Here is a 144,179-nt window from a genome sequence, read left to right as displayed (position 1 = left end):
CACTGAGCCTGCGCGCATGGAGCCTGTGCTCCGCAACAAGAGAGGCCGCGATAGTGAGAGACCCATGCACCGCGATGAAGAGTGGCCCCCGCTCGCCGCAACTAGAGAAAGCCCTCGCGCACAAACGAAGATCCAACACAGCCAAAAATAAATAAATAAATAAATAAATAAATAAATAAATAAATAAATATTAAAAAAAAAGTCACAGGCTAGCAATCCTGCACTCCAACAATATTTACCATAGCCAACACTTGGAAGCAATGAAAATGTCCATCAACCGAGGAATGCACAAAGTAGAAGTGGTCCACGTACACAGTGGAAAATTATTCCAATAAAAAATAAAAATTAAATTTAAAAATCCAACAAAAGTAAAGAGACATCAGCTTGTGTGGGTTTGTCCGGGCACACTCCACTCTAATTTATAACCGAGTAACACCACAGGCCGCAAGGGCATTTCCCTAGTTACCAGGGTGGGGAACATAGAAAGGCTGCCACCCTCTGGCAGTTACCTGCAAAAACAGCTTTAAGGCCTGTGCTAATGGTCATTTAATAGGAAGAAGTAATGCAGGACTGTAAATGAAACATGCCCTCAATATGTCTTGAGGGAGGTAATGGCCAAAACATTTCAAAATGTGACACATACTTTAAGAGAATACTTTGAAGAACTAAGGGGTAATCACAGCTTGAAAAATAAAAAGGATATGCTTTAAAGCTCAGTTTCAACGGATTATGAGGCACATGAGAATTCAACCAAAAAGAGGTATCAGCTCACACTTGTCAGAAAAACCATCAGCAAGAAAACTACAAACAATAAATGCTGAAGCTGTTGTAGAGAAATGCATACCCTCAACTTCAAGGGGGACGTAACTTGGAAAGGGCCACAAATGAGAACAGAATGGAGGTGCCTTAAAAAGGTAAACATTGAGCTACCATATGATCCAGCAGGCCCACTCCTCGACCTATTATCTAAGAAGAGAGAATTGAAAAGACACAGGCAGGCAAATCTGCATTGCACAGTATTACAATAGCCAAGATATGGAGGTAACCAAAAAGTCCACCAACAGATGGGTGGACAAAGAAGAACTCCTCCATGTATAGATGGAATATTCGCTAGTGAAAAAAATGAAACAATGCCATGTGCAGCACCATAGATGAGTCTAGACGTAATCACACCACCTGTAGTAAGTGAGAAAGTAAAAGACACATATCCTATCATATCACTTTTAGGAGTTACATAAAAATTGATACTAATGAAGATATTTCCACAGAGAAAGGCAATCACAGATTCATTAAAAAACTTATGGTTCATCAAATAGAAAGGGATGAGGATTGGATAATTTACCATATTGGGGTTAACAGAGATATACAAACCATGTGAAATATATAATCACCAAAGACGTACGGAAGACCAGGAGAAGACTACTCAACATTGTGTCATAACCTATATGGGAAAAGGATGCGAGGAAGAATAGATACACGTATATGTATGAAAGAACCACATTTGCCCACCTAGAACAAACAAACCATTGTAATCAAATTTGCTTGGATAAAAAATAAAAAGTAAATTATAAATATGAACAACAAGTAATGAGACATAAACATAAAGGGCTTTTTCCTGGCACATTCCATTCTAATTTACAACGTAGAACACCACTTCCATTAAGGCTCTGTTTCCCCACTTACCAAATTTGGTAAAGGAGAAATGATGCCACCTTGTGGCCGTTTCCTGCAAGAGCAGCTTGAAACTCACAGCTAATGGTCACTTAACATTCACAAGGACTCAGGGCTGTAAAGGACACCTGCCCTAAAAAATTGTGCTGAAGTAGGGAATGGACAAAAATTTCAAAACAGGCAAATGTTTCCAGAAGAGAGTATGAATATTAACGTTTTACTCACGCTCTTTTAAAGAAAAGGAAAATGGATAAAAGCTCAACCTCAGGGAGTGTTAGACCCATGAAATCTAATCTACAAAAAGTTTCAACTTACACCAGTCGACTGATCATCAGCAAAAAGTCTACAAACAATAAATGCTGAAGGGGTTTTAGAGAACTGTGTACCCTCTACCTGCTGGTGAGACGTAAAGGGGTAACGGCCAATAATGAGAACAGAAAGGAGCTGTGTTTAAAAGTAAAAATGGAGGTACCATTCAATCCAGCAGGCGCACCATTGGACCTCTCACCGGAGAAGACAAGAATCGAGAAGACACAGGCCGCAAAAGCTTCAGTGCAGCCTTATTCACAATAGCCAAGACAGTGAAGGAATCAAAATGTCCAACAATAGGTGAATAGATAAAGAAGAAGTGGTCCATGTACACAATGGAATATTAGCCATGGAAAACAATGAACCATTGTTCTTTGAGGCACCACAAATGAGTCTGGAGATAATCACGAAACATGAGGTAAGTCTGAAAGCAAAAGACCTATATTCTATGATATCACTTACAGGCGTTATCTAATAACTGACACAAATGAACATATTTCCAAAGAGAAAGACACTCACAGATTTAGAAAACAAACTATGCTCATCTAAAAGGAAAGGTGGGGGGAGTGGATAAATTAAGGTTTGTGTTACTATATGTATACAAACACATATTATATACATATCTCAAAAAGACCTACCATATAGAAGGGAGGTGTGCTGAACCCTCTGTAATATTTGACATGGGAAGGGGATCTGTACTTGAATAGACATATATAATGTACAAATGAACCAGATTGTGTACACCTCGGACAAACAATATTCTAAGCTTTACTCCAATTAAAAAAAATTTTAAAACCAAGAAGAAATAATGAGACATAAACTTATGGGGGTTTCTCCATGCACATTCCAATAAAATTTACAACCCAAGAACACGACTTCCAGAAAGGCTCTGCTGCCCTAGTACCCAGATTTGGGAATGGAGGAATGCTGCCTGCTTGAGGCCACTTCCCACAACAGCAGCTTTTAACCCATTACTAAAGGTCACTAAATATGCACCACACTTGCAGTTCGGGAAATGAGACCTGCTCTCTAAAAAAATTCTGGGCTGGAAAATCGACCAAAAAATTTAACAGAGGGCAAGCTTCCAAGAAGACAATTTCAAGAATTATATTGTACTCCCAACTGTTTCCTTTTTTTAGCAGAAAAGAAAACGGCAGAGAAAAATGATGAGTTTTATGAATTTTCAAAGACATGAAAACCCAAAGTACAAAAACCTATCAGCTCACACCAGCCAGAAGGGCCATTAGCATAAATGCTGCAAACAATAAATGCTGAAGCGATTGTGGAGAAATGCGTACCCTCGATTCTAAGGGGGACGTGGTAAGAGCCACTAATGAAAACACAAAGAAGGTGCTTTGATAAGGGTAACACGGTGCTACCAGTCAATCAATCACATCCACTGCTGGGCCTATCACCTGAGAAAATGAGAATCAAAAAGTCACAGGCTTGGGGCTTCCCTGGTGGTGCAGTGGTTGAGAGTCTGCCTGCCAATGCAGGGCACACGGGTTCGAGCCCCGGTCTGGGAAGATCCCACATGCCGCGGAGCAACTGGGCCCGTGAGCCACAACCACTGAGCCTGCGCGCATGGAGCCTGTGCTCCGCAACAAGAGAGGCCGCGATAGTGAGAGACCCATGCACCGCGATGAAGAGTGGCCCCGCTCGCCGCAACTACAGAAAGCCCTCGCGCACAAACGAAGATCCAACACAGCCAAAAATAAATAAATAAATAAATAAATAAATAAATAAATAAATAAATAAATATTAAAAAAAAAAGTCACAGGCTAGCAATCCTGCACTCCAACAATATTTTCCATAGCCAACACTTGGAAGCAATGAAAATGTCCATCAACCGAGGAATGCACAAAGTAGAAGTGGTCCACGTACACAGTGGAAAATTATTCCAATAAAAAATAAAAATTAAATTTAAAAATCCAACAAAAGTAAAGAGACATCAGCTTGTGTGGGTTTGTCCGGGCACACTCCACTCTAATTTATAACCGAGTAACACCACAGGCCGCAAGGGCATTTCCCTAGTTACCAGGGTGGGGAACATAGAAAGGCTGCCACCCTCTGGCAGTTACCTGCAAAAACAGCTTTAAGGCCTGTGCTAATGGTCATTTAATAGGAAGAAGTAATGCAGGACTGTAAATGAAACATGCCCTCAATATGTCTTGAGGGAGGTAATGGCCAAAACATTTCAAAATGTGACACATACTTTAAGAGAATACTTTGAAGAACTAAGGGGTAATCACAGCTTGAAAAATAAAAAGGATATGCTTTAAAGCTCAGTTTCAACGGATTATGAGGCACATGAGAATTCAACCAAAAAGAGGTATCAGCTCACACTTGTCAGAAAAACCATCAGCAAGAAAACTACAAACAATAAATGCTGAAGCTGTTGTGGAGAAATGCATACCCTCAACTTCAAGGGGGACGTAACTTGGAAAGGGCCACAAATGAGAACAGAATGGAGGTGCCTTAAAAAGGTAAACATTGAGCTACCATATGATCCAGCAGGCCCACTCCTCGACCTATAATCTAAGAAGAGAGAATTGGAAAGACACAGGCAGGCAAATCTGCATTGCACAGTATTACAATAGCCAAGATATGGAGGTAACCAAAAAGTCCACCAACAGATGGGTGGACAAAGAAGAACTCCTCCATGTATAGATGGAATATTCGCTAGTGAAAAAAATGAAACAATGCCATTTGCAGCACCATAGATGAGTCTAGACGTAATCACACCACCTGTAGTAAGTGAGAAAGTAAAAGACACATATCCTATCATATCACTTTTAGGAGTTACATAAAAATTGATACTAATGAAGATATTTCCACAGAGAAAGGCAATCACAGATTCATTAAAAAACTTATGGTTCACCAAATAGAAATGGATGAGGATTGGATAATTTACCATATTGGGGTTAACAGAGATATACAAACCATGTGAAATATATAATCACCAAAGACGTACGGAAGACCAGGAGAAGACTACTCAACATTGTGTCATAACCTATATGGGAAAAGGATGCGAGGAAGAATAGATACACGTATATGTGTGAAAGAACCACATTTGCCCACCTAGAACAAACAAACCATTGTAATCAAATTTGCTTGGATAAAAAATAAAAAGTAAATTATAAATATGAACAACAAGTAATGAGACATAAACATAAAGGGCGTTTTCCTCGCACATTCCATTCTAATTTACAACCTAGAACACCACTTCCATTAAGGCTCTGTTTCCCCACTTACCAAATTTGGTAAAGGAGAAATGATGCCACCTTGTGGCCGTTTCCTGCAAGAGCAGCTTTAAACTCACAGCTAATGGTCACTTAACATTCACAAGGACTCAGGGCTGTAAAGGACACCTGCCCTAAAAAATTGTGCTGAAGTAGGGAATGGACAAAAATTTCAAAACAGGCAAATGTTTCCAGAAGAGAGTATGAATATTAACGTTTTACTCACGCTCTTTTAAAAAAAAGGAAAATGGATAAAAGCTCAACCTCAGGGAGTGTTAGACCCATGAAATCTAATCTACAAAAAGTTTCAACTTACACCAGTCGACTGACCATCAGCAAAAAGTCTACAAACAATAAGTGCTGACGGGGTTTTAGAGAACTGTGTACCCTCTACCTGCTGGTGAGACGTAAAGGGGTAACGGCCAATAATGAGAACAGAAAGGAACTGTGTTTAAAAGTAAAAATGGAGGTACCATTCAATGCAGCGGGCGCACCATTGGACCTCTCACCGGAGAAGACAAGAATCGAGAAGACACAGGCCGCAAAAGCTTCAGTGCAGCCTTCTTCACAATAGCCAAGACAGTGAAGGAATCAAAATGTCCAACAACAGGTGAATAGATAAAGAAGAAGTGGTCCATGTACACAATGGAATATTAGCCATGGAAAACAATGAACCATTGTTTTTTGAGGCACCACAAATGAGTCTGGAGATAATCACGAAACAAGAGGTAAGTCCGAAAGCAAAAGACCTATATTCTATGATATCACTTACAGGCGTTATCTAATAACTGACACAAATGAACATATTTCCAAAGAGAAAGACACTCACAGATTTAGAAAACAAACTATGCTCATCTAAAAGGAAAGGTGGGGGGAGTGGATAAATTAAGGTTAGTGTTACTATATGTATACAAACACATATTATATACATATCTCAAAAAGACCTACCATATAGAAGGGAGGTGTGCGGAACCCTCTGTAACATTTTACATGGGAAGGGGATCTGTACTTGAATAGACATATATAATGTACAAATGAACCAGATTGTGTACACCTCGGACAAACAATATTCTAAGCTTTACCCCAATTAAAAAAATTTTTAAAACCAAGAAGAAATAATGAGACATAAACTTATGGGGGTTTCTCCATGCACATTCCAATATAATTTACAACCTAGGAACACGACTTCCAGAAAGGCTCTGCTGCCCTAGTACCCAGATTTGGGAATGGAGGAATGCTGCCTGCTTGAGGCCACTTCCCACAACAGCAGCTTTTAACCCATTACTAAAGGTCACTAAATATGCACCACACTTGCAGTTCGGGAAATGAGACCTGCTCTCTAAAAAAATTCTGGGCTGGAAATCGACCAAAAAATTTAACAGAGGGCAAGCTTCCAAGAAGACAATTTCAAGAATTATATTGTACTCCCAACTGTTCCCTTTTTTTAGCAGAAAAGAAAACGGCAGAGGAAAATGATGAGTTTTATGAATTTTCAAAGACATGAAAACCCAAAGTACAAAAACCTATCAGCTCACACCAGCCAGAAGGGCCATTAGCATAAATGCTGAAAACAATAAATGCTGAAGCGATTGTGGAGAAATGCGTACCCTCGATTCTAAGGGGGATGTGGTAAGAGCCACTAATGAAAACACAAAGAAGGTGCTTTGATAAGGGTAACATGGTGCTACCAGTCAATCAATCACACCCACTGCTGGGCCTATCACCTGAGAAAATGAGAATCAAAAAGTCACAGGCTTGGGGCTTCCCTGGTGGTGCAGTGGTTGAGAGTCTGCCTGCCAATGCAGGGCACACGGGTTCGAGCCCCGGTCTGGGAAGATCCCACATGCCGCGGAGCACCTGGGCCCATGAACCACAACCACTGAGCCTGCGCGCATGGAGCCTGTGCTCCGCAACAAGAGAGGCCGCGATAGTGAGAGACCCACGCACCGCGATGAAGAGTGGCACCCGCTCGCCGCAACTACAGAAAGCCCTCGCGCACAAACGAAGATCCAACACAGCCAAAAATAAATAAATAAATAAATAAATAAATAAATAAATAAATAAATAAATATTAAAAAAAAAAAGTCACAGGCTGGCAATCCTGCACTCCAACAATATTTTCCATAGCCAACACTTGGAAGCAATGAAAATGTCCATCAAACGAGGAATGCACAAAGTAGAAGTGGTCCACGTACACAGTGGAAAATTATTCCAATAAAAAATAAAAATTAAATTTAAAAATCCAACAAAAGTAAAGAGACATCAGCTTGTGTGGGTTTGTCCGGGCACACTCCACTCTAATTTATAACCGAGTAACACCACAGGCCGCAAGGGCATTTCCCTAGTTACCAGGGTGGGGAACATAGAAAGGCTGCCACCCTCTGGCAGTTACCTGCAAAAACAGCTTTAAGGCCTGTGCTAATGGTCATTTAATAGGAAGAAGTAATGCAGGACTGTAAATGAAACATGCCCTCAATATGTCTTGAGGGAGGTAATGGCCAAAACATTTCAAAATGTGACACATACTTTAAGAGAATACTTTGAAGAACTAAGGGGTAATCACAGCTTGAAAAATAAAAAGGATATGCTTTAAAGCTCAGTTTCAACGGATTATGAGGCACATGAGAATTCAACCAAAAAGAGGTATCAGCTCACACTTGTCAGAAAAACCATCAGCAAGAAAACTACAAACAATAAATGCTGAAGCTGTTGTGGAGAAATGCATACCCTCAACTTCAAGGGGGACGTAACTTGGAAAGGGCCACAAATGAGAACAGAATGGAGGTGCCTTAAAAAGGTAAACATTGAGCTACCATATGATCCAGCAGGCCCACTCCTCGACCTATAATCTAAGAAGAGAGAATTGGAAAGACACAGGCAGGCAAATCTGCATTGCACAGTATTACAATAGCCAAGATATGGAGGTAACCAAAAAGTCCACCAACAGATGGGTGGACAAAGAAGAACTCCTCCATGTATAGATGGAATATTCGCTAGTGAAAAAAATGAAACAATGCCATTTGCAGCACCATAGATGAGTCTAGACGTAATCACACCACCTGTAGTAAGTGAGAAAGTAAAAGACACATATCCTATCATATCACTTTTAGGAGTTACATAAAAATTGATACTAATGAAGATATTTCCACAGAGAAAGGCAATCACAGATTCATTAAAAAACTTATGGTTCACCAAATAGAAATGGATGAGGATTGGATAATTTACCATATTGGGGTTAACAGAGATATACAAACCATGTGAAATATATAATCACCAAAGACGTACGGAAGACCAGGAGAAGACTACTCAACATTGTGTCATAACCTATATGGGAAAAGGATGCGAGGAAGAATAGATACACGTATATGTGTGAAAGAACCACATTTGCCCACCTAGAACAAACAAACCATTGTAATCAAATTTGCTTGCATAAAAAATAAAAAGTAAATTATAAATATGAACAACAAGTAATGAGACATAAACATAAAGGGCGTTTTCCTCGCACATTCCATTCTAATTTACAACCTAGAACACCACTTCCATTAAGGCTCTGTTTCCCCACTTACCAAATTTGGTAAAGGAGAAATGATGCCACCTTGTGGCCGTTTCCTGCAAGAGCAGCTTGAAACTCACAGCTAATGGTCACTTAACATTCACAAGGACTCAGGGCTGTAAAGGACACCTGCCCTAAAAAATTGTGCTGAAGTAGGGAATGGACAAAAATTTCAAAACAGGCAAATGTTTCCAGAAGAGAGTATGAATATTAACGTTTTACTCACGCTCTTTTAAAGAAAAGGAAAATGGATAAAAGCTCAACCTCAGGGAGTGTTAGACCCATGAAATCTAATCTACAAAAAGTTTCAACTTACACCAGTCGACTGATCATCAGCAAAAAGTCTACAAACAATAAATGCTGACGGGGTTTTAGAGAACTGTGTACCCTCTACCTGCTGGTGAGACGTAAAGGGGTAACGGCCAATAATGAGAACAGAAAGGAGCTGTGTTTAAAAGTAAAAATGGAGGTACCATTCAATCCAGCAGGCGCACCATTGGACCTCTCACCGGAGAAGACAAGAATCGAGAAGACACAGGCCGCAAAAGCTTCAGTGCAGCCTTATTCACAATAGCCAAGACAGTGAAGGAATCAAAATGTCCAACAATAGGTGAATAGATAAAGAAGAAGTGGTCCATGTACACAATGGAATATTAGCCATGGAAAACAATGAACCATTGTTCTTTGAGGCACCACAAATGAGTCTGGAGATAATCACGAAACATGAGGTAAGTCTGAAAGCAAAAGACCTATATTCTATGATATCACTTACAGGCGTTATCTAATAACTGACACAAATGAACATATTTCCAAAGAGAAAGACACTCACAGATTTAGAAAACAAACTATGCTCATCTAAAAGGAAAGGTGGGGGGAGTGGATAAATTAAGGTTTGTGTTACTATATGTATACAAACACATATTATATACATATCTCAAAAAGACCTACCATATAGAAGGGAGGTGTGCTGAACCCTCTGTAATATTTGACATGGGAAGGGGATCTGTACTTGAATAGACATATATAATGTACAAATGAACCAGATTGTGTACACCTCGGACAAACAATATTCTAAGCTTTACTCCAATTAAAAAAAATTTTAAAACCAAGAAGAAATAATGAGACATAAACTTATGGGGGTTTCTCCATGCACATTCCAATAAAATTTACAACCCAAGAACACGACTTCCAGAAAGGCTCTGCTGCCCTAGTACCCAGATTTGGGAATGGAGGAATGCTGCCTGCTTGAGGCCACTTCCCACAACAGCAGCTTTTAACCCATTACTAAAGGTCACTAAATATGCACCACACTTGCAGTTCGGGAAATGAGACCTGCTCTCTAAAAAAATTCTGGGCTGGAAAATCGACCAAAAAATTTAACAGAGGGCAAGCTTCCAAGAAGACAATTTCAAGAATTATATTGTACTCCCAACTGTTTCCTTTTTTTAGCAGAAAAGAAAACGGCAGAGAAAAATGATGAGTTTTATGAATTTTCAAAGACATGAAAACCCAAAGTACAAAAACCTATCAGCTCACACCAGCCAGAAGGGCCATTAGCATAAATGCTGCAAACAATAAATGCTGAAGCGATTGTGGAGAAATGCGTACCCTCGATTCTAAGGGGGACGTGGTAAGAGCCACTAATGAAAACACAAAGAAGGTGCTTTGATAAGGGTAACACGGTGCTACCAGTCAATCAATCACATCCACTGCTGGGCCTATCACCTGAGAAAATGAGAATCAAAAAGTCACAGGCTTGGGGCTTCCCTGGTGGTGCAGTGGTTGAGAGTCTGCCTGCCAATGCAGGGCACACGGGTTCGAGCCCCGGTCTGGGAAGATCCCACATGCCGCGGAGCAACTGGGCCCGTGAGCCACAACCACTGAGCCTGCGCGCATGGAGCCTGTGCTCCGCAACAAGAGAGGCCGCGATAGTGAGAGACCCATGCACCGCGATGAAGAGTGGCCCCCGCTCGCCGCAACTACAGAAAGCCCTCGCGCACAAACGAAGATCCAACACAGCCAAAAATAAATAAATAAATAAATAAATAAATAAATAAATAAATAAATATTAAAAAAAAAAGTCACAGGCTAGCAATCCTGCACTCCAACAATATTTTCCATAGCCAACACTTGGAAGCAATGAAAATGTCCATCAACCGAGGAATGCACAAAGTAGAAGTGGTCCACGTACACAGTGGAAAATTATTCCAATAAAAAATAAAAATTAAATTTAAAAATCCAACAAAAGTAAAGAGACATCAGCTTGTGTGGGTTTGTCCGGGCACACTCCACTCTAATTTATAACCGAGTAACACCACAGGCCGCAAGGGCATTTCCCTAGTTACCAGGGTGGGGAACATAGAAAGGCTGCCACCCTCTGGCAGTTACCTGCAAAAACAGCTTTAAGGCCTGTGCTAATGGTCATTTAATAGGAAGAAGTAATGCAGGACTGTAAATGAAACATGCCCTCAATATGTCTTGAGGGAGGTAATGGCCAAAACATTTCAAAATGTGACACATACTTTAAGAGAATACTTTGAAGAACTAAGGGGTAATCACAGCTTGAAAAATAAAAAGGATATGCTTTAAAGCTCAGTTTCAACGGATTATGAGGCACATGAGAATTCAACCAAAAAGAGGTATCAGCTCACACTTGTCAGAAAAACCATCAGCAAGAAAACTACAAACAATAAATGCTGAAGCTGTTGTGGAGAAATGCATACCCTCAACTTCAAGGGGGACGTAACTTGGAAAGGGCCACAAATGAGAACAGAATGGAGGTGCCTTAAAAAGGTAAACATTGAGCTACCATATGATCCAGCAGACCCACTCCTCGACCTATAATCTAAGAAGAGAGAATTGGAAAGACACAGGCAGGCAAATCTGCATTGCACAGTATTACAATAGCCAAGATATGGAGGTAACCAAAAAGTCCACCAACAGATGGGTGGACAAAGAAGAACTCCTCCATGTATAGATGGAATATTCGCTAGTGAAAAAAATGAAACAATGCCATTTGCAGCACCATAGATGAGTCTAGACGTAATCACACCACCTGTAGTAAGTGAGAAAGTAAAAGACACATATCCTATCATATCACTTTTAGGAGTTACATAAAAATTGATACTAATGAAGATATTTCCACAGAGAAAGGCAATCACAGATTCATTAAAAAACTTATGGTTCACCAAATAGAAATGGATGAGGATTGGATAATTTGCCATATTGGGGTTAACAGAGATATACAAACCATGTGAAATATATAATCACCAAAGACGTACGGAAGACCAGGAGAAGACTACTCAACATTGTGTCATAACCTATATGGGAAAAGGATGCGAGGAAGAATAGATACACGTATATGTGTGAAAGAACCACATTTGCCCACCTAGAACAAACAAACCATTGTAATCAAATTTGCTTGGATAAAAAATAAAAAGTAAATTATAAATATGAACAACAAGTAATGAGACATAAACATAAAGGGCGTTTTCCTCGCACATTCCATTCTAATTTACAACCTAGAACACCACTTCCATTAAGGCTCTGTTTCCCCACTTACCAAATTTGGTAAAGGAGAAATGATGCCACCTTGTGGCCGTTTCCTGCAAGAGCAGCTTTAAACTCACAGCTAATGGTCACTTAACATTCACAAGGACTCAGGGCTGTAAAGGACACCTGCCCTAAAAAATTGTGCTGAAGTAGGGAATGGACAAAAATTTCAAAACAGGCAAATGTTTCCAGAAGAGAGTATGAATATTAACGTTTTACTCACGCTCTTTTAAAAAAAAGGAAAATGGATAAAAGCTCAACCTCAGGGAGTGTTAGACCCATGAAATCTAATCTACAAAAAGTTTCAACTTACACCAGTCGACTGACCATCAGCAAAAAGTCTACAAACAATAAGTGCTGACGGGGTTTTAGAGAACTGTGTACCCTCTACCTGCTGGTGAGACGTAAAGGGGTAACGGCCAATAATGAGAACAGAAAGGAACTGTGTTTAAAAGTAAAAATGGAGGTACCATTCAATGCAGCGGGCGCACCATTGGACCTCTCACCGGAGAAGACAAGAATCGAGAAGACACAGGCCGCAAAAGCTTCAGTGCAGCCTTCTTCACAATAGCCAAGACAGTGAAGGAATCAAAATGTCCAACAACAGGTGAATAGATAAAGAAGAAGTGGTCCATGTACACAATGGAATATTAGCCATGGAAAACAATGAACCATTGTTTTTTGAGGCACCACAAATGAGTCTGGAGATAATCACGAAACAAGAGGTAAGTCCGAAAGCAAAAGACCTATATTCTATGATATCACTTACAGGCGTTATCTAATAACTGACACAAATGAACATATTTCCAAAGAGAAAGACACTCACAGATTTAGAAAACAAACTATGCTCATCTAAAAGGAAAGGTGGGGGGAGTGGATAAATTAAGGTTAGTGTTACTATATGTATACAAACACATATTATATACATATCTCAAAAAGACCTACCATATAGAAGGGAGGTGTGCGGAACCCTCTGTAACATTTTACATGGGAAGGGGATCTGTACTTGAATAGACATATATAATGTACAAATGAACCAGATTGTGTACACCTCGGACAAACAATATTCTAAGCTTTACCCCAATTAAAAAAATTTTTAAAACCAAGAAGAAATAATGAGACATAAACTTATGGGGGTTTCTCCATGCACATTCCAATATAATTTACAACCTAGGAACACGACTTCCAGAAAGGCTCTGCTGCCCTAGTACCCAGATTTGGGAATGGAGGAATGCTGCCTGCTTGAGGCCACTTCCCACAACAGCAGCTTTTAACCCATTACTAAAGGTCACTAAATATGCACCACACTTGCAGTTCGGGAAATGAGACCTGCTCTCTAAAAAAATTCTGGGCTGGAAATCGACCAAAAAATTTAACAGAGGGCAAGCTTCCAAGAAGACAATTTCAAGAATTATATTGTACTCCCAACTGTTCCCTTTTTTTAGCAGAAAAGAAAACGGCAGAGGAAAATGATGAGTTTTATGAATTTTCAAAGACATGAAAACCCAAAGTACAAAAACCTATCAGCTCACACCAGCCAGAAGGGCCATTAGCATAAATGCTGAAAACAATAAATGTTGAAGCGATTGTGGAGAAATGCGTACCCTCGATTCTAAGGGGGATGTGGTAAGAGCCACTAATGAAAACACAAAGAAGGTGCTTTGATAAGGGTAACATGGTGCTACCAGTCAATCAATCACACCCACTGCTGGGCCTATCACCTGAGAAAATGAGAATCAAAAAGTCACAGGCTTGGGGCTTCCCTGGTGGTGCAGTGGTTGAGAGTCTGCCTGCCAATGCAGGGCACATGGGTTCGAGCCCCGGTCTGGGAAGATCCCACATGCCGCGGAGCAACTGGGCCCATGAACCACAACCACTGAGCCTGCGCGCATGGAGCCTGTGCTCCGCAACAAGAGAGGCCGCGATAGTGAGAGACCCACGCACCGCGATGAAGAGTGGCACCCGCTCGCCGCAACTACAGAAAGCCCTCGCGCACAAACGAAGATCCAACACAGCCAAAAATAAATAAATAAATAAATAAATAAATAAATAAATAAATATTAAAAAAAAAAAAGTCACAGGCTGGCAATCCTGCACTCCAACAATATTTTCCATAGCCAACACTTGGAAGCAATGAAAATGTCCATCAACCGAGGAATGCACAAAGTAGAAGTGGTCCACGTACACAGTGGAAAATTATTCCAATAAAAAATAAAAATTAAATTTAAAAATCCAACAAAAGTAAAGAGACATCAGCTTGTGTGGGTTTGTCCGGGCACACTCCACTCTAATTTATAACCGAGTAACACCACAGGCCGCAAGGGCATTTCCCTAGTTACCAGGGTGGGGAACATAGAAAGGCTGCCACCCTCTGGCAGTTACCTGCAAAAACAGCTTTAAGGCCTGTGCTAATGGTCATTTAATAGGAAGAAGTAATGCAGGACTGTAAATGAAACATGCCCTCAATATGTCTTGAGGGAGGTAATGGCCAAAACATTTCAAAATGTGACACATACTTTAAGAGAATACTTTGAAGAACTAAGGGGTAATCACAGCTTGAAAAATAAAAAGGATATGCTTTAAAGCTCAGTTTCAACGGATTATGAGGCACATGAGAATTCAACCAAAAAGAGGTATCAGCTCACACTTGTCAGAAAAACCATCAGCAAGAAAACTACAAACAATAAATGCTGAAGCTGTTGTGGAGAAATGCATACCCTCAACTTCAAGGGGGACGTAACTTGGAAAGGGCCACAAATGAGAACAGAATGGAGGTGCCTTAAAAAGGTAAACATTGAGCTACCATATGATCCAGCAGGCCCACTCCTCGACCTATAATCTAAGAAGAGAGAATTGGAAAGACACAGGCAGGCAAATCTGCATTGCACAGTATTACAATAGCCAAGATATGGAGGTAACCAAAAAGTCCACCAACAGATGGGTGGACAAAGAAGAACTCCTCCATGTATAGATGGAATATTCGCTAGTGAAAAAAATGAAACAATGCCATTTGCAGCACCATAGATGAGTCTAGACGTAATCACACCACCTGTAGTAAGTGAGAAAGTAAAAGACACATATCCTATCATATCACTTTTAGGAGTTACATAAAAATTGATACTAATGAAGATATTTCCACAGAGAAAGGCAATCACAGATTCATTAAAAAACTTATGGTTCACCAAATAGAAATGGATGAGGATTGGATAATTTGCCATATTGGGGTTAACAGAGATATACAAACCATGTGAAATATATAATCACCAAAGACGTACGGAAGACCAGGAGAAGACTACTCAACATTGTGTCATAACCTATATGGGAAAAGGATGCGAGGAAGAATAGATACACGTATATGTGTGAAAGAACCACATTTGCCCACCTAGAACAAACAAACCATTGTAATCAAATTTGCTTGGATAAAAAATAAAAAGTAAATTATAAATATGAACAACAAGTAATGAGACATAAACATAAAGGGCGTTTTCCTCGCACATTCCATTCTAATTTACAACCTAGAACACCACTTCCATTAAGGCTCTGTTTCCCCACTTACCAAATTTGGTAAAGGAGAAATGATGCCACCTTGTGGCCGTTTCCTGCAAGAGCAGCTTTAAACTCACAGCTAATGGTCACTTAACATTCACAAGGACTCAGGGCTGTAAAGGACACCTGCCCTAAAAAATTGTGCTGAAGTAGGGAATGGACAAAAATTTCAAAACAGGCAAATGTTTCCAGAAGAGAGTATGAATATTAACGTTTTACTCACGCTCTTTTAAAAAAAAGGAAAATGGATAAAAGCTCAACCTCAGGGAGTGTTAGACCCATGAAATCTAATCTACAAAAAGTTTCAACTTACACCAGTCGACTGACCATCAGCAAAAAGTCTACAAACAATAAGTGCTGACGGGGTTTTAGAGAACTGTGTACCCTCTACCTGCTGGTGAGACGTAAAGGGGTAACGGCCAATAATGAGAACAGAAAGGAACTGTGTTTAAAAGTAAAAATGGAGGTACCATTCAATGCAGCGGGCGCACCATTGGACCTCTCACCGGAGAAGACAAGAATCGAGAAGACACAGGCCGCAAAAGCTTCAGTGCAGCCTTCTTCACAATAGCCAAGACAGTGAAGGAATCAAAATGTCCAACAACAGGTGAATAGATAAAGAAGAAGTGGTCCATGTACACAATGGAATATTAGCCATGGAAAACAATGAACCATTGTTTTTTGAGGCACCACAAATGAGTCTGGAGATAATCACGAAACAAGAGGTAAGTCCGAAAGCAAAAGACCTATATTCTATGATATCACTTACAGGCGTTATCTAATAACTGACACAAATGAACATATTTCCAAAGAGAAAGACACTCACAGATTTAGAAAACAAACTATGCTCATCTAAAAGGAAAGGTGGGGGGAGTGGATAAATTAAGGTTAGTGTTACTATATGTATACAAACACATATTATATACATATCTCAAAAAGACCTACCATATAGAAGGGAGGTGTGCGGAACCCTCTGTAACATTTTACATGGGAAGGGGATCTGTACTTGAATAGACATATATAATGTACAAATGAACCAGATTGTGTACACCTCGGACAAACAATATTCTAAGCTTTACCCCAATTAAAAAAATTTTTAAAACCAAGAAGAAATAATGAGACATAAACTTATGGGGGTTTCTCCATGCACATTCCAATATAATTTACAACCTAGGAACACGACTTCCAGAAAGGCTCTGCTGCCCTAGTACCCAGATTTGGGAATGGAGGAATGCTGCCTGCTTGAGGCCACTTCCCACAACAGCAGCTTTTAACCCATTACTAAAGGTCACTAAATATGCACCACACTTGCAGTTCGGGAAATGAGACCTGCTCTCTAAAAAAATTCTGGGCTGGAAATCGACCAAAAAATTTAACAGAGGGCAAGCTTCCAAGAAGACAATTTCAAGAATTATATTGTACTCCCAACTGTTCCCTTTTTTTAGCAGAAAAGAAAACGGCAGAGGAAAATGATGAGTTTTATGAATTTTCAAAGACATGAAAACCCAAAGTACAAAAACCTATCAGCTCACACCAGCCAGAAGGGCCATTAGCATAAATGCTGAAAACAATAAATGCTGAAGCGATTGTGGAGAAATGCGTACCCTCGATTCTAAGGGGGATGTGGTAAGAGCCACTAATGAAAACACAAAGAAGGTGCTTTGATAAGGGTAACATGGTGCTACCAGTCAATCAATCACACCCACTGCTGGGCCTATCACCTGAGAAAATGAGAATCAAAAAGTCACAGGCTTGGGGCTTCCCTGGTGGTGCAGTGGTTGAGAGTCTGCCTGCCAATGCAGGGCACACGGGTTCGAGCCCCGGTCTGGGAAGATCCCACATGCCGCGGAGCACCTGGGCCCATGAACCACAACCACTGAGCCTGCGCGCATGGAGCCTGTGCTCCGCAACAAGAGAGGCCGCGATAGTGAGAGACCCACGCACCGCGATGAAGAGTGGCACCCGCTCGCCGCAACTACAGAAAGCCCTCGCGCACAAACGAAGATCCAACACAGCCAAAAATAAATAAATAAATAAATAAATAAATAAATAAATAAATAAATATTAAAAAAAAAAGTCACAGGCTGGCAATCCTGCACTCCAACAATATTTTCCATAGCCAACACTTGGAAGCAATGAAAATGTCCATCAACCGAGGAATGCACAAAGTAGAAGTGGTCCACGTACACAGTGGAAAATTATTCCAATAAAAAATAAAAATTAAATTTAAAAATCCAACAAAAGTAAAGAGACATCAGCTTGTGTGGGTTTGTCCGGGCACACTCCACTCTAATTTATAACCGAGTAACACCACAGGCCGCAAGGGCATTTCCCTAGTTACCAGGGTGGGGAACATAGAAAGGCTGCCACCCTCTGGCAGTTACCTGCAAAAACAGCTTTAAGGCCTGTGCTAATGGTCATTTAATAGGAAGAAGTAATGCAGGACTGTAAATGAAACATGCCCTCAATATGTCTTGAGGGAGGTAATGGCCAAAACATTTCAAAATGTGACACATACTTTAAGAGAATACTTTGAAGAACTAAGGGGTAATCACAGCTTGAAAAATAAAAAGGATATGCTTTAAAGCTCAGTTTCAACGGATTATGAGGCACATGAGAATTCAACCAAAAAGAGGTATCAGCTCACACTTGTCAGAAAAACCATCAGCAAGAAAACTACAAACAATAAATGCTGAAGCTGTTGTGGAGAAATGCATACCCTCAACTTCAAGGGGGACGTAACTTGGAAAGGGCCACAAATGAGAACAGAATGGAGGTGCCTTAAAAAGGTAAACATTGAGCTACCATATGATCCAGCAGGCCCACTCCTCGACCTATAATCTAAGAAGAGAGAATTGGAAAGACACAGGCAGGCAAATCTGCATTGCACAGTATTACAATAGCCAAGATATGGAGGTAACCAAAAAGTCCACCAACAGATGGGTGGACAAAGAAGAACTCCTCCATGTATAGATGGAATATTCGCTAGTGAAAAAAATGAAACAATGCCATTTGCAGCACCATAGATGAGTCTAGACGTAATCACACCACCTGTAGTAAGTGAGAAAGTAAAAGACACATATCCTATCATATCACTTTTAGGAGTTACATAAAAATTGATACTAATGAAGATATTTCCACAGAGAAAGGCAATCACAGATTCATTAAAAAACTTATGGTTCACCAAATAGAAATGGATGAGGATTGGATAATTTGCCATATTGGGGTTAACAGAGATATACAAACCATGTGAAATATATAATCACCAAAGACGTACGGAAGACCAGGAGAAGACTACTCAACATTGTGTCATAACCTATATGGGAAAAGGATGCGAGGAAGAATAGATACACGTATATGTGTGAAAGAACCACATTTGCCCACCTAGAACAAACAAACCATTGTAATCAAATTTGCTTGGATAAAAAATAAAAAGTAAATTATAAATATGAACAACAAGTAATGAGACATAAACATAAAGGGCGTTTTCCTCGCACATTCCATTCTAATTTACAACCTAGAACACCACTTCCATTAAGGCTCTGTTTCCCCACTTACCAAATTTGGTAAAGGAGAAATGATGCCACCTTGTGGCCGTTTCCTGCAAGAGCAGCTTTAAACTCACAGCTAATGGTCACTTAACATTCACAAGGACTCAGGGCTGTAAAGGACACCTGCCCTAAAAAATTGTGCTGAAGTAGGGAATGGACAAAAATTTCAAAACAGGCAAATGTTTCCAGAAGAGAGTATGAATATTAACGTTTTACTCACGCTCTTTTAAAAAAAAGGAAAATGGATAAAAGCTCAACCTCAGGGAGTGTTAGACCCATGAAATCTAATCTACAAAAAGTTTCAACTTACACCAGTCGACTGACCATCAGCAAAAAGTCTACAAACAATAAGTGCTGACGGGGTTTTAGAGAACTGTGTACCCTCTACCTGCTGGTGAGACGTAAAGGGGTAACGGCCAATAATGAGAACAGAAAGGAACTGTGTTTAAAAGTAAAAATGGAGGTACCATTCAATGCAGCGGGCGCACCATTGGACCTCTCACCGGAGAAGACAAGAATCGAGAAGACACAGGCCGCAAAAGCTTCAGTGCAGCCTTCTTCACAATAGCCAAGACAGTGAAGGAATCAAAATGTCCAACAACAGGTGAATAGATAAAGAAGAAGTGGTCCATGTACACAATGGAATATTAGCCATGGAAAACAATGAACCATTGTTTTTTGAGGCACCACAAATGAGTCTGGAGATAATCACGAAACAAGAGGTAAGTCCGAAAGCAAAAGACCTATATTCTATGATATCACTTACAGGCGTTATCTAATAACTGACACAAATGAACATATTTCCAAAGAGAAAGACACTCACAGATTTAGAAAACAAACTATGCTCATCTAAAAGGAAAGGTGGGGGGAGTGGATAAATTAAGGTTAGTGTTACTATATGTATACAAACACATATTATATACATATCTCAAAAAGACCTACCATATAGAAGGGAGGTGTGCGGAACCCTCTGTAACATTTTACATGGGAAGGGGATCTGTACTTGAATAGACATATATAATGTACAAATGAACCAGATTGTGTACACCTCGGACAAACAATATTCTAAGCTTTACCCCAATTAAAAAAATTTTTAAAACCAAGAAGAAATAATGAGACATAAACTTATGGGGGTTTCTCCATGCACATTCCAATATAATTTACAACCTAGGAACACGACTTCCAGAAAGGCTCTGCTGCCCTAGTACCCAGATTTGGGAATGGAGGAATGCTGCCTGCTTGAGGCCACTTCCCACAACAGCAGCTTTTAACCCATTACTAAAGGTCACTAAATATGCACCACACTTGCAGTTCGGGAAATGAGACCTGCTCTCTAAAAAAATTCTGGGCTGGAAATCGACCAAAAAATTTAACAGAGGGCAAGCTTCCAAGAAGACAATTTCAAGAATTATATTGTACTCCCAACTGTTCCCTTTTTTTAGCAGAAAAGAAAACGGCAGAGGAAAATGATGAGTTTTATGAATTTTCAAAGACATGAAAACCCAAAGTACAAAAACCTATCAGCTCACACCAGCCAGAAGGGCCATTAGCATAAATGCTGAAAACAATAAATGCTGAAGCGATTGTGGAGAAATGCGTACCCTCGATTCTAAGGGGGATGTGGTAAGAGCCACTAATGAAAACACAAAGAAGGTGCTTTGATAAGGGTAACATGGTGCTACCAGTCAATCAATCACACCCACTGCTGGGCCTATCACCTGAGAAAATGAGAATCAAAAAGTCACAGGCTTGGGGCTTCCCTGGTGGTGCAGTGGTTGAGAGTCTGCCTGCCAATGCAGGGCACACGGGTTCGAGCCCCGGTCTGGGAAGATCCCACATGCCGCGGAGCACCTGGGCCCATGAACCACAACCACTGAGCCTGCGCGCATGGAGCCTGTGCTCCGCAACAAGAGAGGCCGCGATAGTGAGAGACCCACGCACCGCGATGAAGAGTGGCACCCGCTCGCCGCAACTACAGAAAGCCCTCGCGCACAAACGAAGATCCAACACAGCCAAAAATAAATAAATAAATAAATAAATAAATAAATAAATAAATAAATATTAAAAAAAAAAAGTCACAGGCTGGCAATCCTGCACTCCAACAATATTTTCCATAGCCAACACTTGGAAGCAATGAAAATGTCCATCAACCGAGGAATGCACAAAGTAGAAGTGGTCCACGTACACAGTGGAAAATTATTCCAATAAAAAATAAAAATTAAATTTAAAAATCCAACAAAAGTAAAGAGACATCAGCTTGTGTGGGTTTGTCCGGGCACACTCCACTCTAATTTATAACCGAGTAACACCACAGGCCGCAAGGGCATTTCCCTAGTTACCAGGGTGGGGAACATAGAAAGGCTGCCACCCTCTGGCAGTTACCTGCAAAAACAGCTTTAAGGCCTGTGCTAATGGTCATTTAATAGGAAGAAGTAATGCAGGACTGTAAATGAAACATGCCCTCAATATGTCTTGAGGGAGGTAATGGCCAAAACATTTCAAAATGTGACACATACTTTAAGAGAATACTTTGAAGAACTAAGGGGTAATCACAGCTTGAAAAATAAAAAGGATATGCTTTAAAGCTCAGTTTCAACGGATTATGAGGCACATGAGAATTCAACCAAAAAGAGGTATCAGCTCACACTTGTCAGAAAAACCATCAGCAAGAAAACTACAAACAATAAATGCTGAAGCTGTTGTGGAGAAATGCATACCCTCAACTTCAAGGGGGACGTAACTTGGAAAGGGCCACAAATGAGAACAGAATGGAGGTGCCTTAAAAAGGTAAACATTGAGCTACCATATGATCCAGCAGGCCCACTCCTCGACCTATAATCTAAGAAGAGAGAATTGGAAAGACACAGGCAGGCAAATCTGCATTGCACAGTATTACAATAGCCAAGATATGGAGGTAACCAAAAAGTCCACCAACAGATGGGTGGACAAAGAAGAACTCCTCCATGTATAGATGGAATATTCGCTAGTGAAAAAAATGAAACAATGCCATTTGCAGCACCATAGATGAGTCTAGACGTAATCACACCACCTGTAGTAAGTGAGAAAGTAAAAGACACATATCCTATCATATCACTTTTAGGAGTTACATAAAAATTGATACTAATGAAGATATTTCCACAGAGAAAGGCAATCACAGATTCATTAAAAAACTTATGGTTCACCAAATAGAAATGGATGAGGATTGGATAATTTACCATATTGGGGTTAACAGAGATATACAAACCATGTGAAATATATAATCACCAAAGACGTACGGAAGACCAGGAGAAGACTACTCAACATTGTGTCATAACCTATATGGGAAAAGGATGCGAGGAAGAATAGATACACGTATATGTGTGAAAGAACCACATTTGCCCACCTAGAACAAACAAACCATTGTAATCAAATTTGCTTGCATAAAAAATAAAAAGTAAATTATAAATATGAACAACAAGTAATGAGACATAAACATAAAGGGCGTTTTCCTCGCACATTCCATTCTAATTTACAACCTAGAACACCACTTCCATTAAGGCTCTGTTTCCCCACTTACCAAATTTGGTAAAGGAGAAATGATGCCACCTTGTGGCCGTTTCCTGCAAGAGCAGCTTTAAACTCACAGCTAATGGTCACTTAACATTCACAAGGACTCAGGGCTGTAAAGGACACCTGCCCTAAAAAATTGTGCTGAAGTAGGGAATGGACAAAAATTTCAAAACAGGCAAATGTTTCCAGAAGAGAGTATGAATATTAACGTTTTACTCACGCTCTTTTAAAAAAAAGGAAAATGGATAAAAGCTCAACCTCAGGGAGTGTTAGACCCATGAAATCTAATCTACAAAAAGTTTCAACTTACACCAGTCGACTGACCATCAGCAAAAAGTCTACAAACAATAAATGCTGACGGGGTTTAGAGAACTGTGTACCCTCTACCTGCTGGTGAGACGTAAAGGGGTAACGGCCAATAATGAGAACAGAAAGGAACTGTGTTTAAAAGTAAAAATGGAGGTACCATTCAATGCAGCGGGCGCACCATTGGACCTCTCACCGGAGAAGACAAGAATCGAGAAGACACAGGCCGCAAAAGCTTCAGTGCAGCCTTCTTCACAATAGCCAAGACAGTGAAGGAATCAAAATGTCCAACAACAGGTGAATAGATAAAGAAGAAGTGGTCCATGTACACAATGGAATATTAGCCATGGAAAACAATGAACCATTGTTTTTTGAGGCACCACAAATGAGTCTGGAGATAATCACGAAACAAGAGGTAAGTCCGAAAGCAAAAGACCTATATTCTATGATATCACTTACAGGCGTTATCTAATAACTGACACAAATGAACATATTTCCAAAGAGAAAGACACTCACAGATTTAGAAAACAAACTATGCTCATCTAAAAGGAAAGGTGGGGGGAGTGGATAAATTAAGGTTAGTGTTACTATATGTATACAAACACATATTATATACATATCTCAAAAAGACCTACCATATAGAAGGGAGGTGTGCGGAACCCTCTGTAACATTTTACATGGGAAGGGGATCTGTACTTGAATAGACATATATAATGTACAAATGAACCAGATTGTGTACACCTCGGACAAACAATATTCTAAGCTTTACCCCAATTAAAAAAATTTTTAAAACCAAGAAGAAATAATGAGACATAAACTTATGGGGGTTTCTCCATGCACATTCCAATATAATTTACAACCTAGGAACACGACTTCCAGAAAGGCTCTGCTGCCCTAGTACCCAGATTTGGGAATGGAGGAATGCTGCCTGCTTGAGGCCACTTCCCACAACAGCAGCTTTTAACCCATTACTAAAGGTCACTAAATATGCACCACACTTGCAGTTCGGGAAATGAGACCTGCTCTCTAAAAAAATTCTGGGCTGGAAATCGACCAAAAAATTTAACAGAGGGCAAGCTTCCAAGAAGACAATTTCAAGAATTATATTGTACTCCCAACTGTTCCCTTTTTTTAGCAGAAAAGAAAACGGCAGAGGAAAATGATGAGTTTTATGAATTTTCAAAGACATGAAAACCCAAAGTACAAAAACCTATCAGCTCACACCAGCCAGAAGGGCCATTAGCATAAATGCTGAAAACAATAAATGTTGAAGCGATTGTGGAGAAATGCGTACCCTCGATTCTAAGGGGGATGTGGTAAGAGCCACTAATGAAAACACAAAGAAGGTGCTTTGATAAGGGTAACATGGTGCTACCAGTCAATCAATCACACCCACTGCTGGGCCTATCACCTGAGAAAATGAGAATCAAAAAGTCACAGGCTTGGGGCTTCCCTGGTGGTGCAGTGGTTGAGAGTCTGCCTGCCAATGCAGGGCACATGGGTTCGAGCCCCGGTCTGGGAAGATCCCACATGCCGCGGAGCAACTGGGCCCATGAACCACAACCACTGAGCCTGCGCGCATGGAGCCTGTGCTCCGCAACAAGAGAGGCCGCGATAGTGAGAGACCCACGCACCGCGATGAAGAGTGGCACCCGCTCGCCGCAACTACAGAAAGCCCTCGCGCACAAACGAAGATCCAACACAGCCAAAAATAAATAAATAAATAAATAAATAAATAAATAAATAAATAAATATTAAAAAAAAAAAAGTCACAGGCTGGCAATCCTGCACTCCAACAATATTTTCCATAGCCAACACTTGGAAGCAATGAAAATGTCCATCAACCGAGGAATGCACAAAGTAGAAGTGGTCCACGTACACAGTGGAAAATTATTCCAATAAAAAATAAAAATTAAATTTAAAAATCCAACAAAAGTAAAGAGACATCAGCTTGTGTGGGTTTGTCCGGGCACACTCCACTCTAATTTATAACCGAGTAACACCACAGGCCGCAAGGGCATTTCCCTAGTTACCAGGGTGGGGAACATAGAAAGGCTGCCACCCTCTGGCAGTTACCTGCAAAAACAGCTTTAAGGCCTGTGCTAATGGTCATTTAATAGGAAGAAGTAATGCAGGACTGTAAATGAAACATGCCCTCAATATGTCTTGAGGGAGGTAATGGCCAAAACATTTCAAAATGTGACACATACTTTAAGAGAATACTTTGAAGAACTAAGGGGTAATCACAGCTTGAAAAATAAAAAGGATATGCTTTAAAGCTCAGTTTCAACGGATTATGAGGCACATGAGAATTCAACCAAAAAGAGGTATCAGCTCACACTTGTCAGAAAAACCATCAGCAAGAAAACTACAAACAATAAATGCTGAAGCTGTTGTGGAGAAATGCATACCCTCAACTTCAAGGGGGACGTAACTTGGAAAGGGCCACAAATGAGAACAGAATGGAGGTGCCTTAAAAAGGTAAACATTGAGCTACCATATGATCCAGCAGGCCCACTCCTCGACCTATAATCTAAGAAGAGAGAATTGGAAAGACACAGGCAGGCAAATCTGCATTGCACAGTATTACAATAGCCAAGATATGGAGGTAACCAAAAAGTCCACCAACAGATGGGTGGACAAAGAAGAACTCCTCCATGTATAGATGGAATATTCGCTAGTGAAAAAAATGAAACAATGCCATTTGCAGCACCATAGATGAGTCTAGACGTAATCACACCACCTGTAGTAAGTGAGAAAGTAAAAGACACATATCCTATCATATCACTTTTAGGAGTTACATAAAAATTGATACTAATGAAGATATTTCCACAGAGAAAGGCAATCACAGATTCATTAAAAAACTTATGGTTCACCAAATAGAAATGGATGAGGATTGGATAATTTACCATATTGGGGTTAACAGAGATATACAAACCATGTGAAATATATAATCACCAAAGACGTACGGAAGACCAGGAGAAGACTACTCAACATTGTGTCATAACCTATATGGGAAAAGGATGCGAGGAAGAATAGATACACGTATATGTGTGAAAGAACCACATTTGCCCACCTAGAACAAACAAACCATTGTAATCAAATTTGCTTGGATAAAAAATAAAAAGTAAATTATAAATATGAACAACAAGTAATGAGACATAAACATAAAGGGCGTTTTCCTCGCACATTCCATTCTAATTTACAACCTAGAACACCACTTCCATTAAGGCTCTGTTTCCCCACTTACCAAATTTGGTAAAGGAGAAATGATGCCACCTTGTGGCCGTTTCCTGCAAGAGCAGCTTTAAACTCACAGCTAATGGTCACTTAACATTCACAAGGACTCAGGGCTGTAAAGGACACCTGCCCTAAAAAATTGTGCTGAAGTAGGGAATGGACAAAAATTTCAAAACAGGCAAATGTTTCCAGAAGAGAGTATGAATATTAACGTTTTACTCACGCTCTTTTAAAAAAAAGGAAAATGGATAAAAGCTCAACCTCAGGGAGTGTTAGACCCATGAAATCTAATCTACAAAAAGTTTCAACTTACACCAGTCGACTGACCATCAGCAAAAAGTCTACAAACAATAAGTGCTGACGGGGTTTTAGAGAACTGTGTACCCTCTACCTGCTGGTGAGACGTAAAGGGGTAACGGCCAATAATGAGAACAGAAAGGAACTGTGTTTAAAAGTAAAAATGGAGGTACCATTCAATGCAGCGGGCGCACCATTGGACCTCTCACCGGAGAAGACAAGAATCGAGAAGACACAGGCCGCAAAAGCTTCAGTGCAGCCTTCTTCACAATAGCCAAGACAGTGAAGGAATCAAAATGTCCAACAACAGGTGAATAGATAAAGAAGAAGTGGTCCATGTACACAATGGAATATTAGCCATGGAAAACAATGAACCATTGTTTTTTGAGGCACCACAAATGAGTCTGGAGATAATCACGAAACAAGAGGTAAGTCCGAAAGCAAAAGACCTATATTCTATGATATCACTTACAGGCGTTATCTAATAACTGACACAAATGAACATATTTCCAAAGAGAAAGACACTCACAGATTTAGAAAACAAACTATGCTCATCTAAAAGGAAAGGTGGGGGGAGTGGATAAATTAAGGTTAGTGTTACTATATGTATACAAACACATATTATATACATATCTCAAAAAGACCTACCATATAGAAGGGAGGTGTGCGGAACCCTCTGTAACATTTTACATGGGAAGGGGATCTGTACTTGAATAGACATATATAATGTACAAATGAACCAGATTGTGTACACCTCGGACAAACAATATTCTAAGCTTTACCCCAATTAAAAAAATTTTTAAAACCAAGAAGAAATAATGAGACATAAACTTATGGGGGTTTCTCCATGCACATTCCAATATAATTTACAACCTAGGAACACGACTTCCAGAAAGGCTCTGCTGCCCTAGTACCCAGATTTGGGAATGGAGGAATGCTGCCTGCTTGAGGCCACTTCCCACAACAGCAGCTTTTAACCCATTACTAAAGGTCACTAAATATGCACCACACTTGCAGTTCGGGAAATGAGACCTGCTCTCTAAAAAAATTCTGGGCTGGAAATCGACCAAAAAATTTAACAGAGGGCAAGCTTCCAAGAAGACAATTTCAAGAATTATATTGTACTCCCAACTGTTCCCTTTTTTTAGCAGAAAAGAAAACGGCAGAGGAAAATGATGAGTTTTATGAATTTTCAAAGACATGAAAACCCAAAGTACAAAAACCTATCAGCTCACACCAGCCAGAAGGGCCATTAGCATAAATGCTGAAAACAATAAATGCTGAAGCGATTGTGGAGAAATGCGTACCCTCGATTCTAAGGGGGATGTGGTAAGAGCCACTAATGAAAACACAAAGAAGGTGCTTTGATAAGGGTAACATGGTGCTACCAGTCAATCAATCACACCCACTGCTGGGCCTATCACCTGAGAAAATGAGAATCAAAAAGTCACAGGCTTGGGGCTTCCCTGGTGGTGCAGTGGTTGAGAGTCTGCCTGCCAATGCAGGGCACACGGGTTCGAGCCCCGGTCTGGGAAGATCCCACATGCCGCGGAGCACCTGGGCCCATGAACCACAACCACTGAGCCTGCGCGCATGGAGCCTGTGCTCCGCAACAAGAGAGGCCGCGATAGTGAGAGACCCACGCACCGCGATGAAGAGTGGCACCCGCTCGCCGCAACTACAGAAAGCCCTCGCGCACAAACGAAGATCCAACACAGCCAAAAATAAATAAATAAATAAATAAATAAATAAATAAATAAATAAATATTAAAAAAAAAAAGTCACAGGCTGGCAATCCTGCACTCCAACAATATTTTCCATAGCCAACACTTGGAAGCAATGAAAATGTCCATCAACCGAGGAATGCACAAAGTAGAAGTGGTCCACGTACACAGTGGAAAATTATTCCAATAAAAAATAAAAATTAAATTTAAAAATCCAACAAAAGTAAAGAGACATCAGCTTGTGTGGGTTTGTCCGGGCACACTCCACTCTAATTTATAACCGAGTAACACCACAGGCCGCAAGGGCATTTCCCTAGTTACCAGGGTGGGGAACATAGAAAGGCTGCCACCCTCTGGCAGTTACCTGCAAAAACAGCTTTAAGGCCTGTGCTAATGGTCATTTAATAGGAAGAAGTAATGCAGGACTGTAAATGAAACATGCCCTCAATATGTCTTGAGGGAGGTAATGGCCAAAACATTTCAAAATGTGACACATACTTTAAGAGAATACTTTGAAGAACTAAGGGGTAATCACAGCTTGAAAAATAAAAAGGATATGCTTTAAAGCTCAGTTTCAACGGATTATGAGGCACATGAGAATTCAACCAAAAAGAGGTATCAGCTCACACTTGTCAGAAAAACCATCAGCAAGAAAACTACAAACAATAAATGCTGAAGCTGTTGTGGAGAAATGCATACCCTCAAATTCAAGGGGGACGTAACTTGGAAAGGGCCACAAATGAGAACAGAATGGAGGTGCCTTAAAAAGGTAAACATTGAGCTACCATATGATCCAGCAGGCCCACTCCTCGACCTATAATCTAAGAAGAGAGAATTGGAAAGACACAGGCAGGCAAATCTGCATTGCACAGTATTACAATAGCCAAGATATGGAGGTAACCAAAAAGTCCACCAACAGATGGGTGGACAAAGAAGAACTCCTCCATGTATAGATGGAATATTCGCTAGTGAAAAAAATGAAACAATGCCATTTGCAGCACCATAGATGAGTCTAGACGTAATCACACCACCTGTAGTAAGTGAGAAAGTAAAAGACACATATCCTATCATATCACTTTTAGGAGTTACATAAAAATTGATACTAATGAAGATATTTCCACAGAGAAAGGCAATCACAGATTCATTAAAAAACTTATGGTTCACCAAATAGAAATGGATGAGGATTGGATAATTTGCCATATTGGGGTTAACAGAGATATACAAACCATGTGAAATATATAATCACCAAAGACGTACGGAAGACCAGGAGAAGACTACTCAACATTGTGTCATAACCTATATGGGAAAAGGATGCGAGGAAGAATAGATACACGTATATGTGTGAAAGAACCACATTTGCCCACCTAGAACAAACAAACCATTGTAATCAAATTTGCTTGGATAAAAAATAAAAAGTAAATTATAAATATGAACAACAAGTAATGAGACATAAACATAAAGGGCGTTTTCCTCGCACATTCCATTCTAATTTACAACCTAGAACACCACTTCCATTAAGGCTCTGTTTCCCCACTTACCAAATTTGGTAAAGGAGAAATGATGCCACCTTGTGGCCGTTTCCTGCAAGAGCAGCTTTAAACTCACAGCTAATGGTCACTTAACATTCACAAGGACTCAGGGCTGTAAAGGACACCTGCCCTAAAAAATTGTGCTGAAGTAGGGAATGGACAAAAATTTCAAAACAGGCAAATGTTTCCAGAAGAGAGTATGAATATTAACGTTTTACTCACGCTCTTTTAAAAAAAAGGAAAATGGATAAAAGCTCAACCTCAGGGAGTGTTAGACCCATGAAATCTAATCTACAAAAAGTTTCAACTTACACCAGTCGACTGACCATCAGCAAAAAGTCTACAAACAATAAGTGCTGACGGGGTTTTAGAGAACTGTGTACCCTCTACCTGCTGGTGAGACGTAAAGGGGTAATGGCCAATAATGAGAACAGAAAGGAACTGTGTTTAAAAGTAAAAATGGAGGTACCATTCAATGCAGCGGGCGCACCATTGGACCTCTCACCGGAGAAGACAAGAATCGAGAAGACACAGGCCGCAAAAGCTTCAGTGCAGCCTTCTTCACAATAGCCAAGACAGTGAAGGAATCAAAATGTCCAACAACAGGTGAATAGATAAAGAAGAAGTGGTCCATGTACACAATGGAATATTAGCCATGGAAAACAATGAACCATTGTTTTTTGAGGCACCACAAATGAGTCTGGAGATAATCACGAAACAAGAGGTAAGTCCGAAAGCAAAAGACCTATATTCTATGATATCACTTACAGGCGTTATCTAATAACTGACACAAATGAACATATTTCCAAAGAGAAAGACACTCACAGATTTAGAAAACAAACTATGCTCATCTAAAAGGAAAGGTGGGGGGAGTGGATAAATTAAGGTTAGTGTTACTATATGTATACAAACACATATTATATACATATCTCAAAAAGACCTACCATATAGAAGGGAGGTGTGCGGAACCCTCTGTAACATTTTACATGGGAAGGGGATCTGTACTTGAATAGACATATATAATGTACAAATGAACCAGATTGTGTACACCTCGGACAAACAATATTCTAAGCTTTACCCCAATTAAAAAAATTTTTAAAACCAAGAAGAAATAATGAGACATAAACTTATGGGGGTTTCTCCATGCACATTCCAATATAATTTACAACCTAGGAACACGACTTCCAGAAAGGCTCTGCTGCCCTAGTACCCAGATTTGGGAATGGAGGAATGCTGCCTGCTTGAGGCCACTTCCCACAACAGCAGCTTTTAACCCATTACTAAAGGTCACTAAATATGCACCACACTTGCAGTTCGGGAAATGAGACCTGCTCTCTAAAAAAATTCTGGGCTGGAAATCGACCAAAAAATTTAACAGAGGGCAAGCTTCCAAGAAGACAATTTCAAGAATTATATTGTACTCCCAACTGTTCCCTTTTTTTAGCAGAAAAGAAAACGGCAGAGGAAAATGATGAGTTTTATGAATTTTCAAAGACATGAAAACCCAAAGTACAAAAACCTATCAGCTCACACCAGCCAGAAGGGCCATTAGCATAAATGCTGAAAATAATAAATGCTGAAGCGATTGTGGAGAAATGCGTACCCTCGATTCTAAGGGGGATGTGGTAAGAGCCACTAATGAAAACACAAAGAAGGTGCTTTGATAAGGGTAACATGGTGCTACCAGTCAATCAATCACACCCACTGCTGGGCCTATCACCTGAGAAAATGAGAATCAAAAAGTCACAGGCTTGGGGCTTCCCTGGTGGTGCAGTGGTTGAGAGTCTGCCTGCCAATGCAGGGCACACGGGTTCGAGCCCCGGTCTGGGAAGATCCCACATGCCGCGGAGCACCTGGGCCCATGAACCACAACCACTGAGCCTGCGCGCATGGAGCCTGTGCTCCGCAACAAGAGAGGCCGCGATAGTGAGAGACCCACGCACCGCGATGAAGAGTGGCACCCGCTCGCCGCAACTACAGAAAGCCCTCGCGCACAAACGAAGATCCAACACAGCCAAAAATAAATAAATAAATAAATAAATAAATAAATAAATAAATAAATATTAAAAAAAAAAAGTCACAGGCTGGCAATCCTGCACTCCAACAATATTTTCCATAGCCAACACTTGGAAGCAATGAAAATGTCCATCAACCGAGGAATGCACAAAGTAGAAGTGGTCCACGTACACAGTGGAAAATTATTCCAATAAAAAATAAAAATTAAATTTAAAAATCCAACAAAAGTAAAGAGACATCAGCTTGTGTGGGTTTGTCCGGGCACACTCCACTCTAATTTATAACCGAGTAACACCACAGGCCGCAAGGGCATTTCCCTAGTTACCAGGGTGGGGAACATAGAAAGGCTGCCACCCTCTGGCAGTTACCTGCAAAAACAGCTTTAAGGCCTGTGCTAATGGTCATTTAATAGGAAGAAGTAATGCAGGACTGTAAATGAAACATGCCCTCAATATGTCTTGAGGGAGGTAATGGCCAAAACATTTCAAAATGTGACACATACTTTAAGAGAATACTTTGAAGAACTAAGGGGTAATCACAGCTTGAAAAATAAAAAGGATATGCTTTAAAGCTCAGTTTCAACGGATTATGAGGCACATGAGAATTCAACCAAAAAGAGGTATCAGCTCACACTTGTCAGAAAAACCATCAGCAAGAAAACTACAAACAATAAATGCTGAAGCTGTTGTGGAGAAATGCATACCCTCAACTTCAAGGGGGACGTAACTTGGAAAGGGCCACAAATGAGAACAGAATGGAGGTGCCTTAAAAAGGTAAACATTGAGCTACCATATGATCCAGCAGGCCCACTCCTCGACCTATAATCTAAGAAGAGAGAATTGGAAAGACACAGGCAGGCAAATCTGCATTGCACAGTATTACAATAGCCAAGATATGGAGGTAACCAAAAAGTCCACCAACAGATGGGTGGACAAAGAAGAACTCCTCCATGTATAGATGGAATATTCGCTAGTGAAAAAAATGAAACAATGCCATTTGCAGCACCATAGATGAGTCTAGACGTAATCACACCACCTGTAGTAAGTGAGAAAGTAAAAGACACATATCCTATCATATCACTTTTAGGAGTTACATAAAAATTGATACTAATGAAGATATTTCCACAGAGAAAGGCAATCACAGATTCATTAAAAAACTTATGGTTCACCAAATAGAAATGGATGAGGATTGGATAATTTACCATATTGGGGTTAACAGAGATATACAAACCATGTGAAATATATAATCACCAAAGACGTACGGAAGACCAGGAGAAGACTACTCAACATTGTGTCATAACCTATATGGGAAAAGGATGCGAGGAAGAATAGATACACGTATATGTGTGAAAGAACCACATTTGCCCACCTAGAACAAACAAACCATTGTAATCAAATTTGCTTGCATAAAAAATAAAAAGTAAATTATAAATATGAACAACAAGTAATGAGACATAAACATAAAGGGCGTTTTCCTCGCACATTCCATTCTAATTTACAACCTAGAACACCACTTCCATTAAGGCTCTGTTTCCCCACTTACCAAATTTGGTAAAGGAGAAATGATGCCACCTTGTGGCCGTTTCCTGCAAGAGCAGCTTGAAACTCACAGCTAATGGTCACTTAACATTCACAAGGACTCAGGGCTGTAAAGGACACCTGCCCTAAAAAATTGTGCTGAAGTAGGGAATGGACAAAAATTTCAAAACAGGCAAATGTTTCCAGAAGAGAGTATGAATATTAACGTTTTACTCACGCTCTTTTAAAAAAAAGGAAAATGGATAAAAGCTCAACCTCAGGGAGTGTTAGACCCATGAAATCTAATCTACAAAAAGTTTCAACTTACACCAGTCGACTGACCATCAGCAAAAAGTCTACAAACAATAAATGCTGACGGGGTTTAGAGAACTGTGTACCCTCTACCTGCTGGTGAGACGTAAAGGGGTAACGGCCAATAATGAGAACAGAAAGGAACTGTGTTTAAAAGTAAAAATGGAGGTACCATTCAATGCAGCGGGCGCACCATTGGACCTCTCACCGGAGAAGACAAGAATCGAGAAGACACAGGCCGCAAAAGCTTCAGTGCAGCCTTCTTCACAATAGCCAAGACAGTGAAGGAATCAAAATGTCCAACAACAGGTGAATAGATAAAGAAGAAGTGGTCCATGTACACAATGGAATATTAGCCATGGAAAACAATGAACCATTGTTTTTTGAGGCACCACAAATGAGTCTGGAGATAATCACGAAACAAGAGGTAAGTCCGAAAGCAAAAGACCTATATTCTATGATATCACTTACAGGCGTTATCTAATAACTGACACAAATGAACATATTTCCAAAGAGAAAGACACTCACAGATTTAGAAAACAAACTATGCTCATCTAAAAGGAAAGGTGGGGGGAGTGGATAAATTAAGGTTAGTGTTACTATATGTATACAAACACATATTATATACATATCTCAAAAAGACCTACCATATAGAAGGGAGGTGTGCGGAACCCTCTGTAACATTTTACATGGGAAGGGGATCTGTACTTGAATAGACATATATAATGTACAAATGAACCAGATTGTGTACACCTCGGACAAACAATATTCTAAGCTTTACCCCAATTAAAAAAATTTTTAAAACCAAGAAGAAATAATGAGACATAAACTTATGGGGGTTTCTCCATGCACATTCCAATATAATTTACAACCTAGGAACACGACTTCCAGAAAGGCTCTGCTGCCCTAGTACCCAGATTTGGGAATGGAGGAATGCTGCCTGCTTGAGGCCACTTCCCACAACAGCAGCTTTTAACCCATTACTAAAGGTCACTAAATATGCACCACACTTGCAGTTCGGGAAATGAGACCTGCTCTCTAAAAAAATTCTGGGCTGGAAATCGACCAAAAAATTTAACAGAGGGCAAGCTTCCAAGAAGACAATTTCAAGAATTATATTGTACTCCCAACTGTTCCCTTTTTTTAGCAGAAAAGAAAACGGCAGAGGAAAATGATGAGTTTTATGAATTTTCAAAGACATGAAAACCCAAAGTACAAAAACCTATCAGCTCACACCAGCCAGAAGGGCCATTAGCATAAATGCTGAAAACAATAAATGTTGAAGCGATTGTGGAGAAATGCGTACCCTCGATTCTAAGGGGGATGTGGTAAGAGCCACTAATGAAAACACAAAGAAGGTGCTTTGATAAGGGTAACATGGTGCTACCAGTCAATCAATCACACCCACTGCTGGGCCTATCACCTGAGAAAATGAGAATCAAAAAGTCACAGGCTTGGGGCTTCCCTGGTGGTGCAGTGGTTGAGAGTCTGCCTGCCAATGCAGGGCACATGGGTTCGAGCCCCGGTCTGGGAAGATCCCACATGCCGCGGAGCAACTGGGCCCATGAACCACAACCACTGAGCCTGCGCGCATGGAGCCTGTGCTCCGCAACAAGAGAGGCCGCGATAGTGAGAGACCCACGCACCGCGATGAAGAGTGGCACCCGCTCGCCGCAACTACAGAAAGCCCTCGCGCACAAACGAAGATCCAACACAGCCAAAAATAAATAAATAAATAAATAAATAAATAAATAAATAAATAAATATTAAAAAAAAAAAAGTCACAGGCTGGCAATCCTGCACTCCAACAATATTTTCCATAGCCAACACTTGGAAGCAATGAAAATGTCCATCAACCGAGGAATGCACAAAGTAGAAGTGGTCCACGTACACAGTGGAAAATTATTCCAATAAAAAATAAAAATTAAATTTAAAAATCCAACAAAAGTAAAGAGACATCAGCTTGTGTGGGTTTGTCCGGGCACACTCCACTCTAATTTATAACCGAGTAACACCACAGGCCGCAAGGGCATTTCCCTAGTTACCAGGGTGGGGAACATAGAAAGGCTGCCACCCTCTGGCAGTTACCTGCAAAAACAGCTTTAAGGCCTGTGCTAATGGTCATTTAATAGGAAGAAGTAATGCAGGACTGTAAATGAAACATGCCCTCAATATGTCTTGAGGGAGGTAATGGCCAAAACATTTCAAAATGTGACACATACTTTAAGAGAATACTTTGAAGAACTAAGGGGTAATCACAGCTTGAAAAATAAAAAGGATATGCTTTAAAGCTCAGTTTCAACGGATTATGAGGCACATGAGAATTCAACCAAAAAGAGGTATCAGCTCACACTTGTCAGAAAAACCATCAGCAAGAAAACTACAAACAATAAATGCTGAAGCTGTTGTGGAGAAATGCATACCCTCAACTTCAAGGGGGACGTAACTTGGAAAGGGCCACAAATGAGAACAGAATGGAGGTGCCTTAAAAAGGTAAACATTGAGCTACCATATGATCCAGCAGGCCCACTCCTCGACCTATAATCTAAGAAGAGAGAATTGGAAAGACACAGGCAGGCAAATCTGCATTGCACAGTATTACAATAGCCAAGATATGGAGGTAACCAAAAAGTCCACCAACAGATGGGTGGACAAAGAAGAACTCCTCCATGTATAGATGGAATATTCGCTAGTGAAAAAAATGAAACAATGCCATTTGCAGCACCATAGATGAGTCTAGACGTAATCACACCACCTGTAGTAAGTGAGAAAGTAAAAGACACATATCCTATCATATCACTTTTAGGAGTTACATAAAAATTGATACTAATGAAGATATTTCCACAGAGAAAGGCAATCACAGATTCATTAAAAAACTTATGGTTCACCAAATAGAAATGGATGAGGATTGGATAATTTACCATATTGGGGTTAACAGAGATATACAAACCATGTGAAATATATAATCACCAAAGACGTACGGAAGACCAGGAGAAGACTACTCAACATTGTGTCATAACCTATATGGGAAAAGGATGCGAGGAAGAATAGATACACGTATATGTGTGAAAGAACCACATTTGCCCACCTAGAACAAACAAACCATTGTAATCAAATTTGCTTGGATAAAAAATAAAAAGTAAATTATAAATATGAACAACAAGTAATGAGACATAAACATAAAGGGCGTTTTCCTCGCACATTCCATTCTAATTTACAACCTAGAACACCACTTCCATTAAGGCTCTGTTTCCCCACTTACCAAATTTGGTAAAGGAGAAATGATGCCACCTTGTGGCCGTTTCCTGCAAGAGCAGCTTTAAACTCACAGCTAATGGTCACTTAACATTCACAAGGACTCAGGGCTGTAAAGGACACCTGCCCTAAAAAATTGTGCTGAAGTAGGGAATGGACAAAAATTTCAAAACAGGCAAATGTTTCCAGAAGAGAGTATGAATATTAACGTTTTACTCACGCTCTTTTAAAAAAAAGGAAAATGGATAAAAGCTCAACCTCAGGGAGTGTTAGACCCATGAAATCTAATCTACAAAAAGTTTCAACTTACACCAGTCGACTGACCATCAGCAAAAAGTCTACAAACAATAAGTGCTGACGGGGTTTTAGAGAACTGTGTACCCTCTACCTGCTGGTGAGACGTAAAGGGGTAACGGCCAATAATGAGAACAGAAAGGAACTGTGTTTAAAAGTAAAAATGGAGGTACCATTCAATGCAGCGGGCGCACCATTGGACCTCTCACCGGAGAAGACAAGAATCGAGAAGACACAGGCCGCAAAAGCTTCAGTGCAGCCTTCTTCACAATAGCCAAGACAGTGAAGGAATCAAAATGTCCAACAACAGGTGAATAGATAAAGAAGAAGTGGTCCATGTACACAATGGAATATTAGCCATGGAAAACAATGAACCATTGTTTTTTGAGGCACCACAAATGAGTCTGGAGATAATCACGAAACAAGAGGTAAGTCCGAAAGCAAAAGACCTATATTCTATGATATCACTTACAGGCGTTATCTAATAACTGACACAAATGAACATATTTCCAAAGAGAAAGACACTCACAGATTTAGAAAACAAACTATGCTCATCTAAAAGGAAAGGTGGGGGGAGTGGATAAATTAAGGTTAGTGTTACTATATGTATACAAACACATATTATATACATATCTCAAAAAGACCTACCATATAGAAGGGAGGTGTGCGGAACCCTCTGTAACATTTTACATGGGAAGGGGATCTGTACTTGAATAGACATATATAATGTACAAATGAACCAGATTGTGTACACCTCGGACAAACAATATTCTAAGCTTTACCCCAATTAAAAAAATTTTTAAAACCAAGAAGAAATAATGAGACATAAACTTATGGGGGTTTCTCCATGCACATTCCAATATAATTTACAACCTAGGAACACGACTTCCAGAAAGGCTCTGCTGCCCTAGTACCCAGATTTGGGAATGGAGGAATGCTGCCTGCTTGAGGCCACTTCCCACAACAGCAGCTTTTAACCCATTACTAAAGGTCACTAAATATGCACCACACTTGCAGTTCGGGAAATGAGACCTGCTCTCTAAAAAAATTCTGGGCTGGAAATCGACCAAAAAATTTAACAGAGGGCAAGCTTCCAAGAAGACAATTTCAAGAATTATATTGTACTCCCAACTGTTCCCTTTTTTTAGCAGAAAAGAAAACGGCAGAGGAAAATGATGAGTTTTATGAATTTTCAAAGACATGAAAACCCAAAGTACAAAAACCTATCAGCTCACACCAGCCAGAAGGGCCATTAGCATAAATGCTGAAAACAATAAATGCTGAAGCGATTGTGGAGAAATGCGTACCCTCGATTCTAAGGGGGATGTGGTAAGAGCCACTAATGAAAACACAAAGAAGGTGCTTTGATAAGGGTAACATGGTGCTACCAGTCAATCAATCACACCCACTGCTGGGCCTATCACCTGAGAAAATGAGAATCAAAAAGTCACAGGCTTGGGGCTTCCCTGGTGGTGCAGTGGTTGAGAGTCTGCCTGCCAATGCAGGGCACACGGGTTCGAGCCCCGGTCTGGGAAGATCCCACATGCCGCGGAGCAACTGGGCCCATGAACCACAACCACTGAGCCTGCGCGCATGGAGCCTGTGCTCCGCAACAAGAGAGGCCGCGATAGTGAGAGACCCACGCACCGCGATGAAGAGTGGCACCCGCTCGCCGCAACTACAGAAAGCCCTCGCGCACAAACGAAGATCCAACACAGCCAAAAATAAATAAATAAATAAATAAATAAATAAATAAATAAATATTAAAAAAAAAAAAGTCACAGGCTGGCAATCCTGCACTCCAACAATATTTTCCATAGCCAACACTTGGAAGCAATGAAAATGTCCATCAACCGAGGAATGCACAAAGTAGAAGTGGTCCACGTACACAGTGGAAAATTATTCCAATAAAAAATAAAAATTAAATTTAAAAATCCAACAAAAGTAAAGAGACATCAGCTTGTGTGGGTTTGTCCGGGCACACTCCACTCTAATTTATAACCGAGTAACACCACAGGCCGCAAGGGCATTTCCCTAGTTACCAGGGTGGGGAACATAGAAAGGCTGCCACCCTCTGGCAGTTACCTGCAAAAACAGCTTTAAGGCCTGTGCTAATGGTCATTTAATAGGAAGAAGTAATGCAGGACTGTAAATGAAACATGCCCTCAATATGTCTTGAGGGAGGTAATGGCCAAAACATTTCAAAATGTGACACATACTTTAAGAGAATACTTTGAAGAACTAAGGGGTAATCACAGCTTGAAAAATAAAAAGGATATGCTTTAAAGCTCAGTTTCAACGGATTATGAGGCACATGAGAATTCAACCAAAAAGAGGTATCAGCTCACACTTGTCAGAAAAACCATCAGCAAGAAAACTACAAACAATAAATGCTGAAGCTGTTGTGGAGAAATGCATACCCTCAACTTCAAGGGGGACGTAACTTGGAAAGGGCCACAAATGAGAACAGAATGGAGGTGCCTTAAAAAGGTAAACATTGAGCTACCATATGATCCAGCAGGCCCACTCCTCGACCTATAATCTAAGAAGAGAGAATTGGAAAGACACAGGCAGGCAAATCTGCATTGCACAGTATTACAATAGCCAAGATATGGAGGTAACCAAAAAGTCCACCAACAGATGGGTGGACAAAGAAGAACTCCTCCATGTATAGATGGAATATTCGCTAGTGAAAAAAATGAAACAATGCCATTTGCAGCACCATAGATGAGTCTAGACGTAATCACACCACCTGTAGTAAGTGAGAAAGTAAAAGACACATATCCTATCATATCACTTTTAGGAGTTACATAAAAATTGATACTAATGAAGATATTTCCACAGAGAAAGGCAATCACAGATTCATTAAAAAACTTATGGTTCACCAAATAGAAATGGATGAGGATTGGATAATTTGCCATATTGGGGTTAACAGAGATATACAAACCATGTGAAATATATAATCACCAAAGACGTACGGAAGACCAGGAGAAGACTACTCAACATTGTGTCATAACCTATATGGGAAAAGGATGCGAGGAAGAATAGATACACGTATATGTGTGAAAGAACCACATTTGCCCACCTAGAACAAACAAACCATTGTAATCAAATTTGCTTGGATAAAAAATAAAAAGTAAATTATAAATATGAACAACAAGTAATGAGACATAAACATAAAGGGCGTTTTCCTCGCACATTCCATTCTAATTTACAACCTAGAACACCACTTCCATTAAGGCTCTGTTTCCCCACTTACCAAATTTGGTAAAGGAGAAATGATGCCACCTTGTGGCCGTTTCCTGCAAGAGCAGCTTTAAACTCACAGCTAATGGTCACTTAACATTCACAAGGACTCAGGGCTGTAAAGGACACCTGCCCTAAAAAATTGTGCTGAAGTAGGGAATGGACAAAAATTTCAAAACAGGCAAATGTTTCCAGAAGAGAGTATGAATATTAACGTTTTACTCACGCTCTTTTAAAAAAAAGGAAAATGGATAAAAGCTCAACCTCAGGGAGTGTTAGACCCATGAAATCTAATCTACAAAAAGTTTCAACTTACACCAGTCGACTGACCATCAGCAAAAAGTCTACAAACAATAAGTGCTGACGGGGTTTTAGAGAACTGTGTACCCTCTACCTGCTGGTGAGACGTAAAGGGGTAACGGCCAATAATGAGAACAGAAAGGAACTGTGTTTAAAAGTAAAAATGGAGGTACCATTCAATGCAGCGGGCGCACCATTGGACCTCTCACCGGAGAAGACAAGAATCGAGAAGACACAGGCCGCAAAAGCTTCAGTGCAGCCTTCTTCACAATAGCCAAGACAGTGAAGGAATCAAAATGTCCAACAACAGGTGAATAGATAAAGAAGAAGTGGTCCATGTACACAATGGAATATTAGCCATGGAAAACAATGAACCATTGTTTTTTGAGGCACCACAAATGAGTCTGGAGATAATCACGAAACAAGAGGTAAGTCCGAAAGCAAAAGACCTATATTCTATGATATCACTTACAGGCGTTATCTAATAACTGACACAAATGAACATATTTCCAAAGAGAAAGACACTCACAGATTTAGAAAACAAACTATGCTCATCTAAAAGGAAAGGTGGGGGGAGTGGATAAATTAAGGTTAGTGTTACTATATGTATACAAACACATATTATATACATATCTCAAAAAGACCTACCATATAGAAGGGAGGTGTGCGGAACCCTCTGTAACATTTTACATGGGAAGGGGATCTGTACTTGAATAGACATATATAATGTACAAATGAACCAGATTGTGTACACCTCGGACAAACAATATTCTAAGCTTTACCCCAATTAAAAAAATTTTTAAAACCAAGAAGAAATAATGAGACATAAACTTATGGGGGTTTCTCCATGCACATTCCAATATAATTTACAACCTAGGAACACGACTTCCAGAAAGGCTCTGCTGCCCTAGTACCCAGATTTGGGAATGGAGGAATGCTGCCTGCTTGAGGCCACTTCCCACAACAGCAGCTTTTAACCCATTACTAAAGGTCACTAAATATGCACCACACTTGCAGTTCGGGAAATGAGACCTGCTCTCTAAAAAAATTCTGGGCTGGAAATCGACCAAAAAATTTAACAGAGGGCAAGCTTCCAAGAAGACAATTTCAAGAATTATATTGTACTCCCAACTGTTCCCTTTTTTTAGCAGAAAAGAAAACGGCAGAGGAAAATGATGAGTTTTATGAATTTTCAAAGACATGAAAACCCAAAGTACAAAAACCTATCAGCTCACACCAGCCAGAAGGGCCATTAGCATAAATGCTGAAAACAATAAATGCTGAAGCGATTGTGGAGAAATGCGTACCCTCGATTCTAAGGGGGATGTGGTAAGAGCCACTAATGAAAACACAAAGAAGGTGCTTTGATAAGGGTAACATGGTGCTACCAGTCAATCAATCACACCCACTGCTGGGCCTATCACCTGAGAAAATGAGAATCAAAAAGTCACAGGCTTGGGGCTTCCCTGGTGGTGCAGTGGTTGAGAGTCTGCCTGCCAATGCAGGGCACACGGGTTCGAGCCCCGGTCTGGGAAGATCCCACATGCCGCGGAGCAACTGGGCCCATGAACCACAACCACTGAGCCTGCGCGCATGGAGCCTGTGCTCCGCAACAAGAGAGGCCGCGATAGTGAGAGACCCACGCACCGCGATGAAGAGTGGCACCCGCTCGCCGCAACTACAGAAAGCCCTCGCGCACAAACGAAGATCCAACACAGCCAAAAATAAATAAATAAATAAATAAATAAATAAATAAATAAATATTAAAAAAAAAAAAGTCACAGGCTGGCAATCCTGCACTCCAACAATATTTTCCATAGCCAACACTTGGAAGCAATGAAAATGTCCATCAACCGAGGAATGCACAAAGTAGAAGTGGTCCACGTACACAGTGGAAAATTATTCCAATAAAAAATAAAAATTAAATTTAAAAATCCAACAAAAGTAAAGAGACATCAGCTTGTGTGGGTTTGTCCGGGCACACTCCACTCTAATTTATAACCGAGTAACACCACAGGCCGCAAGGGCATTTCCCTAGTTACCAGGGTGGGGAACATAGAAAGGCTGCCACCCTCTGGCAGTTACCTGCAAAAACAGCTTTAAGGCCTGTGCTAATGGTCATTTAATAGGAAGAAGTAATGCAGGACTGTAAATGAAACATGCCCTCAATATGTCTTGAGGGAGGTAATGGCCAAAACATTTCAAAATGTGACACATACTTTAAGAGAATACTTTGAAGAACTAAGGGGTAATCACAGCTTGAAAAATAAAAAGGATATGCTTTAAAGCTCAGTTTCAACGGATTATGAGGCACATGAGAATTCAACCAAAAAGAGGTATCAGCTCACACTTGTCAGAAAAACCATCAGCAAGAAAACTACAAACAATAAATGCTGAAGCTGTTGTGGAGAAATGCATACCCTCAACTTCAAGGGGGACGTAACTTGGAAAGGGCCACAAATGAGAACAGAATGGAGGTGCCTTAAAAAGGTAAACATTGAGCTACCATATGATCCAGCAGGCCCACTCCTCGACCTATAATCTAAGAAGAGAGAATTGGAAAGACACAGGCAGGCAAATCTGCATTGCACAGTATTACAATAGCCAAGATATGGAGGTAACCAAAAAGTCCACCAACAGATGGGTGGACAAAGAAGAACTCCTCCATGTATAGATGGAATATTCGCTAGTGAAAAAAATGAAACAATGCCATTTGCAGCACCATAGATGAGTCTAGACGTAATCACACCACCTGTAGTAAGTGAGAAAGTAAAAGACACATATCCTATCATATCACTTTTAGGAGTTACATAAAAATTGATACTAATGAAGATATTTCCACAGAGAAAGGCAATCACAGATTCATTAAAAAACTTATGGTTCACCAAATAGAAATGGATGAGGATTGGATAATTTACCATATTGGGGTTAACAGAGATATACAAACCATGTGAAATATATAATCACCAAAGACGTACGGAAGACCAGGAGAAGACTACTCAACATTGTGTCATAACCTATATGGGAAAAGGATGCGAGGAAGAATAGATACACGTATATGTGTGAAAGAACCACATTTGCCCACCTAGAACAAACAAACCATTGTAATCAAATTTGCTTGGATAAAAAATAAAAAGTAAATTATAAATATGAACAACAAGTAATGAGACATAAACATAAAGGGCGTTTTCCTCGCACATTCCATTCTAATTTACAACCTAGAACACCACTTCCATTAAGGCTCTGTTTCCCCACTTACCAAATTTGGTAAAGGAGAAATGATGCCACCTTGTGGCCGTTTCCTGCAAGAGCAGCTTTAAACTCACAGCTAATGGTCACTTAACATTCACAAGGACTCAGGGCTGTAAAGGACACCTGCCCTAAAAAATTGTGCTGAAGTAGGGAATGGACAAAAATTTCAAAACAGGCAAATGTTTCCAGAAGAGAGTATGAATATTAACGTTTTACTCACGCTCTTTTAAAAAAAAGGAAAATGGATAAAAGCTCAACCTCAGGGAGTGTTAGACCCATGAAATCTAATCTACAAAAAGTTTCAACTTACACCAGTCGACTGACCATCAGCAAAAAGTCTACAAACAATAAGTGCTGACGGGGTTTTAGAGAACTGTGTACCCTCTACCTGCTGGTGAGACGTAAAGGGGTAACGGCCAATAATGAGAACAGAAAGGAACTGTGTTTAAAAGTAAAAATGGAGGTACCATTCAATGCAGCGGGCGCACCATTGGACCTCTCACCGGAGAAGACAAGAATCGAGAAGACACAGGCCGCAAAAGCTTCAGTGCAGCCTTCTTCACAATAGCCAAGACAGTGAAGGAATCAAAATGTCCAACAACAGGTGAATAGATAAAGAAGAAGTGGTCCATGTACACAATGGAATATTAGCCATGGAAAACAATGAACCATTGTTTTTTGAGGCACCACAAATGAGTCTGGAGATAATCACGAAACAAGAGGTAAGTCCGAAAGCAAAAGACCTATATTCTATGATATCACTTACAGGCGTTATCTAATAACTGACACAAATGAACATATTTCCAAAGAGAAAGACACTCACAGATTTAGAAAACAAACTATGCTCATCTAAAAGGAAAGGTGGGGGGAGTGGATAAATTAAGGTTAGTGTTACTATATGTATACAAACACATATTATATACATATCTCAAAAAGACCTACCATATAGAAGGGAGGTGTGCGGAACCCTCTGTAACATTTTACATGGGAAGGGGATCTGTACTTGAATAGACATATATAATGTACAAATGAACCAGATTGTGTACACCTCGGACAAACAATATTCTAAGCTTTACCCCAATTAAAAAAATTTTTAAAACCAAGAAGAAATAATGAGACATAAACTTATGGGGGTTTCTCCATGCACATTCCAATATAATTTACAACCTAGGAACACGACTTCCAGAAAGGCTCTGCTGCCCTAGTACCCAGATTTGGGAATGGAGGAATGCTGCCTGCTTGAGGCCACTTCCCACAACAGCAGCTTTTAACCCATTACTAAAGGTCACTAAATATGCACCACACTTGCAGTTCGGGAAATGAGACCTGCTCTCTAAAAAAATTCTGGGCTGGAAATCGACCAAAAAATTTAACAGAGGGCAAGCTTCCAAGAAGACAATTTCAAGAATTATATTGTACTCCCAACTGTTCCCTTTTTTTAGCAGAAAAGAAAACGGCAGAGGAAAATGATGAGTTTTATGAATTTTCAAAGACATGAAAACCCAAAGTACAAAAACCTATCAGCTCACACCAGCCAGAAGGGCCATTAGCATAAATGCTGCAAACAATAAATGCTGAAGCGATTGTGGAGAAATGCGTACCCTCGATTCTAAGGGGGATGTGGTAAGAGCCACTAATGAAAACACAAAGAAGGTGCTTTGATAAGGGTAACATGGTGCTACCAGTCAATCAATCACACCCACTGCTGGGCCTATCACCTGAGAAAATGAGAATCAAAAAGTCACAGGCTTGGGGCTTCCCTGGTGGTGCAGTGGTTGAGAGTCTGCCTGCCAATGCAGGGCACACGGGTTCGAGCCCCGGTCTGGGAAGATCCCACATGCCGCGGAGCACCTGGGCCCATGAACCACAACCACTGAGCCTGCGCGCATGGAGCCTGTGCTCCGCAACAAGAGAGGCCGCGATAGTGAGAGACCCACGCACCGCGATGAAGAGTGGCACCCACTCGCCGCAACTACAGAAAGCCCTCGCGCACAAACGAAGATCCAACACAGCCAAAAATAAATAAATAAATAAATAAATAAATAAATAAATAAATAAATATTAAAAAAAAAAAGTCACAGGCTGGCAATCCTGCACTCCAACAATATTTTCCATAGCCAACACTTGGAAGCAATGAAAATGTCCATCAACCGAGGAATGCACAAAGTAGAAGTGGTCCACGTACACAGTGGAAAATTATTCCAATAAAAAATAAAAATTAAATTTAAAAATCCAACAAAAGTAAAGAGACATCAGCTTGTGTGGGTTTGTCCGGGCACACTCCACTCTAATTTATAACCGAGTAACACCACAGGCCGCAAGGGCATTTCCCTAGTTACCAGGGTGGGGAACATAGAAAGGCTGCCACCCTCTGGCAGTTACCTGCAAAAACAGCTTTAAGGCCTGTGCTAATGGTCATTTAATAGGAAGAAGTAATGCAGGACTGTAAATGAAACATGCCCTCAATATGTCTTGAGGGAGGTAATGGCCAAAACATTTCAAAATGTGACACATACTTTAAGAGAATACTTTGAAGAACTAAGGGGTAATCACAGCTTGAAAAATAAAAAGGATATGCTTTAAAGCTCAGTTTCAACGGATTATGAGGCACATGAGAATTCAACCAAAAAGAGGTATCAGCTCACACTTGTCAGAAAAACCATCAGCAAGAAAACTACAAACAATAAATGCTGAAGCTGTTGTGGAGAAATGCATACCCTCAACTTCAAGGGGGACGTAACTTGGAAAGGGCCACAAATGAGAACAGAATGGAGGTGCCTTAAAAAGGTAAACATTGAGCTACCATATGATCCAGCAGGCCCACTCCTCGACCTATAATCTAAGAAGAGAGAATTGGAAAGACACAGGCAGGCAAATCTGCATTGCACAGTATTACAATAGCCAAGATATGGAGGTAACCAAAAAGTCCACCAACAGATGGGTGGACAAAGAAGAACTCCTCCATGTATAGATGGAATATTCGCTAGTGAAAAAAATGAAACAATGCCATTTGCAGCACCATAGATGAGTCTAGACGTAATCACACCACCTGTAGTAAGTGAGAAAGTAAAAGACACATATCCTATCATATCACTTTTAGGAGTTACATAAAAATTGATACTAATGAAGATATTTCCACAGAGAAAGGCAATCACAGATTCATTAAAAAACTTATGGTTCACCAAATAGAAATGGATGAGGATTGGATAATTTACCATATTGGGGTTAACAGAGATATACAAACCATGTGAAATATATAATCACCAAAGACGTACGGAAGACCAGGAGAAGACTACTCAACATTGTGTCATAACCTATATGGGAAAAGGATGCGAGGAAGAATATATACACGTATATGTGTGAAAGAACCACATTTGCCCACCTAGAACAAACAAACCATTGTAATCAAATTTGCTTGGATAAAAAATAAAAAGTAAATTATAAATATGAACAACAAGTAATGAGACATAAACATAAAGGGCGTTTTCCTCGCACATTCCATTCTAATTTACAACCTAGAACACCACTTCCATTAAGGCTCTGTTTCCCCACTTACCAAATTTGGTAAAGGAGAAATGATGCCACCTTGTGGCCGTTTCCTGCAAGAGCAGCTTTAAACTCACAGCTAATGGTCACTTAACATTCACAAGGACTCAGGGCTGTAAAGGACACCTGCCCTAAAAAATTGTGCTGAAGTAGGGAATGGACAAAAATTTCAAAACAGGCAAATGTTTCCAGAAGAGAGTATGAATATTAACGTTTTACTCACGCTCTTTTAAAAAAAAGGAAAATGGATAAAAGCTCAACCTCAGGGAGTGTTAGACCCATGAAATCTAATCTACAAAAAGTTTCAACTTACACCAGTCGACTGACCATCAGCAAAAAGTCTACAAACAATAAGTGCTGACGGGGTTTTAGAGAACTGTGTACCCTCTACCTGCTGGTGAGACGTAAAGGGGTAACGGCCAATAATGAGAACAGAAAGGAACTGTGTTTAAAAGTAAAAATGGAGGTACCATTCAATGCAGCGGGCGCACCATTGGACCTCTCACCGGAGAAGACAAGAATCGAGAAGACACAGGCCGCAAAAGCTTCAGTGCAGCCTTCTTCACAATAGCCAAGACAGTGAAGGAATCAAAATGTCCAACAACAGGTGAATAGATAAAGAAGAAGTGGTCCATGTACACAATGGAATATTAGCCATGGAAAACAATGAACCATTGTTTTTTGAGGCACCACAAATGAGTCTGGAGATAATCACGAAACAAGAGGTAAGTCCGAAAGCAAAAGACCTATATTCTATGATATCACTTACAGGCGTTATCTAATAACTGACACAAATGAACATATTTCCAAAGAGAAAGACACTCACAGATTTAGAAAACAAACTATGCTCATCTAAAAGGAAAGGTGGGGGGAGTGGATAAATTAAGGTTAGTGTTACTATATGTATACAAACACATATTATATACATATCTCAAAAAGACCTACCATATAGAAGGGAGGTGTGCGGAACCCTCTGTAACATTTTACATGGGAAGGGGATCTGTACTTGAATAGACATATATAATGTACAAATGAACCAGATTGTGTACACCTCGGACAAACAATATTCTAAGCTTTACCCCAATTAAAAAAATTTTTAAAACCAAGAAGAAATAATGAGACATAAACTTATGGGGGTTTCTCCATGCACATTCCAATATAATTTACAACCTAGGAACACGACTTCCAGAAAGGCTCTGCTGCCCTAGTACCCAGATTTGGGAATGGAGGAATGCTGCCTGCTTGAGGCCACTTCCCACAACAGCAGCTTTTAACCCATTACTAAAGGTCACTAAATATGCACCACACTTGCAGTTCGGGAAATGAGACCTGCTCTCTAAAAAAATTCTGGGCTGGAAATCGACCAAAAAATTTAACAGAGGGCAAGCTTCCAAGAAGACAATTTCAAGAATTATATTGTACTCCCAACTGTTCCCTTTTTTTAGCAGAAAAGAAAACGGCAGAGGAAAATGATGAGTTTTATGAATTTTCAAAGACATGAAAACCCAAAGTACAAAAACCTATCAGCTCACACCAGCCAGAAGGGCCATTAGCATAAATGCTGCAAACAATAAATGCTGAAGCGATTGTGGAGAAATGCGTACCCTCGATTCTAAGGGGGATGTGGTAAGAGCCACTAATGAAAACACAAAGAAGGTGCTTTGATAAGGGTAACATGGTGCTACCAGTCAATCAATCACACCCACTGCTGGGCCTATCACCTGAGAAAATGAGAATCAAAAAGTCACAGGCTTGGGGCTTCCCTGGTGGTGCAGTGGTTGAGAGTCTGCCTGCCAATGCAGGGCACACTGGTTCGAGCCCCGGTCTGGGAAGATCCCACATGCCGCGGAGCACCTGGGCCCATGAACCACAACCACTGAGCCTGCGCGCATGGAGCCTGTGCTCCGCAACAAGAGAGGCCGCGATAGTGAGAGACCCACGCACCGCGATGAAGAGTGGCACCCACTCGCCGCAACTACAGAAAGCCCTCGCGCACAAACGAAGATCCAACACAGCCAAAAATAAATAAATAAATAAATAAATAAATAAATAAATAAATAAATATTAAAAAAAAAAAGTCACAGGCTGGCAATCCTGCACTCCAACAATATTTTCCATAGCCAACACTTGGAAGCAATGAAAATGTCCATCAACTGAGGAATGCACAAAGTAGAAGTGGTCCAAGTACACAGTGGAAAATTACTCCAATAAAAAATAAAAATTCAATTTAAAAATTGAACAAAAGTAAAGACACATCAGCTTGTGTGGGTTTGTCCGGGCACACTCCACTCTAATTTATAACTGAGAAACACCACAGGCCGCAAGGGCATTTCCCTAGTTACCAGGGTGGGGAACATAGAAAGGCTGCCACCCTCAGGCAGTTACCTGCAAAAACAGCTTTAAGGCCTGTGCTAATGGTCATTTCATAGGAAGAAGTAATGCAGGAGTGTAAATGAAACATGCCCTCAATATGTCTTGAGGGAGGTAATGGCCAAAACATTTCAAAATGTGACACATACTTTAAGAGAACACTTTGAAGAACTAAGGGGTAATCACAGCTTGAAAAATAAAAAGGATATGCCTTAAAGCTCAGTTTCAACGGATTATGAGGCACATGCGAATTCAACCAAAAAGAGGTATCAGCTCACACTTGTCAGAAAAACCATCAGCAAGAAAACTACAAACAATAAATGCTGAAGCTGTTGTGGAGAAATGCATACCCTCAACTTCAAGGGGGACGTAACTTGGAAAGGGCCACAAATGAGAACAGAATGGAGGTGCCTTAAAAAGGTAAACATTGAGCTACCATATGATCCAGGAGGCCCACTCCTCGACCTATAATCTAAGAAGAGAGAATTGGAAAGACACAGGCAGGCCAATCTGCATTGCACAGTATTACAATAGCCAAGATATGGAGGTAACCAAAAAGTCCACCAACAGATGGGTGGACAAAGAAGAACTCCTCCATGTATAGATGGAATATTCGCTAGTGAAAAAAATGAAACAATGCCATTTGCAGCACCATAGATGAGTCTAGACGTAATCACAGCACCTGTAGTAAGTGAGAAAGTAAAAGACACATATCCTATCATATCCCTTTTAGGAGTTACATAAAAATTGATACTAATGAAGATATTTCCACAGAGAAAGGCAATCACAGATTCATTAAAAAACTTATGGTTCATCAAATAGAAAGGGATGAGGATTGGATAATTTACCATATTGGGGTTAACAGAGATATACAAACCATGTGAAATATATAATCACCAAAGACGTACGGAAGACCAGGAGAAGACTACTCAACATTGTGTCATAACCTATATGGGAAAAGGATGCGAGGAAGAATAGATACCCGTATATGTGTGAAAGAACCACATTTGCCCACCTAGAACAAACAAACCATTGTAATCAAATTTGCTTGGATAAAAAATAAAAAGTAAATTATAAATATGAACAACAAGTAATGAGACATAAACATAAAGGGCTTTTTCCTGGCACATTCCATTCTAATTTACAACCTAGAACACCACTTCCATTAAGGCTCTGTTTCCCCAGTTACCAAATTTGGTAAAGGAGAAATGATGCCACCTTGTGGCCGTTTCCTGCAAGAGCAGCTTTAAACTCACAGCTAATGGTCACTTAACATTCACAAGGACTCAGGGCTGTAAAGGACACCTGCCCTAAAAAATTGTGCTGAAGTAGGGAATGGACAAAAATTTCAAAACAGGCAAATGTTTCCAGAAGAGAGTATGAATATTAACGTTTTACTCACGCTCTTTTAAAAAAAAAGGAAAATGGATAAAAGCTCAACCTCAGGGAGTGTTAGACCCATGAAATCTAATCTACAAAAAGTTTCAACTTACGCCAGTCGACTGACCATCAGCAAAAAGTCTACAAACAATAAATGCTGACGGGGTTTTAGAGAACTGTGTACCCTCTTCCTGCTGGTGAGACGTAAAGGGGTAACGGCCAATAATGAGAACAGAAAGGAGCTGTGTTTAAAAGTAAAAATGGAGGTACCATTCAATCCAGCAGGCGCACCATTGGACCTCTCACCGGAGAAGACAAGAATCGAGAAGACACAGGCCGCAAAAGCTTCAGTGCAGCCTTCTTCACAATAGCCAAGACAGTGAAGGAATCAAAATGTCCAACAACAGGTGAATAGATAAAGAAGAAGTGGTCCATGTACACAATGGAATATTAGCCATGGAAAACAATGAACCATTGTTCTTTGAGGCACCACAAATGAGTCTGGAGATAATCACGAAACATGAGGTAAGTCCGAAAGCAAAAGACCTATATTCTATGATATCACTTACAGGCGTTATCTAATAACTGACACAAATGAACATATTTCCAAAGAGAAAGACACTCACAGATTTAGAAAACAAACTATGCTCATCTAAAAGGAAAGGTGGGGGGAGTGGATAAATTAAGGTTAGTGTTACTATATGTATACAAACACATATTACATACATATATCAAAAAGACCTACCATATAGAAGGGAGGTGTGCGGAACCCTCTGTAACATTTTACATGGGAAGGGGATCTGTACTTGAATAGACATATATAATGTACAAATGAACCAGATTGTGTACACCTCGGACAAACAATATTCTAAGCTTTACTCCAATTAAAAAAATTTTTAAAACCAAGAAGAAATAATGAGACATAAACTTATGGGGGTTTCTCCATGCACATTCCAATATAATTTACAACCTAGGAACACGACTTCCAGAAAGGCTCTGCTGCCCTAGTACCCAGATTTGGGAATCGAGGAATGCTGCCTGCTTGAGGCCACTTCCCACAACAGCAGCTTTTAACCCATTACTAAAGGTCACTAAATATGCACCACACTTGCAGTTCGGGAAATGAGACCTGCTCTCTAAGAAAATTCTGGGCTGGAAAATCGACCAAAAAATTTAACAGAGGGCAAGCTTCCAAGAAGACAATTTCAAGAATTATATTGTACTCCCAACTGTTTCCTTTTTTTAGCAGAAAAGAAAACGGCAGAGAAAAATGATGAGTTTTATGAATTTTCAAAGACATGAAAACCCAAAGTACAAAAACCTATCAGCTCACACCAGCCAGAAGGGCCATTAGCATAAATGCTGCAAACAATAAATGCTGAAGCGATTGTGGAGAAATGCGTACCCTCGATTCTAAGGGGGACGTGGTAAGAGCCACTAATGAAAACACAAAGAAGGTGCTTTGATAAGGGTAACACGGTGCTACCAGTCAATCAATCACACCCACTGCTGGGCCTATCACCTGAGAAAATGAGAATCAAAAAGTCACAGGCTTGGGGCTTCCCTGGTGGTGCAGTGGTTGAGAGTCTGCCTGCCAATGCAGGGCACACGGGTTCGAGCCCCGGTCTGGGAAGATCCCACATGCCGCGGAGCAACTGGGCCCGTGAGCCACAACCACTGAGCCTGCGCACATGGAGCCTGTGCTCCGCAACAAGAGAGGCCGCGATAGTGAGAGACCCACGCACCGCGATAAAGAGTGGCCCCCGCTCGCCGCAACTACAGAAAGCCCTCGCGCACAAACGAAGATCCAACACAGCCAAAAATAAATAAATAAATAAATAAATATTAAAAAAAAAGTCACAGGCTGGCAATCCTGCACTCCAACAATATTTACCATAGCCAACACTTGGAAGCAATGAAAATGTCCATCAACTGAGGAATGCACAAAGTAGAAGTGGTCCAAGTACACAGTGGAAAATTACTCCAATAAAAAATAAAAATTCAATTTAAAAATTGAACAAAAGTAAAGACACATCAGCTTGTGTGGGTTTGTCCGGGCACACTCCACTCTAATTTATAACTGAGAAACACCACAGGCCGCAAGGGCATTTCCCTAGTTACCAGGGTGGGGAACATAGAAAGGCTGCCACCCTCAGGCAGTTACCTGCAAAAACAGCTTTAAGGCCTGTGCTAATGGTCATTTCATAGGAAGAAGTAATGCAGGAGTGTAAATGAAACATGCCCTCAATATGTCTTGAGGGAGGTAATGGCCAAAACATTTCAAAATGTGACACATACTTTAAGAGAACACTTTGAAGAACTAAGGGGTAATCACAGCTTGAAAAATAAAAAGGATATGCCTTAAAGCTCAGTTTCAACGGATTATGAGGCACATGCGAATTCAACCAAAAAGAGGTATCAGCTCACACTTGTCAGAAAAACCATCAGCAAGAAAACTACAAACAATAAATGCTGAAGCTGTTGTGGAGAAATGCATACCCTCAACTTCAAGGGGGACGTAACTTGGAAAGGGCCACAAATGAGAACAGAATGGAGGTGCCTTAAAAAGGTAAACATTGAGCTACCATATGATCCAGGAGGCCCACTCCTCGACCTATAATCTAAGAAGAGAGAATTGGAAAGACACAGGCAGGCCAATCTGCATTGCACAGTATTACAATAGCCAAGATATGGAGGTAACCAAAAAGTCCACCAACAGATGGGTGGACAAAGAAGAACTCCTCCATGTATAGATGGAATATTCGCTAGTGAAAAAAATGAAACAATGCCATTTGCAGCACCATAGATGAGTCTAGACGTAATCACAGCACCTGTAGTAAGTGAGAAAGTAAAAGACACATATCCTATCATATCCCTTTTAGGAGTTACATAAAAATTGATACTAATGAAGATATTTCCACAGAGAAAGGCAATCACAGATTCATTAAAAAACTTATGGTTCATCAAATAGAAAGGGATGAGGATTGGATAATTTACCATATTGGGGTTAACAGAGATATACAAACCATGTGAAATATATAATCACCAAAGACGTACGGAAGACCAGGAGAAGACTACTCAACATTGTGTCATAACCTATATGGGAAAAGGATGCGAGGAAGAATAGATACCCGTATATGTGTGAAAGAACCACATTTGCCCACCTAGAACAAACAAACCATTGTAATCAAATTTGCTTGGATAAAAAATAAAAAGTAAATTATAAATATGAACAACAAGTAATGAGACATAAACATAAAGGGCTTTTTCCTGGCACATTCCATTCTAATTTACAACCTAGAACACCACTTCCATTAAGGCTCTGTTTCCCCAGTTACCAAATTTGGTAAAGGAGAAATGATGCCACCTTGTGGCCGTTTCCTGCAAGAGCAGCTTTAAACTCACAGCTAATGGTCACTTAACATTCACAAGGACTCAGGGCTGTAAAGGACACCTGCCCTAAAAAATTGTGCTGAAGTAGGGAATGGACAAAAATTTCAAAACAGGCAAATGTTTCCAGAAGAGAGTATGAATATTAACGTTTTACTCACGCTCTTTTAAAAAAAAAGGAAAATGGATAAAAGCTCAACCTCAGGGAGTGTTAGACCCATGAAATCTAATCTACAAAAAGTTTCAACTTACGCCAGTCGACTGACCATCAGCAAAAAGTCTACAAACAATAAATGCTGACGGGGTTTTAGAGAACTGTGTACCCTCTTCCTGCTGGTGAGATGTAAAGGGGTAACGGCCAATAATGAGAACAGAAAGGAGCTGTGTTTAAAAGTAAAAATGGAGGTACCATTCAATCCAGCAGGCGCACCATTGGACCTCTCACCGGAGAAGACAAGAATCGAGAAGACACAGGCCGCAAAAGCTTCAGTGCAGCCTTCTTCACAATAGCCAAGACAGTGAAGGAATCAAAATGTCCAACAACAGGTGAATAGATAAAGAAGAAGTGGTCCATGTACACAATGGAATATTAGCCATGGAAAACAATGAACCATTGTTCTTTGAGGCACCACAAATGAGTCTGGAGATAATCACGAAACATGAGGTAAGTCCGAAAGCAAAAGACCTATATTCTATGATATCACTTACAGGCGTTATCTAATAACTGACACAAATGAACATATTTCCAAAGAGAAAGACACTCACAGATTTAGAAAACAAACTATGCTCATCTAAAAGGAAAGGTGGGGGGAGTGGATAAATTAAGGTTAGTGTTACTATATGTATACAAACACATATTACATACATATATCAAAAAGACCTACCATATAGAAGGGAGGTGTGCGGAACCCTCTGTAACATTTTACATGGGAAGGGGATCTGTACTTGAATAGACATATATAATGTACAAATGAACCAGATTGTGTACACCTCGGACAAACAATATTCTAAGCTTTACTCCAATTAAAAAAATTTTTAAAACCAAGAAGAAATAATGAGACATAAACTTATGGGGGTTTCTCCATGCACATTCCAATATAATTTACAACCTAGGAACACGACTTCCAGAAAGGCTCTGCTGCCCTAGTACCCAGATTTGGGAATCGAGGAATGCTGCCTGCTTGAGGCCACTTCCCACAACAGCAGCTTTTAACCCATTATTAAAGGTCACTAAATATGCACCACACTTGCAGTTCGGGAAATGAGACCTGCTCTCTAAGAAAATTCTGGGCTGGAAAATCGACCAAAAAATTTAACAGAGGGCAAGCTTCCAAGAAGACAATTTCAAGAATTATATTGTACTCCCAACTGTTTCCTTTTTTTAGCAGAAAAGAAAACGGCAGAGAAAAATGATGAGTTTTATGAATTTTCAAAGACATGAAAACCCAAAGTACAAAAACCTATCAGCTCACACCAGCCAGAAGGGCCATTAGCATAAATGCTGCAAACAATAAATGCTGAAGCGATTGTGGAGAAATGCGTACCCTCGATTCTAAGGGGGACGTGGTAAGAGCCACTAATGAAAACACAAAGAAGGTGCTTTGATAAGGGTAACACGGTGCTACCAGTCAATCAATCACACCCACTGCTGGGCCTATCACCTGAGAAAATGAGAATCAAAAAGTCACAGGCTTGGGGCTTCCCTGGTGGTGCAGTGGTTGAGAGTCTGCCTGCCAATGCAGGGCACACGGGTTCGAGCCCCGGTCTGGGAAGATCCCACATGCCGCGGAGCAACTGGGCCCGTGAGCCACAACCACTGAGCCTGCGCACATGGAGCCTGTGCTCCGCAACAAGAGAGGCCGCGATAGTGAGAGACCCACGCACCGCGATAAAGAGTGGCCCCCGCTCGCCGCAACTACAGAAAGCCCTCGCGCACAAACGAAGATCCAACACAGCCAAAAATAAATAAATAAATAAATAAATATTAAAAAAAAAGTCACAGGCTGGCAATCCTGCACTCCAACAATATTTACCATAGCCAACACTTGGAAGCAATGAAAATGTCCATCAACTGAGGAATGCACAAAGTAGAAGTGGTCCAAGTACACAGTGGAAAATTACTCCAATAAAAAATAAAAATTCAATTTAAAAATTGAACAAAAGTAAAGACACATCAGCTTGTGTGGGTTTGTCCGGGCACACTCCACTCTAATTTATAACTGAGAAACACCACAGGCCGCAAGGGCATTTCCCTAGTTACCAGGGTGGGGAACATAGAAAGGCTGCCACCCTCAGGCAGTTACCTGCAAAAACAGCTTTAAGGCCTGTGCTAATGGTCATTTCATAGGAAGAAGTAATGCAGGAGTGTAAATGAAACATGCCCTCAATATGTCTTGAGGGAGGTAATGGCCAAAACATTTCAAAATGTGACACATACTTTAAGAGAACACTTTGAAGAACTAAGGGGTAATCACAGCTTGAAAAATAAAAAGGATATGCCTTAAAGCTCAGTTTCAACGGATTATGAGGCACATGCGAATTCAACCAAAAAGAGGTATCAGCTCACACTTGTCAGAAAAACCATCAGCAAGAAAACTACAAACAATAAATGCTGAAGCTGTTGTGGAGAAATGCATACCCTCAACTTCAAGGGGGACGTAACTTGGAAAGGGCCACAAATGAGAACAGAATGGAGGTGCCTTAAAAAGGTAAACATTGAGCTACCATATGATCCAGGAGGCCCACTCCTCGACCTATAATCTAAGAAGAGAGAATTGGAAAGACACAGGCAGGCCAATCTGCATTGCACAGTATTACAATAGCCAAGATATGGAGGTAACCAAAAAGTCCACCAACAGATGGGTGGACAAAGAAGAACTCCTCCATGTATAGATGGAATATTCGCTAGTGAAAAAAATGAAACAATGCCATTTGCAGCACCATAGATGAGTCTAGACGTAATCACACCACCTGTAGTAAGTGAGAAAGTAAAAGACACATATCCTATCATATCCCTTTTAGGAGTTACATAAAAATTGATACTAATGAAGATATTTCCACAGAGAAAGGCAATCACAGATTCATTAAAAAACTTATGGTTCATCAAATAGAAAGGGATGAGGATTGGATAATTTACCATATTGGGGTTAACAGAGATATACAAACCATGTGAAATATATAATCACCAAAGACGTACGGAAGACCAGGAGAAGACTACTCAACATTGTGTCATAACCTATATGGGAAAAGGATGCGAGGAAGAATAGATACCCGTATATGTGTGAAAGAACCACATTTGCCCACCTAGAACAAACAAACCATTGTAATCAAATTTGCTTGGATAAAAAATAAAAAGTAAATTATAAATATGAACAACAAGTAATGAGACATAAACATAAAGGGCTTTTTCCTGGCACATTCCATTCTAATTTACAACCTAGAACACCACTTCCATTAAGGCTCTGTTTCCCCACTTACCAAATTTGGTAAAGGAGAAATGATGCCACCTTGTGGCCGTTTCCTGCAAGAGCAGCTTTAAACTCACAGCTAATGGTCACTTAACATTCACAAGGACTCAGGGCTGTAAAGGACACCTGCCCTAAAAAATTGTGCTGAAGTAGGGAATGGACAAAAATTTCAAAACAGGCAAATGTTTCCAGAAGAGAGTATGAATATTAACGTTTTACTCACGCTCTTTTAAAAAAAAAGGAAAATGGATAAAAGCTCAACCTCAGGGAGTGTTAGACCCATGAAATCTAATCTACAAAAAGTTTCAACTTACGCCAGTCGACTGACCATCAGCAAAAAGTCTACAAACAATAAATGCTGACGGGGTTTTAGAGAACTGTGTACCCTCTACCTGCTGGTGAGACGTAAAGGGGTAACGGCCAATAATGAGAACAGAAAGGAGCTGTGTTTAAAAGTAAAAATGGAGGTACCATTCAATCCAGCAGGCGCACCATTGGACCTCTCACCGGAGAAGACAAGAATCGAGAAGACACAGGCCGCAAAAGCTTCAGTGCAGCCTTCTTCACAATAGCCAAGACAGTGAAGGAATCAAAATGTCCAACAACAGGTGAATAGATAAAGAAGAAGTGGTCCATGTACACAATGGAATATTAGCCATGGAAAACAATGAACCATTGTTCTTTGAGGCACCACAAATGAGTCTGGAGATAATCACGAAACATGAGGTAAGTCCGAAAGCAAAAGACCTATCTTCTATGATATCACTTACAGGCGTTATCTAATAACTGACACAAATGAACATATTTCCAAAGAGAAAGACACTCACAGATTTAGAAAACAAACTATGCTCATCTAAAAGGAAAGGTGGGGGGAGTGGATAAATTAAGGTTAGTGTTACTATATGTATACAAACACATATTACATACATATATCAAAAAGACCTACCATATAGAAGGGAGGTGTGCGGAACCCTCTGTAACATTTTACATGGGAAGGGGATCTGTACTTGAATAGACATATATAATGTACAAATGAACCAGATTGTGTACACCTCGGACAAACAATATTCTAAGCTTTACTCCAATTAAAAAAATTTTTAAAACCAAGAAGAAATAATGAGACATAAACTTATGGGGGTTTCTCCATGCACGTTCCAATATAATTTACAACCTAGGAACACGACTTCCAGAAAGGCTCTGCTGCCCTAGTACCCAGATTTGGGAATCGAGGAATGCTGCCTGCTTGAGGCCACTTCCCACAACAGCAGCTTTTAACCCATTACTAAAGGTCACTAAATATGCACCACACTTGCAGTTCGGGAAATGAGACCTGCTCTCTAAGAAAATTCTGGGCTGGAAAATCGACCAAAAAATTTAACAGAGGGCAAGCTTCCAAGAAGACAATTTCAAGAATTATATTGTACTCCCAACTGTTTCCTTTTTTTAGCAGAAAAGAAAACGGCAGAGAAAAATGATGAGTTTTATGAATTTTCAAAGACATGAAAACCCAAAGTACAAAAACCTATCAGCTCACACCAGCCAGAAGGGCCATTAGCATAAATGCTGCAAACAATAAATGCTGAAGCGATTGTGGAGAAATGCGTACCCTCGATTCTAAGGGGGACGTGGTAAGAGCCACTAATGAAAACACAAAGAAGGTGCTTTGATAAGGGTAACACGGTGCTACCAGTCAATCAATCACACCCACTGCTGGGCCTATCACCTGAGAAAATGAGAATCAAAAAGTCACAGGCTTGGGGCTTCCCTGGTGGTGCAGTGGTTGAGAGTCTGCCTGCCAATGCAGGGCACACGGGTTCGAGCCCCGGTCTGGGAAGATCCCACATGCCGCGGAGCAACTGGGCCCGTGAGCCACAACCACTGAGCCTGCGCACATGGAGCCTGTGCTCCGCAACAAGAGAGGCCGCGATAGTGAGAGACCCACGCACCGCGATAAAGAGTGGCCCCCGCTCGCCGCAACTACAGAAAGCCCTCGCGCACAAACGAAGATCCAACACAGCCAAAAATAAATAAATAAATAAATAAATATTAAAAAAAAAGTCACAGGCTGGCAATCCTGCACTCCAACAATATTTACCATAGCCAACACTTGGAAGCAATGAAAATGTCCATCAACTGAGGAATGCACAAAGTAGAAGTGGTCCAAGTACACAGTGGAAAATTACTCCAATAAAAAATAAAAATTAAATTTAAAAATTGAACAAAAGTAAAGACACATCAGCTTGTGTGGGTTTGTCCGGGCACACTCCACTCTAATTTATAACTGAGAAACACCACAGGCCGCAAGGGCATTTCCCTAGTTACCAGGGTGGGGAACATAGAAAGGCTGCCACCCTCAGGCAGTTACCTGCAAAAACAGCTTTAAGGCCTGTGCTAATGGTCATTTCATAGGAAGAAGTAATGCAGGAGTGTAAATGAAACATGCCCTCAATATGTCTTGAGGGAGGTAATGGCCAAAACATTTCAAAATGTGACACATACTTTAAGAGAACACTTTGAAGAACTAAGGGGTAATCACAGCTTGAAAAATAAAAAGGATATGCCTTAAAGCTCAGTTTCAACGGATTATGAGGCACATGCGAATTCAACCAAAAAGAGGTATCAGCTCACACTTGTCAGAAAAACCATCAGCAAGAAAACTACAAACAATAAATGCTGAAGCTGTTGTGGAGAAATGCATACCCTCAACTTCAAGGGGGACGTAACTTGGAAAGGGCCACAAATGAGAACAGAATGGAGGTGCCTTAAAAAGGTAAACATTGAGCTACCATATGATCCAGGAGGCCCACTCCTCGACCTATAATCTAAGAAGAGAGAATTGGAAAGACACAGGCAGGCCAATCTGCATTGCACAGTATTACAATAGCCAAGATATGGAGGTAACCAAAAAGTCCACCAACAGATGGGTGGACAAAGAAGAACTCCTCCATGTATAGATGGAATATTCGCTAGTGAAAAAAATGAAACAATGCCATTTGCAGCACCATAGATGAGTCTAGACGTAATCACAGCACCTGTAGTAAGTGAGAAAGTAAAAGACACATATCCTATCATATCCCTTTTAGGAGTTACATAAAAATTGATACTAATGAAGATATTTCCACAGAGAAAGGCAATCACAGATTCATTAAAAAACTTATGGTTCATCAAATAGAAAGGGATGAGGATTGGATAATTTACCATATTGGGGTTAACAGAGATATACAAACCATGTGAAATATATAATCACCAAAGACGTACGGAAGACCAGGAGAAGACTACTCAACATTGTGTCATAACCTATATGGGAAAAGGATGCGAGGAAGAATAGATACCCGTATATGTGTGAAAGAACCACATTTGCCCACCTAGAACAAACAAACCATTGTAATCAAATTTGCTTGGATAAAAAATAAAAAGTAAATTATAAATATGAACAACAAGTAATGAGACATAAACATAAAGGGCTTTTTCCTGGCACATTCCATTCTAATTTACAACCTAGAACACCACTTCCATTAAGGCTCTGTTTCCCCAGTTACCAAATTTGGTAAAGGAGAAATGATGCCACCTTGTGGCCGTTTCCTGCAAGAGCAGCTTTAAACTCACAGCTAATGGTCACTTAACATTCACAAGGACTCAGGGCTGTAAAGGACACCTGCCCTAAAAAATTGTGCTGAAGTAGGGAATGGACAAAAATTTCAAAACAGGCAAATGTTTCCAGAAGAGAGTATGAATATTAACGTTTTACTCACGCTCTTTTAAAAAAAAAGGAAAATGGATAAAAGCTCAACCTCAGGGAGTGTTAGACCCATGAAATCTAATCTACAAAAAGTTTCAACTTACGCCAGTCGACTGACCATCAGCAAAAAGTCTACAAACAATAAATGCTGACGGGGTTTTAGAGAACTGTGTACCCTCTTCCTGCTGGTGAGACGTAAAGGGGTAACGGCCAATAATGAGAACAGAAAGGAGCTGTGTTTAAAAGTAAAAATGGAGGTACCATTCAATCCAGCAGGCGCACCATTGGACCTCTCACCGGAGAAGACAAGAATCGAGAAGACACAGGCCGCAAAAGCTTCAGTGCAGCCTTCTTCACAATAGCCAAGACAGTGAAGGAATCAAAATGTCCAACAACAGGTGAATAGATAAAGAAGAAGTGGTCCATGTACACAATGGAATATTAGCCATGGAAAACAATGAACCATTGTTCTTTGAGGCACCACAAATGAGTCTGGAGATAATCACGAAACATGAGGTAAGTCCGAAAGCAAAAGACCTATATTCTATGATATCACTTACAGGCGTTATCTAATAACTGACACAAATGAACATATTTCCAAAGAGAAAGACACTCACAGATTTAGAAAACAAACTATGCTCATCTAAAAGGAAAGGTGGGGGGAGTGGATAAATTAAGGTTAGTGTTACTATATGTATACAAACACATATTACATACATATATCAAAAAGACCTACCATATAGAAGGGAGGTGTGCGGAACCCTCTGTAACATTTTACATGGGAAGGGGATCTGTACTTGAATAGACATATATAATGTACAAATGAACCAGATTGTGTACACCTCGGACAAACAATATTCTAAGCTTTACTCCAATTAAAAAAATTTTTAAAACCAAGAAGAAATAATGAGACATAAACTTATGGGGGTTTCTCCATGCACATTCCAATATAATTTACAACCTAGGAACACGACTTCCAGAAAGGCTCTGCTGCCCTAGTACCCAGATTTGGGAATCGAGGAATGCTGCCTGCTTGAGGCCACTTCCCACAACAGCAGCTTTTAACCCATTACTAAAGGTCACTAAATATGCACCACACTTGCAGTTCGGGAAATGAGACCTGCTCTCTAAGAAAATTCTGGGCTGGAAAATCGACCAAAAAATTTAACAGAGGGCAAGCTTCCAAGAAGACAATTTCAAGAATTATATTGTACTCCCAACTGTTTCCTTTTTTTAGCAGAAAAGAAAACGGCAGAGAAAAATGATGAGTTTTATGAATTTTCAAAGACATGAAAACCCAAAGTACAAAAACCTATCAGCTCACACCAGCCAGAAGGGCCATTAGCATAAATGCTGCAAACAATAAATGCTGAAGCGATTGTGGAGAAATGCGTACCCTCGATTCTAAGGGGGACGTGGTAAGAGCCACTAATGAAAACACAAAGAAGGTGCTTTGATAAGGGTAACACGGTGCTACCAGTCAATCAATCACACCCACTGCTGGGCCTATCACCTGAGAAAATGAGAATCAAAAAGTCACAGGCTTGGGGCTTCCCTGGTGGTGCAGTGGTTGAGAGTCTGCCTGCCAATGCAGGGCACACGGGTTCGAGCCCCGGTCTGGGAAGATCCCACATGCCGCGGAGCAACTGGGCCCGTGAGCCACAACCACTGAGCCTGCGCACATGGAGCCTGTGCTCCGCAACAAGAGAGGCCGCGATAGTGAGAGACCCACGCACCGCGATAAAGAGTGGCCCCCGCTCGCCGCAACTACAGAAAGCCCTCGCGCACAAACGAAGATCCAACACAGCCAAAAATAAATAAATAAATAAATAAATATTAAAAAAAAAGTCACAGGCTGGCAATCCTGCACTCCAACAATATTTACCATAGCCAACACTTGGAAGCAATGAAAATGTCCATCAACTGAGGAATGCACAAAGTAGAAGTGGTCCAAGTACACAGTGGAAAATTACTCCAATAAAAAATAAAAATTCAATTTAAAAATTGAACAAAAGTAAAGACACATCAGCTTGTGTGGGTTTGTCCGGGCACACTCCACTCTAATTTATAACTGAGAAACACCACAGGCCGCAAGGGCATTTCCCTAGTTACCAGGGTGGGGAACATAGAAAGGCTGCCACCCTCAGGCAGTTACCTGCAAAAACAGCTTTAAGGCCTGTGCTAATGGTCATTTCATAGGAAGAAGTAATGCAGGAGTGTAAATGAAACATGCCCTCAATATGTCTTGAGGGAGGTAATGGCCAAAACATTTCAAAATGTGACACATACTTTAAGAGAACACTTTGAAGAACTAAGGGGTAATCACAGCTTGAAAAATAAAAAGGATATGCCTTAAAGCTCAGTTTCAACGGATTATGAGGCACATGCGAATTCAACCAAAAAGAGGTATCAGCTCACACTTGTCAGAAAAACCATCAGCAAGAAAACTACAAACAATAAATGCTGAAGCTGTTGTGGAGAAATGCATACCCTCAACTTCAAGGGGGACGTAACTTGGAAAGGGCCACAAATGAGAACAGAATGGAGGTGCCTTAAAAAGGTAAACATTGAGCTACCATATGATCCAGGAGGCCCACTCCTCGACCTATAATCTAAGAAGAGAGAATTGGAAAGACACAGGCAGGCCAATCTGCATTGCACAGTATTACAATAGCCAAGATATGGAGGTAACCAAAAAGTCCACCAACAGATGGGTGGACAAAGAAGAACTCCTCCATGTATAGATGGAATATTCGCTAGTGAAAAAAATGAAACAATGCCATTTGCAGCACCATAGATGAGTCTAGACGTAATCACAGCACCTGTAGTAAGTGAGAAAGTAAAAGACACATATCCTATCATATCCCTTTTAGGAGTTACATAAAAATTGATACTAATGAAGATATTTCCACAGAGAAAGGCAATCACAGATTCATTAAAAAACTTATGGTTCATCAAATAGAAAGGGATGAGGATTGGATAATTTACCATATTGGGGTTAACAGAGATATACAAACCATGTGAAATATATAATCACCAAAGACGTACGGAAGACCAGGAGAAGACTACTCAACATTGTGTCATAACCTATATGGGAAAAGGATGCGAGGAAGAATAGATACCCGTATATGTGTGAAAGAACCACATTTGCCCACCTAGAACAAACAAACCATTGTAATCAAATTTGCTTGGATAAAAAATAAAAAGTAAATTATAAATATGAACAACAAGTAATGAGACATAAACATAAAGGGCTTTTTCCTGGCACATTCCATTCTAATTTACAACCTAGAACACCACTTCCATTAAGGCTCTGTTTCCCCACTTACCAAATTTGGTAAAGGAGAAATGATGCCACCTTGTGGCCGTTTCCTGCAAGAGCAGCTTTAAACTCACAGCTAATGGTCACTTAACATTCACAAGGACTCAGGGCTGTAAAGGACACCTGCCCTAAAAAATTGTGCTGAAGTAGGGAATGGACAAAAATTTCAAAACAGGCAAATGTTTCCAGAAGAGAGTATGAATATTAACGTTTTACTCACGCTCTTTTAAAAAAAAAGGAAAATGGATAAAAGCTCAACCTCAGGGAGTGTTAGACCCATGAAATCTAATCTACAAAAAGTTTCAACTTACGCCAGTCGACTGACCATCAGCAAAAAGTCTACAAACAATAAATGCTGACGGGGTTTTAGAGAACTGTGTACCCTCTACCTGCTGGTGAGACGTAAAGGGGTAACGGCCAATAATGAGAACAGAAAGGAGCTGTGTTTAAAAGTAAAAATGGAGGTACCATTCAATCCAGCAGGCGCACCATTGGACCTCTCACCGGAGAAGACAAGAATCGAGAAGACACAGGCCGCAAAAGCTTCAGTGCAGCCTTCTTCACAATAGCCAAGACAGTGAAGGAATCAAAATGTCCAACAACAGGTGAATAGATAAAGAAGAAGTGGTCCATGTACACAATGGAATATTAGCCATGGAAAACAATGAACCATTGTTCTTTGAGGCACCACAAATGAGTCTGGAGATAATCACGAAACATGAGGTAAGTCCGAAAGCAAAAGACCTATATTCTATGATATCACTTACAGGCGTTATCTAATAACTGACACAAATGAACATATTTCCAAAGAGAAAGACACTCACAGATTTAGAAAACAAACTATGCTCATCTAAAAGGAAAGGTGGGGGGAGTGGATAAATTAAGGTTAGTGTTACTATATGTATACAAACACATATTACATACATATATCAAAAAGACCTACCATATAGAAGGGAGGTGTGCGGAACCCTCTGTAACATTTTACATGGGAAGGGGATCTGTACTTGAATAGACATATATAATGTACAAATGAACCAGATTGTGTACACCTCGGACAAACAATATTCTAAGCTTTACTCCAATTAAAAAAATTTTTAAAACCAAGAAGAAATAATGAGACATAAACTTATGGGGGTTTCTCCATGCACATTCCAATATAATTTACAACCTAGGAACACGACTTCCAGAAAGGCTCTGCTGCCCTAGTACCCAGATTTGGGAATCGAGGAATGCTGCCTGCTTGAGGCCACTTCCCACAACAGCAGCTTTTAACCCATTACTAAAGGTCACTAAATATGCACCACACTTGCAGTTCGGGAAATGAGACCTGCTCTCTAAGAAAATTCTGGGCTGGAAAATCGACCAAAAAATTTAACAGAGGGCAAGCTTCCAAGAAGACAATTTCAAGAATTATATTGTACTCCCAACTGTTTCCTTTTTTTAGCAGAAAAGAAAACGGCAGAGAAAAATGATGAGTTTTATGAATTTTCAAAGACATGAAAACCCAAAGTACAAAAACCTATCAGCTCACACCAGCCAGAAGGGCCATTAGCATAAATGCTGCAAACAATAAATGCTGAAGCGATTGTGGAGAAATGCGTACCCTCGATTCTAAGGGGGACGTGGTAAGAGCCACTAATGAAAACACAAAGAAGGTGCTTTGATAAGGGTAACACGGTGCTACCAGTCAATCAATCACACCCACTGCTGGGCCTATCACCTGAGAAAATGAGAATCAAAAAGTCACAGGCTTGGGGCTTCCCTGGTGGTGCAGTGGTTGAGAGTCTGCCTGCCAATGCAGGGCACACGGGTTCGAGCCCCGGTCTGGGAAGATCCCACATGCCGCGGAGCAACTGGGCCCGTGAGCCACAACCACTGAGCCTGCGCACATGGAGCCTGTGCTCCGCAACAAGAGAGGCCGCGATAGTGAGAGACCCACGCACCGCGATAAAGAGTGGCCCCCGCTCGCCGCAACTACAGAAAGCCCTCGCGCACAAACGAAGATCCAACACAGCCAAAAATAAATAAATAAATAAATAAATATTAAAAAAAAAGTCACAGGCTGGCAATCCTGCACTCCAACAATATTTACCATAGCCAACACTTGGAAGCAATGAAAATGTCCATCAACTGAGGAATGCACAAAGTAGAAGTGGTCCAAGTACACAGTGGAAAATTACTCCAATAAAAAATAAAAATTCAATTTAAAAATTGAACAAAAGTAAAGACACATCAGCTTGTGTGGGTTTGTCCGGGCACACTCCACTCTAATTTATAACTGAGAAACACCACAGGCCGCAAGGGCATTTCCCTAGTTACCAGGGTGGGGAACATAGAAAGGCTGCCACCCTCAGGCAGTTACCTGCAAAAACAGCTTTAAGGCCTGTGCTAATGGTCATTTCATAGGAAGAAGTAATGCAGGAGTGTAAATGAAACATGCCCTCAATATGTCTTGAGGGAGGTAATGGCCAAAACATTTCAAAATGTGACACATACTTTAAGAGAACACTTTGAAGAACTAAGGGGTAATCACAGCTTGAAAAATAAAAAGGATATGCCTTAAAGCTCAGTTTCAACGGATTATGAGGCACATGCGAATTCAACCAAAAAGAGGTATCAGCTCACACTTGTCAGAAAAACCATCAGCAAGAAAACTACAAACAATAAATGCTGAAGCTGTTGTGGAGAAATGCATACCCTCAACTTCAAGGGGGACGTAACTTGGAAAGGGCCACAAATGAGAACAGAATGGAGGTGCCTTAAAAAGGTAAACATTGAGCTACCATATGATCCAGGAGGCCCACTCCTCGACCTATAATCTAAGAAGAGAGAATTGGAAAGACACAGGCAGGCCAATCTGCATTGCACAGTATTACAATAGCCAAGATATGGAGGTAACCAAAAAGTCCACCAACAGATGGGTGGACAAAGAAGAACTCCTCCATGTATAGATGGAATATTCGCTAGTGAAAAAAATGAAACAATGCCATTTGCAGCACCATAGATGAGTCTAGACGTAATCACAGCACCTGTAGTAAGTGAGAAAGTAAAAGACACATATCCTATCATATCCCTTTTAGGAGTTACATAAAAATTGATACTAATGAAGATATTTCCACAGAGAAAGGCAATCACAGATTCATTAAAAAACTTATGGTTCATCAAATAGAAAGGGATGAGGATTGGATAATTTACCATATTGGGGTTAACAGAGATATACAAACCATGTGAAATATATAATCACCAAAGACGTACGGAAGACCAGGAGAAGACTACTCAACATTGTGTCATAACCTATATGGGAAAAGGATGCGAGGAAGAATAGATACACGTATATGTGTGAAAGAACCACATTTGCCCACCTAGAACAAACAAACCATTGTAATCAAATTTGCTTGGATAAAAAATAAAAAGTAAATTATAAATATGAACAACAAGTAATGAGACATAAACATAAAGGGCTTTTTCCTGGCACATTCCATTCTAATTTACAACCTAGAACACCACTTCCATTAAGGCTCTGTTTCCCCACTTACCAAATTTGGTAAAGGAGAAATGATGCCACCTTGTGGCCGTTTCCTGCAAGAGCAGCTTTAAACTCACAGCTAATGGTCACTTAACATTCACAAGGACTCAGGGCTGTAAAGGACACCTGCCCTAAAAAATTGTGCTGAAGTAGGGAATGGACAAAAATTTCAAAACAGGCAAATGTTTCCAGAAGAGAGTATGAATATTAACGTTTTACTCACGCTCTTTTAAAAAAAAGGAAAAAGGATAAAAGCTCAACCTCAGGGAGTGTTAGACCCATGAAATCTAATCTACAAAAAGTTTCAACTTACACCAGTCGACTGACCATCAGCAAAAAGTCTACAAACAATAAATGCTGACGGGGTTTTAGAGAACTGTGTACCCTCTACCTGCTGGTGAGACGTAAAGGGGTAACGGCCAATAATGAGAACAGAAAGGAGCTGTGTTTAAAAGTAAAAATGGAGGTACCATTCAATCCAGCAGGCGCACCATTGGACCTCTCACCGGAGAAGACAAGAATCGAGAAGACACAGGCCGCAAAAGCTTCAGTGCAGCCTTCTTCACAATAGCCAAGACAGTGAAGGAATCAAAATGTCCAACAACAGGTTAATAGATAAAGAAGAAGTGGTCCATGTACACAATGGAATATTAGCCATGGAAAACAATGAACCATTGTTCTTTGAGGAACCACAAATGAGTCTGGAGGTAATCACGAAACATGAGGTAAGTCCGAAAGCAAAAGACCTATCTTCTATGATATCACTTACAGGCGTTATCTAATAACTGACACAAATGAACATATTTCCAAAGAGAAAGACACTCACAGATTTAGAAAACAAACTATGCTCATCTAAAAGGAAAGGTGGGGGGAGTGGATAAATTAAGGTTAGTGTTACTATATGTATACAAACACATATTATATACATATCTCAAAAAGACCTACCATATAGAAGGGAGGTGTGCGGAACCCTCTGTAACATTTTACATGGGAAGGGGATCTGTACTTGAATAGACATATATAATGTACAAATGAACCAGATTGTGTACACCTCGGACAAACAATATTCTAAGCTTTACCCCAATTAAAAAAATTTTTAAAACCAAGAAGAAATAATGAGACATAAACTTATGGGGGTTTCTCCATGCACGTTCCAATAAAATTTACAACCTAGGAACACGACTTCCAGAAAGGCTCTGCTGCCCTAGTACCCAGATTTGGGAATCGAGGAATGCTGCCTGCTTGAGGCCACTTCCCACAACAGCAGCTTTTAACCCATTACTAAAGGTCACTAAATATGCACCACACTTGCAGTTCGGGAAATGAGACCTGCTCTCTAAAAAAATTCTGGGCTGGAAAATCGACCAAAAAATTTAACAGAGGGCAAGCTTCCAAGAAGACAATTTCAAGAATTATATTGTACTCCCAACTGTTTCCTTTTTTTAGCAGAAAAGAAAACGGCAGAGAAAAATGATGAGTTTTATGAATTTTCAAAGACATGAAAACCCAAAGTACAAAAACCTATCAGCTCACACCAGCCAGAAGGGCCATTAGCATAAATGCTGCAAACAATAAATGCTGAAGCGATTGTGGAGAAATGCGTACCCTCGATTCTAAGGGGGACGTGGTAAGAGCCACTAATGAAAACACAAAGAAGGTGCTTTGATAAGGGTAACACGGTGCTACCAGTCAATCAATCACATCCACTGCTGGGCCTATCACCTGAGAAAATGAGAATCAAAAAGTCACAGGCTTGGGGCTTCCCTGGTGGTGCAGTGGTTGAGAGTCTGCCTGCCAATGCAGGGCACACGGGTTCGAGCCCCGGTCTGGGAAGATCCCACATGCCGCGGAGCAACTGGGCCCGTGAGCCACAACCACTGAGCCTGCGCGCATGGAGCCTGTGCTCCGCAACAAGAGAGGCCACGATAGTGAGAGACCCACGCACCGCGATGAAGAGTGGCCCCCGCTCGCCGCAACTACAGAAAGCCCTCGCGCACAAACGAAGATCCAACACAGCCAAAAATAAATAAATAAATAAATAAATAAATAAATAAATAAATAAATAAATATTAAAAATAAAAGTCACAGGCTAGCAATCCTGCACTCCAACAATATTTACCATAGCCAACACTTGGAAGCAATGAAAATGTCCATCAACTGAGGAATGCACAAAGTAGAAGTGGTCCAAGTACACAGTGGAAAATTACTCCAATAAAAAATAAAAATTCAATTTAAAAATTGAACAAAAGTAAAGACACATCAGCTTGTGTGGGTTTGTCCGGGCACACTCCACTCTAATTTATAACTGAGAAACACCACAGGCCGCAAGGGCATTTCCCTAGTTACCAGGGTGGGGAACATAGAAAGGCTGCCACCCTCTGGCAGTTACCTGCAAAAACAGCTTTAAGGCCTGTGCTAATGGTCATTTCATAGGAAGAAGTAATGCAGGACTGTAAATGAAACATGCCCTCAATATGTCTTGAGGGAGGTAATGGCCAAAACATTTCAAAATGTGACACATACTTTAAGAGAACACTTTGAAGAACTAAGGGGTAATCACAGCTTGAAAAATAAAAAGGATATGCCTTAAAGCTCAGTTTCAACGGATTATGAGGCACATGCGAATTCAACCAAAAAGAGGTATCAGCTCACACTTGTCAGAAAAACCATCAGCAAGAAAACTACAAACAATAAATGCTGAAGCTGTTGTGGAGAAATGCATACCCTCAACTTCAAGGGGGACGTAACTTGGAAAGGGCCACAAATGAGAAGAGAATGGAGGTGCCTTAAAAAGGTATACATTGAGCTACCATATGATCCAGCAGGCCCACTCCTCGACCTATAATCTAAGAAGAGAGAATTGGAAAGACACAGGCAGGCCAATCTGCATTGCACAGTATTACAATAGCCAAGATATGGAGGTAACCAAAAAGTCCACCAACAGATGGGTGGACAAAGAAGAACTCCTCCATGTATAGATGGAATATTCGCTAGTGAAAAAAATGAAACAATGCCATTTGCAGCACCATAGATGAGTCTAGACGTAATCACAGCACCTGTAGTAAGTGAGAAAGTAAAAGACACATATCCTATCATATCACTTTTAGGAGTTACATAAAAATTGATACTAATGAAGATATTTCCACAGAGAAAGGCAATCACAGATTCATTAAAAAACTTATGGTTCATCAAATAGAAAGGGATGAGGATTGGATAATTTACCATATTGGGGTTAACAGAGATATACAAACCATGTGAAATATATAATCACCAAAGACGTACGGAAGACCAGGAGAAGACTACTCAACATTGTGTCATAACCTATATGGGAAAAGGATGCGAGGAAGAATAGATACACGTATATGTGTGAAAGAACCACATTTGCCCACCTAGAACAAACAAACCATTGTAATCAAATTTGCTTGGATAAAAAATAAAAAGTAAATTATAAATATGAACAACAAGTAATGAGACATAAACATAAAGGGCTTTTTCCTGGCACATTCCATTCTAATTTACAACCTAGAACACCACTTCCATTAAGGCTCTGTTTCCCCACTTACCAAATTTGGTAAAGGAGAAATGATGCCACCTTGTGGCCGTTTCCTGCAAGAGCAGCTTTAAACTCACAGCTAATGGTCACTTAACATTCACAAGGACTCAGGGCTGTAAAGGACACCTGCCCTAAAAAATTGTGCTGAAGTAGGGAATGGACAAAAATTTCAAAACAGGCAAATGTCTCCAGAAGAGAGTATGAATATTAACGTTTTACTCACGCTCTTTTAAAAAAAAGGAAAATGGATAAAAGCTCAACCTCAGGGAGTGTTAGACCCATGAAATCTAATCTACAAAAAGTTTCAACTTACACCAGTCGACTGACCATCAGCAAAAAGTCTACAAACAATAAGTGCTGACGGGCTTTTAGAGAACTGTGTACCCTCTACCTGCTGGTGAGACGTAAAGGGGTAACGGCCAATAATGAGAACAGAAAGGAACTGTGTTTAAAAGTAAAAATGGAGGTACCATTCAATGCAGCGGGCGCACCATTGGACCTCTCACCGGAGAAGACAAGAATCGCGAAGACACAGGCCGCAAAAGCTTCAGTGCAGCCTTCTTCACAATAGCCAAGACAGTGAAGGAATCAAAATGTCCAACAACAGGTGAATAGATAAAGAAGAAGTGGTCCATGTACACAATGGAATATTAGCCATGGAAAACAATGAACCATTGTTTTTTGAGGCACCACAAATGAGTCTGGAGATAATCACGAAACAAGAGGTAAGTCCGAAAGCAAAAGACCTATAATCTATGATATCACTTACAGGCGATATCTAATAACTGACACAAATGAACATATTTCCAAAGAGAAAGACACTCACAGATTTAGAAAACAAACTATGCTCATCTAAAAGGAAAGGTGGGGGGAGTGGATAAATTAAGGTTAGTGTTACTATATGTATACAAACACATATTATATACATATCTCAAAAAGACCTACCATATAGAAGGGAGGTGTGCGGAACCCTCTGTAACATTTTACATGGGAAGGGGATCTGTACTTGAATAGACATATATAATGTACAAATGAACCAGATTGTGTACACCTCAGACAAACAATATTCTAAGCTTTACCCCAATTAAAAAAATTTTTAAAACCAAGAAGAAATAATGAGACATAAACTTATGGGGGTTTCTCCATGCACATTCCAATATAATTTACAACCTAGGAACACGACTTCCAGAAAGGCTCTGCTGCCCTAGTACCCAGATTTGGGAATCGAGGAATGCTGCCTGCTTGAGGCCACTTCCCACAACAGCAGCTTTTAACCCATTACTAAAGGTCACTAAATATGCACCACACTTGCAGTTCGGGAAATGAGACCTGCTCTCTAAAAAAATTCTGGGCTGGAAAATCGACCAAAAAATTTAACAGAGGGCAAGCTTCCAAGAAGACAATTTCAAGAATTATATTGTACTCCCAACTGTTTCCTTTTTTTAGCAGAAAAGAAAACGGCAGAGAAAAATGATGAGTTTTATGAATTTTCAAAGACATGAAAACCCAAAGTACAAAAACCTATCAGCTCACACCAGCCAGAAGGGCCATTAGCATAAATGCTGCAAACAATAAATGCTGAAGCGATTGTGGAGAAATGCGTACCCTCGATTCTAAGGGGGACGTGGTAAGAGCCACTAATTAAAACACAAAGAAGGTGCTTTGATAAGGGTAACACGGTGCTACCAGTCAATCAATCACACCCACTGCTGGGCCTATCACCTGAGAAAATGAGAATCAAAAAGTCACAGGCTTGGGGCTTCCCTGGTGGTGCAGTGGTTGAGAGTCTGCCTGCCAATGCAGGGCACACGGGTTCGAGCCCCGGTCTGGGAAGATCCCACATGCCGCGGAGCAACTGGGCCCGTGAGCCACAACCACTGAGCCTGCGCGCATGGAGCCTGTGCTCCGCAACAAGAGAGGCCGCGATAGTGAGAGACCCACGCACCGCGATGAAGAGTGGCCCCCGCTCGCCGCCACTACAGAAAGCCCTCGCGCACAAACGAAGATCCAACACAGCCAAAAATAAATAAATAAATAAATACATAAATAAATAAATATTAAAAAAAAAAGTCACAGGCTGGCAATCCTGCACTCCAACAATATTTACCAGAGCCAACACTTGGAAGCAATGAAAATGTCCATCAACTGAGGAATGCACAAAGTAGAAGTGGTCCAAGTACACAGTGGAAAATTACTCCAATAAAAAATAAAAATTAAATTTAAAAATTGAACAAAAGTAAAGACACATCAGCTTGTGTGGGTTTGTCCGGGCACACTCCACTCTAATTTATAACTGAGAAACACCACAGGCCGCAAGGGCATTTCCCTAGTTACCAGGGTGGGGAACATAGAAAGGCTGCCACCCTCAGGCAGTTACCTGCAAAAACAGCTTTAAGGCCTGTGCTAATGGTCATTTCATAGGAAGAAGTAATGCAGGACTGTAAATGAAACATGCCCTCAATATGTCTTGAGGGAGGTAATGGCCAAAACATTTCAAAATGTGACACATACTTTAAGAGAACACTTTGAAGAACTAACGGGTAATCACAGCTTGAAAAATAAAAAGGATATGCCTTAAAGCTCAGTTTCAACGGATTATGAGGCACATGCGAATTCAACCAAAAAGAGGTATCAGCTCACACTTGTCAGAAAAACCATCAGCAAGAAAACTACAAACAATAAATGCTGAAGCTGTTGTGGAGAAATGCATACCCTCAACTTCAAGGGGGACGTAACTTGGAAAGGGCCACAAATGAGAACAGAATGGAGGTGCCTTAAAAAGGTAAACATTGAGCTACCATATGATCCAGCAGGCCCACTCCTCGACCTATAATCTAAGAAGAGAGAATTGGAAAGACACAGGCAGGCCAATCTGCATTGCACAGTATTACAATAGCCAAGATATGGAGGTAACCAAAAAGTCCACCAACAGATGGGTGGACAAAGAAGAACTCCTCCATGTATAGATGGAATATTCGCTAGTGAAAAAAATGAAACAATGCCATTTGCAGCACCATAGATGAGTCTAGACGTAATCACACCACCTGTAGTAAGTGAGAAAGTAAAAGACACATATCCTATCATATCCCTTTTAGGAGTTACATAAAAATTGATACTAATGAAGATATTTCCACAGAGAAAGGCAATCACAGATTCATTAAAAAACTTATGGTTCATCAAATAGAAAGGGATGAGGATTGGATAATTTACCATATTGGGGTTAACAGAGATATACAAACCATGTGAAATATATAATCACCAAAGACGTACGGAAGACCAGGAGAAGACTACTCAACATTGTGTCATAACCTATATGGGAAAAGGATGCGAGGAAGAATAGATACACGTATATGTGTGAAAGAACCACATTTGCCCACCTAGAACAAACAAGCCATTGTAATCAAATTTGCTTGGATAAAAAATAAAAAGTAAATTATAAATATGAACAACAAGTAATGAGACATAAACATAAAGGGCTTTTTCCTGGCACATTCCATTCTAATTTACAACCTAGAACACCACTTCCATTAAGGCTCTGTTTCCCCAGTTACCAAATTTGGTAAAGGAGAAATGATGCCACCTTGTGGCCGTTTCCTGCAAGAGCAGCTTTAAACTCACAGCTAATGGTCACTTAACATTCACAAGGACTCAGGGCTGTAAAGGACACCTGCCCTAAAAAATTGTGCTGAAGTAGGGAATGGACAAAAATTTCAAAACAGGCAAATGTTTCCAGAAGAGAGTATGAATATTAACGTTTTACTCACGCTCTTTTAAAAAAAAAGGAAAATGGATAAAAGCTCAACCTCAGGGAGTGTTAGACCCATGAAATCTAATCTACAAAAAGTTTCAACTTACACCAGTCGACTGACCATCAGCAAAAAGTCTACAAACAATAAATGCTGACGGGGTTTTAGAGAACTGTGTACCCTCTACCTGCTGGTGAGACGTAAAGGGGTAACGGCCAATAATGAGAACAGAATGGAGCTGTGTTTAAAAGTAAAAATGGAGGTACCATTCAATCCAGCAGGCGCACCATTGGACCTCTCACCGGAGAAGACAAGAATCGCGAAGACACAGGCCGCAAAAGCTTCAGTGCAGCCTTCTTCACAATAGCCAAGACAGTGAAGCAATCAAAATGTCCAACAACAGGTGAATAGATAAAGAAGAAGTTGTCCATGTACACAATGGAATATTAGCCATGGAAAACAATGAACCATTGTTCTTTGAGGCACCACAAATGAGTCTGGAGATAATCACGAAACATGAGGTAAGTCCGAAAGCAAAAGACCTATATTCTATGATATCACTTACAGGCGTTATCTAATAACTGACACAAATGAACATATTTCCAAAGAGAAAGACACTCACAGATTTAGAAAACAAACTATGCTCATCTAAAAGGAAAGGTGGGGGGAGTGGATAAATTAAGGTTAGTGTTACTATATGTATACAAACACATATTATATACATATCTCAAAAAGACCTACCATATAGAAGGGAGGTGTGCGGAACCCTCTGTAACATTTTACATGGGAAGGGGATCTGTACTTGAATAGACATATATAATGTACAAATGAACCAGATTGTGTACACCTCGGACAAACAATATTCTAAGCTTTACCCCAATTAAAAAAATTTTTAAAACCAAGAAGAAATAATGAGACATAAACTTATGGGGGTTTCTCCATGCACATTCCAATATAATTTACAACCTAGGAACACGACTTCCAGAAAGGCTCTGCTGCCCTAGTACCCAGATTTGGGAATCGAGGAATGCTGCCTGCTTGAGGCCACTTCCCACAACAGCAGCTTTTAACCCATTACTAAAGGTCACTAAATATGCACCACACTTGCAGTTCGGGAAATGAGACCTGCTCTCTAAAAAAATTCTGGGCTGGAAAATCGACCAAAAAATTTAACAGAGGGCAAGCTTCCAAGAAGACAATTTCAAGAATTATATTGTACTCCCAACTGTTTCCTTTTTTTAGCAGAAAAGAAAACGGCAGAGAAAAATGATGAGTTTTATGAATTTTCAAAGACATGAAAACCCAAAGTACAAAAACCTATCAGCTCACACCAGCCAGAAGGGCCATTAGCATAAATGCTGCAAACAATAAATGCTGAAGCGATTGTGGAGAAATGCGTACCCTCGATTCTAAGGGGGACGTGGTAAGAGCCACTAATTAAAACACAAAGAAGGTGCTTTGATAAGGGTAACACGGTGCTACCAGTCAATCAATCACACCCACTGCTGGGCCTATCACCTGAGAAAATGAGAATCAAAAAGTCACAGGCTTGGGGCTTCCCTGGTGGTGCAGTGGTTGAGAGTCTGCCTGCCAATGCAGGGCACACGGGTTCGAGCCCCGGTCTGGGAAGATCCCACATGCCGCGGAGCAACTGGGCCCGTGAGCCACAACCACTGAGCCTGCGCGCATGGAGCCTGTGCTCCGCAACAAGAGAGGCCGCGATAGTGAGAGACCCACGCACCGCGATGAAGAGTGGCCCCCGCTCGCCGCCACTACAGAAAGCCCTCGCGCACAAACGAAGATCCAACACAGCCAAAAATAAATAAATAAATAAATAAATAAATAAATAAATATTAAAAAAAAAAGTCACAGGCTGGCAATCCTGCACTCCAACAATATTTACCAGAGCCAACACTTGGAAGCAATGAAAATGTCCATCAACTGAGGAATGCACAAAGTAGAAGTGGTCCAAGTACACAGTGGAAAATTACTCCAATAAAAAATAAAAATTAAATTTAAAAATTGAACAAAAGTAAAGACACATCAGCTTGTGTGGGTTTGTCCGGGCACACTCCACTCTAATTTATAACTGAGAAACACCACAGGCCGCAAGGGCATTTCCCTAGTTACCAGGGTGGGGAACATAGAAAGGCTGCCACCCTCTGGCAGTTACCTGCAAAAACAGCTTTAAGGCCTGTGCTAATGGTCATTTCATAGGAAGAAGTAATGCAGGACTGTAAATGAAACATGCCCTCAATATGTCTTGAGGGAGGTAATGGCCAAAACATTTCAAAATGTGACACATACTTTAAGAGAACACTTTGAAGAACTAACGGGTAATCACAGCTTGAAAAATAAAAAGGATATGCCTTAAAGCTCAGTTTCAACGGATTATGAGGCACATGCGAATTCAACCAAAAAGAGGTATCAGCTCACACTTGTCAGAAAAACCATCAGCAAGAAAACTACAAACAATAAATGCTGAAGCTGTTGTGGAGAAATGCATACCCTCAACTTCAAGGGGGACGTAACTTGGAAAGGGCCACAAATGAGAACAGAATGGAGGTGCCTTAAAAAGGTAAACATTGAGCTACCATATGATCCAGCAGGCCCACTCCTCGACCTATAATCTAAGAAGAGAGAATTGGAAAGACACAGGCAGGCCAATCTGCATTGCACAGTATTACAATAGCCAAGATATGGAGGTAACCAAAAAGTCCACCAACAGATGGGTGGACAAAGAAGAACTCCTCCATGTATAGATGGAATATTCGCTAGTGAAAAAAATGAAACAATGCCATTTGCAGCACCATAGATGAGTCTAGACGTAATCACACCACCTGTAGTAAGTGAGAAAGTAAAAGACACATATCCTATCATATCCCTTTTAGGAGTTACATAAAAATTGATACTAATGAAGATATTTCCACAGAGAAAGGCAATCACAGATTCATTAAAAAACTTATGGTTCATCAAATAGAAAGGGATGAGGATTGGATAATTTACCATATTGGGGTTAACAGAGATATACAAACCATGTGAAATATATAATCACCAAAGACGTACGGAAGACCAGGAGAAGACTACTCAACATTGTGTCATAACCTATATGGGAAAAGGATGCGAGGAAGAATAGATACACGTATATGTGTGAAAGAACCACATTTGCCCACCTAGAACAAACAAGCCATTGTAATCAAATTTGCTTGGATAAAAAATAAAAAGTAAATTATAAATATGAACAACAAGTAATGAGACATAAACATAAAGGGCTTTTTCCTGGCACATTCCATTCTAATTTACAACCTAGAACACCACTTCCATTAAGGCTCTGTTTCCCCAGTTACCAAATTTGGTAAAGGAGAAATGATGCCACCTTGTGGCCGTTTCCTGCAAGAGCAGCTTTAAACTCACAGCTAATGGTCACTTAACATTCACAAGGACTCAGGGCTGTAAAGGACACCTGCCCTAAAAAATTGTGCTGAAGTAGGGAATGGACAAAAATTTCAAAACAGGCAAATGTTTCCAGAAGAGAGTATGAATATTAACGTTTTACTCACGCTCTTTTAAAAAAAAAGGAAAATGGATAAAAGCTCAACCTCAGGGAGTGTTAGACCCATGAAATCTAATCTACAAAAAGTTTCAACTTACACCAGTCGACTGACCATCAGCAAAAAGTCTACAAACAATAAATGCTGACGGGGTTTTAGAGAACTGTGTACCCTCTACCTGCTGGTGAGACGTAAAGGGGTAACGGCCAATAATGAGAACAGAATGGAGCTGTGTTTAAAAGTAAAAATGGAGGTACCATTCAATCCAGCAGGCGCACCATTGGACCTCTCACCGGAGAAGACAAGAATCGCGAAGACACAGGCCGCAAAAGCTTCAGTGCAGCCTTCTTCACAATAGCCAAGACAGTGAAGGAATCAAAATGTCCAACAACAGGTGAATAGATAAAGAAGAAGTTGTCCATGTACACAATGGAATATTAGCCATGGAAAACAATGAACCATTGTTCTTTGAGGCACCACAAATGAGTCTGGAGATAATCACGAAACATGAGGTAAGTCCGAAAGCAAAAGACCTATATTCTATGATATCACTTACAGGCGTTATCTAATAACTGACACAAATGAACATATTTCCAAAGAGAAAGACACTCACAGATTTAGAAAACAAACTATGCTCATCTAAAAGGAAAGGTGGGGGGAGTGGATAAATTAAGGTTAGTGTTACTATATGTATACAAACACATATTATATACATATCTCAAAAAGACCTACCATATAGAAGGGAGGTGTGCGGAACCCTCTGTAACATTTTACATGGGAAGGGGATCTGTACTTGAATAGACATATATAATGTACAAATGAACCAGATTGTGTACACCTCGGACAAACAATATTCTAAGCTTTACCCCAATTAAAAAAATTTTTAAAACCAAGAAGAAATAATGAGACATAAACTTATGGGGGTTTCTCCATGCACATTCCAATATAATTTACAACCTAGGAACACGACTTCCAGAAAGGCTCTGCTGCCCTAGTACCCAGATTTGGGAATCGAGGAATGCTGCCTGCTTGAGGCCACTTCCCACAACAGCAGCTTTTAACCCATTACTAAAGGTCACTAAATATGCACCACACTTGCAGTTCGGGAAATGAGACCTGCTCTCTAAAAAAATTCTGGGCTGGAAAATCGACCAAAAAATTTAACAGAGGGCAAGCTTCCAAGAAGACAATTTCAAGAATTATATTGTACTCCCAACTGTTTCCTTTTTTTAGCAGAAAAGAAAACGGCAGAGAAAAATGATGAGTTTTATGAATTTTCAAAGACATGAAAACCCAAAGTACAAAAACCTATCAGCTCACACCAGCCAGAAGGGCCATTAGCATAAATGCTGCAAACAATAAATGCTGAAGCGATTGTGGAGAAATGCGTACCCTCGATTCTAAGGGGGACGTGGTAAGAGCCACTAATTAAAACACAAAGAAGGTGCTTTGATAAGGGTAACACGGTGCTACCAGTCAATCAATCACACCCACTGCTGGGCCTATCACCTGAGAAAACGAGAATCAAAAAGTCACAGGCTTGGGGCTTCCCTGGTGGTGCAGTGGTTGAGAGTCTGCCTGCCAATGCAGGGCACACGGGTTCGAGCCCCGGTCTGGGAAGATCCCACATGCCGCGGAGCAACTGGGCCCGTGAGCCACAACCACTGAGCCTGCGCGCATGGAGCCTGTGCTCCGCAACAAGAGAGGCCGCGATAGTGAGAGACCCACGCACCGCGATGAAGAGTGGCCCCCGCTCGCCGCCACTACAGAAAGCCCTCGCGCACAAACGAAGATCCAACACAGCCAAAAATAAATAAATAAATAAATAAATAAATAAATATTAAAAAAAAAAGTCACAGGCTGGCAATCCTGCACTCCAACAATATTTACCAGAGCCAACACTTGGAAGCAATGAAAATGTCCATCAACTGAGGAATGCACAAAGTAGAAGTGGTCCAAGTACACAGTGGAAAATTACTCCAATAAAAAATAAAAATTAAATTTAAAAATTGAACAAAAGTAAAGACACATCAGCTTGTGTGGGTTTGTCCGGGCACACTCCACTCTAATTTATAACTGAGAAACACCACAGGCCGCAAGGGCATTTCCCTAGTTACCAGGGTGGGGAACATAGAAAGGCTGCCACCCTCAGGCAGTTACCTGCAAAAACAGCTTTAAGGCCTGTGCTAATGGTCATTTCATAGGAAGAAGTAATGCAGGACTGTAAATGAAACATGCCCTCAATATGTCTTGAGGGAGGTAATGGCCAAAACATTTCAAAATGTGACACATACTTTAAGAGAACACTTTGAAGAACTAACGGGTAATCACAGCTTGAAAAATAAAAAGGATATGCCTTAAAGCTCAGTTTCAACGGATTATGAGGCACATGCGAATTCAACCAAAAAGAGGTATCAGCTCACACTTGTCAGAAAAACCATCAGCAAGAAAACTACAAACAATAAATGCTGAAGCTGTTGTGGAGAAATGCATACCCTCAACTTCAAGGGGGACGTAACTTGGAAAGGGCCACAAATGAGAACAGAATGGAGGTGCCTTAAAAAGGTAAACATTGAGCTACCATATGATCCAGCAGGCCCACTCCTCGACCTATAATCTAAGAAGAGAGAATTGGAAAGACACAGGCAGGCCAATCTGCATTGCACAGTATTACAATAGCCAAGATATGGAGGTAACCAAAAAGTCCACCAACAGATGGGTGGACAAAGAAGAACTCCTCCATGTATAGATGGAATATTCGCTAGTGAAAAAAATGAAACAATGCCATTTGCAGCACCATAGATGAGTCTAGACGTAATCACACCACCTGTAGTAAGTGAGAAAGTAAAAGACACATATCCTATCATATCACTTTTAGGAGTTACATAAAAATTGATACTAATGAAGATATTTCCACAGAGAAAGGCAATCACAGATTCATTAAAAAACTTATGGTTCATCAAATAGAAAGGGATGAGGATTGGATAATTTACCATATTGGGGTTAACAGAGATATACAAACCATGTGAAATATATAATCACCAAAGACGTACGGAAGACCAGGAGAAGACTACTCAACATTGTGTCATAACCTATATGGGAAAAGGATGCGAGGAAGAATAGATACACGTATATGTGTGAAAGAACCACATTTGCCCACCTAGAACAAACAAGCCATTGTAATCAAATTTGCTTGGATAAAAAATAAAAAGTAAATTATAAATATGAACAACAAGTAATGAGACATAAACATAAAGGGCTTTTTCCTGGCACATTCCATTCTAATTTACAACCTAGAACACCACTTCCATTAAGGCTCTGTTTCCCCAGTTACCAAATTTGGTAAAGGAGAAATGATGCCACCTTGTGGCCGATTCCTGCAAGAGCAGCTTTAAACTCACAGCTAATGGTCACTTAACATTCACAAGGACTCAGGGCTGTAAAGGACACCTGCCCTAAAAAATTGTGCTGAAGTAGGGAATGGACAAAAATTTCAAAACAGGCAAATGTTTCCAGAAGAGAGTATGAATATTAACGTTTTACTCACGCTCTTTTAAAAAAAAAGGAAAATGGATAAAAGCTCAACCTCAGGGAGTGTTAGACCCATGAAATCTAATCTACAAAAAGTTTCAACTTACACCAGTCGACTGACCATCAGCAAAAAGTCTACAAACAATAAATGCTGACGGGGTTTTAGAGAACTGTGTACCCTCTACCTGCTGGTGAGACGTAAAGGGGTAACGGCCAATAATGAGAACAGAAAGGAGCTGTGTTTAAAAGTAAAAATGGAGGTACCATTCAATCCAGCAGGCGCACCATTGGACCTCTCACCGGAGAAGACAAGAATCGAGAAGACACAGGCCGCAAAAGCTTCAGTGCAGCCTTATTCACAAAAGCCAAGACAGTGAAGGAATCAAAATGTCCAACAACAGGTGAATAGATAAAGAAGAAGTGGTCCATGTACACAATGGAATATTAGCCATGGAAAACAATGAACCATTGTTCTTTGAGGCACCACAAATGAGTCTGGAGATAATCACGAAACATGAGGTAAGTCCGAAAGCAAAAGACCTATATTCTATGATATCACTTACAGGCGTTATCTAATAACTGACACAAATGAACATATTTCCAAAGAGAAAGACACTCACAGATTTAGAAAACAAACTATGCTCATCTAAAAGGAAAGGTGGGGGGAGTGGATAAATTAAGGTTAGTGTTACTATATGTATACAAACACATATTATATACATATCTCAAAAAGACCTACCATATAGATAGGAGGTGTGCGGAACCCTCTGTAACATTTTACATGGGAAGGGGATCTGTACTTGAATAGACATATATAATGTACAAATGAACCAGATTGTGTACACCTCGGACAAACAATATTCTAAGCTTTATTCCAATTAAAAAAATTTTTAAAACCAAGAAGAAATAATGAGACATAAACTTATGGGGGTTTCTCCATGCACATTCCAATATAATTTACAACCTAGGAACACGACTTCCAGAAAGGCTCTGCTGCCCTAGTACCCAGATTTGGGAATGGAGGAATGCTGCCTGCTTGAGGCCACTTCCCACAACAGCAGCTTTTAACCCATTACTAAAGGTCACTAAATATGCACCACACTTGCAGTTCGGGAAATGAGACCTGCTCTCTAAAAAAATTCTGGGCTGGAAAATCGACCAAAAAATTTAACAGAGGGCAATCTTCCAAGAAGACAATTTCAAGAATTATATTGTACTCCCAACTGTTTCCTTTTTTTAGCAGAAAAGAAAACGGCAGAGAAAAATGATGAGTTTTATGAATTTTCAAAGACATGAAAACCCAAAGTACAAAAACCTATCAGCTCACACCAGCCAGAAGGGCCATTAGCATAAATGCTGCAAACAATAAATGCTGAAGCGATTGTGGAGAAATGCGTACCCTCGATTCTAAGGGGGACGTGGTAAGAGCCACTAATGAAAACACAAAGAAGGTGCTTTGATAAGGGTAACACGGTGCTAGCAGTCAATCAATCACACCCACTGCTGGGCCTATCACCTGAGAAAATGAGAATCAAAAAGTCACAGGCTTGGGGCTTCCCTGGTGGTGCAGTGGTTGAGAGTCTGCCTGCCAATGCAGGGCACACGGGTTCGAGCCCCGGTCTGGGAAGATCCCACATGCCGCGGAGCAACTGGGCCCGTGAGCCACAACCACTGAGCCTGCGCGCATGGAGCCTGTGCTCCGCAACAAGAGAGGCCGCGATAGTGAGAGACCCACGCACCGCGATGAAGAGTGGCCCCCGCTCGCCGCAACTACAGAAAGCCCTCGCGCACAAACGAAGATCCAACACAGCCAAAAATAAATAAATAAATAAATAAATAAATAAATAAATATTAAAAAAAAAAGTCACAGGCTAGCAATCCTGCACTCCAACAATATTTACCATAGCCAACACTTGGAAGCAATGAAAATGTCCATCAACTGAGGAATGCACAAAGTAGAAGTGGTCCAAGTACACAGTGGAAAATTACTCCAATTAAAAATAAAAATTAAATTTAAAAATTGAACAAAAGTAAAGACACATCAGCTTGTGTTGGTTTGTCCGGGCACACTCCACTCTAATTTATAACTGAGAAACACCACAGGCCGCAAGGGCATTTCCCTAGTTACCAGGGTGGGGAACATAGAAAGGCTGCCACCCTCTGGCAGTTACCTGCAAAAACAGCTTTAAGGCCTGTGCTAATGGTCATTTCATAGGAGGAAGTAATGCAGGACTGTAAATGAAACATGCCCTCAATATGTCTTGAGGGAGGTAATGGCCAAAACATTTCAAAATGTGACACATACTTTAAGAGAACACTTTGAAGAACTAAGGGGTAATCACAGCTTGAAAAATAAAAAGGATATGCCTTAAAGCTCAGTTTCAACGGATTATGAGGCACATGCGAATTCAACCAAAAAGAGGTATCAGCTCACACTTGTCAGAAAAACCATCAGCAAGAAAACTACAAACAATAAATGCTGAAGCTGTTGTGGAGAAATGCATACCCTCAACTTCAAGGGGGACGTAACTTGGAAAGGGCAACAAATGAGAACAGAATGGAGGTGCCTTAAAAAGGTATACATTGAGCTACCATATGATCCAGCAGGCCCACTCCTCGACCTATAATCTAAGAAGAGAGAATTGGAAAGACACAGGCAGGCCAATCTGCATTGCACAGTATTACAATAGCCAAGATATGGAGGTAACCAAAAAGTCCACCAACAGATGGGTGGACAAAGAAGAACTCCTCCATGTATAGATGGAATATTCGCTAGTGAAAAAAATGAAACAATGCCATTTGCAGCACCATAGATGAGTCTAGACGTAATCACACCACCTGTAGTAAGTGAGAAAGTAAAAGACACATATCCTATCATATCACTTTTAGGAGTTACATAAAAATTGATACTAATGAAGATATTTCCACAGAGAAAGGCAATCACAGATTCATTAAAAAACTTATGGTTCACCAAATAGAAATGGATGAGGATTGGATAATTTACCATATTGGGGTTAACAGAGATATACAAACCATGTGAAATATATAATCACCAAAGACGTACGGAAGACCAGGAGAAGACTACTCAACATTGTGTCATAACCTATATGGGAAAAGGATGCGAGGAAGAATAGATACACGTATATGTGTGAAAGAACCACATTTGCCCACCTAGAACAAACAAACCATTGTAATCAAATTTGCTTGGATAAAAAATAAAAAGTAAATTATAAATATGAACAACAAGTAATGAGACATAAACATAAAGGGCTTTTTCCTGGCACATTCCATTCTAATTTACAACCTAGAACACCACTTCCATTAAGGCTCTGTTTCCCCACTTACCAAATTTGGTAAAGGAGAAATGATGCCACCTTGTGGCCGTTTCCTGCAAGAGCAGCTTTAAACTCACAGCTAATGGTCACTTAACATTCACAAGGACTCAGGGCTGTAAAGGACACCTGCCCTAAAAAATTGTGCTGAAGTAGGGAATGGACAAAAATTTCAAAACAGGCAAATGTCTCCAGAAGAGAGTATGAATATTAACGTTTTACTCACGCTCTTTTAAAAAAAAAGGAAAATGGATAAAAGCTCAACCTCAGGGAGTGTTAGACCCATGAAATCTAATCTACAAAAAGTTTCAACTTACACCAGTCGACTGACCATCAGCAAAAAGTCTACAAACAATAAATGCTGACGGGGTTTTAGAGAACTGTGTACCCTCTACCTGCTGGTGAGACGTAAAGGGGTAACGGCCAATAATGAGAACAGAAAGGAGCTGTGTTTAAAAGTAAAAATGGAGGTACCATTCAATCCAGCAGGCGCACCATTGGATCTCTCACCGGAGAAGACAAGAATCGAGAAGACACAGGCCGCAAAAGCTTCAGTGCAGCCTTCTTCACAATAGCCAAGACAGTGAAGGAATCAAAATGTCCAACAACAGGTGAATAGATAAAGAAGAAGTGGTCCATGTACACAATGGAATATTAGCCATGGAAAACAATGAACCATTGTTCTTTGAGGCACCACAAATGAGTCTGGAGATAATCATGAAACATGAGGTAAGTCCGAAAGCAAAAGACCTATATTCTATGATATCACTTACAGGCATTATCTAATAACTGACACAAATGAACATATTTCCAAAGAGAAAGACACTCACAGATTTAGAAAACAAACTATGCTCATCTAAAAGGAAAGGTGGGGGGAGTGGATAAATTAAGGTTAGTGTTACTATATGTATACAAACACATATTATATACATATCTCAAAAAGACCTACCATATAGAAGGGAGGTGTGCGGAACCCTCTGTAACATTTTACATGGGAAGGGGATCTGTACTTGAATAGACATATATAATTTACAAATGAACCAGATTGTGTACACCTCGGACAAACAATATTCTAAGCTTTACTCCAATTAAAAAAATTTTTAAAACCAAGAAGAAATAATGAGACATAAACTTATGGGGGTTTCTCCATGCACATTCCAATATAATTTACAACCTAGGAACACGACTTCCAGAAAGGCTCTGCTGCCCTAGTACCCAGATTTGGGAATGGAGGAATGCTGCCTGCTTGAGGCCACTTCCCACAACAGCAGCTTTTAACCCATTACTAAAGGTCACTAAATATGCACCACACTTGCAGTTCGGGAAATGAAACCTGCTCTCTTAAAAAATTCTGGGCTGGAAAATCGACCAAAAAATTTAACAGAGGGCAAGCTTCCAAGAAGACAATTTCAAGAATTATATTGTACTCCCAACTGTTTCCTTTTTTTAGCAGAAAAGAAAACGGCAGAGAAAAATGATGAGTTTTATGAATTTTCAAAGACATGAAAACCCAAAGTACAAAAACCTATCAGCTCACACCAGCCAGAAGGGCCATTAGCATAAATGCTGCAAACAATAAATGCTGAAGCGATTGTCGAGAAATGCGTACCCTCGATTCTAAGGGGGACGTGGTAAGAGCCACTAATGAAAACACAAAGAAGGTGCTTTGATAAGGGTAACACGGTGCTACCAGTCAATCAATCACACCCACTGCTGGGCCTATCACCTGAGAAAATGAGAATCAAAAAGTCACAGGCTTGGGGCTTCCCTGGTGGTGCAGTGGTTGAGAGTCTGCCTGCCAATGCAGGGCACACGGTTTCGAGCCCCGGTCTGGGAAGATCCCACATGCCGCAGAGCAACTGGGCCCGTGAGCCACAACCACTGATCCTGCGCGCATGGAGCCTGTGCTCCGCAACAAGAGAGGCCACGATAGTGAGAGACCCACGCACCGCGATGAAGAGTGGCCCCCGCTCGCCGCAACTACAGAAAGCCCTCGCGCACAAACGAAGATACAACACAGCCAAAAATAAATAAATAAATAAATAAATAAATAAATAAATATTAAAAAAAAAGTCACAGGCTAGCAATCCTGCACTCCAACAATATTTACCATAGCCAACACTTGGAAGCAATGAAAATGTCCATCAACTGAGGAATGCACAAAGTAGAAGTGGTCCAAGTACACAGTGGAAAATTACTCCAATAAAAAATAAAAATTAAATTTAAAAATTGAACAAAAGTAAAGACACATCAGCTTGTGTGGGTTTGTCCGGGCACACTCCACTCTAATTTATAACTGAGAAACACCACAGGCCGCAAGGGCATTTCCCTAGTTACCAGGGTGGGGAACATAGAAAGGCTGCCACCCTCTGGCAGTTACCTGCAAAAACAGCTTTAAGGCCTGTGCTAACGGTCATTTCATAGGAAGAAGTAATGCAGGAGTGTAAATGAAACATGCCCTCAATATGTCTTGAGGGAGGTAATGGCCAAAACATTTCAAAATGTGACACATACTTTAAGAGAACACTTTGAAGAACTAAGGGGTAATCACAGCTTGAAAAATAAAAAGGATATGCCTTAAAGCTCAGTTTCAACGGATTATGAGGCACATGCGAATTCAACCAAAAAGAGGTATCAGCTCACACTTGTCAGAAAAACCATCAGCAAGAAAACTACAAACAATAAATGCTGAAGCTGTTGTGGAGAAATGCATACCCTCAACTTCAAGGGGGACGTAACTTGGAAAGGGCCACAAATGAGAACAGAATGGAGGTGCCTTAAAAAGGTATACATTGAGCTACCATATGATCCAGCAGGCCCACTCCTCGACCTATAATCTAAGAAGAGAGAATTGGAAAGACACAGGCAGGCCAATCTGCATTGCACAGTATTACAATAGCCAAGATATGGAGGTAACCAAAAAGTCCACCAACAGATGGGTGGACAAAGAAGAACTCCTCCATGTATAGATGGAATATTCGCTAGTGAAAAAAATGAAACAATGCCATTTGCAGCACCATAGATGAGTCTAGACGTAATCACACCACCTGTAGTAAGTGAGAAAGTAAAAGACACATATCCTATCATATCACTTTTAGGAGTTACATAAAAATTGATACTAATGAAGATATTTCCACAGAGAAAGGCAATCACAGATTCATTAAAAAACTTATGGTTCACCAAATAGAAATGGATGAGGATTGGATAATTTACCATATTGGGGTTAACAGAGATATACAAACCATGTGAAATATATAATCACCAAAGACGTACGGAAGACCAGGAGAAGACTACTCAACATTGTGTCATAACCTATATGGGAAAAGGATGCGAGGAAGAATAGATACACGTATATGTGTGAAAGAACCACATTTGCCCACCTAGAACAAACAAACCATTGTAATCAAATTTGCTTGGATAAAAAATAAAAAGTAAATTATAAATATGAACAACAAGTAATGAGACATAAACATAAAGGGCTTTTTCCTGGCACATTCCATTCTAATTTACAACCTAGAACACCACTTCCATTAAGGCTCTGTTTCCCCACTTACCAAATTTGGTAAAGGAGAAATGATGCCACCTTGTGGCCGTTTCCTGCAAGAGCAGCTTTAAACTCACAGCTAATGGTCACTTAACATTCACAAGGACTCAGGGCTGTAAAGGACACCTGCCCTAAAAAATTGTGCTGAAGTAGGGAATGGACAAAAATTTCAAAACAGGCAAATGTCTCCAGAAGAGAGTATGAATATTAACGTTTTACTCACGCTCTTTTAAAAAAAAAGGAAAATGGATAAAAGCTCAACCTCAGGGAGTGTTAGACCCATGAAATCTAATCTACAAAAAGTTTCAACTTACACCAGTCGACTGACCATCAGCAAAAAGTCTACAAACAATAAATGCTGACGGGGTTTTAGAGAACTGTGTACCCTCTACCTGCTGGTGAGACGTAAAGGGGTAACGGCCAATAATGAGAACAGAAAGGAGCTGTGTTTAAAAGTAAAAATGGAGGTACCATTCAATCCAGCAGGCGCACCATTGGATCTCTCACCGGAGAAGACAAGAATCGAGAAGACACAGGCCGCAAAAGCTTCAGTGCAGCCTTCTTCACAATAGCCAAGACAGTGAAGGAATCAAAATGTCCAACAACAGGTGAATAGATAAAGAAGAAGTGGTCCATGTACACAATGGAATATTAGCCATGGAAAACAATGAACCATTGTTCTTTGAGGCACCACAAATGAGTCTGGAGATAATCATGAAACATGAGGTAAGTCCGAAAGCAAAAGACCTATATTCTATGATATCACTTACAGGCATTATCTAATAACTGACACAAATGAACATATTTCCAAAGAGAAAGACACTCACAGATTTAGAAAACAAACTATGCTCATCTAAAAGGAAAGGTGGGGGGAGTGGATAAATTAAGGTTAGTGTTACTATATGTATACAAACACATATTATATACATATCTCAAAAAGACCTACCATATAGAAGGGAGGTGTGCGGAACCCTCTGTAACATTTTACATGGGAAGGGGATCTGTACTTGAATAGACATATATAATTTACAAATGAACCAGATTGTGTACACCTCGGACAAACAATATTCTAAGCTTTACTCCAATTAAAAAAATTTTTAAAACCAAGAAGAAATAATGAGACATAAACTTATGGGGGTTTCTCCATGCACATTCCAATATAATTTACAACCTAGGAACACGACTTCCAGAAAGGCTCTGCTGCCCTAGTACCCAGATTTGGGAATGGAGGAATGCTGCCTGCTTGAGGCCACTTCCCACAACAGCAGCTTTTAACCCATTACTAAAGGTCACTAAATATGCACCACACTTGCAGTTCGGGAAATGAAACCTGCTCTCTTAAAAAATTCTGGGCTGGAAAATCGACCAAAAAATTTAACAGAGGGCAAGCTTCCAAGAAGACAATTTCAAGAATTATATTGTACTCCCAACTGTTTCCTTTTTTTAGCAGAAAAGAAAACGGCAGAGAAAAATGATGAGTTTTATGAATTTTCAAAGACATGAAAACCCAAAGTACAAAAACCTATCAGCTCACACCAGCCAGAAGGGCCATTAGCATAAATGCTGCAAACAATAAATGCTGAAGCGATTGTCGAGAAATGCGTACCCTCGATTCTAAGGGGGACGTGGTAAGAGCCACTAATGAAAACACAAAGAAGGTGCTTTGATAAGGGTAACACGGTGCTACCAGTCAATCAATCACACCCACTGCTGGGCCTATCACCTGAGAAAATGAGAATCAAAAAGTCACAGGCTTGGGGCTTCCCTGGTGGTGCAGTGGTTGAGAGTCTGCCTGCCAATGCAGGGCACACGGTTTCGAGCCCCGGTCTGGGAAGATCCCACATGCCGCAGAGCAACTGGGCCCGTGAGCCACAACCACTGATCCTGCGCGCATGGAGCCTGTGCTCCGCAACAAGAGAGGCCACGATAGTGAGAGACCCACGCACCGCGATGAAGAGTGGCCCCCGCTCGCCGCAACTACAGAAAGCCCTCGCGCACAAACGAAGATACAACACAGCCAAAAATAAATAAATAAATAAATAAATAAATAAATAAATATTAAAAAAAAAGTCACAGGCTAGCAATCCTGCACTCCAACAATATTTACCATAGCCAACACTTGGAAGCAATGAAAATGTCCATCAACTGAGGAATGCACAAAGTAGAAGTGGTCCAAGTACACAGTGGAAAATTACTCCAATAAAAAATAAAAATTAAATTTAAAAATTGAACAAAAGTAAAGACACATCAGCTTGTGTGGGTTTGTCCGGGCACACTCCACTCTAATTTATAACTGAGAAACACCACAGGCCGCAAGGGCATTTCCCTAGTTACCAGGGTGGGGAACATAGAAAGGCTGCCACCCTCTGGCAGTTACCTGCAAAAACAGCTTTAAGGCCTGTGCTAACGGTCATTTCATAGGAAGAAGTAATGCAGGAGTGTAAATGAAACATGCCCTCAATATGTCTTGAGGGAGGTAATGGCCAAAACATTTCAAAATGTGACACATACTTTAAGAGAACACTTTGAAGAACTAAGGGGTAATCACAGCTTGAAAAATAAAAAGGATATGCCTTAAAGCTCAGTTTCAACGGATTATGAGGCACATGCGAATTCAACCAAAAAGAGGTATCAGCTCACACTTGTCAGAAAAACCATCAGCAAGAAAACTACAAACAATAAATGCTGAAGCTGTTGTGGAGAAATGCATACCCTCAACTTCAAGGGGGACGTAACTTGGAAAGGGCCACAAATGAGAACAGAATGGAGGTGCCTTAAAAAGGTAAACATCGAGCTACCATATGATCCAGCAGGCCAACTCCTCGACCTATAATCTAAGAAGAGAGAATTGGAAAAACACAGGCAGGCAAATCTGCATTGCACAGTATTACAATAGCCAAGATATGGAGGTAACCAAAATGTCCACCAACAGATGGGTGGACAAAGAAGAACTCCTCCATGTATAGATGGAATATTCGCTAGTGAAAAAAATGAAACAATGCCATTTGCAGCACCATAGATGAGTCTAGACGTAATCACACCACCTGTAGTAAGTGAGAAAGTAAAAGACACATATCCTATCATATCACTTTTAGGAGTTACATAAAAATTGATACTAATGAAGATATTTCCACAGAGAAAGGCAATCACAGATTCATTAAAAAACTTATGGTTCATCAAATAGAAAGGGATGAGGATTGGATAATTTACCATATTGGGGTTAACAGAGATATACAAACCATGTGAAATATATAATCACCAAAGACGTACGGAAGACCAGGAGAAGACTACTCAACATTGTGTCATAACCTATATGGGAAAAGGATGCGAGGAAGAATAGATACACGTATATGTGTGAAAGAACCACATTTGCCCACCTAGAACAAACAAACCATTGTAATCAAATTTGCTTGGATAAAAAATAAAAAGTAAATTATAAATATGAACAACAAGTAATGAGACATAAACATAAAGGGCTTTTTCCTGGCACATTCCATTCTAATTTACAACGTAGAACACCACTTCCATTAAGGCTCTGTTTCCCCACTTACCAAATTTGGTAAAGGAGAAATGATGCCACCTTGTGGCCGTTTCCTGCAAGAGCAGCTTGAAACTCACAGCTAATGGTCACTTAACATTCACAAGGACTCAGGGCTGTAAAGGACACCTGCCCTAAAAAATTGTGCTGAAGTAGGGAATGGACAAAAATTTCAAAACAGGCAAATGTTTCCAGAAGAGAGTATGAATATTAACGTTTTACTCACGCTCTTTTAAAGAAAAGGAAAATGGATAAAAGCTCAACCTCAGGGAGTGTTAGACCCATGAAATCTAATCTACAAAAAGTTTCAACTTACACCAGTCGACTGATCATCAGCAAAAAGTCTACAAACAATAAATGCTGACGGGGTTTTAGAGAACTGTGTACCCTCTACCTGCTGGTGAGACGTAAAGGGGTAACGGCCAATAATGAGAACAGAAAGGAGCTGTGTTTAAAAGTAAAAATGGAGGTACCATTCAATCCAGCAGGCGCACCATTGGACCTCTCACCGGAGAAGACAAGAATCGAGAAGACACAGGCCGCAAAAGCTTCAGTGCAGCCTTATTCACAATAGCCAAGACAGTGAAGGAATCAAAATGTCCAACAATAGGTGAATAGATAAAGAAGAAGTGGTCCATGTACACAATGGAATATTAGCCATGGAAAACAATGAACCATTGTTCTTTGAGGCACCACAAATGAGTCTGGAGATAATCACGAAACATGAGGTAAGTCTGAAAGCAAAAGACCTATATTCTATGATATCACTTACAGGCGTTATCTAATAACTGACACAAATGAACATATTTCCAAAGAGAAAGACACTCACAGATTTAGAAAACAAACTATGCTCATCTAAAAGGAAAGGTGGGGGGAGTGGATAAATTAAGGTTTGTGTTACTATATGTATACAAACACATATTATATACATATCTCAAAAAGACCTACCATATAGAAGGGAGGTGTGCGGAACCCTCTGTAATATTTGACATGGGAAGGGGATCTGTACTTGAATAGACATATATAATGTACAAATGAACCAGATTGTGTACACCTCGGACAAACAATATTCTAAGCTTTACTCCAATTAAAAAAATTTTTAAAACCAAGAAGAAATAATGAGACATAAACTTATGGGGGTTTCTCCATGCACATTCCAATAATATTTACAACCCAAGAACACGACTTCCAGAAAGGCTCTGCTGCCCTAGTACCCAGATTTGGGAATCGAGGAATGCTGCCTGCTTGAGGCCACTTCCCACAACAGCAGCTTTTAACCCATTACTAAAGGTCACTAAATATGCACCACACTTGCAGTTCGGGAAATGAGACCTGCTCTCTAAAAAAATTCTGGGCTGGAAAATCGACCAAAAAATTTAACAGAGGGCAAGCTTCCAAGAAGACAATTTCAAGAATTATATTGTACTCCCAACTGTTTCCTTTTTTTAGCAGAAAAGAAAACGGCAGAGAAAAATGATGAGTTTTATGAATTTTCAAAGACATGAAAACCCAAAGTACAAAAACCTATCAGCTCACACCAGCCAGAAGGGCCATTAGCATAAATGCTGCAAACAATAAATGCTGAAGCGATTGTGGAGAAATGCGTACCCTCGATTCTAAGGGGGACGTGGTAAGAGCCACTAATGAAAACACAAAGAAGGTGCTTTGATAAGGGTAACACGGTGCTACCAGTCAATCAATCACATCCACTGCTGGGCCTATCACCTGAGAAAATGAGAATCAAAAAGTCACAGGCTTGGGGCTTCCCTGGTGGTGCAGTGGTTGAGAGTCTGCCTGCCAATGCAGGGCACACGGGTTCGAGCCCCGGTCTGGGAAGATCCCACATGCCGCGGAGCAACTGGGCCCGTGAGCCACAACCACTGAGCCTGCGCGCATGGAGCCTGTGCTCCGCAACAAGAGAGGCCGCGATAGTGAGAGACCCATGCACCGCGATGAAGAGTGGCCCCCGCTCGCCGCAACTACAGAAAGCCCTCGCGCACAAACGAAGATCCAACACAGCCAAAAATAAATAAATAAATAAATAAATAAATAAATAAATAAATAAATAAATATTAAAAAAAAAAGTCACAGGCTAGCAATCCTGCACTCCAACAATATTTTCCATAGCCAACACTTGGAAGCAATGAAAATGTCCATCAACCGAGGAATGCACAAAGTAGAAGTGGTCCACGTACACAGTGGAAAATTATTCCAATAAAAAATAAAAATTAAATTCAAAACTCCAACAAAAGTAAAGAGACATCAGCTTGTGTGGGTTTGTCCGGGCACACTCCACTCTAATTTATAACCGAGTAACACCACAGGCCGCAAGGGCATTTCCCTAGTTACCAGGGTGGGGAACATAGAAAGGCTGCCACCCTCTGGCAGTTACCTGCAAAAACAGCTTTAAGGCCTGTGCTAATGGTCATTTAATAGGAAGAAGTAATGCAGGACTGTAAATGAAACATGCCCTCAATATGTCTTGAGGGAGGTAATGGCCAAAACATTTCAAAATGTGACACATACTTTAAGAGAATACTTTGAAGAACTAAGGGGTAATCACAGCTTGAAAAATAAAAAGGATATGCTTTAAAGCTCAGTTTCAACGGATTATGAGGCACATGAGAATTCAACCAAAAAGAGGTATCAGCTCACACTTGTCAGAAAAACCATCAGCAAGAAAACTACAAACAATAAATGCTGAAGCTGTTGTGGAGAAATGCATACCCTCAACTTCAAGGGGGACGTAACTTGGAAAGGGCCACAAATGAGAACAGAATGGAGGTGCCTTAAAAAGGTAAACATTGAGCTACCATATGATCCAGCAGGCCCACTCCTCGACCTATAATCTAAGAAGAGAGAATTGGAAAGACACAGGCAGGCAAATCTGCATTGCACAGTATTACAATAGCCAAGATATGGAGGTAACCTAAAAGTCCACCAACAGATGGGTGGACAAAGAAGAACTCCTCCATGTATAGATGGAATATTCGCTAGTGAAAAAAATGAAACAATGCCATTTGCAGCACCATAGATGAGTCTAGACGTAATCACACCACCTGTAGTAAGTGAGAAAGTAAAAGACACATATCCTATCATATCACTTTTAGGAGTTACATAAAAATTGATACTAATGAAGATATTTCCACAGAGAAAGGCAATCACAGATTCATTAAAAAACTTATGGTTCATCAAATAGAAAGGGATGAGGATTGGATAATTTACCATATTGGGGTTAACAGAGATATACAAACCATGTGAAATATATAATCACCAAAGACGTACGGAAGACCAGGAGAAGACTACTCAACATTGTGTCATAACCTATATGGGAAAAGGATGCGAGGAAGAATAGATACACGTATATGTGTGAAAGAACCACATTTGCCCACCTAGAACAAACAAACCATTGTAATCAAATTTGCTTGGATAAAAAATAAAAAGTAAATTATAAATATGAACAACAAGTAATGAGACATAAACATAAAGGGCTTTTTCCTGGCACATTCCATTCTAATTTACAACGTAGAACACCACTTCCATTAAGGCTCTGTTTCCCCACTTACCAAATTTGGTAAAGGAGAAATGATGCCACCTTGTGGCCGTTTCCTGCAAGAGCAGCTTGAAACTCACAGCTAATGGTCACTTAACATTCACAAGGACTCAGGGCTGTAAAGGACACCTGCCCTAAAAAATTGTGCTGAAGTAGGGAATGGACAAAAATTTCAAAACAGGCAAATGTTTCCAGAAGAGAGTATGAATATTAACGTTTTACTCACGCTCTTTTAAAGAAAAGGAAAATGGATAAAAGCTCAACCTCAGGGAGTGTTAGACCCATGAAATCTAATCTACAAAAAGTTTCAACTTACACCAGTCGACTGATCATCAGCAAAAAGTCTACAAACAATAAATGCTGACGGGGTTTAAGAGAACTGTGTACCCTCTACCTGCTGGTGAGACGTAAAGGGGTAACGGCCAATAATGAGAACAGAAAGGAGCTGTGTTTAAAAGTAAAAATGGAGGTACCATTCAATCCAGCAGGCGCACCATTGGACCTCTCACCGGAGAAGACAAGAATCGAGAAGACACAGGCCGCAAAAGCTTCAGTGCAGCCTTATTCACAATAGCCAAGACAGTGAAGGAATCAAAATGTCCAACAATAGGTGAATAGATAAAGAAGAAGTGGTCCATGTACACAATGGAATATTAGCCATGGAAAACAATGAACCATTGTTCTTTGAGGCACCACAAATGAGTCTGGAGATAATCACGAAACATGAGGTAAGTCTGAAAGCAAAAGACCTATATTCTATGATATCACTTACAGGCGTTATCTAATAACTGACACAAATGAACATATTTCCAAAGAGAAAGACACTCACAGATTTAGAAAACAAACTATGCTCATCTAAAAGGAAAGGTGGGGGGAGTGGATAAATTAAGGTTTGTGTTACTATATGTATACAAACACATATTATATACATATCTCAAAAAGACCTACCATATAGAAGGGAGGTGTGCTGAACCCGCTGTAATATTTGACATGGGAAGGGGATCTGTACTTGAATAGACATATATAATGTACAAATGAACCAGATTGTGTACACCTCGGACAAACAATATTCTAAGCTTTACTCCAATTAAAAAAATTTTTAAAACCAAGAAGAAATAATGAGACATAAACTTATGGGGGTTTCTCCATGCACATTCCAATAATATTTACAACCCAAGAACACGACTTCCAGAAAGGCTCTGCTGCCCTAGTACCCAGATTTGGGAATCGAGGAATGCTGCCTGCTTGAGGCCACTTCCCACAACAGCAGCTTTTAACCCATTACTAAAGGTCACTAAATATGCACCACACTTGCAGTTCGGGAAATGAGACCTGCTCTCTAAAAAAATTCTGGGCTGGAAAATCGACCAAAAAATTTAACAGAGGGCAAGCTTCCAAGAAGACAATTTCAAGAATTATATTGTACTCCCAACTGTTTCCTTTTTTTAGCAGAAAAGAAAACGGCAGAGAAAAATGATGAGTTTTATGAATTTTCAAAGACATGAAAACCCAAAGTACAAAAACCTATCAGCTCACACCAGCCAGAAGGGCCATTAGCATAAATGCTGCAAACAATAAATGCTGAAGCGATTGTGGAGAAATGCGTACCCTCGATTCTAAGGGGGACGTGGTAAGAGCCACTAATGAAAACACAAAGAAGGTGCTTTGATAAGGGTAACACGGTGCTACCAGTCAATCAATCACATCCACTGCTGGGCCTATCACCTGAGAAAATGAGAATCAAAAAGTCACAGGCTTGGGGCTTCCCTGGTGGTGCAGTGGTTGAGAGTCTGCCTGCCAATGCAGGGCACACGGGTTCGAGCCCCGGTCTGGGAAGATCCCACATGCCGCGGAGCAACTGGGCCCGTGAGCCACAACCACTGAGCCTGCGCGCATGGAGCCTGTGCTCCGCAACAAGAGAGGCCGCGATAGTGAGAGACCCATGCACCGCGATGAAGAGTGGCCCCCGCTCGCCGCAACTACAGAAAGCCCTCGCGCACAAACGAAGATCCAACACAGCCAAAAATAAATAAATAAATAAATAAATAAATAAATAAATATTAAAAAAAAAAAGTCACAGGCTGGCAATCCTGCACTCCAACAATATTTTCCATAGCCAACACTTGGAAGCAATGAAAATGTCCATCAACCGAGGAATGCACAAAGTAGAAGTGGTCCACGTACACAGTGGAAAATTATTCCAATAAAAAATAAAAATTAAATTTAAAAATCCAACAAAAGTAAAGAGACATCAGCTTGTGTGGGTTTGTCCGGGCACACTCCACTCTAATTTATAACCGAGTAACACCACAGGCCGCAAGGGCATTTCCCTAGTTACCAGGGTGGGGAACATAGAAAGGCTGCCACCCTCTGGCAGTTACCTGCAAAAACAGCTTTAAGGCCTGTGCTAATGGTCATTTAATAGGAAGAAGTAATGCAGGACTGTAAATGAAACATGCCCTCAATATGTCTTGAGGGAGGTAATGGCCAAAACATTTCAAAATGTGACACATACTTTAAGAGAATACTTTGAAGAACTAAGGGGTAATCACAGCTTGAAAAATAAAAAGGATATGCTTTAAAGCTCAGTTTCAACGGATTATGAGGCACATGAGAATTCAACCAAAAAGAGGTATCAGCTCACACTTGTCAGAAAAACCATCAGCAAGAAAACTACAAACAATAAATGCTGAAGCTGTTGTGGAGAAATGCATACCCTCAACTTCAAGGGGGACGTAACTTGGAAAGGGCCACAAATGAGAACAGAATGGAGGTGCCTTAAAAAGGTAAACATTGAGCTACCATATGATCCAGCAGGCCCACTCCTCGACCTATAATCTAAGAAGAGAGAATTGGAAAGACACAGGCAGGCAAATCTGCATTGCACAGTATTACAATAGCCAAGATATGGAGGTAACCAAAAAGTCCACCAACAGATGGGTGGACAAAGAAGAAGTCCTCCATGTATAGATGGAATATTCGCTAGTGAAAAAAATGAAACAATGCCATTTGCAGCACCATAGATGAGTCTAGACGTAATCACACCACCTGTAGTAAGTGAGAAAGTAAAAGACACATATCCTATCATATCACTTTTAGGAGTTACATAAAAATTGATACTAATGAAGATATTTCCACAGAGAAAGGCAATCACAGATTCATTAAAAAACTTATGGTTCATCAAATAGAAAGGGATGAGGATTGGATAATTTACCATATTGGGGTTAACAGAGATATACAAACCATGTGAAATATATAATCACCAAAGACGTACGGAAGACCAGGAGAAGACTACTCAACATTGTGTCATAACCTATATGGGAAAAGGATGCGAGGAAGAATAGATACACGTATATGTGTGAAAGAACCACATTTGCCCACCTAGAACAAACAAACCATTGTAATCAAATTTGCTTGGATAAAAAATAAAAAGTAAATTATAAATATGAACAACAAGTAATGAGACATAAACATAAAGGGCTTTTTCCTGGCACATTCCATTCTAATTTACAACGTAGAACACCACTTCCATTAAGGCTCTGTTTCCCCACTTACCAAATTTGGTAAAGGAGAAATGATGCCACCTTGTGGCCGTTTCCTGCAAGAGCAGCTTGAAACTCACAGCTAATGGTCACTTAACATTCACAAGGACTCAGGGCTGTAAAGGACACCTGCCTTAAAAAATTGTGCTGAAGTAGGGAATGGACAAAAATTTCAAAACAGGCAAATGTTTCCAGAAGAGAGTATGAATATTAACGTTTTACTCACGCTCTTTTAAAGAAAAGGAAAATGGATAAAAGCTCAACCTCAGGGAGTGTTAGACCCATGAAATCTAATCTACAAAAAGTTTCAACTTACACCAGTCGACTGACCATCAGCAAAAAGTCTACAAACAATAAATGCTGACGGGGTTTTAGAGAACTGTGTACCCTCTACCTGCTGGTGAGACGTAAAGGGGTAACGGCCAATAATGAGAACAGAAAGGAGCTGTGTTTAAAAGTAAAAATGGAGGTACCATTCAATCCAGCAGGCGCACCATTGGACCTCTCACCGGAGAAGACAAGAATCGAGAAGACACAGGCCGCAAAAGCTTCAGTGCAGCCTTCTTCACAATAGCCAAGACAGTGAAGGAATCAAAATGTCCAACAACAGGTGAATAGATAAAGAAGAAGTGGTCCATGTACACAATGGAATATTAGCCATGGAAAACAATGAACCATTGTTCTTTGAGGCACCACAAATGAGTCTGGAGATAATCACGAAACATGAGGTAAGTCTGAAAGCAAAAGACCTATATTCTATGATATCACTTACAGGCGTTATCTAATAACTGACACAAATGAACATATTTCCAAAGAGAAAGACACTCACAGATTTAGAAAACAAACTATGCTCATCTAAAAGGAAAGGTGGGGGGAGTGGATAAATTAAGGTTTGTGTTACTATATGTATACAAACACATATTATATACATATCTCAAAAAGACCTACCATATAGAAGGGAGGTGTGCTGAACACTCTGTAATATTTGACATGGGAAGGGGATCTGTACTTGAATAGACATATATAATGTACAAATGAACCAGATTGTGTACACCTCGGACAAACAATATTCTAAGCTTTACTCCAATTAAAAAAAATTTTAAAACCAAGAAGAAATAATGAGACATAAACTTATGGGGGTTTCTCCATGCACATTCCAATAATATTTACAACCCAAGAACACGACTTCCAGAAAGGCTCTGCTGCCCTAGTACCCAGATTTGGGAATCGAGGAATGCTGCCTGCTTGAGGCCACTTCCCACAACAGCAGCTTTTAACCCATTACTAAAGGTCACTAAATATGCACCACACTTGCAGTTCGGGAAATGAGACCTGCTCTCTAAAAAAATTCTGGGCTGGAAAATCGACCAAAAAATTTAACAGAGGGCAAGCTTCCAAGAAGACAATTTCAAGAATTATATTGTACTCCCAACTGTTTCCTTTTTTTAGCAGAAAAGAAAACGGCAGAGAAAAATGATGAGTTTTATGAATTTTCAAAGACATGAAAACCCAAAGTACAAAAACCTATCAGCTCACACCAGCCAGAAGGGCCATTAGCATAAATGCTGCAAACAATAAATGCTGAAGCGATTGTGGAGAAATGCGTACCCTCGATTCTAAGGGGGACGTGGTAAGAGCCACTAATGAAAACACAAAGAAGGTGCTTTGATAAGGGTAACACGGTGCTACCAGTCAATCAATCACATCCACTGCTGGGCCTATCACCTGAGAAAATGAGAATCAAAAAGTCACAGGCTTGGGGCTTCCCTGGTGGTGCAGTGGTTGAGAGTCTGCCTGCCAATGCAGGGCACACGGGTTCGAGCCCCGGTCTGGGAAGATCCCACATGCCGCGGAGCAACTGGGCCCGTGAGCCACAACCACTGAGCCTGCGCGCATGGAGCCTGTGCTCCGCAACAAGAGAGGCCGCGATAGTGAGAGACCCATGCACCGCGATGAAGAGTGGCCCCCGCTCGCCGCAACTACAGAAAGCCCTCGCGCACAAACGAAGATCCAACACAGCCAAAAATAAATAAATAAATAAATAAATAAATAAATAAATAAATAAATAAATATTAAAAAAAAAAGTCACAGGCTAGCAATCCTGCACTCCAACAATATTTTCCATAGCCAACACTTGGAAGCAATGAAAATGTCCATCAACCGAGGAATGCACAAAGTAGAAGTGGTCCACGTACACAGTGGAAAATTATTCCAATAAAAAATAAAAATTAAATTTAAAAATCCAACAAAAGTAAAGAGACATCAGCTTGTGTGGGTTTGTCCGGGCACACTCCACTCTAATTTATAACCGAGTAACACCACAGGCCGCAAGGGCATTTCCCTAGTTACCAGGGTGGGGAACATAGAAAGGCTGCCACCCTCTGGCAGTTACCTGCAAAAACAGCTTTAAGGCCTGTGCTAATGGTCATTTAATAGGAAGAAGTAATGCAGGACTGTAAATGAAACATGCCCTCAATATGTCTTGAGGGAGGTAATGGCCAAAACATTTCAAAATGTGACACATACTTTAAGAGAATACTTTGAAGAACTAAGGGGTAATCACAGCTTGAAAAATAAAAAGGATATGCTTTAAAGCTCAGTTTCAACGGATTATGAGGCACATGAGAATTCAACCAAAAAGAGGTATCAGCTCACACTTGTCAGAAAAACCATCAGCAAGAAAACTACAAACAATAAATGCTGAAGCTGTTGTGGAGAAATGCATACCCTCAACTTCAAGGGGGACGTAACTTGGAAAGGGCCACAAATGAGAACAGAATGGAGGTGCCTTAAAAAGGTAAACATTGAGCTACCATATGATCCAGCAGGCCCACTCCTCGACCTATAATCTAAGAAGAGAGAATTGGAAAGACACAGGCAGGCAAATCTGCATTGCACAGTATTACAATAGCCAAGATATGGAGGTAACCAAAAAGTCCACCAACAGATGGGTGGACAAAGAAGAACTCCTCCATGTATAGATGGAATATTCGCTAGTGAAAAAAATGAAACAATGCCATTTGCAGCACCATAGATGAGTCTAGACGTAATCACACCACCTGTAGTAAGTGAGAAAGTAAAAGACACATATCCTATCATATCACTTTTAGGAGTTACATAAAAATTGATACTAATGAAGATATTTCCACAGAGAAAGGCAATCACAGATTCATTAAAAAACTTATGGTTCACCAAATAGAAATGGATGAGGATTGGATAATTTACCATATTGGGGTTAACAGAGATATACAAACCATGTGAAATATATAATCACCAAAGACGTACGGAAGACCAGGAGAAGACTACTCAACATTGTGTCATAACCTATATGGGAAAAGGATGCGAGGAAGAATAGATACACGTATATGTGTGAAAGAACCACATTTGCCCACCTAGAACAAACAAACCATTGTAATCAAATTTGCTTGGATAAAAAATAAAAAGTAAATTATAAATATGAACAACAAGTAATGAGACATAAACATAAAGGGCGTTTTCCTCGCACATTCCATTCTAATTTACAACCTAGAACACCACTTCCATTAAGGCTCTGTTTCCCCACTTACCAAATTTGGTAAAGGAGAAATGATGCCACCTTGTGGCCGTTTCCTGCAAGAGCAGCTTTAAACTCACAGCTAATGGTCACTTAACATTCACAAGGACTCAGGGCTGTAAAGGACACCTGCCCTAAAAAATTGTGCTGAAGTAGGGAATGGACAAAAATTTCAAAACAGGCAAATGTTTCCAGAAGAGAGTATGAATATTAACGTTTTACTCACGCTCTTTTAAAAAAAAGGAAAATGGATAAAAGCTCAACCTCAGGGAGTGTTAGACCCATGAAATCTAATCTACAAAAAGTTTCAACTTACACCAGTCGACTGACCATCAGCAAAAAGTCTACAAACAATAAGTGCTGACGGGGTTTTAGAGAACTGTGTACCCTCTACCTGCTGGTGAGACGTAAAGGGGTAACGGCCAATAATGAGAACAGAAAGGAACTGTGTTTAAAAGTAAAAATGGAGGTACCATTCAATGCAGCGGGCGCACCATTGGACCTCTCACCGGAGAAGACAAGAATCGAGAAGACACAGGCCGCAAAAGCTTCAGTGCAGCCTTCTTCACAATAGCCAAGACAGTGAAGGAATCAAAATGTCCAACAACAGGTGAATAGATAAAGAAGAAGTGGTCCATGTACACAATGGAATATTAGCCATGGAAAACAATGAACCATTGTTCTTTGAGGCACCACAAATGAGTCTGGAGATAATCACGAAACATGAGGTAAGTCCGAAAGCAAAAGACCTATATTCTATGATATCACTTACAGGCGTTATCTAATAACTGACACAAATGAACATATTTCCAAAGAGAAAGACACTCACAGATTTAGAAAACAAACTATGCTCATCTAAAAGGAAAGGTGGGGGGAGTGGATAAATTAAGGTTAGTGTTACTATATGTATACAAACACATATTATATACATATCTCAAAAAGACCTACCATATAGAAGGGAGGTGTGCGGAACTCTCTGTAACATTTTACATGGGAAGGGGATCTGTACTTGAATAGACATATATAATGTACAAATGAACCAGATTGTGTACACCTCGGACAAACAATATTCTAAGCTTTACTCCAATTAAAAAAATTTTTAAAACCAAGAAGAAATAATGAGACATAAACTTATGGGGGTTTCTCCATGCACATTCCAATAAAATTTACAACCTAGGAACACGACTTCCAGAAAGGCTCTGCTGCCCTAGTACCCAGATTTGGGAATCGAGGAATGCTGCCTGCTTGAGGCCACTTCCCACAACAGCAGCTTTTAACCCATTACTAAAGGTCACTAAATATGCACCACACTTGCAGTTCGGGAAATGAGACCTGCTCTCTAAAAAAATTCTGGGCTGGAAAATCGACCAAAAAATTTAACAGAGGGCAAGCTTCCAAGAAGACAATTTCAAGAATTATATTGTACTCCCAACTGTTTCCTTTTTTTAGCAGAAAAGAAAACGGCAGAGAAAAATGATGAGTTTTATGAATTTTCAAAGACATGAAAACCCAAAGTACAAAAACCTATCAGCTCACACCAGCCAGAAGGGCCATTAGCATAAATGCTGCAAACAATAAATGCTGAAGCGATTGTGGAGAAATGCGTACCCTCGATTCTAAGGGGGACGTGGTAAGAGCCACTAATGAAAACACAAAGAAGGTGCTTTGATAAGGGTAACACGGTGCTACCAGTCAATCAATCACATCCACTGCTGGGCCTATCACCTGAGAAAATGAGAATCAAAAAGTCACAGGCTTGGGGCTTCCCTGGTGGTGCAGTGGTTGAGAGTCTGCCTGCCAATGCAGGGCACACGGGTTCGAGCCCCGGTCTGGGAAGATCCCACATGCCGCGGAGCAACTGGGCCCGTGAGCCACAACCACTGAGCCTGCGCACATGGAGCCTGTGCTCCGCAACAAGAGAGGCCACGATAGTGAGAGACCCACGCACCGCGATGAAGAGTGGCCCCCGCTCGCCGCAACTACAGAAAGCCCTCGCGCACAAACGAAGATCCAACACAGCCAAAAATAAATAAATAAATAAATAAATAAATAAATAAATAAATAAATAAATAAATATTAAAAATAAAAGTCACAGGCTAGCAATCCTGCACTCCAACAATATTTACCATAGCCAACACTTGGAAGCAATGAAAATGTCCATCAACTGAGGAATGCACAAAGTAGAAGTGGTCCAAGTACACAGTGGAAAATTACTCCAATAAAAAATAAAAATTCAATTTAAAAATTGAACAAAAGTAAAGACACATCAGCTTGTGTGGGTTTGTCCGGGCACACTCCACTCTAATTTATAACTGAGAAACACCACAGGCCGCAAGGGCATTTCCCTAGTTACCAGGGTGGGGAACATAGAAAGGCTGCCACCCTCTGGCAGTTACCTGCAAAAACAGCTTTAAGGCCTGTGCTAATGGTCATTTCATAGGAAGAAGTAATGCAGGACTGTAAATGAAACATGCCCTCAATATGTCTTGAGGGAGGTAATGGCCAAAACATTTCAAAATGTGACACATACTTTAAGAGAACACTTTGAAGAACTAAGGGGTAATCACAGCTTGAAAAATAAAAAGGATATGCCTTAAAGCTCAGTTTCAACGGATTATGAGGCACATGCGAATTCAACCAAAAAGAGGTATCAGCTCACACTTGTCAGAAAAACCATCAGCAAGAAAACTACAAACAATAAATGCTGAAGCTGTTGTGGAGAAATGCATACCCTCAACTTCAAGGGGGACGTAACTTGGAAAGGGCCACAAATGAGAAGAGAATGGAGGTGCCTTAAAAAGGTATACATTGAGCTACCATATGATCCAGCAGGCCCACTCCTCGACCTATAATCTAAGAAGAGAGAATTGGAAAGACACAGGCAGGCCAATCTGCATTGCACAGTATTACAATAGCCAAGATATGGAGGTAACCAAAAAGTCCACCAACAGATGGGTGGACAAAGAAGAACTCCTCCATGTATAGATGGAATATTCGCTAGTGAAAAAAATGAAACAATGCCATTTGCAGCACCATAGATGAGTCTAGACGTAATCACAGCACCTGTAGTAAGTGAGAAAGTAAAAGACACATATCCTATCATATCACTTTTAGGAGTTACATAAAAATTGATACTAATGAAGATATTTCCACAGAGAAAGGCAATCACAGATTCATTAAAAAACTTATGGTTCATCAAATAGAAAGGGATGAGGATTGGATAATTTACCATATTGGGGTTAACAGAGATATACAAACCATGTGAAATATATAATCACCAAAGACGTACGGAAGACCAGGAGAAGACTACTCAACATTGTGTCATAACCTATATGGGAAAAGGATGCGAGGAAGAATAGATACACGTATATGTGTGAAAGAACCACATTTGCCCACCTAGAACAAACAAACCATTGTAATCAAATTTGCTTGGATAAAAAATAAAAAGTAAATTATAAATATGAACAACAAGTAATGAGACATAAACATAAAGGGCTTTTTCCTGGCACATTCCATTCTAATTTACAACCTAGAACACCACTTCCATTAAGGCTCTGTTTCCCCACTTACCAAATTTGGTAAAGGAGAAATGATGCCACCTTGTGGCCGTTTCCTGCAAGAGCAGCTTTAAACTCACAGCTAATGGTCACTTAACATTCACAAGGACTCAGGGCTGTAAAGGACACCTGCCCTAAAAAATTGTGCTGAAGTAGGGAATGGACAAAAATTTCAAAACAGGCAAATGTCTCCAGAAGAGAGTATGAATATTAACGTTTTACTCACGCTCTTTTAAAAAAAAGGAAAATGGATAAAAGCTCAACCTCAGGGAGTGTTAGACCCATGAAATCTAATCTACAAAAAGTTTCAACTTACACCAGTCGACTGACCATCAGCAAAAAGTCTACAAACAATAAGTGCTGACGGGGTTTTAGAGAACTGTGTACCCTCTACCTGCTGGTGAGACGTAAAGGGGTAACGGCCAATAATGAGAACAGAAAGGAACTGTGTTTAAAAGTAAAAATGGAGGTACCATTCAATGCAGCGGGCGCACCATTGGACCTCTCACCGGAGAAGACAAGAATCGAGAAGACACAGGCCGCAAAAGCTTCAGTGCAGCCTTCTTCACAATAGCCAAGACAGTGAAGGAATCAAAATGTCCAACAACAGGTGAATAGATAAAGAAGAAGTGGTCCATGTACACAATGGAATATTAGCCATGGAAAACAATGAACCATTGTTCTTTGAGGCACCACAAATGAGTCTGGAGATAATCACGAAACATGAGGTAAGTCCGAAAGCAAAAGACCTATATTCTATGATATCACTTACAGGCGTTATCTAATAACTGACACAAATGAACATATTTCCAAAGAGAAAGACACTCACAGATTTAGAAAACAAACTATGCTCATCTAAAAGGAAAGGTGGGGGGAGTGGATAAATTAAGGTTAGTGTTACTATATGTATACAAACACATATTATATACATATCTCAAAAAGACCTACCATATAGAAGGGAGGTGTGCGGAACTCTCTGTAACATTTTACATGGGAAGGGGATCTGTACTTGAATAGACATATATAATGTACAAATGAACCAGATTGTGTACACCTCGGACAAACAATATTCTAAGCTTTACTCCAATTAAAAAAATTTTTAAAACCAAGAAGAAATAATGAGACATAAACTTATGGGGGTTTCTCCATGCACATTCCAATAAAATTTACAACCTAGGAACACGACTTCCAGAAAGGCTCTGCTGCCCTAGTACCCAGATTTGGGAATCGAGGAATGCTGCCTGCTTGAGGCCACTTCCCACAACAGCAGCTTTTAACCCATTACTAAAGGTCACTAAATATGCACCACACTTGCAGTTCGGGAAATGAGACCTGCTCTCTAAAAAAATTCTGGGCTGGAAAATCGACCAAAAAATTTAACAGAGGGCAAGCTTCCAAGAAGACAATTTCAAGAATTATATTGTACTCCCAACTGTTTCCTTTTTTTAGCAGAAAAGAAAACGGCAGAGAAAAATGATGAGTTTTATGAATTTTCAAAGACATGAAAACCCAAAGTACAAAAACCTATCAGCTCACACCAGCCAGAAGGGCCATTAGCATAAATGCTGCAAACAATAAATGCTGAAGCGATTGTGGAGAAATGCGTACCCTCGATTCTAAGGGGGACGTGGTAAGAGCCACTAATGAAAACACAAAGAAGGTGCTTTGATAAGGGTAACACGGTGCTACCAGTCAATCAATCACATCCACTGCTGGGCCTATCACCTGAGAAAATGAGAATCAAAAAGTCACAGGCTTGGGGCTTCCCTGGTGGTGCAGTGGTTGAGAGTCTGCCTGCCAATGCAGGGCACACGGGTTCGAGCCCCGGTCTGGGAAGATCCCACATGCCGCGGAGCAACTGGGCCCGTGAGCCACAACCACTGAGCCTGCGCACATGGAGCCTGTGCTCCGCAACAAGAGAGGCCACGATAGTGAGAGACCCACGCACCGCGATGAAGAGTGGCCCCCGCTCGCCGCAACTACAGAAAGCCCTCGCGCACAAACGAAGATCCAACACAGCCAAAAATAAATAAATAAATAAATAAATAAATAAATAAATAAATAAATAAATAAATATTAAAAATAAAAGTCACAGGCTAGCAATCCTGCACTCCAACAATATTTACCATAGCCAACACTTGGAAGCAATGAAAATGTCCATCAACTGAGGAATGCACAAAGTAGAAGTGGTCCAAGTACACAGTGGAAAATTACTCCAATAAAAAATAAAAATTCAATTTAAAAATTGAACAAAAGTAAAGACACATCAGCTTGTGTGGGTTTGTCCGGGCACACTCCACTCTAATTTATAACTGAGAAACACCACAGGCCGCAAGGGCATTTCCCTAGTTACCAGGGTGGGGAACATAGAAAGGCTGCCACCCTCTGGCAGTTACCTGCAAAAACAGCTTTAAGGCCTGTGCTAATGGTCATTTCATAGGAAGAAGTAATGCAGGACTGTAAATGAAACATGCCCTCAATATGTCTTGAGGGAGGTAATGGCCAAAACATTTCAAAATGTGACACATACTTTAAGAGAACACTTTGAAGAACTAAGGGGTAATCACAGCTTGAAAAATAAAAAGGATATGCCTTAAAGCTCAGTTTCAACGGATTATGAGGCACATGCGAATTCAACCAAAAAGAGGTATCAGCTCACACTTGTCAGAAAAACCATCAGCAAGAAAACTACAAACAATAAATGCTGAAGCTGTTGTGGAGAAATGCATACCCTCAACTTCAAGGGGGACGTAACTTGGAAAGGGCCACAAATGAGAAGAGAATGGAGGTGCCTTAAAAAGGTATACATTGAGCTACCATATGATCCAGCAGGCCCACTCCTCGACCTATAATCTAAGAAGAGAGAATTGGAAAGACACAGGCAGGCCAATCTGCATTGCACAGTATTACAATAGCCAAGATATGGAGGTAACCAAAAAGTCCACCAACAGATGGGTGGACAAAGAAGAACTCCTCCATGTATAGATGGAATATTCGCTAGTGAAAAAAATGAAACAATGCCATTTGCAGCACCATAGATGAGTCTAGACGTAATCACAGCACCTGTAGTAAGTGAGAAAGTAAAAGACACATATCCTATCATATCACTTTTAGGAGTTACATAAAAATTGATACTAATGAAGATATTTCCACAGAGAAAGGCAATCACAGATTCATTAAAAAACTTATGGTTCATCAAATAGAAAGGGATGAGGATTGGATAATTTACCATATTGGGGTTAACAGAGATATACAAACCATGTGAAATATATAATCACCAAAGACGTACGGAAGACCAGGAGAAGACTACTCAACATTGTGTCATAACCTATATGGGAAAAGGATGCGAGGAAGAATAGATACACGTATATGTGTGAAAGAACCACATTTGCCCACCTAGAACAAACAAACCATTGTAATCAAATTTGCTTGGATAAAAAATAAAAAGTAAATTATAAATATGAACAACAAGTAATGAGACATAAACATAAAGGGCTTTTTCCTGGCACATTCCATTCTAATTTACAACCTAGAACACCACTTCCATTAAGGCTCTGTTTCCCCACTTACCAAATTTGGTAAAGGAGAAATGATGCCACCTTGTGGCCGTTTCCTGCAAGAGCAGCTTTAAACTCACAGCTAATGGTCACTTAACATTCACAAGGACTCAGGGCTGTAAAGGACACCTGCCCTAAAAAATTGTGCTGAAGTAGGGAATGGACAAAAATTTCAAAACAGGCAAATGTCTCCAGAAGAGAGTATGAATATTAACGTTTTACTCACGCTCTTTTAAAAAAAAGGAAAATGGATAAAAGCTCAACCTCAGGGAGTGTTAGACCCATGAAATCTAATCTACAAAAAGTTTCAACTTACACCAGTCGACTGACCATCAGCAAAAAGTCTACAAACAATAAGTGCTGACGGGGTTTTAGAGAACTGTGTACCCTCTACCTGCTGGTGAGACGTAAAGGGGTAACGGCCAATAATGAGAACAGAAAGGAACTGTGTTTAAAAGTAAAAATGGAGGTACCATTCAATGCAGCGGGCGCACCATTGGACCTCTCACCGGAGAAGACAAGAATCGAGAAGACACAGGCCGCAAAAGCTTCAGTGCAGCCTTATTCACAAAAGCCAAGACAGTGAAGGAATCAAAATGTCCAACAACAGGTGAATAGATAAAGAAGAAGTGGTCCATGTACACAATGGAATATTAGCCATGGAAAACAATGAACCATTGTTCTTTGAGGCACCACAAATGAGTCTGGAGATAATCACGAAACATGAGGTAAGTCCGAAAGCAAAAGACCTATATTCTATGATATCACTTACAGGCGTTATCTAATAACTGACACAAATGAACATATTTCCAAAGAGAAAGACACTCACAGATTTAGAAAACAAACTATGCTCATCTAAAAGGAAAGGTGGGGGGAGTGGATAAATTAAGGTTAGTGTTACTATATGTATACAAACACATATTATATACATATCTCAAAAAGACCTACCATATAGATAGGAGGTGTGCGGAACCCTCTGTAACATTTTACATGGGAAGGGGATCTGTACTTGAATAGACATATATAATGTACAAATGAACCAGATTGTGTACACCTCGGACAAACAATATTCTAAGCTTTATTCCAATTAAAAAAATTTTTAAAACCAAGAAGAAATAATGAGACATAAACTTATGGGGGTTTCTCCATGCACATTCCAATATAATTTACAACCTAGGAACACGACTTCCAGAAAGGCTCTGCTGCCCTAGTACCCAGATTTGGGAATGGAGGAATGCTGCCTGCTTGAGGCCACTTCCCACAACAGCAGCTTTTAACCCATTACTAAAGGTCACTAAATATGCACCACACTTGCAGTTCGGGAAATGAGACCTGCTCTCTAAAAAAATTCTGGGCTGGAAAATCGACCAAAAAATTTAACAGAGGGCAATCTTCCAAGAAGACAATTTCAAGAATTATATTGTACTCCCAACTGTTTCCTTTTTATAGCAGAAAAGAAAACGGCAGAGAAAAATGATGAGTTTTATGAATTTTCAAAGACATGAAAACCCAAAGTACAAAAACCTATCAGCTCACACCAGCCAGAAGGGCCATTAGCATAAATGCTGCAAACAATAAATGCTGAAGCGATTGTCGAGAAATGCGTACCCTCGATTCTAAGGGGGACGTGGTAAGAGCCACTAATGAAAACACAAAGAAGGTGCTTTGATAAGGGTAACACGGTGCTACCAGTCAATCAATCACACCCACTGCTGGGCCTATCACCTGAGAAAATGAGAATCAAAAAGTCACAGGCTTGGGGCTTCCCTGGTGGTGCAGTGGTTGAGAGTCTGCCTGCCAATGCAGGGCACACGGTTTCGAGCCCCGGTCTGGGAAGATCCCACATGCCGCAGAGCAACTGGGCCCGTGAGCCACAACCACTGATCCTGCGCGCATGGAGCCTGTGCTCCGCAACAAGAGAGGCCACGATAGTGAGAGACCCACGCACCGCGATGAAGAGTGGCCCCCGCTCGCCGCAACTACAGAAAGCCCTCGCGCACAAACGAAGATCCAACACAGCCAAAAATAAATAAATAAATAAATAAATAAATAAATAAATATTAAAAAAAAAGTCACAGGCTAGCAATCCTGCACTCCAACAATATTTACCATAGCCAACACTTGGAAGCAATGAAAATGTCCATCAACTGAGGAATGCACAAAGTAGAAGTGGTCCAAGTACACAGTGGAAAATTACTCCAATAAAAAATAAAAATTAAATTTAAAAATTGAACAAAAGTAAAGACACATCAGCTTGTGTGGGTTTGTCCGGGCACACTCCACTCTAATTTATAACTGAGAAACACCACAGGCCGCAAGGGCATTTCCCTAGTTACCAGGGTGGGGAACATAGAAAGGCTGCCACCCTCTGGCAGTTACCTGCAAAAACAGCTTTAAGGCCTGTGCTAACGGTCATTTCATAGGAAGAAGTAATGCAGGAGTGTAAATGAAACATGCCCTCAATATGTCTTGAGGGAGGTAATGGCCAAAACATTTCAAAATGTGACACATACTTTAAGAGAACACTTTGAAGAACTAAGGGGTAATCACAGCTTGAAAAATAAAAAGGATATGCCTTAAAGCTCAGTTTCAACGGATTATGAGGCACATGCGAATTCAACCAAAAAGAGGTATCAGCTCACACTTGTCAGAAAAACCATCAGCAAGAAAACTACAAACAATAAATGCTGAAGCTGTTGTGGAGAAATGCATACCCTCAACTTCAAGGGGGACGTAACTTGGAAAGGGCCACAAATGAGAACAGAATGGAGGTGCCTTAAAAAGGTATACATTGAGCTACCATATGATCCAGCAGGCCCACTCCTCGACCTATAATCTAAGAAGAGAGAATTGGAAAGACACAGGCAGGCCAATCTGCATTGCACAGTATTACAATAGCCAAGATATGGAGGTAACCAAAAAGTCCACCAACAGATGGGTGGACAAAGAAGAACTCCTCCATGTATAGATGGAATATTCGCTAGTGAAAAAAATGAAACAATGCCATTTGCAGCACCATAGATGAGTCTAGACGTAATCACACCACCTGTAGTAAGTGAGAAAGTAAAAGACACATATCCTATCATATCACTTTTAGGAGTTACATAAAAATTGATACTAATGAAGATATTTCCACAGAGAAAGGCAATCACAGATTCATTAAAAAACTTATGGTTCATCAAATAGAAAGGGATGAGGATTGGATAATTTACCATATTGGGGTTAACAGAGATATACAAACCATGTGAAATATATAATCACCAAAGACGTACGGAAGACCAGGAGAAGACTACTCAACATTGTGTCATAACCTATATGGGAAAAGGATGCGAGGAAGAATAGATACACGTATATGTGTGAAAGAACCACATTTGCCCACCTAGAACAAACAAACCATTGTAATCAAATTTGCTTGGATAAAAAATAAAAAGTAAATTATAAATATGAACAACAAGTAATGAGACATAAACATAAAGGGCTTTTTCCTGGCACATTCCATTCTAATTTACAACCTAGAACACCACTTCCATTAAGGCTCTGTTTCCCCAGTTACCAAATTTGGTAAAGGAGAAATGATGCCACCTTGTGGCCGTTTCCTGCAAGAGCAGCTTTAAACTCACAGCTAATGGTCACTTAACATTCACAAGGACTCAGGGCTGTAAAGGACACCTGCCCTAAAAAATTGTGCTGAAGTAGGGAATGGACAAAAATTTCAAAACAGGCAAATGTCTCCAGAAGAGAGTATGAATATTAACGTTTTACTCACGCTCTTTTAAAAAAAAAGGAAAATGGATAAAAGCTCAACCTCAGGGAGTGTTAGACCCATGAAATCTAATCTACAAAAAGTTTCAACTTACACCAGTCGACTGACCATCAGCAAAAAGTCTACAAACAATAAATGCTGACGGGGTTTTAGAGAACTGTGTACCCTCTACCTGCTGGTGAGACGTAAAGGGGTAACGGCCAATAATGAGAACAGAAAGGAGCTGTGTTTAAAAGTAAAAATGGAGGTACCATTCAATCCAGCAGGCGCACCATTGGATCTCTCACCGGAGAAGACAAGAATCGAGAAGACACAGGCCGCAAAAGCTTCAGTGCAGCCTTCTTCACAATAGCCAAGACAGTGAAGGAATCAAAATGTCCAACAACAGGTGAATAGATAAAGAAGAAGTGGTCCATGTACACAATGGAATATTAGCCATGGAAAACAATGAACCATTGTTCTTTGAGGCACCACAAATGAGTCTGGAGATAATCATGAAACATGAGGTAAGTCCGAAAGCAAAAGACCTATATTCTATGATATCACTTACAGGCATTATCTAATAACTGACACAAATGAACATATTTCCAAAGAGAAAGACACTCACAGATTTAGAAAACAAACTATGCTCATCTAAAAGGAAAGGTGGGGGGAGTGGATAAATTAAGGTTAGTGTTACTATATGTATACAAACACATATTATATACATATCTCAAAAAGACCTACCATATAGAAGGGAGGTGTGCGGAACCCTCTGTAACATTTTACATGGGAAGGGGATCTGTACTTGAATAGACATATATAATTTACAAATGAACCAGATTGTGTACACCTCGGACAAACAATATTCTAAGCTTTACTCCAATTAAAAAAATTTTTAAAACCAAGAAGAAATAATGAGACATAAACTTATGGGGGTTTCTCCATGCACATTCCAATATAATTTACAACCTAGGAACACGACTTCCAGAAAGGCTCTGCTGCCCTAGTACCCAGATTTGGGAATGGAGGAATGCTGCCTGCTTGAGGCCACTTCCCACAACAGCAGCTTTTAACCCATTACTAAAGGTCACTAAATATGCACCACACTTGCAGTTCGGGAAATGAAACCTGCTCTCTTAAAAAATTCTGGGCTGGAAAATCGACCAAAAAATTTAACAGAGGGCAAGCTTCCAAGAAGACAATTTCAAGAATTATATTGTACTCCCAACTGTTTCCTTTTTTTAGCAGAAAAGAAAACGGCAGAGAAAAATGATGAGTTTTATGAATTTTCAAAGACATGAAAACCCAAAGTACAAAAACCTATCAGCTCACACCAGCCAGAAGGGCCATTAGCATAAATGCTGCAAACAATAAATGCTGAAGCGATTGTCGAGAAATGCGTACCCTCGATTCTAAGGGGGACGTGGTAAGAGCCACTAATGAAAACACAAAGAAGGTGCTTTGATAAGGGTAACACGGTGCTACCAGTCAATCAATCACACCCACTGCTGGGCCTATCACCTGAGAAAATGAGAATCAAAAAGTCACAGGCTTGGGGCTTCCCTGGTGGTGCAGTGGTTGAGAGTCTGCCTGTCAATGCAGGGCACACGGTTTCGAGCCCCGGTCTGGGAAGATCCCACATGCCGCAGAGCAACTGGGCCCGTGAGCCACAACCACTGATCCTGCGCGCATGGAGCCTGTGCTCCGCAACAAGAGAGGCCACGATAGTGAGAGACCCACGCACCGCGATGAAGAGTGGCCCCCGCTCGCCGCAACTACAGAAAGCCCTCGCGCACAAACGAAGATCCAACACAGCCAAAAATAAATAAATAAATAAATAAATAAATAAATAAATATTAAAAAAAAAGTCACAGGCTAGCAATCCTGCACTCCAACAATATTTACCATAGCCAACACTTGGAAGCAATGAAAATGTCCATCAACTGAGGAATGCACAAAGTAGAAGTGGTCCAAGTACACAGTGGAAAATTACTCCAATAAAAAATAAAAATTAAATTTAAAAATTGAACAAAAGTAAAGACACATCAGCTTGTGTGGGTTTGTCCGGGCACACTCCACTCTAATTTATAACTGAGAAACACCACAGGCCGCAAGGGCATTTCCCTAGTTACCAGGGTGGGGAACATAGAAAGGCTGCCACCCTCTGGCAGTTACCTGCAAAAACAGCTTTAAGGCCTGTGCTAACGGTCATTTCATAGGAAGAAGTAATGCAGGAGTGTAAATGAAACATGCCCTCAATATGTCTTGAGGGAGGTAATGGCCAAAACATTTCAAAATGTGACACATACTTTAAGAGAACACTTTGAAGAACTAAGGGGTAATCACAGCTTGAAAAATAAAAAGGATATGCCTTAAAGCTCAGTTTCAACGGATTATGAGGCACATGCGAATTCAACCAAAAAGAGGTATCAGCTCACACTTGTCAGAAAAACCATCAGCAAGAAAACTACAAACAATAAATGCTGAAGCTGTTGTGGAGAAATGCATACCCTCAACTTCAAGGGGGACGTAACTTGGAAAGGGCCACAAATGAGAACAGAATGGAGGTGCCTTAAAAAGGTAAACATCGAGCTACCATATGATCCAGCAGGCCAACTCCTCGACCTATAATCTAAGAAGAGAGAATTGGAAAAACACAGGCAGGCAAATCTGCATTGCACAGTATTACAATAGCCAAGATATGGAGGTAACCAAAATGTCCACCAACAGATGGGTGGACAAAGAAGAACTCCTCCATGTATAGATGGAATATTCGCTAGTGAAAAAAATGAAACAATGCAATTTGCAGCACCATAGATGAGTCTAGACGTAATCACACCACCTGTAGTAAGTGAGAAAGTAAAAGACACATATCCTATCATATCACTTTTAGGAGTTACATAAAAATTGATACTAATGAAGATATTTCCACAGAGAAAGGCAATCACAGATTCATTAAAAAACTTATGGTTCATCAAATAGAAAGGGATGAGGATTGGATAATTTACCATATTGGGGTTAACAGAGATATACAAACCATGTGAAATATATAATCACCAAAGACGTACGGAAGACCAGGAGAAGACTACTCAACATTGTGTCATAACCTATATGGGAAAAGGATGCGAGGAAGAATAGATACACGTATATGTGTGAAAGAACCACATTTGCCCACCTAGAACAAACAAACCATTGTAATCAAATTTGCTTGGATAAAAAATAAAAAGTAAATTATAAATATGAACAACAAGTAATGAGACATAAACATAAAGGGCTTTTTCCTGGCACATTCCAATCTAATTTACAACGTAGAACACCACTTCCATTAAGGCTATGTTTCCCCACTTACCAAATTTGGTAAAGGAGAAATGATGCCACCTTGTGGCCGTTTCCTGCAAGAGCAGCTTGAAACTCACAGCTAATGGTCACTTAACATTCACAAGGACTCAGGGCTGTAAAGGACACCTGCCCTAAAAAATTGTGCTGAAGTAGGGAATGGACAAAAATTTCAAAACAGGCAAATGTTTCCAGAAGAGAGTATGAATATTAACGTTTTACTCACGCTCTTTTAAAGAAAAGGAAAATGGATAAAAGCTCAACCTCAGGGAGTGTTAGACCCATGAAATCTAATCTACAAAAAGTTTCAACTTACACCAGTCGACTGATCATCAGCAAAAAGTCTACAAACAATAAATGCTGACGGGGTTTTAGAGAACTGTGTACCCTCTACCTGCTGGTGAGACGTAAAGGGGTAACGGCCAATAATGAGAACAGAAAGGAGCTGTGTTTAAAAGTAAAAATGGAGGTACCATTCAATCCAGCAGGCGCACCATTGGACCTCTCACCGGAGAAGACAAGAATCGAGAAGACACAGGCCGCAAAAGCTTCAGTGCAGCCTTATTCACAATAGCCAAGACAGTGAAGGAATCAAAATGTCCAACAATAGGTGAATAGATAAAGAAGAAGTGGTCCATGTACACAATGGAATATTAGCCATGGAAAACAATGAACCATTGTTCTTTGAGGCACCACAAATGAGTCTGGAGATAATCACGAAACATGAGGTAAGTCTGAAAGCAAAAGACCTATATTCTATGATATCACTTACAGGCGTTATCTAATAACTGACACAAATGAACATATTTCCAAAGAGAAAGACACTCACAGATTTAGAAAACAAACTATGCTCATCTAAAAGGAAAGGTGGGGGGAGTGGATAAATTAAGGTTTGTGTTACTATATGTATACAAACACATATTATATACATATCTCAAAAAGACCTACCATATAGAAGGGAGGTGTGCTGAACCCTCTGTAATATTTGACATGGGAAGGGGATCTGTACTTGAATAGACATATATAATGTACAAATGAACCAGATTGTGTACACCTCGGACAAACAATATTCTAAGCTTTACTCCAATTAAAAAAAATTTTAAAACCAAGAAGAAATAATGAGACATAAACTTATGGGGGTTTCTCCATGCACATTCCAATAAAATTTACAACCCAAGAACACGACTTCCAGAAAGGCTCTGCTGCCCTAGTACCCAGATTTGGGAATCGAGGAATGCTGCCTGCTTGAGGCCACTTCCCACAACAGCAGCTTTTAACCCATTACTAAAGGTCACTAAATATGCACCACACTTGCAGTTCGGGAAATGAGACCTGCTCTCTAAAAAAATTCTGGGCTGGAAAATAGACCAAAAAATTTAACAGAGGGCAAGCTTCCAAGAAGACAATTTCAAGAATTATATTGTACTCCCAACTGTTTCCTTTTTTTAGCAGAAAAGAAAACGGCAGAGAAAAATGATGAGTTTTATGAATTTTCAAAGACATGAAAACCCAAAGTACAAAAACCTATCAGCTCACACCAGCCAGAAGGGCCATTAGCATAAATGCTGCAAACAATAAATGCTGAAGCGATTGTGGAGAAATGCGTACCCTCGATTCTAAGGGGGACGTGGTAAGAGCCACTAATGAAAACACAAAGAAGGTGCTTTGATAAGGGTAACACGGTGCTACCAGTCAATCAATCACATCCACTGCTGGGCCTATCACCTGAGAAAATGAGAATCAAAAAGTCACAGGCTTGGGGCTTCCCTGGTGGTGCAGTGGTTGAGAGTCTGCCTGCCAATGCAGGGCACACGGGTTCGAGCCCCGGTCTGGGAAGATCCCACATGCCGCGGAGCAACTGGGCCCGTGAGCCACAACCACTGAGCCTGCGCACATGGAGCCTGTGCTCCGCAACAAGAGAGGCCGCGATAGTGAGAGACCCATGCACCGCGATGAAGAGTGGCCCCCGCTCGCCGCAACTACAGAAAGCCCTCGCGCACAAACGAAGATCCAACACAGCCAAAAATAAATAAATAAATAAATAAATAAATAAATAAATAAATAAATAAATATTAAAAAAAAAAGTCACAGGCTAGCAATCCTGCACTCCAACAATATTTTCCATAGCCAACACTTGGAAGCAATGAAAATGTCCATCAACCGAGGAATGCACAAAGTAGAAGTGGTCCACGTACACAGTGGAAAATTATTCCAATAAAAAATAAAAATTAAATTCAAAAATCCAACAAAAGTAAAGAGACATCAGCTTGTGTGGGTTTGTCCGGGCACACTCCACTCTAATTTATAACCGAGTAACACCACAGGCCGCAAGGGCATTTCCCTAGTTACCAGGGTGGGGAACATAGAAAGGCTGCCACCCTCTGGCAGTTACCTGCAAAAACAGCTTTAAGGCCTGTGCTAATGGTCATTTAATAGGAAGAAGTAATGCAGGACTGTAAATGAAACATGCCCTCAATATGTCTTGAGGGAGGTAATGGCCAAAACATTTCAAAATGTGACACATACTTTAAGAGAATACTTTGAAGAACTAAGGGGTAATCACAGCTTGAAAAATAAAAAGGATATGCTTTAAAGCTCAGTTTCAACGGATTATGAGGCACATGAGAATTCAACCAAAAAGAGGTATCAGCTCACACTTGTCAGAAAAACCATCAGCAAGAAAACTACAAACAATAAATGCTGAAGCTGTTGTGGAGAAATGCATACCCTCAACTTCAAGGGGGACGTAACTTGGAAAGGGCCACAAATGAGAACAGAATGGAGGTGCCTTAAAAAGGTAAACATTGAGCTACCATATGATCCAGCAGGCCCACTCCTCGACCTATAATCTAAGAAGAGAGAATTGGAAAGACACAGGCAGGCAAATCTGCATTGCACAGTATTACAATAGCCAAGATATGGAGGTAACCAAAAAGTCCACCAACAGATGGGTGGACAAAGAAGAACTCCTCCATGTATAGATGGAATATTCGCTAGTGAAAAAAATGAAACAATGCCATTTGCAGCACCATAGATGAGTCTAGACGTAATCACACCACCTGTAGTAAGTGAGAAAGTAAAAGACACATATCCTATCATATCCCTTTTAGGAGTTACATAAAAATTGATACTAATGAAGATATTTCCACAGAGAAAGGCAATCACAGATTCATTAAAAAACTTATGGTTCATCAAATAGAAAGGGATGAGGATTGGATAATTTACCATATTGGGGTTAACAGAGATATACAAACCATGTGAAATATATAATCACCAAAGACGTACGGAAGACCAGGAGAAGACTACTCAACATTGTGTCATAACCTATATGGGAAAAGGATGCGAGGAAGAATAGATACACGTATATGTGTGAAAGAACCACATTTGCCCACCTAGAACAAACAAACCATTGTAATCAAATTTGCTTGGATAAAAAATAAAAAGTAAATTATAAATATGAACAACAAGTAATGAGACATAAACATAAAGGGCTTTTTCCTGGCACATTCCATTCTAATTTACAACCTAGAACACCACTTCCATTAAGGCTCTGTTTCCCCACTTACCAAATTTGGTAAAGGAGAAATGATGCCACCTTGTGGCCGTTTCCTGCAAGAGCAGCTTTAAACTCACAGCTAATGGTCACTTAACATTCACAAGGACTCAGGGCTGTAAAGGACACCTGCCCTAAAAAATTGTGCTGAAGTAGGGAATGGACAAAAATTTCAAAACAGGCAAATGTCTCCAGAAGAGAGTATGAATATTAACGTTTTACTCACGCTCTTTTAAAAAAAAGGAAAATGGATAAAAGCTCAACCTCAGGGAGTGTTAGACCCATGAAATCTAATCTACAAAAAGTTTCAACTTACACCAGTCGACTGACCATCAGCAAAAAGTCTACAAACAATAAGTGCTGACGGGCTTTTAGAGAACTGTGTACCCTCTACCTGCTGGTGAGACGTAAAGGGGTAACGGCCAATAATGAGAACAGAAAGGAACTGTGTTTAAAAGTAAAAATGGAGGTACCATTCAATGCAGCGGGCGCACCATTGGACCTCTCACCGGAGAAGACAAGAATCGCGAAGACACAGGCCGCAAAAGCTTCAGTGCAGCCTTCTTCACAATAGCCAAGACAGTGAAGGAATCAAAATGTCCAACAACAGGTGAATAGATGAAGAAGAAGTGGTCCATGTACACAATGGAATATTAGCCATGGAAAACAATGAACCATTGTTTTTTGAGGCACCACAAATGAGTCTGGAGATAATCACGAAACAAGAGGTAAGTCCGAAAGCAAAAGACCTATAATCTATGATATCACTTACAGGCGATATCTAATAACTGACACAAATGAACATATTTCCAAAGAGAAAGACACTCACAGATTTAGAAAACAAACTATGCTCATCTAAAAGGAAAGGTGGGGGGAGTGGATAAATTAAGGTTAGTGTTACTATATGTATACAAACACATATTATATACATATCTCAAAAAGACCTACCATATAGAAGGGAGGTGTGCGGAACCCTCTGTAACATTTTACATGGGAAGGGGATCTGTACTTGAATAGACATATATAATGTACAAATGAACCAGATTGTGTACACCTCAGACAAACAATATTCTAAGCTTTACCCCAATTAAAAAAATTTTTAAAACCAAGAAGAAATAATGAGACATAAACTTATGGGGGTTTCTCCATGCACATTCCAATATAATTTACAACCTAGGAACACGACTTCCAGAAAGGCTCTGCTGCCCTAGTACCCAGATTTGGGAATCGAGGAATGCTGCCTGCTTGAGGCCACTTCCCACAACAGCAGCTTTTAACCCATTACTAAAGGTCACTAAATATGCACCACACTTGCAGTTCGGGAAATGAGACCTGCTCTCTAAAAAAATTCTGGGCTGGAAAATCGACCAAAAAATTTAACAGAGGGCAAGCTTCCAAGAAGACAATTTCAAGAATTATATTGTACTCCCACCTGTTTCCTTTTTTTAGCAGAAAAGAAAACGGCAGAGAAAAATGATGAGTTTTATGAATTTTCAAAGACATGAAAACCCAAAGTACAAAAACCTATCAGCTCACACCAGCCAGAAGGGCCATTAGCATAAATGCTGCAAACAATAAATGCTGAAGCGATTGTGGAGAAATGCGTACCCTCGATTCTAAGGGGGACGTGGTAAGAGCCACTAATTAAAACACAAAGAAGGTGCTTTGATAAGGGTAACACGGTGCTACCAGTCAATCAATCACACCCACTGCTGGGCCTATCACCTGAGAAAATGAGAATCAAAAAGTCACAGGCTTGGGGCTTCCCTGGTGGTGCAGTGGTTGAGAGTCTGCCTGCCAATGCAGGGCACACGGGTTCGAGCCCCGGTCTGGGAAGATCCCACATGCCGCGGAGCAACTGGGCCCGTGAGCCACAACCACTGAGCCTGCGCGCATGGAGCCTGTGCTCCGCAACAAGAGAGGCCGCGATAGTGAGAGACCCACGCACCGCGATGAAGAGTGGCCCCCGCTCGCCGCCACTACAGAAAGCCCTCGCGCACAAACGAAGATCCAACACAGCCAAAAATAAATAAATAAATAAATAAATAAATAAATATTAAAAAAAAAAGTCACAGGCTGGCAATCCTGCACTCCAACAATATTTACCAGAGCCAACACTTGGAAGCAATGAAAATGTCCATCAACCGAGGAATGCACAAAGTAGAAGTGGTCCACGTACACAGTGGAAAATTATTCCAATAAAAAATAAAAATTAAATTTAAAAATCCAACAAAAGTAAAGAGACATCAGCTTGTGTGGGTTTGTCCGGGCACACTCCACTCTAATTTATAACCGAGTAACACCACAGGCCGCAAGGGCATTTCCCTAGTTACCAGGGTGGGGAACATAGAAAGGCTGCCACCCTCTGGCAGTTACCTGCAAAAACAGCTTTAAGGCCTGTGCTAATGGTCATTTCATAGGAAGAAGTAATGCAGGACTGTAAATGAAACATGCCCTCAATATGTCTTGAGGGAGGTAATGGCCAAAACATTTCAAAATGTGACACATACTTTAAGAGAATACTTTGAAGAACTAAGGGGTAATCACAGCTTGAAAAATAAAAAGGATATGCTTTAAAGCTCAGTTTCAACGGATTATGAGGCACATGAGAATTCAACCAAAAAGAGGTATCAGCTCACACTTGTCAGAAAAACCATCAGCAAGAAAACTACAAACAATAAATGCTGAAGCTGTTGTGGAGAAATGCATACCCTCAACTTCAAGGGGGACGTAACTTGGAAAGGGCCACAAATGAGAACAGAATGGAGGTGCCTTAAAAAGGTAAACATTGAGCTACCATATGATCCAGCAGGCCCACTCCTCGACCTATAATCTAAGAAGAGAGAATTGGAAAGACACAGGCAGGCAAATCTGCATTGCACAGTATTACAATAGCCAAGATATGGAGGTAACCAAAAAGTCCACCAACAGATGGGTGGACAAAGAAGAACTCCTCCATGTATAGATGGAATATTCGCTAGTGAAAAAAATGAAACAATGCCATTTGCAGCACCATAGATGAGTCTAGACGTAATCACACCACCTGTAGTAAGTGAGAAAGTAAAAGACACATATCCTATCATATCCCTTTTAGGAGTTACATAAAAATTGATACTAATGAAGATATTTCCACAGAGAAAGGCAATCACAGATTCATTAAAAAACTTATGGTTCATCAAATAGAAAGGGATGAGGATTGGATAATTTACCATATTGGGGTTAACAGAGATATACAAACCATGTGAAATATATAATCACCAAAGACGTACGGAAGACCAGGAGAAGACTACTCAACATTGTGTCATAACCTATATGGGAAAAGGATGCGAGGAAGAATAGATACACGTATATGTGTGAAAGAACCACATTTGCCCACCTAGAACAAACAAGCCATTGTAATCAAATTTGCTTGGATAAAAAATAAAAAGTAAATTATAAATATGAACAACAAGTAATGAGACATAAACATAAAGGGCTTTTTCCTGGCACATTCCATTCTAATTTACAACCTAGAACACCACTTCCATTAAGGCTCTGTTTCCCCAGTTACCAAATTTGGTAAAGGAGAAATGATGCCACCTTGTGGCCGTTTCCTGCAAGAGCAGCTTTAAACTCACAGCTAATGGTCACTTAACATTCACAAGGACTCAGGGCTGTAAAGGACACCTGCCCTAAAAAATTGTGCTGAAGTAGGGAATGGACAAAAATTTCAAAACAGGCAAATGTTTCCAGAAGAGAGTATGAATATTAACGTTTTACTCACGCTCTTTTAAAAAAAAAGGAAAATGGATAAAAGCTCAACCTCAGGGAGTGTTAGACCCATGAAATCTAATCTACAAAAAGTTTCAACTTACACCAGTCGACTGACCATCAGCAAAAAGTCTACAAACAATAAATGCTGACGGGGTTTTAGAGAACTGTGTACCCTCTACCTGCTGGTGAGACGTAAAGGGATAACGGCCAATAATGAGAACAGAATGGAGCTGTGTTTAAAAGTAAAAATGGAGGTACCATTCAATCCAGCAGGCGCACCATTGGACCTCTCACCGGAGAAGACAAGAATCGCGAAGACACAGGCCGCAAAAGCTTCAGTGCAGCCTTCTTCACAATAGCCAAGACAGTGAAGGAATCAAAATGTCCAACAACAGGTGAATAGATAAAGAAGAAGTTGTCCATGTACACAATGGAATATTAGCCATGGAAAACAATGAACCATTGTTCTTTGAGGCACCACAAATGAGTCTGGAGATAATCACGAAACATGAGGTAAGTCCGAAAGCAAAAGACCTATATTCTATGATATCACTTACAGGCGTTATCTAATAACTGACACAAATGAACATATTTCCAAAGAGAAAGACACTCACAGATTTAGAAAACAAACTATGCTCATCTAAAAGGAAAGGTGGGGGGAGTGGATAAATTAAGGTTAGTGTTACTATATGTATACAAACACATATTATATACATATCTCAAAAAGACCTACCATATAGAAGGGAGGTGTGCGGAACCCTCTGTAACATTTTACATGGGAAGGGGATCTGTACTTGAATAGACATATATAATGTACAAATGAACCAGATTGTGTACACCTCGGACAAACAATATTCTAAGCTTTACCCCAATTAAAAAAATTTTTAAAACCAAGAAGAAATAATGAGACATAAACTTATGGGGGTTTCTCCATGCACATTCCAATATAATTTACAACCTAGGAACACGACTTCCAGAAAGGCTCTGCTGCCCTAGTACCCAGATTTGGGAATCGAGGAATGCTGCCTGCTTGAGGCCACTTCCCACAACAGCAGCTTTTAACCCATTACTAAAGGTCACTAAATATGCACCACACTTGCAGTTCGGGAAATGAGACCTGCTCTCTAAAAAAATTCTGGGCTGGAAAATCGACCAAAAAATTTAACAGAGGGCAAGCTTCCAAGAAGACAATTTCAAGAATTATATTGTACTCCCAACTGTTTCCTTTTTTTAGCAGAAAAGAAAACGGCAGAGAAAAATGATGAGTTTTATGAATTTTCAAAGACATGAAAACCCAAAGTACAAAAACCTATCAGCTCACACCAGCCAGAAGGGCCATTAGCATAAATGCTGCAAACAATAAATGCTGAAGCGATTGTGGAGAAATGCGTACCCTCGATTCTAAGGGGGACGTGGTAAGAGCCACTAATTAAAACACAAAGAAGGTGCTTTGATAAGGGTAACACGGTGCTACCAGTCAATCAATCACACCCACTGCTGGGCCTATCACCTGAGAAAACGAGAATCAAAAAGTCACAGGCTTGGGGCTTCCCTGGTGGTGCAGTGGTTGAGAGTCTGCCTGCCAATGCAGGGCACACGGGTTCGAGCCCCGGTCTGGGAAGATCCCACATGCCGCGGAGCAACTGGGCCCGTGAGCCACAACCACTGAGCCTGCGCGCATGGAGCCTGTGCTCCGCAACAAGAGAGGCCGCGATAGTGAGAGACCCACGCACCGCGATGAAGAGTGGCCCCCGCTCGCCGCCACTACAGAAAGCCCTCGCGCACAAACGAAGATCCAACACAGCCAAAAATAAATAAATAAATAAATAAATAAATAAATATTAAAAAAAAAAGTCACAGGCTGGCAATCCTGCACTCCAACAATATTTACCAGAGCCAACACTTGGAAGCAATGAAAATGTCCATCAACTGAGGAATGCACAAAGTAGAAGTGGTCCAAGTACACAGTGGAAAATTACTCCAATAAAAAATAAAAATTAAATTTAAAAATTGAACAAAAGTAAAGACACATCAGCTTGTGTGGGTTTGTCCGGGCACACTCCACTCTAATTTATAACTGAGAAACACCACAGGCCGCAAGGGCATTTCCCTAGTTACCAGGGTGGGGAACATAGAAAGGCTGCCACCCTCAGGCAGTTACCTGCAAAAACAGCTTTAAGGCCTGTGCTAATGGTCATTTCATAGGAAGAAGTAATGCAGGACTGTAAATGAAACATGCCCTCAATATGTCTTGAGGGAGGTAATGGCCAAAACATTTCAAAATGTGACACATACTTTAAGAGAACACTTTGAAGAACTAACGGGTAATCACAGCTTGAAAAATAAAAAGGATATGCCTTAAAGCTCAGTTTCAACGGATTATGAGGCACATGCGAATTCAACCAAAAAGAGGTATCAGCTCACACTTGTCAGAAAAACCATCAGCAAGAAAACTACAAACAATAAATGCTGAAGCTGTTGTGGAGAAATGCATACCCTCAACTTCAAGGGGGACGTAACTTGGAAAGGGCCACAAATGAGAACAGAATGGAGGTGCCTTAAAAAGGTAAACATTGGGCTACCATATGATCCAGCAGGCCCACTCCTCGACCTATAATCTAAGAAGAGAGAATTGGAAAGACACAGGCAGGCCAATCTGCATTGCACAGTATTACAATAGCCAAGATATGGAGGTAACCAAAAAGTCCACCAACAGATGGGTGGACAAAGAAGAACTCCTCCATGTATAGATGGAATATTCGCTAGTGAAAAAAATGAAACAATGCCATTTGCAGCACCATAGATGAGTCTAGACGTAATCACACCACCTGTAGTAAGTGAGAAAGTAAAAGACACATATCCTATCATATCCCTTTTAGGAGTTACATAAAAATTGATACTAATGAAGATATTTCCACAGAGAAAGGCAATCACAGATTCATTAAAAAACTTATGGTTCATCAAATAGAAAGGGATGAGGATTGGATAATTTACCATATTGGGGTTAACAGAGATATACAAACCATGTGAAATATATAATCACCAAAGACGTACGGAAGACCAGGAGAAGACTACTCAACATTGTGTCATAACCTATATGGGAAAAGGATGCGAGGAAGAATAGATACACGTATATGTGTGAAAGAACCACATTTGCCCACCTAGAACAAACAAGCCATTGTAATCAAATTTGCTTGGATAAAAAATAAAAAGTAAATTATAAATATGAACAACAAGTAATGAGACATAAACATAAAGGGCTTTTTCCTGGCACATTCCATTCTAATTTACAACCTAGAACACCACTTCCATTAAGGCTCTGTTTCCCCAGTTACCAAATTTGGTAAAGGAGAAATGATGCCACCTTGTGGCCGTTTCCTGCAAGAGCAGCTTTAAACTCACAGCTAATGGTCACTTAACATTCACAAGGACTCAGGGCTGTAAAGGACACCTGCCCTAAAAAATTGTGCTGAAGTAGGGAATGGACAAAAATTTCAAAACAGGCAAATGTTTCCAGAAGAGAGTATGAATATTAACGTTTTACTCACGCTCTTTTAAAAAAAAAGGAAAATGGATAAAAGCTCAACCTCAGGGAGTGTTAGACCCATGAAATCTAATCTACAAAAAGTTTCAACTTACACCAGTCGACTGACCATCAGCAAAAAGTCTACAAACAATAAATGCTGACGGGGTTTTAGAGAACTGTGTACCCTCTACCTGCTGGTGAGACGTAAAGGGGTAACGGCCAATAATGAGAACAGAATGGAGCTGTGTTTAAAAGTAAAAATGGAGGTACCATTCAATCCAGCAGGCGCACCATTGGACCTCTCACCGGAGAAGACAAGAATCGCGAAGACACAGGCCGCAAAAGCTTCAGTGCAGCCTTCTTCACAATAGCGAAGACAGTGAAGGAATCAAAATGTCCAACAACAGGTGAATAGATAAAGAAGAAGTTGTCCATGTACACAATGGAATATTAGCCATGGAAAACAATGAACCATTGTTCTTTGAGGGACCACAAATGAGTCTGGAGATAATCACGAAACATGAGGTAAGTCCGAAAGCAAAAGACCTATATTCTATGATATCACTTACAGGCGTTATCTAATAACTGACACAAATGAACATATTTCCAAAGAGAAAGACACTCACAGATTTAGAAAACAAACTATGCTCATCTAAAAGGAAAGGTGGGGGGAGTGGATAAATTAAGGTTAGTGTTACTATATGTATACAAACACATATTATATACATATCTCAAAAAGACCTACCATATAGAAGGGAGGTGTGCGGAACCCTCTGTAACATTTTACATGGGAAGGGGATCTGTACTTGAATAGACATATATAATGTACAAATGAACCAGATTGTGTACACCTCGGACAAACAATATTCTAAGCTTTACCCCAATTAAAAAAATTTTTAAAACCAAGAAGAAATAATGAGACATAAACTTATGGGGGTTTCTCCATGCACATTCCAATATAATTTACAACCTAGGAACACGACTTCCAGAAAGGCTCTGCTGCCCTAGTACCCAGATTTGGGAATCGAGGAATGCTGCCTGCTTGAGGCCACTTCCCACAACAGCAGCTTTTAACCCATTACTAAAGGTCACTAAATATGCACCACACTTGCAGTTCGGGAAATGAGACCTGCTCTCTAAAAAAATTCTGGGCTGGAAAATCGACCAAAAAATTTAACAGAGGGCAAGCTTCCAAGAAGACAATTTCAAGAATTATATTGTACTCCCAACTGTTTCCTTTTTTTAGCAGAAAAGAAAACGGCAGAGAAAAATGATGAGTTTTATGAATTTTCAAAGACATGAAAACCCAAAGTACAAAAACCTATCAGCTCACACCAGCCAGAAGGGCCATTAGCATAAATGCTGCAAACAATAAATGCTGAAGCGATTGTGGAGAAATGCGTACCCTCGATTCTAAGGGGGACGTGGTAAGAGCCACTAATTAAAACACAAAGAAGGTGCTTTGATAAGGGTAACACGGTGCTACCAGTCAATCAATCACACCCACTGCTGGGCCTATCACCTGAGAAAATGAGAATCAAAAAGTCACAGGCTTGGGGCTTCCCTGGTGGTGCAGTGGTTGAGAGTCTGCCTGCCAATGCAGGGCACACGGGTTCGAGCCCCGGTCTGGGAAGATCCCACATGCCGCGGAGCAACTGGGCCCGTGAGCCACAACCACTGAGCCTGCGCGCATGGAGCCTGTGCTCCGCAACAAGAGAGGCCGCGATAGTGAGAGACCCACGCACCGCGATGAAGAGTGGCCCCCGCTCGCCGCCACTACAGAAAGCCCTCGCGCACAAACGAAGATCCAACACAGCCAAAAATAAATAAATAAATAAATAAATAAATAAATATTAAAAAAAAAAGTCACAGGCTGGCAATCCTGCACTCCAACAATATTTACCAGAGCCAACACTTGGAAGCAATGAAAATGTCCATCAACTGAGGAATGCACAAAGTAGAAGTGGTCCAAGTACACAGTGGAAAATTACTCCAATAAAAAATAAAAATTAAATTTAAAAATTGAACAAAAGTAAAGACACATCAGCTTGTGTGGGTTTGTCCGGGCACACTCCACTCTAATTTATAACTGAGAAACACCACAGGCCGCAAGGGCATTTCCCTAGTTACCAGGGTGGGGAACATAGAAAGGCTGCCACCCTCAGGCAGTTACCTGCAAAAACAGCTTTAAGGCCTGTGCTAATGGTCATTTCATAGGAAGAAGTAATGCAGGACTGTAAATGAAACATGCCCTCAATATGTCTTGAGGGAGGTAATGGCCAAAACATTTCAAAATGTGACACATACTTTAAGAGAACACTTTGAAGAACTAAGGGGTAATCACAGCTTGAAAAATAAAAAGGATATGCCTTAAAGCTCAGTTTCAACGGATTATGAGGCACATGCGAATTCAACCAAAAAGAGGTATCAGCTCACACTTGTCAGAAAAACCATCAGCAAGAAAACTACAAACAATAAATGCTGAAGCTGTTGTGGAGAAATGCATACCCTCAACTTCAAGGGGGACGTAACTTGGAAAGGGCCACAAATGAGAACAGAATGGAGGTGCCTTAAAAAGGTAAACATTGAGCTACCATATGATCCAGCAGGCCCACTCCTCGACCTATAATCTAAGAAGAGAGAATTGGAAAGACACAGGCAGGCCAATCTGCATTGCACAGTATTACAATAGCCAAGATATGGAGGTAACCAAAAAGTCCACCAACAGATGGGTGGACAAAGAAGAACTCCTCCATGTATAGATGGAATATTCGCTAGTGAAAAAAATGAAACAATGCCATTTGCAGCACCATAGATGAGTCTAGACGTAATCACACCACCTGTAGTAAGTGAGAAAGTAAAAGACACATATCCTATCATATCCCTTTTAGGAGTTACATAAAAATTGATACTAATGAAGATATTTCCACAGAGAAAGGCAATCACAGATTCATTAAAAAACTTATGGTTCATCAAATAGAAAGGGATGAGGATTGGATAATTTACCATATTGGGGTTAACAGAGATATACAAACCATGTGAAATATATAATCACCAAAGACGTACGGAAGACCAGGAGAAGACTACTCAACATTGTGTCATAACCTATATGGGAAAAGGATGCGAGGAAGAATAGATACACGTATATGTGTGAAAGAACCACATTTGCCCACCTAGAACAAACAAGCCATTGTAATCAAATTTGCTTGGATAAAAAATAAAAAGTAAATTATAAATATGAACAACAAGTAATGAGACATAAACATAAAGGGCTTTTTCCTGGCACATTCCATTCTAATTTACAACCTAGAACACCACTTCCATTAAGGCTCTGTTTCCCCAGTTACCAAATTTGGTAAAGGAGAAATGATGCCACCTTGTGGCCGTTTCCTGCAAGAGCAGCTTTAAACTCACAGCTAATGGTCACTTAACATTCACAAGGACTCAGGGCTGTAAAGGACACCTGCCCTAAAAAATTGTGCTGAAGTAGGGAATGGACAAAAATTTCAAAACAGGCAAATGTTTCCAGAAGAGAGTATGAATATTAACGTTTTACTCACGCTCTTTTAAAAAAAAAGGAAAATGGATAAAAGCTCAACCTCAGGGAGTGTTAGACCCATGAAATCTAATCTACAAAAAGTTTCAACTTACACCAGTCGACTGACCATCAGCAAAAAGTCTACAAACAATAAATGCTGACGGGGTTTTAGAGAACTGTGTACCCTCTACCTGCTGGTGAGACGTAAAGGGGTAACGGCCAATAATGAGAACAGAATGGAGCTGTGTTTAAAAGTAAAAATGGAGGTACCATTCAATCCAGCAGGCGCACCATTGGACCTCTCACCGGAGAAGACAAGAATCGCGAAGACACAGGCCGCAAAAGCTTCAGTGCAGCCTTCTTCACAATAGCGAAGACAGTGAAGGAATCAAAATGTCCAACAACAGGTGAATAGATAAAGAAGAAGTTGTCCATGTACACAATGGAATATTAGCCATGGAAAACAATGAACCATTGTTCTTTGAGGGACCACAAATGAGTCTGGAGATAATCACGAAACATGAGGTAAGTCCGAAAGCAAAAGACCTATATTCTATGATATCACTTACAGGCGTTATCTAATAACTGACACAAATGAACATATTTCCAAAGAGAAAGACACTCACAGATTTAGAAAACAAACTATGCTCATCTAAAAGGAAAGGTGGGGGGAGTGGATAAATTAAGGTTAGTGTTACTATATGTATACAAACACATATTATATACATATCTCAAAAAGACCTACCATATAGAAGGGAGGTGTGCGGAACCCTCTGTAACATTTTACATGGGAAGGGGATCTGTACTTGAATAGACATATATAATGTACAAATGAACCAGATTGTGTACACCTCGGACAAACAATATTCTAAGCTTTACCCCAATTAAAAAAATTTTTAAAACCAAGAAGAAATAATGAGACATAAACTTATGGGGGTTTCTCCATGCACATTCCAATATAATTTACAACCTAGGAACACGACTTCCAGAAAGGCTCTGCTGCCCTAGTACCCAGATTTGGGAATCGAGGAATGCTGCCTGCTTGAGGCCACTTCCCACAACAGCAGCTTTTAACCCATTACTAAAGGTCACTAAATATGCACCACACTTGCAGTTCGGGAAATGAGACCTGCTCTCTAAAAAAATTCTGGGCTGGAAAATCGACCAAAAAATTTAACAGAGGGCAAGCTTCCAAGAAGACAATTTCAAGAATTATATTGTACTCCCAACTGTTTCCTTTTTTTAGCAGAAAAGAAAACGGCAGAGAAAAATGATGAGTTTTATGAATTTTCAAAGACATGAAAACCCAAAGTACAAAAACCTATCAGCTCACACCAGCCAGAAGGGCCATTAGCATAAATGCTGCAAACAATAAATGCTGAAGCGATTGTGGAGAAATGCGTACCCTCGATTCTAAGGGGGACGTGGTAAGAGCCACTAATTAAAACACAAAGAAGGTGCTTTGATAAGGGTAACACGGTGCTACCAGTCAATCAATCACACCCACTGCTGGGCCTATCACCTGAGAAAATGAGAATCAAAAAGTCACAGGCTTGGGGCTTCCCTGGTGGTGCAGTGGTTGAGAGTCTGCCTGCCAATGCAGGGCACACGGGTTCGAGCCCCGGTCTGGGAAGATCCCACATGCCGCGGAGCAACTGGGCCCGTGAGCCACAACCACTGAGCCTGCGCGCATGGAGCCTGTGCTCCGCAACAAGAGAGGCCGCGATAGTGAGAGACCCACGCACCGCGATGAAGAGTGGCCCCCGCTCGCCGCCACTACAGAAAGCCCTCGCGCACAAACGAAGATCCAACACAGCCAAAAATAAATAAATAAATAAATAAATAAATAAATATTAAAAAAAAAAGTCACAGGCTGGCAATCCTGCACTCCAACAATATTTACCAGAGCCAACACTTGGAAGCAATGAAAATGTCCATCAACCGAGGAATGCACAAAGTAGAAGTGGTCCAAGTACACAGTGGAAAATTACTCCAATAAAAAATAAAAATTAAATTTAAAAATTGAACAAAAGTAAAGACACATCAGCTTGTGTGGGTTTGTCCGGGCACACTCCACTCTAATTTATAACTGAGAAACACCACAGGCCGCAAGGGCATTTCCCTAGTTACCAGGGTGGGGAACATAGAAAGGCTGCCACCCTCAGGCAGTTACCTGCAAAAACAGCTTTAAGGCCTGTGCTAATGGTCATTTCATAGGAAGAAGTAATGCAGGACTGTAAATGAAACATGCCCTCAATATGTCTTGAGGGAGGTAATGGCCAAAACATTTCAAAATGTGACACATACTTTAAGAGAACACTTTGAAGAACTAACGGGTAATCACAGCTTGAAAAATAAAAAGGATATGCCTTAAAGCTCAGTTTCAACGGATTATGAGGCACATGCGAATTCAACCAAAAAGAGGTATCAGCTCACACTTGTCAGAAAAACCATCAGCAAGAAAACTACAAACAATAAATGCTGAAGCTGTTGTGGAGAAATGCATACCCTCAACTTCAAGGGGGACGTAACTTGGAAAGGGCCACAAATGAGAACAGAATGGAGGTGCCTTAAAAAGGTAAACATTGGGCTACCATATGATCCAGCAGGCCCACTCCTCGACCTATAATCTAAGAAGAGAGAATTGGAAAGACACAGGCAGGCCAATCTGCATTGCACAGTATTACAATAGCCAAGATATGGAGGTAACCAAAAAGTCCACCAACAGATGGGTGGACAAAGAAGAACTCCTCCATGTATAGATGGAATATTCGCTAGTGAAAAAAATGAAACAATGCCATTTGCAGCACCATAGATGAGTCTAGACGTAATCACACCACCTGTAGTAAGTGAGAAAGTAAAAGACACATATCCTATCATATCCCTTTTAGGAGTTACATAAAAATTGATACTAATGAAGATATTTCCACAGAGAAAGGCAATCACAGATTCATTAAAAAACTTATGGTTCATCAAATAGAAAGGGATGAGGATTGGATAATTTACCATATTGGGGTTAACAGAGATATACAAACCATGTGAAATATATAATCACCAAAGACGTACGGAAGACCAGGAGAAGACTACTCAACATTGTGTCATAACCTATATGGGAAAAGGATGCGAGGAAGAATAGATACACGTATATGTGTGAAAGAACCACATTTGCCCACCTAGAACAAACAAGCCATTGTAATCAAATTTGCTTGGATAAAAAATAAAAAGTAAATTATAAATATGAACAACAAGTAATGAGACATAAACATAAAGGGCTTTTTCCTGGCACATTCCATTCTAATTTACAACGTAGAACACCACTTCCATTAAGGCTCTGTTTCCCCACTTACCAAATTTGGTAAAGGAGAAATGATGCCACCTTGTGGCCGTTTCCTGCAAGAGCAGCTTGAAACTCACAGCTAATGGTCACTTAACATTCACAAGGACTCAGGGCTGTAAAGGACACCTGCCCTAAAAAATTGTGCTGAAGTAGGGAATGGACAAAAATTTCAAAACAGGCAAATGTTTCCAGAAGAGAGTATGAATATTAACGTTTTACTCACGCTCTTTTAAAGAAAAGGAAAATGGATAAAAGCTCAACCTCAGGGAGTGTTAGACCCATGAAATCTAATCTACAAAAAGTTTCAACTTACACCAGTCGACTGATCATCAGCAAAAAGTCTACAAACAATAAATGCTGACGGGGTTTAAGAGAACTGTGTACCCTCTACCTGCTGGTGAGACGTAAAGGGGTAACGGCCAATAATGAGAACAGAAAGGAGCTGTGTTTAAAAGTAAAAATGGAGGTACCATTCAATCCAGCAGGCGCACCATTGGACCTCTCACCGGAGAAGACAAGAATCGAGAAGACACAGGCCGCAAAAGCTTCAGTGCAGCCTTATTCACAATAGCCAAGACAGTGAAGGAATCAAAATGTCCAACAATAGGTGAATAGATAAAGAAGAAGTGGTCCATGTACACAATGGAATATTAGCCATGGAAAACAATGAACCATTGTTCTTTGAGGCACCACAAATGAGTCTGGAGATAATCACGAAACATGAGGTAAGTCTGAAAGCAAAAGACCTATATTCTATGATATCACTTACAGGCGTTATCTAATAACTGACACAAATGAACATATTTCCAAAGAGAAAGACACTCACAGATTTAGAAAACAAACTATGCTCATCTAAAAGGAAAGGTGGGGGGAGTGGATAAATTAAGGTTTGTGTTACTATATGTATACAAACACATATTATATACATATCTCAAAAAGACCTACCATATAGAAGGGAGGTGTGCTGAACCCTCTGTAATATTTGACATGGGAAGGGGATCTGTACTTGAATAGACATATATAATGTACAAATGAACCAGATTGTGTACACCTCGGACAAACAATATTCTAAGCTTTACTCCAATTAAAAAAATTTTTAAAACCAAGAAGAAATAATGAGACATAAACTTATGGGGGTTTCTCCATGCACATTCCAATAATATTTACAACCCAAGAACACGACTTCCAGAAAGGCTCTGCTGCCCTAGTACCCAGATTTGGGAATCGAGGAATGCTGCCTGCTTGAGGCCACTTCCCACAACAGCAGCTTTTAACCCATTACTAAAGGTCACTAAATATGCACCACACTTGCAGTTCGGGAAATGAGACCTGCTCTCTAAAAAAATTCTGGGCTGGAAAATCGACCAAAAAATTTAACAGAGGGCAAGCTTCCAAGAAGACAATTTCAAGAATTATATTGTACTCCCAACTGTTTCCTTTTTTTAGCAGAAAAGAAAACGGCAGAGAAAAATGATGAGTTTTATGAATTTTCAAAGACATGAAAACCCAAAGTACAAAAACCTATCAGCTCACACCAGCCAGAAGGGCCATTAGCATAAATGCTGCAAACAATAAATGCTGAAGCGATTGTGGAGAAATGCGTACCCTCGATTCTAAGGGGGACGTGGTAAGAGCCACTAATGAAAACACAAAGAAGGTGCTTTGATAAGGGTAACACGGTGCTACCAGTCAATCAATCACATCCACTGCTGGGCCTATCACCTGAGAAAATGAGAATCAAAAAGTCACAGGCTTGGGGCTTCCCTGGTGGTGCAGTGGTTGAGAGTCTGCCTGCCAATGCAGGGCACACGGGTTCGAGCCCCGGTCTGGGAAGATCCCACATGCCGCGGAGCAACTGGGCCCGTGAGCCACAACCACTGAGCCTGCGCGCATGGAGCCTGTGCTCCGCAACAAGAGAGGCCGCGATAGTGAGAGACCCATGCACCGCGATGAAGAGTGGCCCCCGCTCGCCGCAACTACAGAAAGCCCTCGCGCACAAACGAAGATCCAACACAGCCAAAAATAAATAAATAAATAAATAAATAAATAAATAAATAAATAAATAAATAAATATTAAAAAAAATAGTCACAGGCTAGCAATCCTGCACTCCAACAATATTTTCCATAGCCAACACTTGGAAGCAATGAAAATGTCCATCAACCGAGGAATGCACAAAGTAGAAGTGGTCCACGTACACAGTGGAAAATTATTCCAATAAAAAATAAAAATTAAATTTAAAAATCCAACAAAAGTAAAGAGACATCAGCTTGTGTGGGTTTGTCCGGGCACACTCCACTCTAATTTATAACCGAGTAACACCACAGGCCGCAAGGGCATTTCCCTAGTTACCAGGGTGGGGAACATAGAAAGGCTGCCACCCTCTGGCAGTTACCTGCAAAAACAGCTTTAAGGCCTGTGCTAATGGTCATTTAATAGGAAGAAGTAATGCAGGACTGTAAATGAAACATGCCCTCAATATGTCTTGAGGGAGGTAATGGCCAAAACATTTCAAAATGTGACACATACTTTAAGAGAATACTTTGAAGAACTAAGGGGTAATCACAGCTTGAAAAATAAAAAGGATATGCTTTAAAGCTCAGTTTCAACGGATTATGAGGCACATGAGAATTCAACCAAAAAGAGGTATCAGCTCACACTTGTCAGAAAAACCATCAGCAAGAAAACTACAAACAATAAATGCTGAAGCTGTTGTGGAGAAATGCATACCCTCAACTTCAAGGGGGACGTAACTTGGAAAGGGCCACAAATGAGAACAGAATGGAGGTGCCTTAAAAAGGTAAACATTGAGCTACCATATGATCCAGCAGGCCCACTCCTCAACCTATAATCTAAGAAGAGAGAATTGGAAAGACACAGGCAGGCAAATCTGCATTGCACAGTATTACAATAGCCAAGATATGGAGGTAACCAAAAAGTCCACCAACAGATGGGTGGACAAAGAAGAACTCCTCCATGTATAGATGGAATATTCGCTAGTGAAAAAAATGAAACAATGCCATTTGCAGCACCATAGATGAGTCTAGACGTAATCACACCACCTGTAGTAAGTGAGAAAGTAAAAGACACATATCCTATCATATCACTTTTAGGAGTTACATAAAAATTGATACTAATGAAGATATTTCCACAGAGAAAGGCAATCACAGATTCATTAAAAAACTTATGGTTCACCAAATAGAAATGGATGAGGATTGGATAATTTGCCATATTGGGGTTAACAGAGATATACAAACCATGTGAAATATATAATCACCAAAGACGTACGGAAGACCAGGAGAAGACTACTCAACATTGTGTCATAACCTATATGGGAAAAGGATGCGAGGAAGAATAGATACACGTATATGTGTGAAAGAACCACATTTGCCCACCTAGAACAAACAAACCATTGTAATCAAATTTGCTTGGATAAAAAATAAAAAGTAAATTATAAATATGAACAACAAGTAATGAGACATAAACATAAAGGGCGTTTTCCTCGCACATTCCATTCTAATTTACAACCTAGAACACCACTTCCATTAAGGCTCTGTTTCCCCACTTACCAAATTTGGTAAAGGAGAAATGATGCCACCTTGTGGCCGTTTCCTGCAAGAGCAGCTTTAAACTCACAGCTAATGGTCACTTAACATTCACAAGGACTCAGGGCTGTAAAGGACACCTGCCCTAAAAAATTGTGCTGAAGTAGGGAATGGACAAAAATTTCAAAACAGGCAAATGTTTCCAGAAGAGAGTATGAATATTAACGTTTTACTCACGCTCTTTTAAAAAAAAGGAAAATGGATAAAAGCTCAACCTCAGGGAGTGTTAGACCCATGAAATCTAATCTACAAAAAGTTTCAACTTACACCAGTCGACTGACCATCAGCAAAAAGTCTACAAACAATAAGTGCTGACGGGGTTTTAGAGAACTGTGTACCCTCTACCTGCTGGTGAGACGTAAAGGGGTAACGGCCAATAATGAGAACAGAAAGGAACTGTGTTTAAAAGTAAAAATGGAGGTACCATTCAATGCAGCGGGGGCACCATTGGACCTCTCACCGGAGAAGACAAGAATCGAGAAGACACAGGCCGCAAAAGCTTCAGTGCAGCCTTCTTCACAATAGCCAAGACAGTGAAGGAATCAAAATGTCCAACAACAGGTGAATAGATAAAGAAGAAGTGGTCCATGTACACAATGGAATATTAGCCATGGAAAACAATGAACCATTGTTTTTTGAGGCACCACAAATGAGTCTGGAGATAATCACGAAACAAGAGGTAAGTCCGAAAGCAAAAGACCTATATTCTATGATATCACTTACAGGCGTTATCTAATAACTGACACAAATGAACATATTTCCAAAGAGAAAGACACTCACAGATTTAGAAAACAAACTATGCTCATCTAAAAGGAAAGGTGGGGGGAGTGGATAAATTAAGGTTAGTGTTACTATATGTATACAAACACATATTATATACATATCTCAAAAAGACCTACCATATAGAAGGGAGGTGTGCGGAACCCTCTGTAACATTTTACATGGGAAGGGGATCTGTACTTGAATAGACATATATAATGTACAAATGAACCAGATTGTGTACACCTCGGACAAACAATATTCTAAGCTTTACTCCAATTAAAAAAAATTTTAAAACCAAGAAGAAATAATGAGACATAAACTTATGGGGGTTTCTCCATGCACATTCCAATAATATTTACAACCCAAGAACACGACTTCCAGAAAGGCTCTGCTGCCCTAGTACCCAGATTTGGGAATCGAGGAATGCTGCCTGCTTGAGGCCACTTCCCACAACAGCAGCTTTTAACCCATTACTAAAGGTCACTAAATATGCACCACACTTGCAGTTCGGGAAATGAGACCTGCTCTCTAAAAAAATTCTGGGCTGGAAAATCGACCAAAAAATTTAACAGAGGGCAAGCTTCCAAGAAGACAATTTCAAGAATTATATTGTACTCCCAACTGTTTCCTTTTTTTAGCAGAAAAGAAAACGGCAGAGAAAAATGATGAGTTTTATGAATTTTCAAAGACATGAAAACCCAAAGTACAAAAACCTATCAGCTCACACCAGCCAGAAGGGCCATTAGCATAAATGCTGCAAACAATAAATGCTGAAGCGATTGTGGAGAAATGCGTACCCTCGATTCTAAGGGGGACGTGGTAAGAGCCACTAATTAAAACACAAAGAAGGTGCTTTGATAAGGGTAACACGGTGCTACCAGTCAATCAATCACATCCACTGCTGGGCCTATCACCTGAGAAAATGAGAATCAAAAAGTCACAGGCTTGGGGCTTCCCTGGTGGTGCAGTGGTTGAGAGTCTGCCTGCCAATGCAGGGCACACGGGTTCGAGCCCCGGTCTGGGAAGATCCCACATGCCGCGGAGCAACTGGGCCCGTGAGCCACAACCACTGAGCCTGCGCGCATGGAGCCTGTGCTCCGCAACAAGAGAGGCCGCGATAGTGAGAGACCCATGCACCGCGATGAAGAGTGGCCCCCGCTCGCCGCAACTACAGAAAGCCCTCGCGCACAAACGAAGATCCAACACAGCCAAAAATAAATAAATAAATAAATAAATAAATAAATAAATAAATAAATAAATAAATATTAAAAAAAAAAGTCACAGGCTAGCAATCCTGCACTCCAACAATATTTTCCATAGCCAACACTTGGAAGCAATGAAAATGTCCATCAACCGAGGAATGCACAAAGTAGAAGTGGTCCACGTACACAGTGGAAAATTATTCCAATAAAAAATAAAAATTAAATTTAAAAATCCAACAAAAGTAAAGAGACATCAGCTTGTGTGGGTTTGTCCGGGCACACTCCACTCTAATTTATAACCGAGTAACACCACAGGCCGCAAGGGCATTTCCCTAGTTACCAGGGTGGGGAACATAGAAAGGCTGCCACCCTCTGGCAGTTACCTGCAAAAACAGCTTTAAGGCCTGTGCTAATGGTCATTTAATAGGAAGAAGTAATGCAGGACTGTAAATGAAACATGCCCTCAATATGTCTTGAGGGAGGTAATGGCCAAAACATTTCAAAATGTGACACATACTTTAAGAGAATACTTTGAAGAACTAAGGGGTAATCACAGCTTGAAAAATAAAAAGGATATGCTTTAAAGCTCAGTTTCAACGGATTATGAGGCACATGAGAATTCAACCAAAAAGAGGTATCAGCTCACACTTGTCAGAAAAACCATCAGCAAGAAAACTACAAACAATAAATGCTGAAGCTGTTGTGGAGAAATGCATACCCTCAACTTCAAGGGGGACGTAACTTGGAAAGGGCCACAAATGAGAACAGAATGGAGGTGCCTTAAAAAGGTAAACATTGAGCTACCATATGATCCAGCAGGCCCACTCCTCGACCTATAATCTAAGAAGAGAGAATTGGAAAGACACAGGCAGGCCAATCTGCATTGCACAGTATTACAATAGCCAAGATATGGAGGTAACCAAAAAGTCCACCAACAGATGGGTGGACAAAGAAGAACTCCTCCATGTATAGATGGAATATTCGCTAGTGAAAAAAATGAAACAATGCCATTTGCAGCACCATAGATGAGTCTAGACGTAATCACAGCACCTGTAGTAAGTGAGAAAGTAAAAGACACATATCCTATCATATCACTTTTAGGAGTTACATAAAAATTGATACTAATGAAGATATTTCCACAGAGAAAGGCAATCACAGATTCATTAAAAAACTTATGGTTCATCAAATAGAAAGGGATGAGGATTGGATAATTTGCCATATTGGGGTTAACAGAGATATACAAACCATGTGAAATATATAATCACCAAAGACGTACGGAAGACCAGGAGAAGACTACTCAACATTGTGTCATAACCTATATGGGAAAAGGATGCGAGGAAGAATAGATACACGTATATGTGTGAAAGAACCACATTTGCCCACCTAGAACAAACAAACCATTGTAATCAAATTTGCTTGGATAAAAAATAAAAAGTAAATTATAAATATGAACAACAAGTAATGAGACATAAACATAAAGGGCTTTTTCCTGGCACATTCCATTCTAATTTACAACCTAGAACACCACTTCCATTAAGGCTCTGTTTCCCCACTTACCAAATTTGGTAAAGGAGAAATGATGCCACCTTGTGGCCGTTTCCTGCAAGAGCAGCTTTAAACTCACAGCTAATGGTCACTTAACATTCACAAGGACTCAGGGCTGTAAAGGACACCTGCCCTAAAAATTGTGCTGAAGTAGGGAATGGACAAAAATTTCAAAACAGGCAAATGTTTCCAGAAGAGAGTATGAATATTAACGTTTTACTCACGCTCTTTTAAAAAAAAGGAAAATGGATAAAAGCTCAACCTCAGGGAGTGTTAGACCCATGAAATCTAATCTACAAAAAGTTTCAACTTACGCCAGTCGACTGACCATCAGCAAAAAGTCTACAAACAATAAATGCTGACGGGGTTTTAGAGAACTGTGTACCCTCTACCTGCTGGTGAGATGTAAAGGGGTAACGGCCAATAATGAGAACAGAAAGGAGCTGTGTTTAAAAGTAAAAATGGAGGTACCATTCAATCCAGCAGGCGCACCATTGGACCTCTCACCGGAGAAGACAAGAATCGAGAAGACACAGGCCGCAAAAGCTTCAGTGCAGCCTTCTTCACAATAGCCAAGACAGTGAAGGAATCAAAATGTCCAACAACAGGTGAATAGATAAAGAAGAAGTGGTCCATGTACACAATGGAATATTAGCCATGGAAAACAATGAACCATTGTTCTTTGAGGCACCACAAATGAGTCTGGAGATAATCACGAAAC

This window comes from Balaenoptera physalus, assembly GCF_965194825.1.
Source record: "Balaenoptera physalus genome assembly, chromosome: 14".
Lineage (NCBI taxonomy): Eukaryota > Metazoa > Chordata > Mammalia > Artiodactyla > Balaenopteridae > Balaenoptera > Balaenoptera physalus.
Note: the sequence above shows the minus strand (reverse complement) of the source record.